Source organism: Engystomops pustulosus, chromosome 6 (genome assembly GCF_040894005.1).
Source record: "Engystomops pustulosus chromosome 6, aEngPut4.maternal, whole genome shotgun sequence".
In the NCBI taxonomy this organism is placed as follows: domain Eukaryota; kingdom Metazoa; phylum Chordata; class Amphibia; order Anura; family Leptodactylidae; genus Engystomops; species Engystomops pustulosus.
In genome coordinates this window covers 91154016-91298194 of record NC_092416.1, presented here as the reverse complement: position 1 = coordinate 91298194, position 144179 = coordinate 91154016, and the positions used below count along the sequence as shown (strand labels likewise).

Below are 144179 nucleotides of genomic sequence, written 5' to 3'. Positions count from 1 at the left end.
TGCAGCTGTGCGCGCGTATCTCCGAACCTATCGGGAGACACGCGCGCACACCTGCAATGTGAAGAATAGAATTAAAACATTAAAAACAGTGAATACAGAACCATTTAAGTGCAGAACACATTGAAATAACACTATTCTTCACATTCCAGATGTTCGTGCACATCTCCTAACTTAGCGGGAGACACGCGCGAACACCTGGAAAGTGAAGAATAGTGTGTTCTTACAAGTAAAACATCTGCAAACATGTGTAATATTTTTTTTTTTACAATAAAAATTCTTTTATTCAATTTATTTTATTAATTTACTGCTCGATCTCGAGCCGGCGAGATACTCGTCCGAGTAACGAGCCGGTCCGAGTATGCTAATACTCGACCGAGCAATATACTCGGACGAAATAACACTATTCTTCACATTCCAGATGTTCGTGCACATCTCCTAACTTAGCGGGAGACACGCGCGAACACCTGGAAAGTGAAGAATAGTGTTATTTCAATGTGTTCTTACAAGTAAAACATCTGCAAACATCTGGATTTTTTTTTTTGCACTGTTCTTTTACTGTTCAGTTTTATTAAAAAAATGCTCGGGTCTCCCATTGACTTCAATGGGGCTCGTTATTCGAGACGAGCACTCGAGCATCTGGAAAAGTTCGTCTCGAATAACGAGCACCCGAGCATTTTAGTGCTCGCTCATCTCTAGTCACAATTTAAAAAGCTTTATTTTTTCTTTCTTTGCCTGGTCTGCTAATTGGGAATTAGTGTTCTCACCTAATAAATTAAAGGTAAGCAACTCAGTTTTGAGCTTGCTCATTTTGGCTTGTGTTTCTAAGTGGCTTGTGAACATAAGTGCAGTTTAAACAAGCAGATTTTTGTGTGTGCTAAGAGTGAATCTTTGGTTTGGGTGATTGTGAATTGAGTATATAAGAAATAGCAGGGCACTTTCTTTCTTAATAGCTTTTTTTCCTTTCTTTACCTGGTCTGCTAATTGGGAGGAGGGATTTGTGTTCTCACCTGATTAATTAACCCCTTATTACCGACACTAGTTTTCAGCTTAATGACCAGACTAGATTTTTCGAATCTGACATGTGTCACGATAATTGGTTATAACTTTGGAACACTTTAACATATCCAGGTGATTTTGAGACTGTTTTCTGGTGACACATTGTACTTCATATTAGTTGTAAAATTTAAGTGATAAGTTTTGTGTTTCATTCTAAAATAAACTGCAAATTTGGCAAAAATTCTTCATTTTCCAAGTTTGAAATGTTCTGCATTCCAGAGAGGAAGTAAAACTACCCAAAAAGCTTGATAATTAACATTTACGGAATGTCTTCTTTATGTTGAACATTTTTCTAGTATGTTATGAGGCGTAGAACTTTAGGTGCAATTTTTCTCATTTCCATGAAAATCGCCAAAACTCACATTTTGAGGGACAACTCAGCTTCCAAGTGACTTTGAAAGGCCTAAATAATAGTAAAACCTCATAAATTACCTCAGTATATAAACTTCACCCCTCAACGTATGTGAAACAACTTCTATTAAGTCTATTAACCCTTCAAGTGCTTCACATGGGTTAAAACAATATGGACCTGCGATTTAGAAAATTTTTAATTTTTTTGGAAAATACATTCATTTAGGCCAAAACTGACAGTTTGATAATAAATTAAATGATGAAATTCTCTGCAAAGTTTCATGCCCAATTTTTCCTGAGTGTAGCAACACCCTATATGTTGTGGTAAACTTCTGCACAGGTACACGGACAGACATAGAATGGAAGCAGTGCCATTCACAGCAGATTTGTATTGTCACATTGCACAAGCTATAAAATTAAATTTTTTGGGGGTAATGTGAACATATGAGTGCTTATCATTTGCAAGGTTAATACCAAATATGTTAGTTTTTTTGTGTATTTATGTTTTATATACTTTATTTGCATTTTATGTGTAACTGGGGAGATTATGGGACTTTTATTTTATTTATTTATTTAATTCTTATTATAAAATGATTTTTATAATAATGGGCAAAATGGGTGAGCTTGAGGCATGGTATTAGAGGAACAGTTAGATGTTGTTGGTGTAGTGGAGACATAGCTCGATGCATTGCATGATTGGGGTGTTAATATTCAAGGTTTTACACTTTCGGGAAGACAGGGCAAATAAGTGTTTGTGAATGACATAGTGATCTCAGAAGAGTGTAAGGAGGCGGAAACTTTGTTGGTTGAAATTCAAAACCAGGAGAGCTTTGAAAAAATTATTTTTGGTGTAATTTATAGACCCCCCAAATCCTCTGGGGAAATAGAGAGTCACCTATATAAACAGATGGAGCGGGCTGCACAGGAGGGGACAGTAGGGATAATGGGAGACTTTAACTTTCCAAATATAAATTGGGGTCAGTGCTCTTCTTCATATGTGAAGGGGAGACATTTTATCAACTTTCTGCAGGATAATTGTATGGTGCAGCTTGTAGAAGATCCCACAAGAGGTGATGCATTGTTTGACCTTGTGATTTCTAACAATGCAGAGATTGTCCAAAATGTCAGTGTCCGGGAAAACCTTGGGAACAGCGATCATAATGTAATTATTTTCCTCTTAAACTGTAAAAATGAAAAACAGGTTGGAAAAATCGAAAACTATGAATTTTTAGAGGGCTAATTTCCAGAAATTCAGGGCTGCACTACAGGATATAGACGGGGATCAGATAGTATCACATGATGATACTAATGTTAAATGGGAGAAATTCAAATCTATCCTTTGTCATTATACTTCAAAAATTATTCCAATAGGTAACAAGTATAGATGGGCTAGATTGCACCACGCGTGGCATACAGCTACAGTTAAAAGGGCAATTAATGACAAAAACAGGGCATTCAAAAAATATAAAACTGACGGGTCACCTGAGGCTTTTAATACTTACATAAAACTTACCAAAATATGCAAAAAGGAAATCAGATCAGCCAAAATACAAAATGAAAGACAGGTGGCTAATGATAGCAAAACAAATCCCCAGAAATGTTTTAAGTATATCAATGCAAAAAAATGGGGAGGTTGGACCCCTTTATCCTGAAAATGGGCCATCAGTGATTGGAGACCAAGAGAAGGCAGAGATACTTAATGGGTTTTTTAGCTCTGTTTATACAATAGAAGAAAGAACTGACGTGGGTGGTGCCAGTGCGGATCATGCATGTAATATACTGTTATATTCTAGACTGGCTGAATGTAGACATGATCCAATCTAAGCTCAATAAAATCAATGTGTACAAGGCTCCTGGACCGGATGGGTTACACCCCAGAATTCTCAAAGAACTCAGTTCTGTTATTGCTGTACCACTGTCTAAAATCTTCAGGGATTCCGTAATGTCTGGTGTGGTGCCAAGTGACTGGTGCAAGGCAAATGTTGTGCCATTATATAAAAAGGGCTCTAGAACTTCACCAGGCAATTACAGAATTGTAAGCTTAACTTCCATTTTGGGGAAAATATTGGAAGGGTTATTAAAAGACTATATACTGGAGTATTTGACATCAAATAGTATAATAAGTGACAGCCAGCATGGGTTTTCTAAGAATAGAAGTTGTCAGACTAACCTGATCTGCTTCTATGAAGAGGTGAGCAGATGCCTGGATGGAGGAGCTGCTATGGATATTGTGTTCTTGGACTTTGCAAAGGCATTTGACACTGACCCTCATAGATGCCTGATGGGTAAAATAAGGTCTATTGGTTTGGCAGAAATCATTTGCAATTGGATTGAAAACTGGCTGAAGTTGTGGTCAATGATTCCTACTTGGAATGGTCACCAATTATGATTGGTGTACCCCAGGGTACTGTGCTTGGCCCACTAGTATTTTATATATTTATTAATGATATAGAGGTAGGAATTAATAGCACTGTGTCTATTTTTGCAGATGACACCAAGCTGTGTAGTGTTTATACAGTCTATGGAGGATATTTAAAGGCTGCAGGGTGACTTGGACAAACTGAGTGTTTGGTCGTCCACTTGGCAAATGAGGCTCAATGTGGATAAATGTAAGGTTATGCACCTGGGGGCTAATAATCCACATGCAACATATGTCCTTGGGGGAGTAAATCTGGGAGAGTCCCTTGTTGAGAAGGACCTGGGGATACTAGTAGATCATAAATTGAATAAAAGCATGCAATCTCAACCAGCTGCCTCTAAAGCCAGCAAGATCTTGTCATGTATCAAAAGTGGTATGGACTCTCAGGATAGGGATGTAATATTACCACTGTACAAAGCATTGGTTTGGCCTTACCTGGAATATGCTGTCCAGTTCTGGGCTCCGGTCCATAAAAAGGATGCCCTGGAGCTGGAGATGGTTCAATGAAGAGCCACGAAAATGATCAGAGGTATGGAGGGTCTCAGTTATAAGGAAAGATTAAAACAACTAGATTTATTTAGCATGGAAAAGAGACGACTACGAGGGGACATGATTAATTTATATAAATATATGAATGGTCCATACAAAACATATGGTGGTAATTGTTTCAGATTAAATCAAATCAAAAGACAAGGGGCACTGTCTCCGACTGGAGAAATCAAGGTTTAATCACCAGAGGCGACGGGGCTTTTTTAGTAAGTCAATCTGTGGAATAGCCTGCCTCAGGCGCTGGTCACAGCAGGGACAGCAGAGAGCTTCAAGCAGGGTCTAGATGCCTTTTTACACCTAAATAACATTGATGGTTATGTTATATAGAATTGTCCCTAAATCCCTTCCTCATCCAATCCCTTCCCTTCCTTGGTTGAACTTGATGTACATGTGTCTTTATGCAGCCGTATAAAGTATGATACTATGAAGACAATGCACCACCAGGAAGAAGAAGGTGAACTCCGGCGGACCTGAACAGGGAAGAGACTTTCAGGGCTTGCACAGGACGGGTAATTAAATGTGCCCCATTAAGTTTATAATGCATTTTAATACCCAATACAAACATATAGGGGATATTTACTAAGGGTCCGCGGATCACACTTTCATCAGATTTTCAAAGTTTTCGGGATTTGCGCCCCAGGGAGAGGTATTTAACTGGGGAATGTGTCACAGGTGACTGGATTATGGTACAGCTGCACTGGCTTTCATGTGACAGAAATCAGGAGGCGGGCCATCGGACGATCCGACTTATTCAGACTGAGCGCGGGATTTAAGATTCAATTTGTGTCGCAGGACAATGCACTTGCATACACCAGAAAGAAGGAGATGAACTCCAGCGGACCTGAGCGAGTAAGCGACTTATACAGGATATCGGGTGTGCCTTCCGATTGGACAATGCTCTTTTGGGGATCGTGCAGGACGGGTAAGTAAATTTGCCCCATAGTGAATGTTGCATAAGACCATGTTCACAAGATGCAACTGAATTACTCCTCGACCGCAGATGTGTTTAAACCTAAACGTAAGTTGCAACATGTGCTTTTTTTAATACAGCAAAACATGTCATTACTTATGAAACACAAGCCATTAGGTTCAAATACATCGGAGTTCAAGGGGAATTTATTCCAGATGCACTTCAAAGCACAATTCAGTTGCATCTTGTAATCATGGATTTAGGCTATCGAAAGCTATTGTGGCCCCTCAATCTCTCCCTCATATTGTGACCTACCATCTCCCCCACATATTGTGGCCCCCCTCATCTTGTGATACTCTTCATGCTCATATTGTGATCCCCTTTCACCTCCTCCTCATATTGTGGTTCCCCATCACCCCACTCATAGGGTGTCTCCTCATCTCCTCCTTATATTGTGGCCCCTCTCATCTTCTCGTAATGTGTCCCCTTGTTTCCTCCTCATATTTTAGCCCCTCTAATCTCATTTTCAAATTATGACCCCTCTCATCTCCCCCTCACGCCTCATATTGTGGCCCTCATGTTTCATCTTATTTGTGACCCCTCGCATCTCATTCTCATATTGTGCTCACTTATCAGCCCTCTCATAAGCGGTCTACTCATTTTGAGCTCATATTGTGTCCCTCTCATCTCCTTCTTATATTGTGACCCTCTTTGAACTACTCATATTGTGTGCCTTTATTTCTCTCTCATGTCTGCCCGTCTCATCTACCCCTCCTAGTGTGCTCCCCTTATCTCTCCCTCATATTGTGTCCCTCCTCAACTCCCCTTCATATTGTGCCCATCCATCACCCCCTTATATAGTGTCTACTCATGTCACCCTTATATTGTGCCCCTATCTCCCCCCTCACATTGTGGTCCCTCTCATCTCTCCCTCATAATGTGACCCTCCTTATCTTCTCATGTTGTGTCCATTCATTTCCCCATTATTTATGGTCCCCTCTAGAGATGAGCGAACATACTCATCCGAGCTTGATGCTCGTTTGAGCATTAGCGTACTCGCAACTGCTCGTTGCTTGGACGAATATTTCGCCAACTCAAGAAAATGGCATCTCCCGCCGTTTTGATTTTTGGCGGCCAAAAACAGAGCCAATCACAAGCCAGGAGACTCTGCAGTACACCCAGCATCACGTGGTACATTTACATGTTGATAGCAGTGGTTGGCTGGCCTGATCAGGTGACCCTGGAATATACTAACCACTGCCCGCGGTGCTCCGATCATTTTCTGCCTGGATGCCATTAGGGATAGATCTGCTGCTGGTCAGGGATAGCGTTAGGGTGTTCTATTAGATTAGTGTTAGGCAGGAGTGATTCTACAAGAACCCAATAGCCCTTGTTAGGGCTACAATAGCGTTATTTTATTATATTTTTATTTGCTTGTGGCTGGGCTTGCTGGCACTAATAGTGTAGCTACTATCATATTGTAAGGAATTTGAGGGAGACTTGCAAACGTTATTTTTGGCTCTTAGTGACACACATATGCATTTCCAACAGCTAAGTGGGACAATTTATTGGGGGTTTGATTGAATTAGGCACAGTCTGCCAATTTTTTATTTTTTTTTCAAAAGTGAAAGTGAAAGTCACAGCACAAAATCCCTTTGTGTACTGTCAGTGGTGCAAATGCAATTTCATCTAGCTTAGTCTGCCTGCTACTGTTTAGCAAGCTAGTCTCCAGAAATCCCAATCCACATTCTCTCTGCCGGTGAAGCGTACTGTATGTCACATGTGGCGTAATCTAATACGTTTTTTTTTTTCACATTAGTACCGGGACATTCAGCAATCCATATTTCAGTTTGCTTTCTGATTTCTTCTGCGTGTTTCGTTTATAAAGAAATTTTTAAAAAAAGTTATAAAAGCGAAAAAAATAAATAAATAAATAAATTTTGTCTTCTAATTTTTTTGGGGGGTGGGAAATCTGCGTTATAGCAATCAAATTTTGTCTACTGTAGATGAACGGTTGTGCCTGCTACTGTTTAGCAAGCTAGTCTCCAGAAATCCCAATCCACATTCTCTCTGCCGGTGAAGCGTACTGTAAGTCACGTGTGGCGTAATCTAATACGGTATTTTGTTCATATTAGTACCGGGACATTCAGCAATCCGCATTTCAGTTTGCTTTCTGATTTGCCTCCACATGTCGTCTCCATAGCAGCCTCGAGACGCCGTCTCCATAGCAGCCTCCACACACCCTCTCCATATCTTCCTCCACCCGTTGTCTCCATACCAGCCTCCACATGTCGTCTCCATAGCTGCCTTCACATGTCGTCCCCTTAGCAAACAAGCTGTGTCAGGTTCATTTTTCAGGTGTTTCACCAGATATGTTATGGAACCTTTGCTGAGGTTTCCAGGTTTTTGGCCAAGCTATCCCTGTGCAGAGCCTTGGTCCCCTTGAAAAATGCTTGAGTCTCCCATTGAATTAAATGGGGTTCGTTATTTGAAACGAGCACTCGAGCATCGGAAAAAGTTTGACTCGAATAACGAGCACTCCAGCATTTTAGTGCTCGCTCATCTCTAGTCCCCTCTCATCTACTTCTCATATTGTGCCCCCCCCCCCCTCTACAGCCACAGAAGATTCTCAGTCTTTTTTAGGATTGGATACGGATTTACAAAAAATAAGCACAGGCCGGCTAGAAAGGGAGGGCTCCGACACTGGAGAATGTGCAAAAACCAGGAATCAAAGGCTAAAGTAAACGCTGAACAAAGGATCAACAAAGAAAAAGGAAAAAAATCTGACACACGTGCCTGGGGGGCTGGGCATGTGCATTAGTGCCAAGTGCCCAGAAGTGGGGCATTCTCTCTTCAGGCTGATTGCCAATATGCATTCAATGATAATTGATGTATTATTCTCATTATAAGTACAATACAGGCTCAAATTTTTGATTGTGCCTTAAAAAAGCTGTTGCAATTTAGGCTTATATCAGACATTTACTGTAGAGGTATATATTGATTGATATTTATTATGATGATTCAATAGTATGTGTAAATGAATTGTTTCAAAATTCTAAACTAAATTGTGTATTCAGTATACACCACTAGTATATTGTTCATTATAATGTTGAATCATGTTCATAAATCGCTATGCTAGTTTGAAGGTCAGAGGCTGTTGTTGTGAATGTTGTTTAGACTTTATTCAAACTACTCTACAAACCTGTTTATACTTTTCAATAAAATGCAAAACAATAATTTTCTGGTCCCATGCCTAAATGGATCCTGGTCAACAATCCAGGTCAAAACAGAGATAACGACAAAGGACACAGTCAGAGGTATGAAAGTATAGTCACAAAATATAAGCCAAGATTGGGAACCTGGAGATTCAGGTAACATGCAATACAAAGCAGGCAAAGAAGAATTTATGTAGCAAGGGACAAACAGAACACAGGATCTTTTAAGTGCAAACAGGAACTCAGCTTCAGAGTTGGAGAAGGTTGGAGAAGAGATGGGTATGGTGAATTCAGTAAACAGCCCAGCAACTAATTCATTGTTCACACTGCCCAAAGAAGGCAAGGCACAAAGAATTTCAACGTCACCTCAGTCTTACAAAACGAACCAATGAAAATCCTGACAGAACTAACACTTGCTGATTACAGGTGGTCCAGGCAGTCGTCCACCACCTGGAAAAACCCCTTAAAGACTATTAACTAGAAATGTTTAAAACCTCTGACCTTGGAGGTTAATCAAGACATGACTAATCAACCTGAGCAGTATCACTTATACACAGCAGCTGAAGGATGGTGCAGCAATTGATTATTCTGTCTGGCAGGGAGAAGAGTGATTCAATCATTCTCTCCTGCAGAAAAAAAACTAATGTGCTAGGACAAGCCCTGAACCAAGTGCTAAAGGAGCGATAGAAGTGACAGAACTTCATTATCATAATGTTATATCTGTTTTATCAGCAAAACCACTCAACACGGGGATTAACCAAGATATGATCCTGCATTAGTATAGCTATAGCATTCTTAAGGTATGTTTGCTTCATAGTGCATCAAATCGCATGGTAGGTTTCCTTTAAATTAGCACATTAACAGAAATGCAAACAGAAAACATAGCACATTAAGTTGTATTTTCTGGAGTGGAGTTTAAAGGAAACCTACCATCTGGGATCCACCTAATAAAGTAGATCCAATGCTAGGTAGATTTATAGTTTTTGTTTAAACTTTTAATCTAGCAGAACCTAGTAAAAATTGTATCTTTTATTTATGCAAATTTTCTGTAGAGGCTATTGGGTTGTGCAACCACATACATTGCAATGTTATTATGTACCTGTTCTGACTGTGGGAATATATTACATGGAAATTTAGGTGCAAGGAACCCTGTGCTATTGCGGTCTTTACATTGGTCCGTATGTTGGTGTAAACGGTGCTGTACTAACCTGTATGGGTAGCACCTCCTATTCGTGAGGAGGATGTCCAGACGATCTCCTAACGGCGAACGTGTGAAGAAAAACGGCGATGCAACTCCTGTTATGGGTAATAATTTGCGTTGTTTTATGCTCTTGCTCCTTGTAGGTCCACAGGCTGACAGATTAGTTCAAAAGCCCCGGCCCACGGCTTCACTAAATCTGTTTGAACAGAGGTAGCGGTGACATCACCTTCGGTAGGGGTAGTCTGGTAGGACAAAATGGGATTCCACCTCTATTCCAAAAATAGTAGTTCCTTTAATTTGTCCGTGGTGTTTCTCTTTATAGTGTCTTCATAGGGGATGACTGTCATAGCATTTTTCTATATTTCTCAGGTGTTCTTTAATTCTTACTATCAATTTTCTTTTTGTGCGTCCAATATATCTTTTTTCACAGGGGCACTGTATACAATAAATGACTCCCTTTATATTGCAACTAATATGTTGTTTGATAGTGAAGGAGTTATTGTCCCCAAATGTGTGTTTCTCTGATCGTGCTTGGGTGTTTTTACACATTTTACAGTTTTGACATGGGTAGAAACCTGGTTTCCTTAAAAAAATCTTATTATTACTGTAATTCTCTCCATTGTTATTAACTTTCTTCCTATTTTGAATTGTTGATGCTATTAAATTTCCCAAATTTTGTGCTTTTCTAAACACATATTTGGGATTTGTGGGAAGGAGTTCTCCAATAATTTTGTCCTGTGTTAGAATACTCCAATGTTTCCGAACAATAAGTTTAAAAATAAAATGATCTTTTGAGAATTGCGTAATTATTGGAATTTTTGTAATGTCATTTGTTACGTCTGGAGAATCTTCTTATGGTTCTTTACGATTAGTTAATAATGACTCTCTAGAAGTGCTGGCAATTTCTGATTTTATTAGCCTGATGGGGTCTATTTGGTACCCCTTTTGGATAAACTTATTTTCTAAATTGTCAGCTTCTTTGACAAAATTGTCCATTTCTGTACAATTTCTACGGTGGCAAAGGAACTGGCTCTTAGGGATGTTATGCAACCATATAGGCAAGTGGCAATTGTTTCTTAGGATTAGGCTGTTGCTATGTGTTGGTTTATTATACGATTTTGTTTCCCATCATCAATAAAGCCAGTTAAATCTAAGAAATGAATTTGCTCCTGGCTATAGGTTGAAGTAAACTCCAAGAAAAAGGAATTGGTATTAATTTTCCCAAGAATTTTTTTAAGAGTTTCCTCCCCTCCAGACCAAATGAAGACGATGGCATCTATGAATCTGCGCCATAGGACCACGTCTGCAATAAGCTCGCCTGTGGGGTGGATATTTTCCTCCTCATACCTCCCCACATATAAATTTGCGTAACTTGGCCCAAACTTGGTCCCCATAGCTGTTCCCCACTTCTGCCTGTAAAACGTATCTTCATAGAGGAAGTAGTTGTAGCGCAGAATAAAGGATATGGATTCGATGATAAAGTCTATTTGTGACTCAGGTAGTTCATCAGCACTAGTCATAAAATGTTTCACTGCCTCACAGCCCTTGTGGTGTTCAATGACTGTCAGACGGTGCTTTTGAACTGATCTGTCAGCGCGTGGACCTACAAGGAGAAAGAGCGTTAAACAATGCGAACAATTACCCACAACAGGAGTTGCATCGCTGTTTTCATTTGTCTTCACACCTTTGGTGACCAAATAGGAGATCGTTTGGACATTCTCCTCACGAATAGAAGGTGCTACCCATCCAGGTTAGTACAGCACCATCTACACCAACACACAGACCAATGTACAGACCGCGATAGCACTGGGTTCCTTGCACCTAAGTTTCCATGCAATATATTCTCACAGTCAGCGCAGGTACACAATAGATTTTTTGGGCATTTATCATTCTAGTAGTGGAGAGGCACACTACCTGTACCAGCGAAGGCCTTACCATTTTCATTGAAATAACATCTAACCATATAAAATCATAGTTGCGCCAGTGTGATACCTTTATATTGTTTCCCTTATATTATGGCCCTCTCACCTCCCTGTCATATTGTCTCCCCCAGCCCTTGTGGGCCTCCCTCTCATATCCTCTCCTCCTTCTCCTTGTTTCCCTGCAGCAGAACTCTTCTCTCCAATGCTGTTGCTATGTGTGCTGTGTTGCCAGCAGGTACAATTACGTCATCACATTGTGCCTGCCAGCCTCTTCTGCACATAGCAGCAGCATTGAAATGTTGCTAACATGAGGAGCTTATTGCTCTCTGCATCATCATTTTATTCAACTCTATGTGTGTCCGCAGGACAAAGATAGAATTGAAGTACAGGGTTGGAGTCAGCAGGTATTGGTGGTCAGAGTCACAGCGTATCAGGTCAGAGTCAGCAGGTTTAGGGCCCACCAATATATACCAGTGGGCCTTTCCTAGCCAGAAGAGCATTAATCACACGTAACTTTTACTGAAATAATATAATTTTTAGAAATCTGTGCTCAATCACACTTCCCAAACACTGAACACTAGTGCTGCAGCACTTGTAACAATTTGGAAAAACTGTAGGGACAGAATCCTTCAAGACTACTGTACTATGATTGAGAATGATCATAGTAACTTATGTTACACAGCAGTGAGTTATGTTAACACAGCACAGGCAAAACCGCATGCTAATACAAACATTTTTTTTTAAATCTGTGCTTGAGAAGTGTAACATAACTAACAATGGATTTTTTACTGTCCAATTTATGTTATCATGGAATATCACTTTTGAAACTTTTTCCTTCACTCTTTGTGGTTATTGGCCCGGACGTCCTTTCTTGGCTACTGAACAGCAGACATTTGGAAAATAGAGACTTTGATATTTCCTGTCTTTAACAGCGAGGAATTCTGCTGCACAGACGAGGAAGCTTTAGAACAGGAGAGAAGGGCTAGCTGGATATCTCAGCACACTTTCATGTCTTAGAGGAGAGGATCTCTCTCTGTTTTACTTCCGAACAATGATCTGGACCAGTATGTTCCTAATACTTTTTTTCAGCCAACTCTCCAGCAGCCAGGCTGAGGAACAAGAACAAGTTGACGGGCTTGTCGATGAGGAGTCATCTGAGATGGAAAACCGACTTTCAGCAGAAGAATCAAACAAAGATTTGGAGAAGGTAAGAATATTGTTTATAAGAGGCCTATAGATATGTCCTGATGGACATAGTAAGGACTAAGAGATGCCTTCATTATCATAGTAACATACTTTCTAGAGAGGTTGAAATTTACTCTGCTACTGAAAAGGTTCCTGTCCTGTCCAATTGCTTAAAAAAATGGTTACCTTGAATTCGTCTATCCTAATTTATAGTAAACTATCTAAGCCCATCTCCTAAAAGAAGAATAACTTTCTATAACAACAAAATTCGGCTTTGTGATGAGCTCCGGTACTCTAGTAGGTTTTGCTTGAATTGTACATTGTGCTTGTATTGACTCTGCTCAAGATCTATGTTCAAAGTAATAGCTACATTTTCATAACTGTTAGTAAACCAGGTTTGTCTTCAGCTCCTGTTAGGCCATGTAGAGATCACTGTACCACCAGAAAAACGTCCATTGCTGCCCCCTAAAATGACAGCGAAGCTTTCCTTTAATGCCACATTGATATCTCAAAATGAAAATGGGGTGATAATTGAAAAGCTAGAAGAGAAAGAGGAAGATTGGCATGAAGATGAGGATGAGGAGACAGATGTTGAAACATCAATGGAAGATAAAATTGTCCTAGCAACTACAGCACAACCAGCTACTACTCTACCAGCAGATGATAATTTGAGCTACATACGTAAGTATTTACATGATATTTGGACACATTACCATACCATAAATAGATACTAGAAATTAAATCTGAAACTTGAATTATTATGGTGCAATATATCCTCAACATACCTTGTAGTGAAATTGAGTATTTTCACCACATATGCCATATGGTCACCACTAGGTCATACACCTATGATGAAAATAGGGGTCTCTGATTTCTCCTGGAATCTCATGACCAACAAACAGCAAGTGCTTAGGTGGTCATACTCTACTTTTTTAATGAAAAAATAGTTGTTTCTGCCATGAATGCTGCAGTTTATAGTAGATTATAGTACTTAGAAATGCCTATGGAGTGCTTATAATATAAATCAGCCATTATTGTCCATGGCTGTGACTGGCATTGCCGCTTATCTATATTTAACCTAATGAAACTAGGCCACAATACTAAATACTTAGTCTCATAGAACCTATACAAGAGTAATGCTGCTTCATTAAAGCCATGTAACCAATTTTTTTTGGATGATTTTGATGGACGGTTCATATGTAGATATATGTATGGCATAATCTCTCTGATGAGAATAAAAACAAGCTGAAAGGACAGATTTCAAGGTTTCTGAGCGATGTCCACGCATGCTATACCACAAGTCTGTTCCAGGAATTCAGTGTACGGAAACTAAACCACAGACTAAATCACAGGGGGAAATGTTACAGTTTTGCACTAGAAGTTACTCATGTAGAAAGAATCAATTTATTTCATGGATTCATTTAAAGAGGCATACACCTTTGTAATATTTTTATTTCCCTACTACATATACCATGAAAAAATTATGCAATTTTGCATAGTCTCCATTCTAGAATACATTTTGCAATACATGTATTGTTATTATACACTCCTAGTTTTTTCTATGGTAACACACTGCAAATGCATTTATCATTTGCCCCCAATTTCTTTGGAGACAGGTAGAATAAAGTATGAGTACGTTTGTTAGCATTGTATCATGTTAGTCTTGTTTGGGTCTATAGCTAAATAAAGTAAAGTAGGTTTTCAGTTTTTTGTTGAATACACGGATCCTTGATCCCCAGTAAAGAAAAATGCTACAATTGATCAGCACAAGCCATTGAACCTGATTGATCAATCTCTGTACCTTACTGAACATAGAATTAAACTAAGCTCCTTATTGAGATTTTTCCTTTACAGGCCACATTTACTGGGGCAAAAAGATTTAAGGAGTCTGCTGGCTCATGGTTTGGGTCAGTAAATCCTGCATGTCCACAAAGCAAGGAAATGTGCATGAAACAAGGAATAGTGCCTGCTCTGGAAACAACGTCTTTGGAACTTGCACATGTACTTAAGAAGAGTCCGCGCCAGTTTTGTGTTACGGCTGCACCGTTCTGACAAGACAGAAAAAATGTGCACCTAAAAGGTTGTGTTGTTGCTTAGTCTAAGTTTGCAACACATTTAATACAGCGACCCGACAGAATTTTGTCACACGCTGTATGTTAAAGGCGCACACTTCCCGAGCAGTGATGCTGCACATTTGTGAGACAGATTGCACTTATACTATTGCAGTTTGACGCACATTTGATGAATCTGGGCCAGTGTGCTTTGAAGCCCAAATTGTCCCCCCAACAGAAAAAACTGAAGGATGAGTAGTGAGGAATGCATGGTAAGTACTGATGTATAATAAAAACAAGTGAAGAATGCCCTGTAGCATATGGCTGCTGGGAATGTAGGAAAAAGATAACAAATGTGAGTCTCATCCGTCATTGCACACTGACCCATTGTAGATTCAGAACCTCAGCACACTCTACTTTTGTGAGTTAAGTCCTTGAAAAACTAACAATTAAAGTCAGTGAAATGGTCACTGAATGGGTCAGTGAAAAAGTCACTGAATGGGTCAGTGAAAAAAAAACAGATTGTACTTTCCCCATATCCATATGCAGTGAATTTTTGCAAATGTATTCCTATGGAAAACATTGACCACATTCATTAGTTTAATTTTCTAATAAGTGAAAAACAGATAAAACTCAGAGGTAAAACTGGGAGTAAAAACTGACACTGACTGGAGCAAAATCTAGTTAAAAAACTGGATTGAAATCTGACAGAAAATGAAACATTGTTCACTAAAAACTCCGACGCAACTCTGCAATGTGTGAAACCAACGTATATGTAGCTGTATTTAATGGATTGCTATAATCACATACAGTACATTTTTGCGCACATGCTGCTATATGCTTGTTGAAAGATACATGATAATTTTATACTAACACACTGCAACACTACAAAATTCTTCAAGTATTTGACATATACCTAAAATTACCTTACTACTACCCTACCCAAGTTCTGCTTCAGTTTTACCAATAGAACATTTCCTGTTGAATCCATACAAATTATACACTAGTTATATGTTGTTCTAATTGTTAAATACCCCCACAGTGTCTCGGCTTAGTGCTATAGAAGCTGCAATCCATCGCCTTAATGTCCAGTTCTATGGACTTGATGTTAAAGTGAGCCAGATGTCTCAAAGTGTCTCCAAGATGCGGACTAAGATCAGTGAAGCAGAGGACACTCTTGCTACAGTGTCTGAAATGAATGCAAGAAATCAAAAACAGATTGGACAGATTGAAGGTAGGATTGCCAAGCAGTAACATGTGTCAGGCTGTTGTTTTTCAAGTTAATATCTTGTTTTAATTACAATATTTCATACTTTCCAGAGGGAGTCTATGTTACTTATAGGGGTGTGGGTTTCATTATGCATAAACCCATAAGAAAAGAAAGAGAGCAAATAGATAATATGACCTACAATGTGGGCTCACAATTTCTGTAACATGTACTCTATGGGGAATAGGTCATGTGTCTAAGTGATACTCTCAGATGCATGGAATGATGGATGTAACAGTCCAGCACTCCTGTGCCCCCTCCCCCACTTCTGTCTAGACTCCTTGTTGTATACAAAAGTGGTGTGATAACAGTATTGTGCCACTAGTGTATTGGAGAGAGAGGCGCAGGAAGGCACCCTGATGCTATTGATATTTAGTTTAGAAACTTTAAGAAACACTGACCTAAACCTTAATGAATCATTCTGTAATGTTATTGCACCTGATCCACTTACATGTCAGTGGGCATCATAGTAGTCATTGGCAGCAGGATCACATCTACACTGGAGATCAAAATTAGAGAACAATGTATGATCACTTGATTTTTTCAGAAATAATGCAATCTCTATTGATCAAGATTTGTTGTTTTTTTGTAATGAACATTATTAAAGAACAGAAATGACTGTAGCACATGACTGCTTTAAATGACTGCAGCACATATGCGGCCACAGGACATCACTAGTCACTCACACTGCTCTGATGTTGATTTGGACCACTCTTCTTCCAGTCTTTTCCACACTGATTGTTAGGGGTTTCTTGGAGCACCACAGACTTTCCAGAGGTTTTCTACTGGGTTTAGATGTGGACCATGGGCTGCTCATTTCATTGTTTCAATGTTTTCAAGAAACTGCTTAACTATTTTGCTGTGTGATAGGGGGCATAATCTTGCATGAAAATTGCTGGCTGATTGAAGAATGCAAGAAGGGAATCATGCATTGTTGAAAAAAGTTCTGATACATATTTGCATTAATTCTATCATGTAGCTGTGGTCCTGCTGTTGAAAACATTCCCCAAGCCATGACACTTCCTCCACCACCTTACACTGACTTATTTACAACCTGGGAAAAGACTGAAAACAAATTGTATAAACGAATATAATGTTTCCCATCATAAATCACCAAAATAAATTAAACTTGATTTCATCACTGAAATGAACTGTGGACCACTTCTCCTCTGTCCACACAACATGCTGCTAAGCAAAGGTCTAGCCTTTTGATTCTTTCTGCTAATGAAAGGTTTAGTCACTGTAGAGTGGGCTTTCAGTCCAAATACTCTTAAACATCAAGACACTAGCCCACATTTATTAAAGTGTTTGCATCATTTTAATGTCTGACATTGTACTAGAAAGAACGTGCAAACATCTTGTATATATAAAGTGTCTGCACTAGTTTTGTGTCACTGTAACAGACAAGATAGAAAAAATGTGCACCAAAAGGCGCGTGTTAGTCAGACCGTGCACCACAATTGCACCATTGCCACCATTCTGCAGCATGAACAAAGTGCACCACAAACAGTGTGCACCACAATTCATGAATCTGATACACCCTGCTCACTCCACAGGCAAATTGCACATAGTACAGTTTACACAGTTTTTGATAAATGTGGGCCACTGTATGTCAAGACAGATCCTTACCATGTTCAGTGATGAACTGATGAACAATTTCAGCTGCAGCGTCAAAACAATTACCCATGGGGATTCTCTGCATTATCCTGTCCTTTGTTGCAATATTCTAGGAATCACATAATTAGTACCACCAACTTCTCTTGCTGTGGCTGATAGCGTCACCCCTTCGGTCTTGACTTGCTGCCAGAGTGTTTCAGCCACTTTGCACTGTTTTTACAAAAACTGGAAAGTTAGGCTGCCAGTTAAAAATGATTAGTCAGCTGATCCAGAAAATTAGCATAAGGCTATATTAACACCAATAACTCTCAGGTCATCTCCAGTGTATGTTGCCTGCAGAGTAGTTAGAGGGAGTGCAACATGTGTTCATGCGGTCAGCTTAATACATCCCAGATCATCACAGCCCCCTTAACTATATATATAGAGGAACAGTTACATATCTTTGTACAGATGTGACAGTAGTTCTGTGAGGTGGCAGCTATTCATAATGATGCAAAATTATGCAAGAAGCAGACACAAAGTATTTATTATATTATACATAAATGTCATATGATATTGGATGTTCATATTTTTATACCACATTTTATTGTGCAAAGTCCTCAAACGCACTTTTTTATGTACTTTTACAAACACAGATCTCACAGTTCTGTATACACAACCAAAAGCAGGATCAGCACAAATGCATACTGTTATTTTACATGCATGGTTACCAAGAAGAGATATTCCCCTTTAAGAATAAGGGAGACACTCAATTTCACCTGAAATGCCTGCTGAGAAAACACTGTTCCAACCTCTTTCACAGCTGGAAGCCATCTACTGCAGCAGTTAACGGTGCCAGCATTTGCTTATCTGACGTGATCCTGCAGGGCGATTGACTCTACTAAAGCACAAAGCTCTGGGCTCTAAAATATAAAGATTCTGGACACCAGTGGAAAACCCAAATCTCATTTCACACATTTCTTTATATACAAATCCTACAGAGGCAGAAATTCATGCACTTGGTTGAATTAAAGTGTATTGAATTTAAGTGTAAAGAGTATTTATTTCAATAAAAAGAATCACTAATGTCAAGCGAATTATCACATACAATATAAACATCCAATATATCTTATGTTACTGCTTAAAGGAAACCTGCAACTCAGGTAGACATGATTTGAACTAAGTACACTCACAGGTGGGCATTTACCTCTTGCTTCAAGAACATATCTTCATTAGGCCTGAGACACCTAAAAAAACCCAACTTTTTAAAATATGCTATTGAGCGCCAGGCGCTCCAGGGGATGTCACACAGGTGGCTTGGCTTCTCTTTAGTTCCTGTTTATGCACACCTAGTGCTTCTATCATATTCACCCACCCCTATTCCACTGCCCGAGAACCTTGTCTCTATTAAGCAGCTGGCTCGCACTTCCCGACTTCCTGAGAGCTGGGTGACATCACCGTCTCCCAGGCAGGGGGATAGAAGTAGGTGGATATGATAGCATCTGGTAGGCCTGGCACTAATTCGCATACTTTTATAGAGGTGTTTCTGGCCTAATGTAAAGAAGTTCCTGAAGCAAGAGGAAAAGGCCCACCTGAAAGTGTACAGTGGGTACGGAAAGTATTCAGACCCCTTTAAATTTTTAACTCTATGTTTCATTGCAGCCAATTGGTAAGATCCAAAAAGTTCTTTTTTTTGGCTCATTAATGTACACACTGCACCACAACATGACAGGAAAAACTGAAATGTAGATATTTTTTCTAATTTATCAAACAAGAAAAACAAATATCACATAGTCATAAGTATTCAGACCCTTTTGAGCTAGTAGAGCCATGAGTCTTCTTGGGAATGATGCAAAAAGTTTTTCACACCTGGATTTGGGGATCCTCTGCCATTCTTCTTTACAGATCCTCTCCAATTCCCCCAGGGGATCACAAACTTGTCAGTTTGTGATCCTATCAAAAACAAATTAAGTACTTTAAAGTGCATTTAGTACAGTAAGAAAAGTGTGCACCATTCATAAAAGCTGTTGATAAGGTCAAATGTCAAAATTGCAGACAACTAGCCTACATACATTATCTAGAATAAGTTATTTAGAATTAAAGAACACAACCATTGAATTTGGATCGCCTGGAAACATCACACCATGGATACTTGGTTACTGGTATATCCAGCATTGCATTACAATGTTACATTTAAAGAGTTGATTGCTAAGGTTGAGTAGAGATAAGTGAACTCAATGTGAATGAAATGAGATTCCATCCAAAGTTCATGGAAAGTTTGATTTGTTACAAATCTGACATGTGGTTGGAAAAGGCATGGGAGCTGTACATGACAGAGGTTCAGCACTATAAAGAGAGTCTACCGCTGTTAGGGGAAGATATGCAAAATCCACATATTTTCTGTGGTGATTTCTGCTCCTATTCCAGGAAGTCAGTTCTTTTACTTCTGTATACCACAAATTTCAAGTTTTTAAATGGTAAAGTAGATTAATGTCAAATCAACATAGAATATTAACCAATATGTCACACGGAGAGGTGGCAGGTGGAGCAGGCACAGGTTGCAGCGCAGTAAGGCAATGTCGCAGCAGGGGTGACTCTATGAGGCCAGAACTCCGACAGTGTGTTGATAAAAAACCCAAAGATTGGTTGACCCGGTTATCCACTTCCTCCCAGATGACATCTGACAACCACATCCAAGAGTCTGTGGGTTCGTTAGATAAAACATTAAGTTGGTATGGCCCAGGAGCAGGTTGGCGGCATTCACCTGTCCTCAACTAGCCTCTGTCTTGTTCATTTCCCTCAGCCAGTGATCTACTATGTGGTCTGGGCTCAGCGCCACTATACAGCGAGAATGAATTCCTTGAGGACAGTGAGCAGCTGCTTGGCAGTGAAGAGGAGGGGCAGACATCCGCTGCTTTGTACAGTAGGTGGGAAAGTAGAGATGTGGAGAGTGGCAAAGGAGGTTATGCTGCACTTGAAAGTAGGGCTGTGCATACTGAGACCATTGAGGAGAATAGCAGTGACAGGGAAACACAAATTGATGATGATGTAGCGATCGCAGTTGGGAGCCGAGTGAAGACAGGGATTCATCATCATCATCAGGAGAAGAGGATGTCAGCTTGTGCGTCACGCAGCAAGTCACTATGGCCAAACGGCCGCGGTGTACAAACCCCGCTTCGCAGGTCCATGTAAGCAGTGGCACAGGGGCTTAGCGAGGCAGCAGCGTTAGTAGTCACTCAGTGCAGAGTGTTGGCAGTAAAATCACCACCTCGGCGGTGTGGCAGTTTTTTGTTAAGACACCAGAGGAGTGGAGCGTGTGTATATGTAGAATCTGCAGGCAGAAAGTGAAGCGTGGCCAGGGCGATAAGGTTGGCACCACGGCCCTGCGTCAACACATGCAGCGTTGCCATCCAATGGCCTGGGAGGTCCATCCTGCCGCCGCAGCAACATCGGCAGCACCCAGTGGCACACACGTCATTTCAGCCAGTCAGTCAAGGCTCCAGTACCTCTGCCGAAGAGAGCTGTTTGTCTTTGACATCATCTCCCAGGCCAGATGCTCCTGCTCCTCGCTAAGCATGACGCCAGCAGTCGTTGATCAAGGCGATTACATAGAGACAACTGTATGGATTCAGCAACCCTAAGGTGTGTAAGATGACCGTGCTCCTGTCCAAGTTGTTGGTACTGCAGTCCCTCCCTTTCCAAGTCGTGGAAAGGCCAGGAGACTGCACATGCACTTCAGCCATTCTTACAAAGCCAAGCACACCCTCCTCGAGTTGCAGCAGCAGAACGGCTTCCCTCAACATAATCTGATATGCAATGTTTCCACCCTTTGGAATTCCAGCCTCCATATGTTAGACCGCCTGCATGAACAGATAAAAGCCATTTATGATTTTTGGATGATGCAAGCGGACCGGAGTACTCCCTTGTGTAACTTTGATGTCAGCCACTGGAAGCTCATGCATGACACCTGCCATTTGCTGAGGCCCTATGAAGAAGCCACGTTATTTGTCAGTCGCCAGGACAGTGGGATGAATAACATCATTCCACTGCTTCGTGTCCTGGAACTCATGCTGCAAAATCTGTCTGGTCAGGGCACTGGAGAAGTGCAGACTACAGCTCATCGCCACATGTGTCTGGTGGGGGCTGAACTGGAGGAGGAGGACATTGGAGCACATTGAGTCTGGTGAAATCAGTGGTTTTTCCACTCAGGTGACAAGAGAGGAGGAGCAGGAACCTCCCGAGGAGGAAGAAGAAGAGGCAGATGACCCAGAAGCACCGAGGCAGTATACAGTGGAGATAGAGGCCGGGAGTTCCTCAGAGTCCTCAGAAATCCTTGCAGTGATCGCTAATGTATTACTGTCATGGCTGCTGTGAGGAGATGGGGCGTTAGGAGCAGTACCAGCTCCATCAGCAGCAGCTTAAGTCTGGAGTCCTTAATGAGCAACTTCCTTCACCCGCCTAGTGAGGAGGGTAGTTGCCACCAGCAGCAGCAGGACATGGAGCAGACCCTGCACCAGCAGGTGGTGGCCAACTAGGACAGCACTTTACTACCCCAGGTAGAGGATCCCCTGGACTACTAGGAAGCCAAACTTGATGCGTGGCCGCAACTTGCTGTGTTTGCAGTAGACTAGCTTTCCTGCCCGGGCCAGTAGTGTGGCATCAGAGCGGGTGTTCAGTGCAGCGGGAGCCATCTTTACCCCAAGGAGAACCCACTTGTCCACCCATAATGTGGAGAGACTGACCTTTGTCAAGATAAATCAGGCTTGGATCGGCCAGGATTTCAACACACCAATGCCTTACTGTATGCATCAGATTAGATTAGATTAGACCAGCCATGACGGGGCCCCCAAACATTGAGAAATGAGTCTGGATTCTAACTACCTGCCTCAGCCACTATTCTGATGCTGCCACCCACCTAATGCCACACATCTGCTGCCAGTTGCTCCATCTGCCTCCCACCATCTTTACCAAGGACTGGATTTGTCCGCCACCTCCACAATCTGTCATTGTGCCACTCCCTGACCTCATGCTGCTGTTGCAACCTCCACACTTTGTCATTGTGCCACTTTGTGGACTACCATGTTTCCGCCACCTCCATAATTTGTAATTGTGCCACTCTGTGGCCTCCTGCTTCTGCCGCCACCTTCACACTCTGTCATTGTGCCACTTTGTGGTTTACAATGTTTCCGCCACCTCCATTATATCTCATTGTGCCACTTTGCGGCCTACTCATGCTGCTGCCAACTGACCGCTGTCTCCCTGGAACACCCTGTGATCTACATAGTGCTGTTTTTCACCCTCCACCACTCTATGATGTTGCCACTATGTTTAGTTTTCCCTTCATTTCATCTGTCAGAAGTAATAAAATGCCTCAGGATTGATAGCCAAAAGATTAAGTGGATGCAGAACACAGAGGACATCCCATTTACTGGTCATCTCTGTTTTGGATCCACTCCTGTTTGTTTTTGGCTTTAGCAATACTGATGGATTATTCACTGATTGAAAGCGGACACTGAGGGATGAAATGAAGGGAAAAATGATCAGTGATGTCAATGCAAAATTACTGCATCCTCTCCACTCTTTTGGGAGGTTCTACGTGGAATCTTAGCCCTCAGATCAGTCCTTTCGAGCTGGCACAGACGTTACCTTGTCAGGCTGTGTTCCTGCTTCACTTATTTGAAGTTGGCCCCTGTAAGTGCCCATGGAATTGAAGAGTGAAGCAGTTCTAAGAGCAGCAGCTGTCATGTGTGTGTCATACTAAAACACAGCATTGTTTGAAGACCAAACGCCACTCCCTATGGAAATTTGAGCATGGCACAATGTTCTAAAACACCCTACAGGCTCTCTGCACCCAGGAAATACCTGTTATTTAACGTGATTCGTCATGATTCCATTTGGGTCAAATCACATTTTTTCGAAAAATTGGGTTGAACCGAATTTCAACAAATTTGCCCATCTCTAATTGTATTGATGTAATAGAAACAGGCCAGTACCACATCCATAAAATGTATAACTTTTCTGCTGCAAATTTATTTTCACCATCATGAACTGATAAATAAATTCGCTTTACAGTCTTTACAAAGTAGAACTTTGTATTCATTTTATTGATTCAATTGAGCATTATTAATGGCAATCCATGACAAATATTTCCTGAAACAAGTGGTAGAAGGAGAACAGTAAGGATACATCATCATGGACATTCTCGTGAAAGAACACACACCAAGTACAATAATAACTTTCCATAGATATTATAGAAATCTACTAAACTTAGCTCTGTTATGTTGTCTATTCTTTCTAGGTTGCTTAAAAGGAAGGCGATACTACAGGAAGTGCTTTCTAATTTTCCAGCACTTTGAGAATTATGCAACAGCACAACAGCTTTGCCACAACCGAGGTGGAAACTTGGCAATGCCTATAGACCAGAATGAATTTGCCGCTCTAGCACAGTATGTTCATGATGCATTCTTTCCCTTCAACTGGCCCATCTGGATTGGAATTAATGATCTACGCTCAGAAGGGATGTATACATTTGAGAATGGCCATCGTGTCTCCTACTTCAATTGGTACAAAGATCCCTTGGTGACCCAGCCAAATGGTGGCATTCTTGAGAACTGTGTGTCCATCTCATCAGATGATGGAAAGTGGTGGGACAATGACTGCTCAAGGAGAATGTACTATATCTGTGAGTACTGAGCAAGTGTTTAGTATGGCTCTGATTGTAGTATCTACAATATAACTTGTTTAGCTGTGTATCTCGGGTGTTCATATTACTCCAACAAATATGTGACAATGCAAGATCATATTAAAGGGTTACTATTTGTACATTTTTCTCTGATATTTATTTTGCCATATAGTTCAGGATCAATAACGCCTATGTAGGAGAACAGATTTTATTGGAGATTTGATGCTCATAGCCAATGTCGACTTGACATACACATTGATATATAAATAGTATTTAAAACACACAGTAGTCATTCACTAAAAACAACAAAAAAAATGCACACAAATTAGAGATGGGCGAATCGATTCTAACTTCCTAGAATTTCAGGAAAAATTTGATTCTTCACGAAGCCGAAGTTTACAGTGATTCATGGGAACAAAGTTTTTTTTTTTCCTTTATTACCAAAATGGGCGAGTACAACGTGTTACATGGGGCAGGAACACCCTCGATCACATGTGCAGTCCTGTAGGCCTATCAGCGACTGGCAGGATTATGTGATGTCACACAGACTTTAAAAGAGGCAGCCATTTTCTAATCTCGGCACTTCACACGGCATGTGCTGCCTGTAGAGTCCAGCTGCTTTTACTGTACTGTGCTGTTGTGATTTTTGCTGCAAGGGTGTCCGTTTTGGGGGATCGGTATACCCCAAATAGCAGTTCTTTTCTTGTTGCTGAAGTGAATAGGAAGAAATCGTTGTGAAATCCACATACTTTCTGTACTGATTTCTGCTTCAATCCCAGGGTGTCAGTTCTTGTGCTTCTGTATACCCCAAATAGCCATTCTTTTTTGTTGCTGAAGTGAATAGGAAGAAATCATTGTGAAATCCACATACTTTCTGTACTGATTTCTGCTTCAATCCCAGGGTGTCAGTTTTTGTGCTTCTGTATACCACAAATAGCAGTTCTTTTTTGTTGCTGAAGTGAATAGGAAGAAATCAGTGTGAAATCCACATACTTTCTGTACTGATTTCTGCTTCAATCCCAGGGTGTTAGTTCTTGTGCTTCTGTATACCACAAATAGCAGTTCTTTTTTGTTGCTGAAGTGAATAGGAAGAAATCAGTGTGAAAACCACATATTTTCTGTACTCATGTCTGCTCCAATCCCAGGGTGTCTGTTTTGGGGTATCTGTATAATGCAAATTCCAATACTTTTGTTACTAAAGTTGAGAGCAACAAATAAGTGTCACATCCATGTAGTTGATTAACCACTATGTCAGATAGAAAGATGGCAAATGGAGCAGGCAGAGGTCGCAGCACAGTAAGGGGACATCGTAGCAGGGGTGACTCTGTGAGGCCAGGACTGCCATTGTCATTTAGCAGCAGTGTGTTGATCAACTACCCAAAGGTTGTTGAGTGGTTGGCTAGGTCACCCAATTCCTCAAATATAATATCTGACAACCACAGCCAAGAGTCCGTGGGTTTGTCAGATACAACAATTAGTTGGCATGGCCCAGGAGCAGGTCAGCGGCCCTCACCTGTCCTCAACCAGCCTCTGTCCTGTTCATTTCCCTCAGCCAGAGAGCTACTAGGTGGTCTGAGCTCAGCGCCACTATTTTGTGAGGACGAAGTGTTTGAGGATGGTCAGCAGCTGCTTGGCAGTGAAGAGATGGGGCAGACATCCTCTGCTTCGTGCAGGAGAGTAACAATGACAGGGAAACGCAAATTAACGATGATGTAGCCAATTGCACTTGGGAGCCGGGTGTAGCAAGTGTGAAAGCAGGACCAACATTCGAAATTGACCAAAACATGAGCCAGAAAGTATAGGTACTGTGACGTGATCTGTGGTCCCCACCTGCAGTACCACCTGTTGTCTATTCCAATTGCACAACAGCATATAAAACTCATTGTGAATCAGTGTTGGTTCCTAACACACATGCATGTGTGTGTGTGTATGTATATAATAAATTACATATACATATATACATGTTTGAATAATGAAAAATTATACCATTTTCCTATGTACTGGTAATAATTCCTCACAGTTTTCTAGATTTCTGCTTGCTGCATTCTATAGGAAGCGTCATTGTTTATTTCCAGTGGACAGAAATCTTACCATGGTGATGTGATGTAACACAGGTGCACAACTCGACAGATTTCTGTCCACAGGAAGTAAATACAGAAACTTTTTTTTAGAAGAAAGCAAGAAGAGATCTAGAAAACCACAAAGAATTGAATCAGAAAGAATATTAGAAAATTGTCTAATTTTTCATAACACAATCAATAACATTCATTTGCTTAAATGGGAATACCCCTTTAAGTATATAATGCCACATGTGTTAATTCATAGTTTTGATGCCTTCAGTTTGAATCTACAATATTTATAGTCATGAAAATAAAGAATTGAATGAGAAGGTGTGTCCAAACTTCTTGTCTATACTGTACTAATATTATATATATATATATATATATATATATATATATATATATATATATATATATATATATATATATATATAATACATAAATGCTGTTATGTCTTTAGATTTTATAATTGGTGTCACAATTTTATTCTGACCCAAGAACACATGACATCATAACCATTTAGTGGGTGTTATTAACATATGCAGGTATTACTTTCACTACAGACAGTCATTTTCCATAGAGGAAGAGATGTAAAAAGCCAACCAACCTGCAAGAACGCTCAACGGGGCACAGATTTAAACAGCATGTTTTTTTTCTACTTAAGACAAAATGTTGTTTAAACCCCCACTGTTCCAAAATTGAAGCAGCTTCGTGCAGGGACAAAGGAATAATAAACTCCATGACAAGGACAAGCTTTAAGACAATATTTTGTTTTGCAGTTGTTTGTTTGATCCTCCTGTGCCGTTTAGCGACTCCTCTCTGACTCCCAGCTGCTGTGCCACACGACCAAGAAATATTGCTTTTAATGAATTCAGCCATGTAGAATAAAGTGGATGTGCAATCAGTCCGCAAAGAACACAAGGATAGAGGTTTTGTAAAAATGTTTTTATTTTTTTTCAGTTTGCATCTTATATAGAGACAATTACAGGATGCATATTATACTCCCTTTTCTTTCTCTGTTCTGGAATGCCACACTGGCCACTTAAAAACACAGTAAGGCAAAGATTAATTCAACACAAAGTTAGACTAGACGGTCCTTAAATGCATAAGTTTAAGACAATCTAGTCTGACTTAAAATCATAAAAGTGTCTAAATAGAGTCTTAAAAAAAATGTGGAGCAGTTAGTCTACTTGCATGTGCAGAATTCTTATAGACTATGGTTAGTTACCTCAACTAATATAATCCATTTATAACCTGGCCTAAAAAAGCCCTCAAAGAGGTTGTCCACTTTCAGCATATAATTCTGTAATGAAAAGTTATAAAATTTTCCATTCTACTTTCTGTATCAATTTCTCACCGTTTTCACGATCTATACTTGCTGTCCTATGGAAAGCTTCTATGGATAGAAATATGTCCCTGGTCAGGTGCACAAACTTATGACTGACTAATCAGAGTTGTGTGATAATAACAGCTCGTGTACCTGCCTGTCCATCACATGAATATGGACAGATTTTTCTCCACTAGAAGTAAACATAGGAATTTTCTATAGAAGGACAGGAAGCAGAGATCTGGAAAACGGAGGAATTGATATAGAAAGTACATTGGAAAATTGTATAATTTTGCCTTACACCATATCAATTATTTGCTGAAAGTGGACAACCCCTTTAATGGTGTAAGACTTTTAGAGTATTTGCACACAGTGGTTGAACAATACCTTTTTTGCTACCACAAAACTATTTGATACTTTTGATATAAAATACAAGGCAATGTTTCTGTTAATTTTGGCATCTATAATTTCGGGTGATCAAATAACTGCCAGGTCTTGAAGAGTCAGCAGTCTGCTACCTCTATTGGACACAACATAGTGGCACTGCTTCTGTTCACTTGATATTCTCATGAGTTGTCCATTTTATAAAAACACATTTTCCATATTTAATTACAATTTGGGAACTAATTTGAGCCAATCCTGTGCTATTCCTTAAAGAAAATTCTGATTAGTAAGTCAAAGGTGTAGAATGCAGAGTCAAAACATACCAGGACCTATTGTGAAGTATTAGACTGTGCACAGATGCAACTCCAACACAACAAAATTTTAAGAATGCAATAAAATAAAACAGCCAAATCAGAAAAGGTAAAAAGGTGCCATTTAACTCAGGTGAAAATATATATTCTTAAATGTCAAAACTCTTTATAGAGAAGACATTTTTGCATGTTTTTAAATGGCAAATGGGCATCCCCTTCTGATTAATATTTCATAAGAATTTCTAATGCTTATCTAAAATTTCCTAAGAATAACAATTTAACATTCCAACTAACATGCAATAAACAACATGTAAAAGGGAAGCCAGAGTTGTATTTAGTTACAGTGTTCACATATTTCTTTGGTTTAGAAATTACGGTGTATGACTTGTTAATGAAACACACAACATATACATAAATTGAATGTACATTGCCAAAAGTACAAACACCATTTAATGACTATCACTATCACCGGAGGCCAGCTCCCAGGAAAATAAATTACAGTGAAATGTGACATGTGACAGAGACATTGTGCCCTCCCAACCCTAAAATCAAGTTTAGTGATGATCAGGACCTGTCAAATTCAGTAAAGCTTTCCTATTTCTGCTGGTTTCTGTTAGCTCTCAGGCTACAGGTTTTCACCCCTTACGGATGGCCTCTACTGGTCAAGTACCTGTACAATGCATATTTTTTCTATGCTGTACTAATAGAAAGAAATGACACAGTAGAATGTACATTACAGCACTGTACAAAGTACTGTTAGAGAAAATTACAATGAGAGATGGTATGCTGTGCTGCGCATGTATCAACACAAACATACAGACTGCATGAATCACATCCATCCCAAACAAGCAATTTCTCAATGAACCTTCACCCAATGTAACTGCTTCCATTTGCCTAATGACTAATTGAACATCATGCCTACCTCAGACTCTCCAACTTGTTCTTTGAAAATGCCTTGACTATAGCTGGTCAGTATAACAATGGAGTTGAAACCAAACCAAGGTTTGAAAAAAAAAAGACCTACTCCATAGCACATCTTCAACTTACCCGCTGCCTGTTGGTGCACCGCAAGGCTTTGTCCTAGAACCTTTACTCTTCTCTGTCTATAGGACAGCACATTAAGTTCAAAACCTATGCTGAAGAAACACAGATTTTTAACAAACCATACAAGCCAGATTTTCCCCAAGCAATCTTAGATTGCTATCAAAATTTAACTTGAAGTCTTTCCTATATCCAATTCATCCCTCACCTATAAAGCACAAAAAAGCAGCTCAACACATTCACAAGTTTCAAAAGTCTTCTGCCTTGAAGTAACCTTTAATTCCGCTCGGCCCTCACTGTGGACTCAAAAGTGCTAGTCTATCTCCTAAACATCTGCCTGGAAGAGGGATTAATCCACGTGGATAACAACATTCTTCTCTTTAGCCCTCCAACTCTTAATTCTGAAGCTCTATAATTAATAATAATCAGTGCAGCTTTAAAATGCATTTCCCACAGAGATAACTTATTCCTTATACAAAAAACATGGGATAAGATCTAGATCAGTAGTCATACAAACAATGGGTCTCCCAATGATTACAGTGCAAGATGAACTTTAACAACAGCAATTGTGCCCCAAAAAATCAACAGGAAACTATTTAATGTACTGCACTGGGTTTATGCCAGATTGATAGTAAGTTCATGACTAATAGGATTCACAAATGCAATCTGTGCAGTTTGGAGAACATAACCATAGACTGAATAGTATATATGACTAATCTGATATCTATGCATGGACAACAAGCCATCCTGAACAATATCCCCAAAGACTTGTCTCCTGTCCACTATAGTAAATGTTAAAAATTATATTGCAGTGTAGAATAGCCAGAGGACCATTAACATTTCAAAAGCTTAGCAAAAATGAACAAAGTCTAACAAAGGGTTCTTGACCTGAAACATGTAACTGCTATGCAGACCTTTTAAAGAATTATGGTGCTGGAATCACTACTTTTTCATTACACATCTCTTCACCTGAAGCCAGTAAACTGTTTGGATTAATTAAGAGTGTACTTGGTCTCTGTGCTTTGAGTGTGCGTAAATAAACAGTACAAGTGAATATAAGAACTTTTGTTGCATCTTCGAAACAAAATGCTTCTTTCTCCTCTTATTTGGCTTTTTCACGCTCCCTTCCTTCCTGGTCAAAGGAGTTACTTTCTGAAAGTTCTCATAAATTAACTCTTGCCAAGAGGGACAGAAAGTCACTGAGGTATGAGATTATGTCTACCGCTCAGTTCTCCATAATCCCTCTACACAAGTAGAACAAATGGCAAATAGAAGCTCAGGGGGACTTACAAATCACAGAGAGGGGAAAATATTCAAGAAAAAGAAATTCACAAAAAGTGCCATACAAGAACATTCCAAAGTGGGCAAAATATGTAGTCAATTTTCAGTATAGGAAAATATGTTGTTATTATTTTAGTTTATATCTATGGCCATTTCCAAATGTGTAACTGCTAAATATTTCTTTTTTATTCAACAATGATTAATAGAAAACAAAAAAAACATATCTGGTTCCTAAAATAAAGGGACATAAAAGTAATAGTTACTTGGCCAGGCAGTATTTATGCTAGATAACTTTTCCCTCGATGCTAAAAGGGAACAGAGTTTTATGTGCATTGTAAAAGCAATGACTGCACAAATTAAAACTGCAATACATAAATAGAAGGAATTGGAAGTACTATAAAAAGGTCACAATAGGCCTAAACACTTTCAATGATACCATAACAGGCACCCTATGCTGACGGAATGGTTATTATATAATAAATAAATGTTTATTCTTTCACAATAAATGGTTCTGAGTTATAACCCACAAGATCCCAGTGGACCAATTTCTTAAAATCCTTATAGAAGAGTGACTGTCAGAACTCTGAATGAGTTCCGTTTTGCAGACTTCTTGCGAGCCACACCCAGTATTCCCTGGAAAGTTGGGTGTCTCATTCTGGGACTCAGTGTTGGATCTACATCACTCAACCTACAGCTGAGACCAAGAGAGTCGGATGCTAGGGCAGTGTCAAGGAAATTAATAAATAGCCAATCCCCAGTAAACTCAGTGCTTTTTATACTTTCTCATGCGACCTGTAGTACTTCGGTCTGTCTGTCCGTTTTGCTGCACCTGTATCTGAGCCATTATTCCAGCCTGAGCAGATACCCTGAACCCTTACCTGATCAGAAACCCTGAATCTTTATCGGAGCCTGGAATAAGACTGATCCAGAAACCTGAACCCTAGACTGATCAGGGACCATAAAGCTGCTCCTGACCCTGTATCCTGCCTGATCTGGAAACCCCAACTTGTATTGAACCCAGAGTCTGTACTTGAACCTTGCATCCTGCCCATTTCTAAATGGCAACCTGATCTGGAACCCTGCATCCTGCCTTGATCCAGAAACCAATTCCAAAACCACAAAACAGTATCTGAGCCTGTTCCCTGATCCTGAATTCTATTCCTATGCCTGTCCACCGATAATCTGCATACTCATCTTCCTCCACAGTAACCAACTACTGCCAGCAGCAGATATTAAATAAGGTTCCTTATGCAGTAATCCCAGTCCATCTATTGTGTCACTGCTAAGGAAAGGCTGAACATATAAATTGATGGTCATACTATAAATGCTCCAGGATCTGCCATAAATATTAGATGGCACAACCCCTTTAATGTTGGAAGCACAATTTCCATTATTTGTTTCTGGCATCATGGACAACACTATTGCATGAGGGCTTGTATGCTCTCTTAAATGTTGTTTTTTCAACACTGGTAAGATAAACATACTGCTAAATTAATTTGAAATTTCTATTGTGAGCTTTGATGGAGACACTGGCTGATGTAATGTTGAACAATAACATGTTAGCGACAGGAATCATGTATTACCATAACTTATATACATTTAAGATATCTCATAAAATAGCCCTAAAAATGGAATTTTACGTCCAGTTAAGCTAAATTCAAACAATAACTTCTACTGGGTGTGGTCTCCCTTTTTTTTTATCAAAGGAAACAATTTGGGCCACAGTTCTGTCCATGAGATTGTAATGTGCTTAGATCGATGACTCTTCATACAGTAGGAAGCACTGACCTATAATGTTAAAGTGCATTTACTGCACCTACCAACTTTACATTATCAGTGCAACATTACAAGGTTTAAATTTCTATTGTAAGGGTATTACGGATTGAGGTGCTCAATGTTATGTACGGGGATCCTAAATAGGGGAGCTCTCTCCATTAGCCTTATGAACTTCCTAATAGGGTTTAGAAAATAGGCCCAATAACCTGTGTAATCCATGTAGTTTAGTATAACATATTGATTTATGGTATATATACCGTATATACTCGAGTATAAGCCGACCCAAGTATAAGCCGAGGCCCTTAATTTTACCCCCAAAACTTGGTAAAACCTATATATTTTTTACTCGAGTATAAGCCGAGTTTGGGTTTTTCAGCACATTTTTTGTGCTTAAAAACTAGGCTTATACCTGAGTATATATGGTAATTCATTTTATTTTAGGTGTCTCAGAAATTGCATTAAACTTACCAGAAAAGCTTTCGTAACTCAATAAGTGGGCCACAAAGAGCTGCAATGGGAGAAGAATGAATAGTGATTTAGCAGTATGAGTATGTAAAATATTTATTTCACACACTTTCTTGTCAATATAGAATGATGAGATAACAGCAGACAACCAAGAATAACCACAATGCCCGAGGTAATAAAAGACTAAAGCAATTCAAGCTTATTTTACTTATCACAACATCCATATCTCCATCATCCATAAGTACCCTACCTCTGTCTTAACGTCCTTCATTCTAGGTACACATTAGTGCAATGTCATTTATAATACGGCCATTGCTTGCTACACTACAAATATTAATTCTATGCTAAACCTTATACAAGTAACTCTATGCTCATGGGACTCCAAAAAGCGGCAATGTGGTCAAGAGGTCATATTAGCTATATTTTGCTCGTCATTAGCGTCATGTATTACATAATCCAACATCAAGCACCAAAATGAAGTTTCAATATAACATATACATGTATTTACTATACAGAGTCAGAGGCCACGCGGATCTAAAGTGATCTTTCTCAGACCTTTTCTCAGGTACACTTTGATGGACTGAGCTCCCCTCTGCAAGAATACTCTAATAATACATACACACACACTAAATATATACATACACACGTATAAGCTAAATGTTGGTTGAACTTGGGGTATGCCCTGACTTTAAGATGTTGATCCTTTGTTTTTGAGGATAACTGCTGCCTAACTAGGGATAAGGGTCAAGAGGAATATTCATCTATTATACAAGGCTTCCTCAACAATTGCAGAACCAGGGGAAATTTCATCTTGGGGGAATCCTTAAGACTGGTGCATGATGCACCCAGTCTTGATAAATTCACACTACGGTTTCTAATGGCACACGTTTAATCGCATTTCAACACTGGCAATGCTGCACCATTTTGGGAACAGGTAGCACATTGGATTTCCTCTTTGGTACATTGTAAGGCAACCTCCTTAATATCAAAGCATAACTTTTAGGAAACCAAATGACATGATATGGGATAAAAGCCCAAACAGTATATCTATTCCGAAAGGAATACATTCCCAACTGTACACAGCACTGTTTTGACGTGGTTGTGTCTCTTCAGTACAGTGTAGGGAACTAGTTTAGCTTAGTGAGAAGCTTTTGACCAGGGCCAGAGAGCTATCCTTACAGAGACTTTGCAAATTAAGGTCACTTTGCAGGCGTGTGGTGACTTATAGCATAATATGCAAAATGCTTCTTTCAGGATGGGACAAGAAAAACATTGTTTCTTAAATAAAATTTTAAGGGGGCTGCCTTACAAGGTAGTTATAGCTTTTTATTGGCACCCTAACAGTGTTTGATCATATACAGGCGGTCTCCTACTTAAGGACACCCGACTTACAAACGACCCCTAGTTACAGACAGACCCCTCTGCCCCCTGTGACCTCTGGTGAAGCTCTCTGGATGCTTTACTATAGTTGCAGACTGCAATGATCAGCTGCATGATGTCTGTAATGGAGTTTTATGTATAATCCTTGGCGTAGATAAATACTGTGGAATTACTGAAGAAATTTCTTCAATCTCCGATCTATAAGGAACTGGGTGAGACCGTTCTGTGGAACTCTCAATCTTAACATTTTATTGTGGAGTTAAAGCACTAACATTGTTTTTTTTATGTGTGTTTTTCTGGCTAATTTGGGAGTGTGTCAAGTTAGTAGCTCCTCCAGTATTTGCCTCCCTTTTTCCGGATATTGCAACACAAATATTTTAGTCTCCTCTCCCTGTGCGCAATGGTCCTTAAAGGAAACCTACCATTTGATTTGATGCATTATGAAGCAAACATATCTTGAGAATGCTGTAGCTACACTGATGCAGGATCAAATATTGGTTAATCCCTGAGCTGAGTGGTTTTGCTGATAAAACAGATATAACATTATGATAATGAAGCTTCTTTGGCTCCTTCAGCGCTTTGTTCGGCGCTTGTCACTCAGCTCAGGGATTAACCAAATGTATGATCCTGCATCAGTGAAACTACAGCATGTATGCTACAGTATGTTTGCTTCATACATCAAATCAAATGGTCGATTTCCTTTAAAAAATTCTCATTTACACAGAATACAGTCACTACTGGAGGGAGGGGCTCACTGTGCAAAGAGGGTTGGTCATGTCATGCTGCTTTATTCATTTCTGAAATAGAAAAAAAAACCCTGAAGGCTGCATTTAGATAGTTAACATTGTGTTTACACTGCATTTACGTAAACACAATATAAATGCTGTGTTAACACAATGCAAACAGTGTTAACCTACTGCAATGAGGCCAAGCCCCTCCCCACAGTCATTGAATTGTGTTTCAAAGGGCAATTTAAATGCTACAGGTGAATGCGACCTCAAAAGGTTTAGTAATGCTTTAAAAGAGGTTAATGCTAAACTGTACTGATTATTTAAATAATTTTTTCTTTAAATCTGTTTATGGAATAAGTCACCTGTGATTAACACAAACTGTATTTACGCTGCAAGCAAAAAAACAGTTGTTTTGTGCTCTTTGGAATATTTAATACGTATCATTTCACTGAGTTCCTTCTGGCATGCGGTACCATTATTGCTTTAAGTTTGGAAAATTTATTATAAGGAATCATAATCAAACAGACTTCATTGACACATGAAAAATTCAAACAACAATAACCAAATACTTCCAATATTATATTCAGTATAGGGGAGCCTGTCACCATGAAAATGCAGTCCAATCTTCACAATGCCAGAGAAGCCGAGCAGTATATTATTTTTTTGGAAAAGGTTCATTATAACAGTCATTTATTACTTTACATATCTGGTCTTTCTATGTTAAGAACTTTGTGCCAACTATGTAGGTACACTGAAACCTGGGTGATGGCAATCATGCACAGGACCATCTCGATGACTTATTAGCCTAAACAGAGCATATGCATTTGTCCTCAAGAACATGCAGATTACACTACATTTTCATGGTGCACTTTAAATTAGTTTCAAAGGACCAATCTGACTCACAGCCAATCCATCATGAAAATACAAGAGATTGATTGTCAACAGTAGTATCCAGAAGCATATTCCATCTAACAGATAGATGGGATAGATTTGCACTAATGACAGAAGACTGCTATTGCCCTTTCTGGGTAGGCAGCTAGTCCAACCTAAAGAAAAGTAGCTGGTCATACCTTCACCATGTCCTGCACTTGCTCAATAAACATAGCCATGGTCACTTTAGCTTATGGAAGGAAAACATTGTTAGAAGAAGCTTTGAAAATACTGAAATGTGAGTCTTTAGGTTTAAAGATATAAGGAACAAAACAGAACAGCAGTAGCGTCCTTGCTTTATAATATTGACTGCATAAATTCTGCCCTCCTGTGCTCAACTGAGGAACCACAGCATCAAAAAGGTGGCCAACGGGGTGAAAAATTATTAAGACTGTTGAATTAAACACAAGTTTTAAAATCCCCTTGCCAGCACCTGCACCTACTAAGAGGCTCCAGCCTTTTATTAGATAGGTCCGACCTGGCGGAGATTGGAGACCAGGTCTAATCTGGAGGAAATTTCTGCTATACTAACCATCGGTTTTCCAGTGAGATTATAGTAAATGCAGTGGGCTAGGGTGTATCAAAACGGCGTGTGGGTTGAAACAGGTGAGAGAAGGGGAGATTTAGTTCAGTTTAATTCAGTTTTCTGGCATATATCTCACCAATTTAATTCTATACCGCAGAATAGACAAAGATTCTTATGGATATATGTAGATTAACAAACCTCCTCATGCAGTAATACTGTACATATATGTGCACTGAAAGCTACTGTGTTAATATTTAAAGAGATTGTCTAGTTCTAAAATAGCGCATAAAAGGGGTTGTCTCAGTGAGATTCTTTTTGCAGTTCAACTCTGCCTTGGCCAATACAAAACTCAGTTTTCTTGTACGATTTGCAATAGTAGAAAAAGAGAATGGCACTCACCCCTATGTCTTTTATTCCTTCAATTGAGGTTTATTAAAGAATACTCACAAACAAGCAACATACATGGTGGGGGGAGTACAACACCACCATCACCACCTTACATATGTGGAAACGATAGGAGTTTCGCCACTTTGCGCTTCTACTCGCTCCAAACTACCTTACTCTAACATGTTTGGGAGTACGGCCCAACGCTCCCACACATGCAAGGTGGTGCTGTTTTCCTCCCGCCATTATGTATATTGCTTGTATGAGAGTATGCTCTAATAAACGTCACTTGTAGGAAGAAAATACAAAGGGGCGAGTACCATTCTCTATTTCTCCAATTGCAAGTCTTATTGGATTCTACTTTAAAGGGGTATTCCAGGAATAAGCATAATTCATTTAGAAATGGGTCATTAAAATATAAGCTAATATGTAATTAGTTGTTATTTAAAATTTTGCTCCCCTTAGCAGAAAATGCTGGTGGCATAGACTGTAATGGAGAATTAAAATGCTACTGGCCCTTTAATCAGTCTATTAATTTCCTCTGGGCGGTCCTACACCTGCCTGGGCAGGTCATGTGATCACCACTACGTTTGGCTGTAGTCGGTTGGTTGCAGTGCATCCAGTATGGCCGGTGTTTTGGTGATGGCAGTTACACATCATTACTATGTTAACAGAGCAAGAAAACCTGTTACATCATCACTGGGAGCAGATCATAAGAGGCAGGAGGAGTTCATGAGAATTAAAGGATCATGGAACTTGTAGTTTCCAGTGCCAGCAATCTTAGTGATAACTCCACCTACTTTAGAGACGCCATACATTTTGTAAATCATAAAATCAAACTATTTAAGCTCCGTTTCGTGACTAATGACATTGAGTTTTGTTACATTCATTTATTTATAGCATTATGGGTTTTTGTATCAGACGTTCATATTCCCGGAATATCCCTTTAATAAATAGAGGCACAACCCTCGATATCCCCAGTCTCCATGTTATGAACTTTGGTGTACTGGCCACAGAAACCAAGTCATTGAGCAGTGCCGTCTATGTTTTTCTCTTCTATAAATGAACTTCCTTGTATGATGTCTTTCTGCTCTCAAAAAAGGGCACATGGGGAAAAAAAGCTATTACTGTATTATTATGTCTTCTGCTAGATTAACAAAATCTATTTCATGGCATTGAATCACAATGCCGAACAAAAGGCCACCTTTGTATAACTTCCTTCTATATATCAAAGGTCACAGGTTTAAAATTCAGCCAACAGAAGAGAATTCCTCTAAAGGAAACAAAAAATACTGTAATGAAAAAAATGGAAGCGTGTGCTACAAATAGTAAATGAAAATGTAAATTTTTTTAAGCTCAGTAATGTACCAGTAGTTATACTACAGATACTGGGGTGGACAAAAGGTCTCATAATTTGACCTCTTATTGGAAAGTAGTGGAAGCACTCAATTAAACCTGCAGGAGGTTTTCACTTGCAAAAGGTGACTACGATAGAAATGGGACAGGCAAAAATGTAATGAACCAACCCGTAGAGGTTTAAAGAAATAACCTATTACCATTGAGAAAAACTAGCATATCAACATGCTCTGCAGTAAGTGCAGAACGCTTTCGGTAAACTGCTAAACCAGCATCTGTGAACAACCAGTTTGTTGGTACAGAAGTGGCAGGTATAGCAAGCAGTTTACGAGCTGCTCTTGCCAAAAAAGGGTATTGAGTATGGTGCATTTTCCACCACTGTAATGGATCCTGGCATAAAGACGAAGCCTCACTTGTTTGAAAGCTACTTATCTCCTGCTCTGCTTGCTGGTTTACTGTGCTAGTGGAAGAATTTCTTACATTACAAAGGTCTCCCAAAAGAAACTCAATACCAGAGTCCTGTTTGAGTTTTTTTGAAGGTGGTCTTAAATTTTGAGGTTCAGGTGTAACATAGCTTGGCTCCGTTGTCTGTGTCTTTGCCAGACTTGAAGCCTCAAGCTTCAGCAAATGAAGGGTTTCTACACGGTCTGGCTGACTGAGGAAATCAAGGCCACGAAAACGAGGGTCCAAGGCACATGCCAAGTTGAGAACCTGATTTACTTCAGAACCAGAATACTTAAAACTCAGCTCTTCGTGTATGGCCTTTTTGATGTTCTTAGAAAATTCTGAGTCCCACTCATTAGGTGCCAAGTGTTTGTACAACAAACTGGTTATTACTGGCTTCACCAGTGACAGCCCAGCAAACTGATCTTTGGTAAAGGTTGAGGTAGCAATAGATAAGGGTTTAAGAATGTCTACAACATCTTGGAGTATTGCCCAGTCTTCTGGCTGAAGAGAAATACCATCTTCTTTCAAAGTTTCAATTAGGCTTTTAAAAAATTTGGAATGGTCCACTATGCTTTGCAATAAAGTGTAGATACTGTACCACTTTGTACCATCCCTAAGGAACATTTTTAAATGGACCTTCAAAACAGGTCCATGAGTGGTCAACTCCTCATTTTGAGCTGTCGATGAGAAAATAGTGGCTATCAATCTACGGAACCTATCCAATGTGGTCTGAATAGTATGGTGCTGGAGTATAGCTTCAATGCAATTTTTCAAAACCTGTCCAACACAAGGGAGAGACTTCCAACCTACCTTTGAAGCTGCTATTTTAACAGAAGGACTACTGAGCCCCACTGCATAGAATGTGTTCTCTCGTATTCCCCATTCCTCTGCAACCTCTTGAAGGACTAATTTCAGGCTCTCTTCAGAGAGGTCTTCTGAAACAACCCTGCTTGATAGCACAATATTCCTGGATTCAAAAGTTTCATTGACATAATGTATAGTAAGTGTGAGGTAGGACAAAGAGCCACTATGTTTCCATAGGTCAAGACTGACAGAACACTCTTGTAGATTTTTAACCACTTCCAACACCCTTAACTTGGCCTGAATGTGCATCTCTTGCAGGATTGTATGAGACAAGAAAGAAGCTGCTGGTAACTTGTAATTAGGATCCAAAATGGACAGCATTTGCACAAAGCCTTCTCCTTCGATTATTTCCACTGGCATTAAGTCACGGACAATAAAATCTGCCACAGCTTTGGTTGTTCTTCCCACAGTAGGCGTCACTACAGCCCTTGATGGCAGCTCACGTGGTGAGGCTGAATCAATGTTTTTTTGTGGCTCCACTACCGCTCCCTGGGTTCCCACTAATTCATTGTACTCTCGCCTATGCTTATAAATAAGATGCTGCCTCAAATTTGTGGTGTTGCCACTGTATGAAAGCCTAACACCACACAATTTGCAAATAATCTTAGTTTTATCAATAATGCGACCATAATCATCACCTTGAAAGCCAAAAAAAGTCCAATAACGACTCTGGGCACGGCCAAGGCTTACCAAGTTCTGAGTTCCCTCGAGCAGCTGAAAGCCAGATGAAGTATGCCCAATACTGTTTAAAGGGTAATTATGTTTGTGTGACTGTATTAAAGGGGTGACAATATCATTGCACACATACTGATTTCGAGGTGATATGTGATTCTGCAATGAGTCCACAGTCTTCAAATGCAGATCTTGAAAAAGCTTCATTAGAAGTTCCTTCTCGCCAAACTCATATTTAAAATGCTCTCCTAAAATAAAATGCAAGAACACTGTTACCTTCACACTTATGACATGAATAAACTTTCCTGTGTATTTTTCATATTTGATGACAAATGAACTACAGTTACATTTATACGGAGTTATAAAAGGAATACTAAGAAAATTTACTTATTGGAGGAGCAACGGTCCATCACAGAAAGTCAAAAAACTGTGTCCTGTGTTCAACCCCTGCAATAGTTAGATATCCACAAATAGGTACTAGTTGGTTAGCCCCACTTGTGCTAAATTGTTGAGCTCCAGAATATGTCTATATTAACACCCACACCAATATATGAACAGCCACCGAACCGCTGCGGGAGTCGCAGAGTATACTGTACAAGTATACAAAATCTAAAAACTTTGCACGCAATACAACTGTAGCCCGACCGTGAGTTTCACCCTTTTTGGCTTCTTCCACGGCATAGCTGTGGTGTCACAACCATTAGTTTTAATACATACAGTTTGCATTTATACATAACCTATTTTAAATTACAAATGTACTTGTAAGTGTTTAACATAATTTTCTCATCCTCAATGAACATATCTACACAGCATCTTAATATACATTATATTACTATTATACATTATATTAATATTACATTATATTAAGTACTTGTATACTTATATATTCCCGTTATTGCATCTGCTCCAGCTTTTCCCCCAGACACCCCCTACACACCGCTTTCAATTTCACATTTCATAGTCATCATTGCAAAGTCGCAGGTGTAAATAACTTAAATTAAACCTACATACTACAAGACCGCCTGCTCCCTCTTTCCAGTCCCAATCGCTAACCCATTAGGTGTGCGTATGTTTTTATTGTTCCCCACTCCATGCTCATCGTTCTACAGTCATGTGACTCATATTAGCCAATCTTTAAAAATTTAAAGGACATCTACCAACAGTTTTACTGATCTTTACTTAACACTCACTATTCCTTTATCTAAAGATCTAGATTGGTACGCTTTACAAGTTTTTGCATGCATAAAAACCCTTCCAATTATGCATAATATGGTTTTATATAACTAGATGCAATTATATCCCTAATATTCAGTGCTTTTCTAAGCCTTTCTTCCATATCTGGTGCTATGACTGACATGATTTATAACGTGCCAATTAATTTATAATATTCCTTTTAGTTTTAAAGCCTCCTTACTGAACTGGGAGACAAACAAAGGGTTAACTGTTCCCTCCATCCCTGCAATATTAGGTCCCTTTATGACTTGGCCATTTTGCACCTTCCTGACAAGGCCCTTTTTTTTAAATCTAACATGTGTCACTATAAGTGGTGATAACTTTGGAATGTATCCAGGTGATTTTGAGATTTTTTTCAGAAAACGTACTTCATGTTGGTTGAGAAATTTAAGCAATATGTTTAGTATTTAAGAAAAAAATATAAATTTGGAAAAAAAATAGTTTTTCATATTCAAAATTTTCTACTTTTTACAAAGTTAGTCCTGGCATAATTTTTCAAACATCATTTCCTTTTTTTAAGATGTTAGGAGGCTTTTAACCTGAGGTGCGATTTTTTTTTTTTTTGGATGGACCAATTTTGGAGGGACAAGTTTCTAAAATGACACCATTTTAGAAACTGAACTCCTTAAAATTTGCAAAACAAATTATGAGCCCTTCATGAGGGTAAAAAATAAATGGCAGTAAAATTACAAAAATGTTATTTTATGTAACAATATATTTATTGAACACTAAAATTTGCACATTCCCACATTCAAATGCATTTTACAATGTTTAGTGCAATTCCTCCTGAGTAAAGAGAAAGAGCGTTGTTATGTTTTTGTAGGACAAATATGGCTGAAAAAGTTTTCATGTGTCCAAGGACAACATTTTGGTTCAATTAAGCCGTAAAAAAAAGGAAAAGGTGAAAATTTTCCTAACAAAGTCAAGATTACCTATACTTTTTCATAGCCACAAAAGATTTTAAAAAATGCAATAACCCCCAAAATTATGTAAGATTATTTCTCCCGAGTGTAGAAGTACCCCACATGTGCATATGAAATGTTGTATGGGCGATCAAAAGGGGGAAAGAGCCTTTTAGAAGCCAAATTTGACAGAAATCTTTTGTCAGGATGCATTTGGATAGCTCTAGTGGTACAAAACAGGAGACACCATTTTGGAAAGTACACCCCTTGGAGAATTAAGCAAGGTGGAATATGTGTATTTGCCCCTAAAGGTGTATGATCCAATTAGGCACTAAAAAGTGAAACATTTCATATAAAAGGTGAATTTTACCCCAAGGGATAAGAGATGAAATAACCCTAAAAAAATGTGTCAAGTTTCTCCGGAGTGTAGAAGTACCCCACATGTGCATATAAAAAGTTGTGTGGGCGCACAGTAGAGGGGAAGGGTTGTTTGCCTTTTAGAAGCCACATTCTTCACATGTGTCAGGATGCATTTGGAGAACACTAGTGGTATAAAACAGAGGAGAACCCGAAAAGTGACTCAAATTTATGAATGCACACCCCTTGGAGAATTTAGCAGGTGTAATATGTGGTGTAGTGTAATACACGTGGTGAAATGGGCATTTTGAACATACAGATAGTTTCCAAATATGATGTGTAATGGATGCCCAAAATGGAAATTCCTATAATGGAAAGTTTGATGCCAGTTATGTGATATCCAGTTCCCGCCACTGTGAAATGTCAGGTCTCTGATTAGGAAGCCAGGTTTCCTAAAGTGAGAAAGGCCCAACATGTAATCCTAGACGCTAGCCAGAAAATACAAACGGGGTTCCGGAATGATAAAGCACCATGTGTTTTTCAGGCAAAACTTACAACCTACAAAAAAAAAAAATTAAAACCAACAAGTGACCCGACTTTGTACACTACATCCCTAAAAAGAAATAATTAAGGGGTATCGGGAAAAATTTCACCCAACAGTTGTTTCAATAATTTCTTTTACCAAAATGAATTCCCAGCAAAGGTTGGACATAAATTGTGAATGCTTTGCATATAAAGTGGTGGAATATACCAGGGGACCAACTAAAATTGTCACTCTGGAGTTCTCGCAGGTCTCATAGTTTTATATAGTGTCCTTCCTAAACCCCTTTTTGGAACAGACTCTGAGTCCTTCCTTTAGAAGCAGACTTGAGAAATTCATATGAGTCCATATGAATTGTGGTCAAAACAAGGACATCCCTTTTGTCCTTATACTTGACCATCGCCATGTTCTGAATGCAGATTGCCTTGATGATTCAGTGAGGCAATCTGATTCAGTGCCACACGCTACAGTACCTGAGGGATTGGAATAGTGGAACGCTGGTATAAAAGTTATCCAGCAGTGGGTGCACAGATCGGTCAATCGGAGGTCTCTGGGAGGTGGCATCAGACATGACCCCTTCCACTGCAGCAATTATTATCGTATGTTGCACCCATTAACCCCTGTAATGCCTATTGAAAGAATATTGCTGCTGTTGGCTGGTCTGGATCGACCAGCCGATAGCAGCAAACATGGACCTAGGGAGGCAGCGACCATGAGGCAAACAGTCGCCATCTTGCCTTGACCACTGCGTCTGAACTGTGTTGGGAAGTCATTTTACGCCACACTGTTCTATTACGGCGCTCATCAGGAAGGGGTTTATAGGCTATACAATCTATATTTTTGGCAATTGGGACAAATAATTTTTTGCGAGACGAGATGCACTTTTAAAAAAAACTTCATTCAAGTGGATCTGTAATTTATTGAAGAGATTTTATTAATGTTTTAATTTAAAGCTTATGCCACAAAACAAATTACTCCAAAAAGCTCTCAAAGAAGTTCAAATTTTTCAAAAATCTATATGTAATGGTCACCTGGAATGAAAAATACCTTTCTATGTGTTATTATGATGCTTGTTCAGCCTCTATTCTGTTCCACACAGAAACAGATGTGGGAAGGGCCTAGCCAGGCACATGCACAGCACTGACAGCGGCAGTTATTCCACAACTCATTGGCCTCACCTTTGTGAATCATGGCAGATGTGTATTGTAGTCGGACAATGCACTTTTGGGGATCTCCAGCTACTTGGTTGCACTAACCTTTCTCTACTTGTATAAATTTATTGTACCATTGAGTCAGAGATCTTTCTGATTTCATGTATTTCTCATACCATTTATCAGGTCCAGTATCATGTTTGATTATATTTGGCACTTGGCAGGAGTAAGGGGTGTTTTCAGGGAAACTGTTTTGTACTTCTCTGTCCCTGAAATGAGGTGCATTAACATGGTTTTTATCATTTTTATTAATAAACGTTTGCATTTTCGTATGTTACTTTGGGGCCGTTAATTGCTTCTCTTCTCTTGTGTATTTTGTAAGGAATTGTGATTAAATCACAGTTTGTATGCCTGCTTTTTGGCGTACAAGCTGTAATAAATGTGTCCCTATGTATTGTGAAAAGATTGCTAGATAGAAGCTAGATAGGAAAGGTGATAGATATGATATGATATAGATAAATAGATAGAAAGACAGATATGAGACAGATAGATGATTGATAGATAGATAGATAGATAGATAGATAGATGATATATAAATAGGTAAGAGATGGATAGATAGAAGATAGATAGTAAATAGATGACAGATGATAGATAAAAGGACTTGCTTAAAATAAAGGACCTACTTCCCTGCTAGTCAGGGACAGGGGCCCCTTTGCAGGACAGCAGTGTAACATGGAGGGACAGTGAATGGTGGAGAGTACAGGAGGAGGACTGCATCAGCAGAGGTCAGAGCTCAGCCTGTTACCTGTGTTATCTCTGCAGCCTCCTGTGTGACCTGACTAATGATGGAGGGAGGAAAGGGCTGCTACATTGCTATGATCCATATTAGAAGGGCTCTGTCCTGTGTGTATCAGATACCCAGGTCTGGCTGCATTTACCTGGCATATGATGCAGGAAGCGCTGGTGAAGCAGAGGCTTGCAGTAAGCAGTGGAGATCACAGGCATCACACGTATCACTATAAGGCTAAGCTCTCTGCCCCTCCTCCTCTCTCACCTCCTATTGGCTGCAGTGTGTCAGCTGATCTCGCAGTGTTGAGAGGAGCTGTGAGCCTGAGGAGGAAGCTGTCAGCAGCTGGCTGAATCCTTGTACGCAGACTCGGCCAGATCAGCTGTTGCTCATGGAGGGGACACATCTACCACCAGGGGGCACCAGCAAACAGAACAAAAGGAGTTATCTCAGTAAGGCTGCAGATTTTGTAATAAGTGTAAATGGTGAAAGTACTTGTCACAATGCATTGGACCCAATTACAGCCATGTGCTATGGTGACACAACCCCTTTAAGGAGAGCACTGTGGCTGAAACAGTGGAATGGAGACATCCGTTTGACAGCTAAATTATGCAGCCTGCCTTTCTCAGGGGAGTTAGTTTTTGGTCCAGAACTGGACACGATACTGGAGAGAGCATCGGACAAAAAGAAGGGCTTCCCCGAAAGATCTACACCCAAGAAGCTGCCCTTTCGTGACTTCAAAAATCAGAAAGACCAGTACAGAGATAAAGGGAAAAGGGGACGCTGGAGCTATCCGAAAGGAGGTAAGGGAAGAGGCTTTCTCTTCTCCAACCCAGCAGACACAAAAAGAAGTAAAAAACAATGATGCCATGGTAGGTGGAAGATTGCTAAGGTTCAGGGAAAAATGGATAGACATCACTTCAATTCCCTGGGTCTTAGAGATATTGCGCCATGGTTACAGCATCGAATTCTGCAAACTTCCTCCTTCAAAATACATGCCACCATCATCTTCTATTTCTTCCACATCACACAACTTAATTTGGCAAGAAGTGTCATCTTTATTGTCATCAGGTGTAATTGTTCCTGTCCCTCAAGACCAGGAAAAATCAGGATTTTACTCTTCTCTCTTTTTGGTGAAGAAACCGAACGGCATAAACCGACTGATCAACCTGAGAAGTCTCAACGAGTTCATCATCTACCAAAAATTCAGGATGGAATCGGTAAGATCAGCCTCACACATTATTCACAAAAACCCATTGATGTGTACCATAGACTTAAAGGATGCGTACTATCACATCCCTATACACCCTTTCTCACAGAGATTCCTAAGGTTCTCTGTTCTGTCTCTAGGGGGGCTGACACTACACTTCCAATTCTGTGCACTCCCCTTTGGAATATCCTCAGCCCCAAAAACCTTTACGAAGGTGATGGCAGAGGTGGTGGCTTTCCTCAGGCTACGGGATGTACTGATAGTTCCATACCTGGACGACTTACTTGTCATTGGCCAAGACAGAGAAACTTTACTCTTATCAAGAGACCTCACTATAGAGACCCTAGAGAAGCTGGGATGGATAGTAAACTACCAAAAATCAGAGCTCCTACCAGATACAATGAGAACCTAAAAGCAGATTTCCTCAGCAGAAAGAAAGTTCTCCAGAACGAGTGGAGCTTAAAGGAAGAGCTATTCCAAAAGCTAACTTCCATATGGGGTCGTCCTCAGGTGGACCTTTTCGCAACAAAGGAGAATACCAAATGCCATCATTATTTTTCTCCAGAAAAAGGAGAGAGCAAGGAACAGCTGTATGCGTTCTCTCACTCACTAGGTGAACTACAGGCTATCTCAATTAGGGAACCTTCCATGAAAATTCTAGAGGATAGAATTGTACTTATGCTGGACCCAACTTTTGTCCCTAAGGTAGTTTTAGACTTCCACAGGAATCAGGAGATTATCCTGCCCTCCTTCTGTGAGAACCCCTCTTCTACGAGAGAACTGGAATGGAACAATCTGGATGTAAGACGTTATGTTATAAAATATTTACAGGCCACTGAATCCTGGCGTATTGATAGTAATCTTTTTATTCAATTCCAGGGGAAAAACAAGGGGAGGAAGGCGTCTAAGGCAACCATTGCAAGATGGCTGAAGCTGGCAATCTCGTTATGCTACGATATACAGGAAATACCAGTTCCCCTAGGAATAAGAGCGCACTCGACCAGAGCCATGTCCACATCCTGGGCAGAGAGAAGAGGAGCTTCATTAGATCAAATTTGCAGGGCGGCAACTTGGTCTTCTTCCTCCACGTTTTCCAAACATTATAGGCTGGACTTGCATCTATCAAAGGACTTGTCATTTGGGCGCAAGGTGTTACAAGCAGTAATCCGTCCCTGAAAACTTCTTATTTTGTAAATCTCCAGGTGGGCCGTTATGGGGGACGAAGCGGAAATTATGAATTAGATTACTCCTAGATATTACGGCCTAGATATTCCCACCCCTTTTCTGAAAATTTTCATTTTCTGTTTGTATTGTTTGTTTGTTCTGTATTTTTTGGTTGACTGAGCTGGTAGCTGGATTATTTTTGGAGGGACAAGTTGTTCTTTTCAGTGGTACCAATTTGGTGCTTGTATATTATTGATCACATTTTAGAAAGCGATTTGATGAAAAATGAGAATTAATCTCACCGGTAATTCTGTTTCCTTCAGACCACGATGACGGCCCTTCCTGGAGGATTACCCCTTGACCTCTGAGGGGACAGGAAGAGAGAGGTTAAAGGTCCCTCCCCAGTGTCTACCAAATACCACCAAGGAAGGATGCAAGGAGGTTTAATAGCATGTTACTTCACATACAAAAGCATCTAGGGTAGGGAAAAAATCCCGTCCGTCATGGTGGACTAAAAGGAAACTGAATTACCGGTGAGACCAATTCTCATTTTCCATAGCTTCCCACCTGGGATTTTTAGGGATTACGGCTTGTAGAATTTTTCTCCCGAACGACAACTCTCTAGTAGATTGTAAATCCAACTGATAAGGTTTAGCAAAAGTTCCTGCAAGGTGGTGGCTTGCATATTGGTTCTATAGATGATCCTGCCTTTGTAGCAGCCATTGCCCTGGTCGAGTGTGCTTTTAGATATGAGGGAACTTCTAACTTTTGTAAGGTGTAACAGTCTTTGATGGTTTGTCTGATCCCACGAGCAATTGTAGTCCTAGCTTTTTTGCCTCTATTCTAAATGGAGGAATAAGTTTGAGTCTGTACACCAACTCCTAATTATCTGGAGGTAATGAAAGGTGTGCCATGTAGCTTTGAGATTTTGGCAAAATGATCGCCTGACTTGGAAATCTGATGTCACTTCGGGAAGAAATAAGAATGAAGAATTAGTGTGATACGGTCATCTAATATTTTTAGGTAGGCTTCGTTAATTGATAGGGCTTGGACTTCACCCAGTCTCCTGGCGGTAGTGATGGATACTAGGAAGGCCACTTTAAGAGTAACATTTTTAACTGTAGCGGATTCAAGCGGTTCAAAGGGCTCATTTGTGAGAGCATTCAGGACCATAGAGACTTCCCAGGGTAGGGCTTTAAGGGCAATGTTGGGTCTTCGTCTAGCGGAGGTCCTTCTGAATCATTGTACCCACATGTACTCAGAAAGGGAGGTGTCGAAGAAGACACTTTTTCGATCTGCTGCTTTCTCCAGGATAGTACCTAGATCAAGACCAAATAAATTCTCCAGAGAAGGGGATCCCACAGAGCTTGGATTTTGAATCATCCACCTGAGCATTGCTTGAGCCACAGGACTCTGCGGGCAAAATTGGACAAGACTCCTTTCCTTGCTGAGAATCTTAACCCTTTTACTGGGGAGTCTGCTACGAAGCTAGTGGCAGATTTTAAAAGTGGCAGCGTCTCTAGAAGTTTCTTCCTTGGGGCTCCGCTTAGGATCTGGTTTTCCAGTCCATTCAGCCTGCTACATAGGTGGTGGTTATGTTAGTTTCATAGGTTTTTTTTATTTATTTTTTTAAGGACGCTGTCAGACTTCCAATTCATTGGGTCTTTTAGTTGGATTGTGTCCTTGAAAGGCAGGTCGGTCCACTTTGGGAATAGCATCCAAGAATTTTGGTTCTCTCTTCTTCAAAGAGGAGTATATTCCTAAACTCTTTAGCCACAGAGACCCTCTTTTCTGGGTCTTTCCATTCCTCTAAGATGAATTCCTGCAAGATGTTGTTAGTAGGAAAGACTCTCTTCCTCTTTGCCTTTAAGCATCCAAAGAGTTCATCTTCTCTTGAAGATGCTGTTATTCCACTTCTTTTTTTCTCCACTCCATGTTTTCTTTCATAACCCTGTCCCTCATAGATGCCTGATGGGTAAAATGAGGTCTATTGGTTTGGCAGGAATCATTTGCAACTGGATATGATCCTTCCAGTTTTTTATCCAAAGTGTTGTGGTCAATGTTTTCTGCTCAGAATGGGCACCAGTTATAAGTGGTGTACCCCAGGTAGGAATTAATACCACTGTGTATTTTTGCAGATGACACCAAGCTGTGTAGTGTAATACAGTCTATGGAGGATGTTCATAGGCTGCAGAGTGACTTGGGCAAACTGAGTGTTTGAATCTCATTTGCCAAGTGGATGACCAAAATGTAAGGCTATGCACCGGGGGGCTAATAATCCACATACAACATACGTCCTTGGGGGAGTGAATTTGGGAGAGTCCCTTGTTGAGAAGGACCTGGGTGTACTTGTAGATCATAAATTTAATAACAGCATGCAATGTCAATCAGCTGGCTCTAAAGCCAGCAAGATATTATCATGTATGAAAAGTGTTATGGACTCTCGTGATAGGGATGTAATATTACCACTGTATAAGGCATTGGTTCAGCCTCACCTGTCCAGTTCTGGGCTCTGGTCCATAAAAAGATGCCCTGGAGCTGGAGAGGGTTCAACGAAGAGCCATAAAAATTATTCCTCAGTTATGAGGAAAGATTAAAACAACTAGATTTATTTAGTCTGGAAAAGGAGACGACTATGAGGAGACATGATTAATTTAGATAAATATATGAATTATCCAGACATTTCAAAAAGTATGAAAATGTAAAGTAGACACATGGGAAATGTTATTTAGCAATTTATTTAGGTGGTAAATCTATCTGGTAAATTCATAATTTTTTCTTTTTTTTGTAAACAAACGCAAAACTTATCATTCAACATTTACCACTAAAATGAAGTACAACATGTGGGGAAAAAAATCTCAGAAACACTTTGATAAGTAACAGAGTTCAAAAGTTATAACCAAGTAAAGCGACGCAAGTCAGAATCCAAAAAATGGGGCTGAGCCTTAAGCTATAAAACGGCTGCGTCCTTAAGGGGTTAAGTTTAATAATCTTGACCAATAAACTAAGCCAACCAATCAGCAAAAAAAGCTTTAGCTTGACAGGTTATTTATGGCAAGTGACAATAGAGGTGGTTTACCTAACTTGAGTCCTAGGGTCCTTGCATACTCCTCCCCGATCCAAACCATCAGTTCTGTGCCTGAAGAAATAGGCTGGCATGCACGATAGTATATTTTCCCCCGATACTGGAACACTGTCAGATTGTGTTCCTCTTCTGTTGATGCACATGCCACATACCTTGAGTAGATAGTAGATAGTGTAAATTATATACACATTAACTACTGACAATACGGCACAGTGTAACAATGCAATAACTTCTCTTCTGATCTTGGATGGAGCCAAATAAACTGATGCAAAAGTTATAGTTATAAACTGCAATGTGGAATACGGCACATGCAACAAAAGGATTTCACACTTGTATATTATCTAACTTCCCTCATATTAGCTGCTCTTTTTACATGTCAGAACTTACCGCATCCAACTGCTTTTAGAGTCATCACTGGCATCAATATAAAAATAGGATCCATTGTCTCGAATCTGCGTGAGCAATAATAAATAAGCTCCAGAAAACACAGCAAAATTCATTACAAGTAACTTGTCACTATATGTAATGTCACCCCTCTCCGTACTGTTGGAAGTCACTAATCTTCAAATAGGAGGTGACGAGGTCCAAATGGGGGTTATACCATCAGAAGTATAATTTTCAAATATTTAACACTGCTAACCAAAAATATACTTCACTTTTGTGGGGTAGCCTCTGTACACTAAATGATACAATGAACAACATCACTACAATTCAGGTATAAATTATATTATACTATTCTGATTCACCACTGTTCTATTCTATTCTAGCAATAGTGATGAGATTACTAGTCTTCAAATACCAGCAGTGGTTTATGTGAGATAATGACACAAGTATTCTTAAATATAAAAACATTCTCCATTTCATTACAGTAATCTGTGCATGATGGGTTCACAACTCCACTCCCCAAAGAATGTATAGTAGTTTAGTGTAGCTATAATAGTAAAAAAAAAAGTCACATCAATTTTCCAAATAACGTTACATAGTTTTTGTGACATCCATCCTGTTTATAAGCCTAATGATAGTAATATTTAAAAAAAAAACAAAAAAAAAAAAAAACAGTACCTATATCTGAATACAATCAATAGTTAATAGAACTAACCTCATCATAAAGGACCAAAGTACCTATAGTGGCTAATAAGGTTGCATCCTTTGCACCCTTCCTTCTTTACAGGATTTGCTATATATGGAAATATATAATTTCAAAAAAAAATTTTTAAAAATAAATAAAAAATATATGCAGACTATAACATACCGCCCAGGAGTAAACAGTGCATTCTCGCCGATCCACTAAAACCTCTCCTTCGTATGGGCCAAAAATGCAGCCGCGGGGTATAATGGGAATTGTGCTCCACACACCAAAGCCTCCTTGAGATCTTTCCTTGACCACTAGTCCTTCTGGTAGAGAAAGTAAAGCACGAGAAGGTACATTTTCTGGAACTTGTGTGTCCAATATAAAGGTTGGTGTTCCATGTTGTGGACAGGACTCTCTGAAGTACAAGCGGCAGTCCTCACAAACTACAATGGAAAAAAATTATTTTTATGGATTTACAGAGGGAGTATCGCAGCACTACCACCACCAAAAAGACCATATCAAAACATTAAGATGTCCGGGAAGCTCAATTATTGGCAGAGGTCACAGATACACAGATACAAGGGAAGCAGCAGCAGCTTTGTAAGCATCTAAGCCAATGAACCTGATGATCAACCCCTTACAGCTTAACATAGACAGTACACACACATAAAGTACATTCTACAGACGGGGTGCATACAGTAAAGTCATATCTTAAATAGCATTAATGTACATATCTCAATTAACAATTCTATTTATGTGCAGTTCCTGAGATCTTGGTTCTCGAAAATATTTTATATAATAAAATAACTTATAGTAATTTATATGTGCACTTATGAAATAGAGAGCTCAATCAGAATTTATCTTTACTTCCCCTTTATAAGGAACCTGTCAGCAGAAATAGACCTAATCAACCACAACTGGTATGTTGTCTAGAAGAATAACATCTTCCACGGTGCAGAGTGGAGGCAACATCCAGAAAATACTTTGAAGTAAGATGTAAATTGTTTGTATAAAGTCAAGAAGGTGTAGAGATCAACACTGAAGTTTATTTCTCCATAACTCAGAACAACTCCTCTTCTGTGATTGAAATGAGGCTACATTCACACGATGTAAGCCCGCCGTACCGTTTTACGGCAGGCATACATCAGCGATGCGAAGAGGAGCAGGGGATGAGCGCAGCTCACCCCCGCCCTTTTCCATAGGCTTATACAGAGCAATGCGCCGTATCACGTAGTACGGTGGGCATACATCGGCGCTGCGGAGAGGAGCAGGGGATAAGCGCAGCTCACCCCGCCCCTCTCCATAGGCATATACAGCGCACGGAGCCGTATCACGTAGCACGGCGGGCATACATCGGCGCTGCGGAGAGGAGCAGGGGATAAGCGCAGCTCACCCCACCCCTCTCCATAGGCATATACAGTGCACGGCGCCGTATCACGTAGAAAGATAGGACATGTCCTATCTTTCTACGTGCTACGGAGCAGTACGGTGCCGCGCATGTGCTGCACCATACCGCTCCTGTACGGTGCCGTGAGCCCATAGAAGTGTATAGGGGACGTATATCAGCCGTATATACGTCCCCCATACATGTGTGTGAATGTAGCCTTACTCAATAGACTTCTGGAGGTCATGTTACAGATGCTGGTGAAAAAAGAGCCATCTATTACAGAATAGGGGATGTTCTGAGGTGGGAAGAGCTTGACTTAAGTGCTCAACTCTCTACCCATGTAACTTTACAAACATTTTCTCACTTCAAAATGGATTTTTTGGATGATGCCACCACACTGGGGAAGGGAAGAGAATAAAAGAGAGAAAGAAAGAATCTGGAAGGAATTTAGCTGCATCACATACTGATTTTATTAGGTCTATGTCTGCTGACTGGTTTCCTTTAACTAAACATTATCTTAAAGTGTAACTAAAGCTCTGAAGATATTTTTATTGCAAAAATGAATAGTGCAATATTTCCCTTGATTTGAGAGGATTAGAATATCCAGGGAATGTCTAAAGAGTTAAAGGGAACCTGTCACCACATTATTATTCCACTTTATAAGGTGCATCTCAATGGGGAGGGTGCAGGTGTTTTGGAGGGAAAAATGGCTAGACGATTGGAGGACTGTTTAAAACTAAAGACCCGAGGGGAGGGTAACTACAAGCAAGAATGTGTAGATAGGGAACTGGGAAGAGTTATGGTACATGGGGGAGAAAGGGGGGCTGGGATAAGATCAAGGAATAAGAACCAAAGGAATAGCGAAACTCAAAGTATGTACACTTATGCCACTTGAGCAACCGTTTTAGGGCTTACGTGTTGATAATTGTTAATCTGGAAGCCCAGATTCTGGAACTAAATGGTCGGTTTCAAAGCTGCAGGCAATTGACAATATGGATAGGAGCTGCTGGGATAGTAGTATGAGGGGGATATCTGCACAGGGGTAGCATGCAGCAAGACATGACCTCTAGCAACAAAGTACTATATGGATTCGATGTTTAGGGTGTGGTTACATTGCGTTTAGAAACTGGGACTGGAGCTCAGCTCAATCGCATATGAGTTTTACAATGAAACAAATGCGATTAGTAACAATCAAGGTGAAGGTTGCCCTGGTAATGTTAATATAAAATGTATAATTTATTTTGTGTCTTATAGTTAATACAGTTAAATTGAATTAATAAAAATTAGAGATGAGCGAGTATACTCGTCCGAGCTTGATGCTCGTTCGAGTATTAGAGTACTCGGAACGGCTCGTTGCTCGGACGAGTATTTCCCCTGCTCGAGATCGAGCATTTAATTAAGAAAAGACAGTGAAGAACAGTGAAGAATACAATTAAAACAGTGAACACAGTGAACACAGGATCATTTAAGTGAAGAACACAGTGAAAAACACAGTGAAGAATAGATTACAGATGTTCCGAACATCTGCTTACTTAGCTGAAGACACGAGCGCAGACGAAGGATCAGGCATGCAGGAGCGGAGGCTGATGTGGAGCGGAGTGGGGCTGGAGCGGGCATCGCCGAGCAGGTATGGAGGAGCGGAGCGAGCGGCCATGGAGGATCGGAGCAGGCCTGGAGGAGCGGGCATCACGGAGTGGAGCGGGCATCACGGAGTGGAGCGGGGCTGGAGCGGGCATCACGGAGCGAAGCGGCATCATGGAACTGAGCAGGGCTTGGAGCGGGCGTCATGGAGTGGAGCGGGCATCACGGAAAGGAGCGGGGCTGGAGAAGGCATCACGGAGAGGAGCGGGGCTGGAGCGGGCATCACGGAGTTGAGCGGGGCTGGAGCGGAGCGGGGCTGGCACTGGCATGGAGAATCGGAGCGGGCATCACGGAGCGGAGTGGGCATCACGGAACGGGGCTGGAGTGGGCATCAAGGAACGGAGCGGGGATGGAGCAGGCATCACGGAGCAGAGCGGGCATCACGGAGCGGGGATGGGGCGGGCATCACGGAGTGGAGTGGGGCTGGAGCGGGCATCACGGAGTTGAGCGGGGCTGGCGCTGGCATGGAGAATCGGAGCGGGCATCACGGAGCGGAGTGGGCATCACGGAACGGGGCTGGAGCGGGCATCAAGGAACGGAGCGGGGATGGAGCAGGCATCACAGAGCAGAGCGGGCATCACGGAACGGAGCGGGGATGGGGCGGGCATCACGAAGTGGAGTGGGGCTGGAGCGGGCATCACGGAGTTGAGCGGGGCTGGAGCGGAGCGGGGCTGGAGCATGCATGGAGAATCGGAGCGGGCATGGAGGAGCGGGCATCGCGGAGCGGGCATCACGGAACGGACCCAGTAACAAGAACAAGTTATGAACAATATGTGTGAAGAACAACTTGCAGATGTTTGGAAACATCTGCAAGTTGTTCTCTACGCATATTGTTCTTCAAATACTATTGCGGAGAACACCGATCTGCACGCGTGTCTCCGGAACAGATCGCAGATGTTCATGAACATCTGCAATCTGTTCTGCACTGTGTTCTTTCACTGTGTTCTTCAGTGGAAACATCTGCACTGAACAGTGCTCGTTCAGTTTGTAATTTTACTGAAAAATGCTCGGGTCTCCCATTGATTTCAATGGGGCTCGTTACTCGAAACGAGCACTCGAGCATCAGGAAATGTTCGGCTCGAGTAACGAGCACCCGAGCATTTTAGTGCTCGCTCATCTCTAATAAAAATGTATATGTTTAAAATATATAACATGGCACACAATCCCTGATAAATATCCCCCTTGTGTCTCGGAAAGCCCTGGGAGATGTAATAACACCATATATGGACAGATAGTATTTGTACAGACACATCCCCACACATCATTTCAGAGGATTCCCTGCGCGATATCTCCTCTGAGGATTCCCCTGCAGACAGAAACTAGGAGTCTGTACAACAGCCGAAGTAATATAGTGGTAATATGAGCGGTTTGTTTATATTTGACATCTTACCTCAACCAAAAATTTATTACTTTGAAATATAAAGGTTTGAAATATAATGAATGCAACAGAGGAACTGCAAATAGATAAGTACTCATCATGGAGAGCAAAAATATCATGGGTTATTGGGGGGGGGACATGGTTTAATTCTTATAGGTTGGACTTGCGGCTTTTTTCAGGATATCTGATCACATGGAGGCATACAGTGATTTTATGTGATCAGGTAGATACATGGGGTATAAGTTGCAAATATAACAGAACCTTAGATGAGGTCACCCAGGTAACATGACATGAAGTAGGGCAGGGCAGCACAGAGAACACTGCATACATGGGACCCCATTACTATCATTGGACTCACATCAGGCGATCTTAATATGGAAAAAAGGCATAGTGAAAAAGAAACAGGGACACATTTCTTTAATTACTGATTTATAAAATGTTACTAAAAGTTTAGTTACACTTTAAGGATTTATTTATATGAAACATAAGATTTGTACTTACAGAGGAGCTCATCTTCCAGTTGGGCACAGGCCTCCTCTGCAGCCTGCATTGTTTGACCGGTATCCAGACACCTGTGTAAGGAAATAAAAAAAAAACCAAGTGTATACAGTCTGCAATGTGTTTTGTGCATGGAGCAGTGTCTACATTGTGTGAAACAAAAGCTAATCAGACTGTGAACGGAATCACAAGCCCAGTAATTGCCACACAATTGTTTATTGTCTCCAATATCATGCACTAGCCACACAACAATGCTTGGTGCTGATGGGCTAATGCTTTTATCAATGATATGCTTCATCACAATACATGCTACACCATGTGTCAGATGTTCATAACGACAATATTTAAAGAGGACCTGTTTAATGCATGCCTAGAAACAAATTTTATCTATAGTAAAAATTTACATTTTATAAAATCACAGATTGATGTAAATTATGTGAATGTTTAGAAGGGAGTACCGTATCTACTCGAGCATAAGCTAAGTTTTTAAGCACAAAAATGTGTTGAAAAACCCTAACTCTGCATAAACTCGAGTCTATTGATAAAAAAAAAAAAAGTGTACTCCCCTCCTGACTTCTTCCGGCAGGTCCACTTCTATCCATCGATGCTTCAGCTTTGTGTCCCCCCGCAGTCCTTCGCTTTATGACGTCAGCAGCTTGCTGACATTCTAGCCTGTGTCATGGTGCGCAAGACGGACCAGGTGGGGACAAAGAGCCAAAGCATCGATTGATAAAGAAGACCTGCTGGAGGGGTGTCGGAAGGAGAGCACACATTTTGTTTTTGTTTTTTATAGGCTGGGCATACCTTGGGGAGGGGCCTGGCAGGCCATATACTGGGGACAAGGGGCTTCTAGCTTTATCCTGGGGGCAGGACCTGGCATGCTATATACTCAAGTCAATAGGTTTTCACAGTATTTTCACAGTATTAAAATTAGGGGCCTCGTCTTATACTTGGTTTGGCTTATAGGTGTAATAACTTACTACACATACCATAAAGTAAAAAAGAGGTGACTTAAGGTGTATTACCAGGGGTGGGAATACATTTTTTAACAAAAGGCTCCCTACTTTGGGCGCAAGAAGTCAGTTGAGCTGTGTGTGAAAAAAATTATACCTACTCAAAATCAATTACAAGATTTAAAATCTTTATATTAATATAATATTAAATATCCATTTACTATGGAATTTCTGCAAACAACTCATGGACATAACCACAAAAAGCAGGTTGGAACTATCCAAAAAAAATAAATAAATAAAATATATATATATCAGCTAGCACATAGCCGCCATACTGTCTGTGGGGAGGTGAACACACCCCATCCAAATATCTCCATCTGGTTGAAAAGGGCAGCAAACGTCCCCCTGCAGATTGTTGTGTGCACAAGGCCTAAGATGACATACAGACATTTACTCCAGTGACACAATGTAAAGGGGAGTATCCCCATTTGAGGAAACAAGACAATAGCAATCATACAACTTACAACTTGGTTAGCATTGATATTTTGCAGGGCCTGGTCCTATGTTCATGTGGTTTTTCCATTTTTTCTATGGAGGCTCATTTTGGCACAATCCACTTTTAAGACTAAAAAGGATGATCACAACCAAAGTGGGCTACATTGATTCCTATGAAAAATCAGACTGTGCTGTCCACTGACTTAAATCAGTGCATTCTTTCCAAAACCAACAGACAAAATAATTTTTTTTCTGTAGAACTCTGGTCTGCATAAGAATATTATTTACAATATGCTGTGCCAAAGATGAGCTTTATACTCATCCCAGGGACATAACAACGCTACAGAGCAAGCTTTATACTCATCCCAGGGTCATAACCCATGTAAACAAACAGGGGCACGGAAGCCATGCTGTGCTTCAAGCTGGACGGCCATGCCCATCTGTACCGCATATACAGCGTTGGGAATAGGGACAGATGGGCATGGACGGCCAACTCGGCCAGCAGGAATCTGAGTGCACCGTGGTTTCTGTGCCCCCATTTGTTTACATGGGACACGGACCGGAGAGATGACAGCGCGGGATGCCGGGAGGTAAGTAAAAGTTTATTTTTTTCAAGCATCCCCCTCCCAGGCAACTAGTCTCAGACAACCATTTTAATTAAAACACAGCTGGACTCCAATGAAGGAGTATCAGGAGGAAATGGACAGAATGCAAGTTAAATAGAGTGTCACAGCAAAGGACCATTTTTTTGTTTAATTAGCAAAAACACATACATTTTAACTGTCAAGTACGGTGTGCAGAGTATACCTTAACCTCTCCATGACTGTCATACAGCTATTTACACGTCCCATTTGCAAATGCCCCAGCATGCCCTGAGCACCTAGAAACACAAGTTTTGTGTCATATTAAAGGGAACCCGTCACCATGTTTTTCACAAATACAGGTCGTGGCAGCTTCCTATAGATCCCTAGTAACTATCTGACACGCTGCTTTTAGCTAAAAGTAGTTTCCCTCAGATCCCCATAAAATCAGAGTTATAATCTTGCCTGGCATCTATGCATCTTTGGAGCGAGACAAGGGGGTGTGGCCTAATGTCATGTGACCAGGGTGACATGAAAGGTCCATAATCTACTTAATATTAGCAAACTTTTGTCAGCTAACTGGCTGGAAGCTAGCAGTACCTTATCTCTTTGGCTGTCTTTGTGTGGATTGGTTGCCATGTGATTCTGTAGCTAGATGGAGAAAAGGGGGGCTGGTGGGAGTTCATGGGAGGGTTAACCAGCACTTGCATGCTCCTTATAAGTAAAAGCTCCGGCAGCTCCAGGACCTGTCATAAGCATGTGAATGATCACTTGATTCAGGTCATTCAATTACATACCAGTAATGGTATGTAGCAGAGCTGTTGGTGTTTTAAATTTTTAATATAGTACAAATGTGTATGTATGAAAGTTTGAGGGCAAAAATAAAGACAGGGCTCAAGCTCCCCATCAGTTCTTATGAATGGCATCAGATCTTGAAAACCCCAATATATACAGTGCAACCTCAGATCAGGAATGTGGTCGTCTGCAGATAGGGGAGACTTTCCAGAGAGCGAAAAAAAGGTATTGATATGTACACATACGGCGATATTGCCACGTGTTCAATCTTTTTATTCCTATGTAGGCATTTTATAGTATAGGCAGACATGTTTTAGAGTACGTTCGCAAGTGGCAGTAACGCATACATATTCAAATGCATCAGAACATATGCCATTTGCCTGATAACAAACGCAATGTTACCACCAGGGTGTGTTTTAGACAAAGTGGGGCTCTAAAATAAAACTATTTGGGGAAATCTGTAATATGGGACTGTAGGAGAATTTAGCAATAGACAGATGGTAGTTCCCTTCAATCATCAAATTACCTATGAAAGATGATAGATTTATAGATGCAGAAATATAAAAAGTGGATTATATGTATAGATAGCTAAATAGACAGGAAATAGATGCTTATCATCTTCACCTGGACATTAAACCAAAGGGTTAAAAGGAGCAATACCTCTTCTGTCCACATGCAGGGGGACAATTCGGGACAGGGATCACTGGGCAATTGACCAGTTTGCTGCCCCCTATCGCTGGCCACCACATGTGTTAATTAATGCACTTTGTAAATGCAATGCTAACAGCTATGTAATCAGGCAAGCCTCCTTTTCTCAGCTGTGATGAGTTGGAAAACACAAGCAATTATGTTGTGTGAATGCATCCTTAATATATATTTTTCTTTGTGATGTAGTAGATAACTGTATTATGAAGATCCAGTTCTGTGTCTCTGCCTTGCACTGCACTAGATCTCTGTACAAACAGTAACAATGATTCTGTGCCCCGATTAGCTGATGTCACAACCAGGAACTCCTGCCCACTTCAGGCAAAGCGGTGAGGGTTTTCTGATAGATCTAAGGCAATTATCCCTATATCTCAGCATAGGAGGAGGCATGATACAGGCATCATTGGAATTGCTGTCAAATATTCTCTCCAGTTGTGCCAAAACTATTTTTTCTCAAGTAACTTTACACTTTAATTATCCATACATTCTCTCCTGTTTAATAAGACACTGAATACTGTTTTTATGTGCAAGGGTTCAGAAAATGTAGGCATTTGACCATGACGACCCTTCCTTGGAGGTTGCTTCCCTTTCCTCTGGAGTATTAAAGGTCCCTCCCACCATTGTTTTACCAAATAACTACACCAGCAAAGATTTCAACTCAATTTTATTTAGTAAGTTAGATTCACATACACGGTTAATAGTAGACAAGATACAAATCAAGATATGGGAGGGAAATATCAGGACTGTCATGGTGGACTTATGAAAACCGAATTAAGGACCAATTCCTTTTATCCCCATATCGCCCCCCTGGAGACATACCAAATTATGTTTTTGTTAGGAAAGGACCACAGCCTGAAGAACTTACTGGTTGGACACAACATTCAGTTCTACGTTCCCCTCATCCCCAACGAGCGCCATCTTCTGCCTACACTTCCAGTCATGGGATCATTTCCAAACATTGAATATCATGCAAATAAGGCATATTTATGGTATGTGTTTGATATATTCAGGACGCACTGTTATATGTTTAAAAACACTTGTTATTTTGTTGTATGGAAATAATGGTTATAGTGCATATCTGATACAAATAAAAACCAATCACTTCCTCTTGAATGCATAAAAAAAGCAAATTGCAGAATCTCATACAGACCTGATGAAGGGTCCAGTTGTGATGTGAAACATGTTGTGTCTTATTGTTTTAAATTACTTTTTAGCTAATAAGATGGCATTTTAGATGCCTTAATTTATAAGCGGGTTGCGCCTTAGCAAAGTCCTTTATACTCTTCCACCATCCAAAGTGAATGGAGTCATCTTCTCCCTCTTGGAACATCCACCATCAATTGATTCTCCTCCTCTCTCTGCCCAGAATGTTCATATAGCTCTAGTAGAAGCTAGCTGTAGCAAAGAGTGGTAGTGGAACACCCTTAAGATTATAACATTCCTTGATGGCATCTGTGATCCAATGACCAATCGTGGACTTAGAAGCTTTCTTACCTCTGTTCCATCCTGCAAATTGAACAAACAAATATGAATCTTTTCTCAAAAGTACAGGAAGCCTCTAGATATCTTACGTCCAAGAGATGCCACTACTCTTCAGTGGGATTCTTTGGATGGCAGAAAGTTGGTAGAATGATTTCCCGATTCCTATGGAACTTAAAAACAAACTTAGGTAAAACAATTTTCATTAAGGGTCACAAACACATAAGGCCTTCAGCTCATTTAGCCTTCTAGCTGTTGTAATAGCTACTAGGAAGGCAGTTTGCTTCAAAAGGGACCCGTGGTTAAGGCGCCCAATACCAATGATACATCCTACTGAAGGGATGATTCTTTAATAGTAGGTGGTAGACAGGAACAGGCCTGGAAATCTTTTTACCCACCTGCTTTCCGCCAGAGCTCTATCAAAGAAGGCGCTCAAGGTCAAGACCTGGACCTTCAGGGTCATGGGCCGTAGACCTTTCTCGAAACCCTCCTATAGAAAAATCAAGAATTTGACAGACATTGGAAGAATCTTTCTTAGGAATGTCTTTCGAATAGGAACAAAAAACTTTTTCCATATTTAAATATATAGCACGAGTTACAGGCTTTCTACTGTTTAAGGTTTTTATTACCTTACATGACAGTCCTTTTGAGTTTAAGAAGGTGCTTTGAGGATCCAGGTTGATAAGTTTAGGAACCCCAAGTTCTGATGTAGGACTGGACCCTGATGTAGAAGGTCTGGTCTCTTTGAAAGGATTAACAGAAAATCCAGTGCCAATTTTTGCAGGAGAAGAAATTTTTCTTTTCCAAAAAGGGAACTACTAGGATTACCTTGGCTGATCAATATCTTTTGCAGAACTCTGTGTATCACCGGAAATGGGGGATAGGCATATACAAGGTCCTGATCCCAGATTTGAGAAAAGACAGTCCCCAAGGGAGCCTTCCTTGGATTCAGAGATTAGAATTTTTCCACCTTGAAATTCCTTCTTGAAGCAAAAAGGTTGATAGCAGGTAGACCCCATCTGAGAACAATCTCCTGAAAGCCCTCTTCATTCAGGCTGCACTCGTGGGGGGAGGATTGGAGCCCTGCTGAGATAGTCTGCTACTACATTTTCCAAGTTTTCTAAGTTTATGGCTGAGATCGAATGAATGTTTTCTTTTGCCCACAAAAATATCTTGTGACATCCCCTGAAGTTTTTCTGATCTGGTTCCAATAGGCAGATTTTCAGATCAAGCTTTTAGGGTCTTCAGAACTGCCACCCCAACTCTCTTGTTTGAGGATGCCTGCAACGTTTTCCAGGACCAGCTGCCTTGAAAATATTTCCCTAGTAGGAGAGCTCCCCAGCCCGAGGCCCTAGCATCTGTTTGAATTTGGACTACTGGCCATTGCACCCAGTCTACTACTATTTAGAATTCTGGGGTTTTTCCCACCAATTTAGGGACTTTACCCTTAAGGGAATTACTAGGTGTACATTAAATGGTGGCGATTTTTGTCCCATTTTGAAAAGATCCAGGATTGCAAAATCCTCGAATGATTTTGGCACCAGGCCACACTCTGAATGCATGAAGTCATGGTCCCCAGAAGGCTCATCGCCGTCTGAACTGGAACCGGTTCCTTCTTTTAGAAATCTCTGATCTTCTTTAGCAGTCGGATTTCTCCTGTGGAAGATAAAAGGTCTGTGTTATAGAGTTTAGCGATAAACCCAAGAAATCTTTCATAATTTGGGATAAGATCGGATTTTTCTAACCTTAAGACTTTAACACTTCTATTGTGAAGCTGTTCTGAATCTTAGTGGCTTACAGAGTCTCCGATCAACAGGAAGTCGTCTAGGTATGGAACAATGAAGACTTCTTCAGTTTGTAGGCATTTTACAACCTTTGACAAGATTTTTGTGAAGATCCAGGGTAATGCTGTAAACTGCAAAAGACTTCTCCGGAAGTTGATAACACCACAAACCGTAAGTTTTTTGACATTCTGGGTGAACATTATAAAATGTCTCCTTGAGGTCCAAGGAACATAAAAATGCATTGTATTATATTAATGGGGTAGCAGATTTTATGGATTCCATTTTGAATCTGACAGGTCACTTATTTGTTCAAATATTTCAAGTTTGTGATTGTTTTTAATCAATTTAAAAAAAAAAAATCTAGAGGAGAATAAGGACCTGTACATTTTTCTTCTGGGAGGAGGGACTGGGCAGATCACATTTAAAGTTCAGCAAGACGGATACTTCTTCCCAAAGGTAACAAGTTAAGTTGCTCGAGGATTGCAAGGACAAAACAAAAAAAAAAAAAAAAAAAAAAAAAAAAGGTACTTCCTATCCATTGAATCTTTTAACTTAGTAAAAAGTTATACCATATATACTCGAGTATAAGCCAACCTGAATATAAGCCAAGGCACCTAATATTGAAAACTTATTGACTCGAGTATAAGCCGAGAGTATGAAATGCATTGGTCACAAGCTCCCTGAGTAATGAAATGCATTAGTTAGGGCAGCATTGATGAGAGTAATATTAAATTGCTCATAACGTATTAAAAGCAGAATTCCATTAACAGCTTCTATACCCTTCCATGTAGGTTTACTACACCACGTTAAGCCACAGTTCAGTTTGTTTAGATGTTAATGTGCAGATGTAACAGTCCTTGTATGCACACATGTTAGGAGCACAGACAGACCGTCTAAGTGTCAGGACTACACTTGTTCTGCTTGAGCGCAGTCAGTTTATTTCCTGCAGATAGTGAGCAGTCTAGATGCTCAGCAGGGAGTAGTGTATCTAATTTTTACTAGACTTGTATAATAGTTAAAGTTGTTAGTGCAGCTAAAACACCCTGCAGAATCAACTCCTGTAATCACCTTTTGGCTGCACACACATACAGCTGCTGTAGCTCAGACTGCCCTCACTCTGCAGACACATAACTCCTGTGTTTACACTGCAGTCTCACTGCTGGCCTTCCTGTCTGCTTGATGCTCTGTATGACCCCTTTCCAAGGCTGGCAAAAAGGTGCTGCATCTCCCCTGTTTGCAGCTTCACCCTTGCATGTGCTTGAGCTCCGTTCTTGCGATCAGCAGCTCGTCCCTTCCTCCCCCGCTCTGCCTCTCAGCCAGTGATATATCCCGGGTAATTTTGCTTCCAACACCCTGCTGATAAAGCTGCCCGGCTCCCTCAGACATGCTGTATCAGGTGTGCTTTTATACTAACTCGAGTATAAGCAGAGTACAGCTTTTTCAGCAGACAAATTGTGCTGAAAAACTTGGCTTATACTCAAGTATATACGGTAGTAGAATTCACAAACAGTATTTTTTTTTTGTTTTGTTTTTTTAAACTCTAGCAATAGGGATATCTACTTCTGGCACATTATCACAAACCTTTGTTCTCTCTGGATGAAACAAAAGATGATTTCAGCATTCCTTGGTGACATTTAGATGTTTTTCCATTCAACTTGGACAAGGCCTGTAAGGATTTCAATGATAGGAAAAGCTCTTTTCCCTCAGTCTTCTAAAGAGTTCATCCGTGTCCTCAATGTTCAGGGTCTTACAGCTTTAATAAGCCCATCCATATCTTCATTCAGAAACAGGTACTTAGGGTCATTCAGTAAGGACTGTTGCATAAATTTCTGGTTCATCCATGTCAACATCATAAGAACAAGGTTGTTCATGATCAGGAGAGATAAACATACATTATACGATTTCCCCCTCCCCCCCCGACACTTTTAGGAGGATGAATTACGTGTGGTTATGCGAGAAGAAATTAAGGCAAAATTTTACTTACAGAGCCAAGTGGTAAGGAACATATTTCAGCGCCATCCGCCATAGTTATGAGTTTCATGGAGACTTCAGCAGACTGACCACACCGCAGTCATTGACAAGTTTACCTTCTGGCGTCTGCCGGCATCAATTGCAGCCTGTCTCGTAGGTTCAAAAATTAGAAGTGGGGCATCGCTCGTGATCGACAGCTGCTGCAGACCTGTATAGCACTGTATGGGACCTGGAGCACAACCCGACAGGTAACCTGGGACTTTGAGACACCAAGTAGAGCCCCTGAGAAGCTTGGACGAGAGAGGCTTCGGTGGAGCAAGCATCCTGAAAAGGTTGAAGACTCTGCCACCCCCTTTAATACTCAATTTCCTGTCCCTACAGAGGAAGCGGAAGCAACCTCCATGGAGGGACGATATGGAAAACCTGTATTTTGAGGGACCCACTCAACTTTCATATGACTGCGAGAGGCCTAAATAATAGAAAGACTAGTAGAATACTCCATTATGGAAGCTACACACCATATTAAAAAAGCCAATTTTAAGAAGTTTGTTAACCCTTTAGGTGTTGTAAAGGGGGTTAAACCAAAATTGAGGCGCTGTCTACAAATGGTTATATTTTTGGACAATTTATTTTCTCAAGACAAAGAACACTACATTGCAAGGTAACAGGTCATTGGGACTGAATGATGGTTCTGGCAGGGCACAGTGTCTTAGGCTACATTCACACAGAAGTGTGCCCACCATACCGTAGCGCCATATTCGACGGTGTGCTGCACACCGTACCACACCGCGCGCCCATTACCAGCTATTGGGGACAAATATAGTGTGTGTGTGTGTGTGTGTGTGTGTGTGTGTGTGTGTGTGTGTGTGTGTGTGTGTGTGTGTGTGTGTGTGTGTGTGTGTGTGTGTTTAAAACAAGATTTCTTGGCATTAGGGATTTTAATCAATATAAGGGTGGGTGTCCGCTGAGACCCCCACGGACAGCTGTGTTTGGCTGCCTCTGATCCACATGGGTTGGAGCCAAAAATATTCTTAAGGTTTCAATATTGGCATATTTTTATCTCTCTACTTGTCAAAAACAAGAACGAACAGTTCCATTATTGAGGGTTGCTTTGGCATTGAGTTGATATGAAAAGTATTTAAAAATAATTTTTCGATTTGCTGCAGGTGTAGATTGGGGGAGCAGAGGAAGGGGGGGGAAAAAAAAAAAAAAGTAGTATCTACCAACCTTGCTCCAGTTTTAAGTTCCTGCAGTGCGTTCTCGGGTCCGCTAAGGATCGGAAGTGTCAGCGGCACAGAAGCAGGATCAGTAACATCATTGTTGACATCCTATGGCAAAGTAAAATAGAACATTGATAAAACTACTGTAAAATTGCATGATATAGCATCTCAAACATTAACAGTAGATTTTAAAATGTACCCAAGTAATAATTTCTAATCACCCCCCTCGGCAGGTCCTCTTCTTTCCATCGATGCGTTGGCTCCAGGTCCCCTGTGTGTCATGATGTCAGCTGATTTCTGACTGTGTGGCAAAGGCTGTGTGCACACACACACTATAATTTCTGCAAACAGCTGACGTCATGGCACAAGCAATGGCACCGCATGGGGACCCTGGAGCCAAAGCATCGATGGAAAGAAGAGGACTACAATTTTTTTTTTTTTTTCAATAGACCGATGATGTACTGTAAAAAAAAAAAAAAAAAAAAAAAAAAAAAAAAAAAAGTATCAGAATATGGTGATGAAAAGTGACTTGTTAACCTTTGACACACACCTTTTTTCCCCATTCCATGCAACATTTTTTGTATCCAGAAACCGCCACATTGGCCCACGCCTCTTAAAAATGGTGTTTGCCTGTGGAGTGTGCAGAGTACGACAGATTCATCAAAAGTGTTGCATGCAGCGTGCAACACAATACTTTCTAGAAGTATGAATTTGTGCACAAGCTGCTCTCACCATCTCTTATAATCCAATCTTTACACATAGATTGGCCTACAAACAGTGGAATATACAGACACAATTGAGGGAGAAGGACATTACCAAAAATGTCTGGTCAGAAAATAACTTATTACTGCATTTAACCCGGTAACAGAAATAAAGTCCAAAAATCTCCCTAAAATGCCATTTTGAAACAAATCAAAAATTGTATAAAAAAACAAAAAGCCGCAGTCCTCGAAACGGTAGCACTGAAGTATTCTAATCTTGCAAAAAAGGTCACCACGCAGCTCTGTACACTGAAGTGTTAAAGTGATTAGGGCCAGAAGATGGCAAAATGAATTTTTTTTGTGCAGTAGGTTCTAAAATTTTTGTACATTAATAAAAATCAAAACCTAGTGAATTATGCAGCAAACACCCAGTGAGTACGAAGCAAGTGAGCCCTCTCCATACTCCTCCTCCCACATTCAGGACATTAAGACAGAGTGCTGTCCGGTTTTTGTAGTTTGAATATTGTGTAAATTTTCACATCCAATGTTTACATGTCTGAGCTACTTGCTCATTTTTGTCCAGCAATAAAAGAAGAAGTCTTCCTAGAAAATTTGATTAAACTAGTACATGCTGCCCTGTCTAGACTGGGGCAACACTCATACAAGAAAATGATTCTGCAAAAGAGGCTTCAAACATATTTAACCCCTTCATCAGCGATGGTCATTGATGCTTGAATGTCCAGGTCAAGTTCTGCAGATCTGTTAACCGCTTCAATATCTTACATCTCAAAACAATTTTTGCTTTGTTTTTCATGACAAGTTTTTTTTTTTTTATTAAAACACAATAAAACCCACCATATGTAAATTTGGTAACCTTGTGATCATACCGACCCAAGAAATAAAGACATGTAATTTGGAGCGCACATACACTCACCGGCCACTTTATTAGGTACACCATGCTAGTAACGGGTTGGACCCCCTTTTGCCTTCAGAACTGCCTCAATTCTTCGTGGCATAGATTCAACAAGGTGCTGAAAGCATTCCTTAGAGATTTTGGTCCATATTGACATGATGGCATCACACAGTTGCCGCAGATTTGTCGGCTGCACATCCATGATGCGAATCTCCCGTTCCACCACATCCCAAAGATGCTCTATTGGATTGAGATCTGGTGACTGTGGAGGCCATTGGAGTACAGTAAACTCATTGTCATGTTCAAGAAACCAGTCTGAGATGACTCCAGCTTTATGACATGGCGCATTATCCTGCTGAAAGTAGCCATCAGATGTTGGGTACATTGTGGTCATAAAGGGATGGACATGGTCAGCAACAATACTCAGGTAGGCTGTTGCGTTGCAACGATGCTCAATTGGTACCAAGGGGCCCAAAGAGTGCCAAGAAAATATCCCCCACACCATGACACCACCACCACCAGCCTGAACCGTTGATACAAGGCAGGATGGATCCATGCTTTCATGTTGTTGATGCCAAATTCTGACCCTACCATCCGAATGTCACAGCAGAAATCGAGACTCATCAGACCAGGCAACGTTTTTCCAATCTTCTACTGTCCAATTTCGATGAGCTTGTGCAAATTGTAGCCTCAGTTTCCTGTTCTTAGCTGAAAGGAGTGGCACCCGGTGTGGTCTTCTGCTGCTGTAGCCCATCTGCCTCAAAGTTCAACGTACTGTGCGTTCAGAGATGCTCTTTTCCCTACCTTGGTTGTAACGGGTGGCGATTTGAGTCACTGTTGCCTTTCTATCAGCTGGAACCAGTCTGCCCATTCTCCTCTGACTTCTGGCATCAACAAGGTATTTCCGTCCACAGAACTGCCACTCACTGGATGTTTTTTCTTTTTCGGACCATTCTCTGTAAACCCTAGAGATGGTTGTGTGTGAAAATCCCAGTAGATCAGCAGTTTCTGAAATACTCAGACCAGCCCTTCTGGCACCAACAACCATGCCACGTTCAAAGGCACTCAAATCACCTTTCTTCCCCATACTGATGCTCGGTTTGAACTGCAGGAGATTGTCTTGACCATGTCTACATGCACTGAGTTGACGCCATGTGATTGGCTGATTAGAAATTAAGTGTTAACGAGCAGTTGGACAGGTGTACCTAATAAAGTGGCCGTTGAGTGTAGAAAGCTTTGAAAACCACAAGAAAATGGCGCAAATGCACTTTTTCACCAATTTTACAGTATTTGAAACCCCCCCCCACCCCACCTTTTTTTTGGCGAAATGAGCCGACTTTGTCATTGCTGCCATTTTGGTTGCTTTTTATTCCATTTTTAATGTTTTTTGGGACACAGCGATACCCATTGGTGTCCGATTTTTATTGTTTATTACATTTTATATCAGTTCTAGGGAAAGGGGGGGGGGTGACTTGAACTTTGCTGGCGGCATCAGATGGGTTAATATTAGTGGTGGGGGGGGTTTGCTACAATTTGCAACAAACCCCACCTGTGTATGAAGAGGGTTCAGCCCGTTCAGCACCGCGATGGATAGGAGTGGTGACCCCTCCCATCTCCATTGCAATGCATGGCGTACTGCCCTGTAACACGGGGAAAGATAGGACGTGCCCCATCTTTTCCATGTATACGGAGCGGTACCGTGCCGCACCGCATCGCTCTGTGCGCCCATTGCCCAAGCTTGCGGCTGTACACAAGTCCCCCAGATGCTTGTGTGAATACAGCCCAATTCCGTAGCTATTCGACAAAAAGACATTATGCAATGTTTTTGCCAAGATTTATGAGCCTTATGATCCCTTTCCACTGCATAGTGCCTGTGGGATTTTGACAAATGTCATACAATACATTGCATTGCTGATGTGTTACCTGCAGATTTTTTGTGCTGTAAATCCACCAGGTAATACACATAACCATCTGCAGGCAGCCATAAAGGGAAATCAGTGACTGATCCTGTTATTATGCCTGTGCATTGAGGCACTGTTATGGGGGGCACCTGGAGATGGCATCATAAAGGGAAATCTGACCATGTCAGCAGGACTCAGTTATTGGGAAGCAGTATGGGCACCTACATATAGCAGGCACAACCATACTAGTTGGATACTGCAGAAGACCCCTGCACAGTCTGGGTACTACTGCAGGAGGTATTGTCAATTACTTCACACTCCGCACTGGGTCCAGACCTCGATGACACCTGGAGAAGCAAGAACGTCTCAGCACCCACAGCTTGACAGGCTGCATGCAGCCTCAGGACAGGTTGTGCACCCCTGATCCTCCCCTCAGTTTTAAGGATCGTAGATACAGCCCCGCACAGCAGGTACATACTGTAGAGTGCAAAGCCTGCAGAACACTAGAAGCAGTGAAAAGCTACACACACAGCTCTGATATGACATGCACCCAAAAGGTTGAGGCAAAAAAAAAAAAAAAAAAAATCATGTGACGGGGTGAATACATAATTACATATATAATGCATAAAACATAATATAGAAAATATAACATGGGAAAATAGGATGTGTATATAAAATAAAATAGTAAAATGATAATGATAAATAATAGGGCTTGATAATACAACAAACATGATGTAATGCATAACGATAAGGTCATGATACACAATTCATTAAAGATAATTAGTTCTTACCTATGAAAACAACAGAATGACAGCATAATATGCATACATGTGTATGTGTGCAAATGAAAACAGCCATGGACACATAATGCAACACAGCCATATGTGAGTGTGGGCACTTGTGTACACATGTATGTCAGTGCTATGAGAACATTGGTAGTGTATGCTTACCAGGTAGGGCTGGGTTCCAGCAGCTTCCCCGAAGACATGGCTGCACAGAGCTGGGCCTGATCTTTAAATCTGACCTGATAGTGAACAGCTGATTAGCTTGCAGGTGGAACGCAGAGCTGGGCAGGAAATGATGTATGCGTGTCAGATTCAGGAAAGGGGAATGAGGTCGCCACCTAGTGGTAGATGGAAGGCAAAACATATGAGAGGATAATCAAATGTGTTAGTGAGTAAATGAGAAAAAGATGGGACTGGAGGAATAAACAGTCTCTGTATGTGAGATAAATTTCCTGTGAAGTCTCAGGACTTCTCTAGGTTGTAGAAAGACTTTCCAAATCAGAGAAAGGTACCAGTTCTGATTAAGGTTGGTGGGAGCCCCTTGGTGCAAAATCTGACAGGGAACAGCAATCACTATACTGTATACTGCCCCCTAGCAATAACTATATACAGCCTCCCTAGTAAAAACTATATAGAGCCCTCAGCATTCACTGTATACAGCCCCCAGTAATCACTAAAAACATCCCCAGTAATCACTATATACAGCTCCCCCAGCAATCACTATATACAAATTCCCCTAGCAATCACTATAAACAGCCCCCCCAGTAATCAATATATAAATTTCCCCCAGCAATCACTATATACATCTCCTCCAGCAATCACTATATACAGCTCCACCAGCAATAACCATATACAGCCCGAGCAATCACTATATACAGCTCCCAGTAATCACTGTATGCAGCCCCTGGTAATCACTATATACTGCCCCCAGCAATCACTATATACAGCCCCCCAGTAATCACTATATACAGTTCCCAGTATTTACTATATACAGCCACCAGTAATAACTATATACAGCTCCCAGTAATCACTACATACAGCCCCCCCAGTAATAACTATATACAACTCCTAATATTCACTATATACAGCCACCAGTAATCACTATATACAGCCCCCTAGCAATAACTATATGCAGCCCCCCAGCAATAACTATATACAGCTCCCAGAATTCACTATATACAGCCACCAGTAATCACTATAAACAGCTACTCCCAGCAATAGCTATATACAAACCCCCAGTAATCACTATATACAGCCCCCTATAATAACTATGTACAGTCCCCCTATTACAGTGGTGGCGAACCTTTGGCACGGGTGCCAGAGGTGGCACCCAGAGCACTCTCTGCGGGCATCCAGGCCATCACCCGACAGGACTCAAAACCTCCTCCTGCAGTCCCAGGGCATGCTGTGATCAGGGCTATTTTAAATCTACACATCCTAGAGCAGCCTGGGACTACAGGAGAAGCAAGGAGGTGCAGACAAGGCTGGGTTATTATTGTAGCTCCTGCTCTGAGCCCCGCAATTCACCCTGTTCAGGGGACCCTGGAAGGAAGCCACATTGATAATCTGAATTTCTCCTCTTTCTTGCAACTGTTTTGGTGTCATCAGGACGCTGATACAATTAAAAGTCTTGACAAAACAGCAACATGTTACCACTTAAATTGCTATGTTGGCACTTTGCATTTAAATAAGTAGGTTTGGTTCTAGTTTGGGCACTCAATCTCTAAAAGGTTCGCCATCACTGAACTATGCTTTATATAGATCATCAATATTAGATTGTTGCAGTTCTGACAACCGTGAGGCATCCGACAGATCAGACAAATACTGAAGCCCTTTCTCCCTTTATCAAGCACGATGCTGTATATTGTACATAGGCTGTGCATCCTATTACAGCTCAACCGCATTCACTTGAACTGAGTAGCAAGCAGGCTATAAGACGCCATGACTGTAGCCCAGATCAGAGGGTTATCCTGTGGGAAGATGAGAGCATTAACCCTTATGGGCTTGTTTCCATTTTTGGTGTTTCTGTTTTTTCCTCCACACTCCAAGACATATGAGGGCTTGTTTTCTACGTAACAAATTGTACCTTCTTATAACATGCCAGGTTCAGAGGGGGTTTGACAGGATCGGAGGTGGTGGACCCATTGAAAAACCGCAAATGATGATGTATTTACGAAAGCCCGCCACAAAGCGTGTTGGACTTGTTGTGGCGGGATGCCACCTGGTCACTCCACAGGCGTGAGTTGCTCGCGGTAGTGGCCAAGGCGAGGTACAGAAACTGCAGACAGAATCAGAGTTGTAGTCAGGTAGGAGGTCAAGACAGGGCAGACAAGGCAGCATAGGATCAGAGTCGGAACGTAGCAGAAGGTCAAGACAGGCAGCAGAGATTTGAGCTCAGGAAACGGAGCAGAGTTCACCACGGATTGATTACAATAGTCTCAATATAACGCTTTCTCTCAGGCAACTGGGCACAAAGATCCGGCAAGGAATAAAGGAAGAGGGAGGCTATATATTAGCAACGTGTTGGCCCTTTCAATTTCACAAAGCCAGCATGCGTGCGAACTAAGGGGTGGTGACGCGCATGATGGAACACAGGAGCAATCACTGGAGCGTGGACGGGTGAGTAACCCTGCAGCTGGCGCACTGAGGTACCGAGACATGGGTTGCAGGAGCACCCATGACATATCAGTATTTAATATTCCATGCTGTGTACTGGGAAACCAGGAAACATTTCCAAATTCTGTATAATTGACCAAAAAAACAGATTTCACTGTACGCTCAATATGACACCTCTGCTTTATTTTTTGGGTCAGTACGATAGTATCATAGTATATAAGGCTGGAAAAAGACGCAAGTCCATCAGGTCCAACCTTTAAGAATTAAATAATTGTTTTATTAACCCATTAACCCATTAACCCATCTCGGGTTATTCCCATAACCCGAGATATTTTTTCTCTCCAGAAAGGCATCCAGGCCCCTCTTGAACATGTACATAGAGTCCGCCATAACAACCTCCTGCGGCAGAGAGTTCCATAGTCTCACTGCTCTTACAGTAAAGAACCTTTGTCTATGATTATGGTAGAATCGCCTCTCCTGTAGGCGTAGAGGATGCCCCCTTGTCCTGGTCACAGGCCTAGGTACAAAAAGATCTTTGGAGAGATCCTTGTACTGTCCGTTCAGGTATTTGTACATTGTAATGAGGTCTCCCCTCAGTAGTCTTTTTTCTAAACTGAATAATCCCAAATTTTCTAATCTGTCATTTTATTCTAATCCCCCCATTCCCCTAATAATCCTGGTTGCTCTCCTCTGCACCCGTTCCAGCTCTACTATATCCTTTTTATACACTGGTGCCCAAAACTGTACACAATATTCCATGTGTGGTCTGACCAGGGATTTGTAAGGGCAAAACTATGTCTTTATCATGAGAATCTATTCCTCTCTTGATACATCCCATCATTTTATTTGCTTTAGCAGCAGCCGCCTGGCTCTGGTCACTAAAATTAAGTTCACCAATACCCCCAAGTCCTTTTCAGCTCCAGTTTTACCAAGTAATTGATCGTTTAGAACATAATTATACTTTTTGTTTCCATGGCCAAAGTGCATAACTTTACATTTATCTACATTAAAGCTCATCAACCATTTCTCTGCCCACTCCTCAAGCTTCCACAAAACTAGACTATCGACCTCAGTATTTATTACTTTACACAGCTTAGTATCATCTGCAAATATTGAAACTTGACTGTGTAAACCCACTACAAGGTCATTAATAAAAATATTAAAAAGAAGTGGCCCCAATACTGACCCCTGTATCACTCCACTGGTAACGTCAACCCAATCTGAGAATGTGCCATTAATGACGACCCTCTGTTTTTTTTTAACTAAGCCAATTACTTACCCAAATACACAGATTTTCTCCTATTCCCAGCAGTCTCATTTTATATACCAACCTTTTATGTGGCACGGTGTCAAATGCCTTTGAAAAGTCCAGATATACAACATCCACAGCGTCCCCCAGATCCAGTCTTGAACTTACCTCCTCGTAGATTAGTCTGACAGGACCGATCTCTCATAAACCCATGCTGACGCTGGGTTATAAGGTTGTGCACAGTGAGATACTCGAGGACAGCATCTCTAACAAACCCCTCAAATATTTTCCCCACCACAGAAGTTAGACTCACAGGTCTGTAGTTTCCAGGATCGCTTTTTGATCCTTTTTTGTATATTGGTACCACATTTGCTATGCGCCAGTCCTGTGGAACATAACCAGTCCTCAGTGAACCTTTAAATATTAAATATAAGGTCTATCACGGTACATAGTTCATGCAGAACCCGGGGGTGTATGCCATCTGGCCCCGGTGATTTATCTAGCTTAGTGGTTGCGGCGGTGCCGTACCTCTTCCTGGGTTAAACTGTTGACATTCCAAAAAGAATTTACATTATTCCTCATTGTGTCTTCCACCAGGGGATTTTCCTGGGTAAAGACAGTTGAGAAGGCAACATTCAGTAGATTGGCCCTTTCCTCATCTCCTTCCACCATGACCCCCATGTTATTTCTAAGGGGACCCACACTCTCTGTTTTTAGTTTCTTATCATTTATATACTTGAAAAATAATTTGGGATTATTTTTGCTCTCCTTGGCAATTTTTCTCTCAGTCTCTATTTTTGCAGCCTTTATCTGCTTTTTACAGGATTTATTTTTCTATAATCCTGTAATGCCTCATCGCTACCTTCACGTTTTAGCACCTTATCCCAGTCTATGCCTTTAAGGTCTTCCCTTAGTTGCTGAAAATTTGCCCTCCTGAAGTTTAGAATGTTGGTTGCCCCTTCCTTAACATTCTTAGAAAAGCGTAATACAAAATCAATGATATTATGATCACTATTCCCCAGGTTCCCCCCAACCTGTAGTTTTGATACCCTATCAGGTCTGTTGGTTAGGATAAGGTCCAGCAGTGCCCCCCCTCTTGTTGGCTCCAGGACTATTTGCGACAGGTAATTGTGTTTTGTTGTTGACAAGAACCTGCTGCCTTTGAAGGACCTGCATGTTTCTGCCCCCCTGTCAATATCTGGGTAATTGAAGTCCCCCATGATAAGTACTTCACCATGCTTTGAAGCTGCATCCATTTCACTTATCAGCATTTCCTTTGCTGCCTCCATTATATTTGGAGCCTTACAACAAACCCCTAGTAATATTTTATTATTCTTTTTCCCTCCCCTTATCTCCACCCATAGGGACTCCACATATGCATTTGCGTTACTGATGTCATCTCGCAAGACAGGCTTGAGGCAAGAATTCACATATAAACAAACCCCTCCCCCTTTTTTATTTAAACGATCCTTTCTTAAAAGACTATAACCATCTATAGTAACCGCCCAGTCATAGCTACTAGCCAGCCATGTCTCGCTGATACCCACTATATCATATTTCCGTTCCAACATCAAGAGTTCCATTTCCTCCATTTTGTTTGTGAGGCTTCTGACATTTGTGTACATACACTTTATATGATTTTCCCTGTCCGTATTCCTTTTGTTCTTATTCCCCAATCTCATTCCAGCCCCCCTTCCTCCCCCATGGACTATGACTCTTCCCAGCTCTCTATCTACACTGTCTATTTGCCCTGCACAAGTGTAGTTGCCCTCCCCCAGGTCTTTAGTTTAAACACTCCTCCAACCTTCTAGCCATTTTTTCCCCCACAACAGCTGCACCCTCCCCATTGAGGTGCAGCCCATCCCTACTGTAGAGCCTGTAGCCGACAGAAAAGTCAGCCCAGTTCTCCATGAACCCAAAACCCTCCTTCCTACACCAACTTTTGAGCCACTTATTTACCTCCCTGATCTCCCGCTGCCTTTCTGGTGTGGCACGTGGTACAGGTAGTATTTCGGAGAAAACTACTTTTGAGGTCCTTGCCCTGAGCTTATGGCCTAAATCCCTGAAATAATTTTTAAGGACCTTCCACCTACCTCTTACTTTGTCATTAGTGCCAATGTGGACCATGACCGCTGGTTCCTCACCAGCCCCTCCCAGTAATCGGTCAACCCGATCCGCAACATGCCGAACCCGAGCACCCGGCAAACAACACACTGTTCGGTATGCACGGTCTTTGTGACAGATTGCCCTGTGTGTTCCCCTAATAATCGAATCTCCCACTACCAGCACCTGTCTGACCTTGCCTGTGCTCCCATTACCCTTCTTACTGGAGCAGACAGTCCCCTGGTTGCTAGAGGCCACGTCTTGCTGCAGCATTGCTACCCCAGAGCTGATATCCCCCTCATCCACCACCCTGGCAAACGTATTGGGGTGCACCAGATCAGGACTAGACTCCCTACAACTTTTCCCTCTACCTCGCCTTCTACATGTTACCCAACTAGCTGCCCCCTCACTCTGCACCGCCATACTTCCCTCCCCACACCCATCTTCCCCAGAGAGTTTGTGCTCCAGGAGCAGCAAACTTCGCTCCATATTGTCAATTGCCCGTAGCCTTGAAACTTGCTCATTTAGATCCAGAATCTGGGCTTCCAGATGAGCAATCTTCACACAGCAGTATTCCCCCTCGAACGCCTGTTCAAGGAAAGCATACATGGCACAGGATGTACACTGTGTAGCAATGCCACTTATGGAGTCCATTGTTCTAATGGGGATTACAATAGAAATATGCACAGAAAGAAGAATTTACAGTCGAAGCAACACAAAAAACAGCAGTTACCTGCTAAAGTCCCTTAAACTTAAGTCCCTTAAACGTAAGTCACACTTAGGACACTGCACACACTTCGGATCAATGCACACTCGCCACAAAGCTCACACACTCGCTTTTCTGATGCTTTTTTAAGCATCATGGAGATACCAAATTTTTATTATGCTTAGTAAAAATGTTTTAATCTTTTGTACAAAAATTAAGTTTGCTTAATTTACTATTGATTTCTAACACTCCAATAGGTGTCTTTATGAGGCAGAGTGCCTATTGGCATTCTAAGGTAGTCTACCCTCATTAAGTGTGGGTATAAATTCACACCTGATCAGCAGCTTCCATCCCACATTATGTTATCAATAGCGGAAAGAATAGCACAGCAGTTTTTTTTCTGCTAAAAATAACAGAAAGGTAACAGAAGACTCACTGAAGTCTATGAGGAATGGAAGGTGAACACAGGACCCTCCATTCACTTCCATTTTTAGTTTTTGCTACGCCCTCATAAAATGGAAAGTGTAATAGAAAGTCCCAACACAGGTGTGGCCAGGTCCTCAAAGGAAAACAATCTTGTTGTAGATTACAGGGTCCATTTTGCAGTTGGCCAAGTGAAGAGGTGTTAGTGCATTTAAGCTCCTCTCCATTCAAGTCGCGGGACACAGACACAAAAAGTCTTGGCCATTTTTGTAGGTGGGATCTACATCTATCAGTAATTTATAGAATTTATAAAAAAAAATGGTGGATCCAGCACTCATTGAAGATATGTTAAAATTTCATATTCTTTATTTAATCCATTTTATGCAAATACAAAAAACGAAGAAGCCATATTAAAAAATGATCTGAAATGCTCCCTGTTAAAAGATATATACAAAAGATATATACAAAAAACGAAGAAGCCATAGTAAAAAATGAGCTGAAATGCTCCCTGTTAAAAGATATATAGAGACGGCATACCTATGCGTTTCGGACAAATACTGGCATGTCGTCCTTCGTTATGGCTTTTTTCTATATATCTTTCAACAGGGAGCATTTCAGTTCATTTTTTTACTATGGCTTCTTCATTTTTTGTATATATCTTTTGTATATATCTTTTAACAGGGAGCATTTCAGCTCATTTTTTACTATGGCTTGTTCATTTTTGTATTTGCATAAAATGGATTAAAGTGTAACCGTCATTCTGAACAAAAAAAAACTAAAATACATCATTCTGCTTCTGGTGTCCCTGGGAATCATTCCTCAAAATATTTTGCCTCTTGGCCCTCATTTAGTATCTTTTTTGGCCTATAGCAACCATGGTTTCCAGCTCTCAAAAAAACTACAGCAAGATGGAGGGGCAGGGCCTGCCTCCTGTCACCTCATCACAAGCGCAGACTGCTGGCCAATGAGACCAGAGCTATCTATCTATCTCATATCTATCTATCTATCTATCTATCTTATATCTATCTCATATCTAAGTTGAGGAAAAGGCAGCACTCCGTAGATGGTGTCAAATAAAGTGGGTGTCTTTATTCCATGAGCTCATATCTATCTATATATCTATCTCATATCTCTCCTATCTATCTATCTATATATCTCATCTAATATCTATCTATTTATCTATCTGTCTATGTAACACTCCAGCACAGCACATGAGGGCACAGCACGAAGACTTGGAGATTGTCTCCTGCCACTTCCTTGTGTGAGGTGATGGGGGGAGGGGGGCTGCAGTTTCTATTTGTGTGGATTATTTGTTATACACAAGTGTAGGGAAAGCTGAGGAGAGAGAAGATGAAGTTGCTTGGTTATTACATTAGTACTGCAGCACTGAGCCATGAGGTAATCAGCTGTGTGCAGGGAGACATGAGCTAGTCAGCTGTGTGCAGGGAGGGGGAGGGGGGCGTGTCTCCTGTTCCGTAGTCTTCTTTATGAAAACAGAATGTCCATAGTAACAGATATCTGAGCAGTCACTGTGATCTAGGGCAGTGATTTTCAACCTTTTTTGAGCCGCGGCACACTTTTTATACTTAGAAAATCCTGGGGCACACCACCAACCAAAATAGCACAAAATGACACTAAAACAGTCATATTAAACATATAGTTAATATAGATTCTAAATTTATTTTACTCACTCAGTGTGAAACCTGGGCCTGTTTCGATAAACACAAAAGGGATATCCTGGCAGGAATGGTGGAAAGACACACACGAAGCTCTTCCTCAACAGTTCTCAGTTTCTCCCTGTTTTTAGTATATGGTGCTGATTATTATGTGGCTCATATACTGCAAAATAAAGGGGTACAATGAGAAGAACTATGGCCATGGCATATGAGCTGGTACTTGTACTACTCCAGCCTCATGACTATAGTATTTCTCATTTTACATTTCTCACTTTTACTTTTCTTACTTTTACATTATATGCAGTATACTGCTGGAGTACTAAAAGTACCAGCTCATATGCTGAGTATTCTGCCAACAGTTCATATACTCAGGCCAAAGCTCATATAGTCAGCATTATTGGTGGGCATTACCTTGGCGGTGGGCAAATGCAAGAGTCTCTCCGCTCTCAGGATGATGCGCCGGCCTCGGTGACGTCATTTTGTTGCACAAGGTTCAAAGCTTGCGCATGTGTTATTGTACACGTCTCCTACATTGTAAGAAGCCGTGACTGAGCATCGCTGCGCATTGCCGGGAAACAAAACACAGGGGGCACCATAGTTTGGGGAACTTTCCCCACGGCACACCCGACCATGTGTCGCGGCACACTAGTGTGCCACGGCACACTGGTTGAAAATCACTGATCTAGGGGAAGGACCAAGATTCGGGTAACTAATCCAATTGCAAAAGAGCTTAAAATTACCTGCGCTACAACATATCAAAAGCTTTTTGAAATGACAGTTACACTTTAAATAAAGAATATGCAATTTTAACATGTCTTCAATGAGTGCTGGATCCACCATTTTTTTCATTCTATGCTACACCTGAAGCGGCACAGGCTCCTTTTCTCAACCAGGACCCGAGCACCGTTCACATTTGGACTTTGGATACCGCATAATAAGAAGTGACCTACATGCAGAACAGGTGAACTGGATATTTATATATGAACTATCTTTACTCATCAGTAATTTATACTGGATATAGGAATGCCACTTTAAAGTTACTGTAGGATTCATATATGCCTGGTATATATACTTACAGTACAAGATGGGTGGCTGATTACTGGTGTTTGGGCCACTGGAACCACTAGCAATGTCAATGGGGCCTTCAAGTCCTATCATGTCCCCATGTGCCTGGAGCGTATCCTCAACCTGCGTTCCATTTAGTAGTGTGGGGGTCTGGGTCATACTGTTGATGTCCAGAAAGTTCCACAGAAGTAAAGGAAGCCCAGGTCAGGAAGACACATCAGAGCTTCATTCACATGGGGACCTTCTGGGTCTTGCAGGCTTCTGTCTGATCGGAATCTAAGCTGTTTTTACCATCCATAGGCTCAACTCACTGAAAGCAGCTGCCGCTCTATATGTGGGGTCTGTATACATTCAGCTATCCCACAATATATTTAACCCATGGATGCTGTATTAGATGAGTAGCTTCACAGAATACCGACTAATTCTAGGACTTACACCATATTATTGTGTTTAAAAGAGGAATGGATTTCCATGTAGGGGACAGGGTTGCCAGAAGTTAACTCTTGTCTTTCATCTAAGAGAACTAGCTCATTTGTAAAGTAAACATTGGTAGCCAGAACCCAAAAATCAGGCATGCCTGTCCTACCCTGTGGAAACATTCAATTAGTATAACAATTCTTCATTTATATGTATCAAACTTTAAAAACCAAGACTGCTGGGGACTTTGTGTTACTTGGTCCCCAGTAGCATGAGTGTGCAGGGGTATAGGTATCCTGTGGCTAATTCCATTTAAGAGACAGCCTCTCCCACCAATGCAGTGCTTAGTAGGTCGTATGCCTTCAAAAGGGCTATGAGCTGCAAGAAAACTGAGACAGATGCTAGTCAGCCTCTATGCCCCTGTACAGTCCATAACAAGGCCAGGAATGCGGACCAGACTTTCCACAACAATTTCCCATCCAAAAATAGCCAGTTAATGCCATGGCTTTCAGCCGCATCTTACCTGGAGGGGGAGCGGAGCGGGGTCAAGCCATGGCTTATAAGCCTGTCTTATTATGGTTAGTGGAGGGTCCTGTGATGAGATACCTACTAATTACATCATAGTTCTAACTTAAAATTACCAGAATATCTTTAAAAAAAAACATAACTTTCTTTTAGACTGAGTCACATATGTGACATATGTAGAGCCCTTAGAACAGTGGTGGCGAACCTATGGCACGGGTGCCACTCAGGTGACACTCTGAGCCTTTTCTGTGGGCACTCAAGCCATCACCCCAGGACAGAGTTCCCCAAACACTGAATCTTCCTGCAGACCCAGGCAAATGAAAAGATACTGCTCTCCGCTCTCAGCGACACTTCATTGGCTGTTTGGAACTGTGAGAAAAAATGAGAAGATTTTGACAGTAATGCATTATCTTTGGAGGTCATGCTGCTTGACCCACCATTCTTCCTGTAAAGAGAGACCGTACAATGATAGTCTAAATTTGTCCTCCTTCTTTCAACTGTATGGGTGGCCACATTGGGGGCTATCTGATTGAAAGATGTGGAAGAACAGGTAGCAATAAGTTACTGCTTACAATGCCATGTTGGCACTTCATGGTAAATAAATGGATTTTGGTTGTAGTTTGGGCACTCAGTCTCTAATAGGTTTGCCATCACTGCCTTAGAAGGTCATTAAGGCTGAAACTAAAGGAACTGCCACTAGATGGTGCTATTATGGTAACAACTAATATTATTGACCGTAGAGTGACCCCCACAGATACATCATATTTGTTTAATGATTATGGCATTGACCATATTAACCCATCCTCTCATTAAGACTATTTTGTCATCATCATTTGTCTCTAACCTTTAATTCTGAAGAATGCAGCACGTCTGTCACCCCACAGTAACTCTTTGTTTTCTCAGATAAACTTACAGGGAGTGCCCTGAAGCTAATGACAAGGTAAGAGTTGGCAGACTGCCATGCTTCTACATTAAACTGAAACTCTGGGAAAGCAGTACTACCCAAAAAACAATGAGGAGGAGAAACCCCGATTAGGTCCCTATTCATTGCGTGATGCTTCTTGGAACAGTAGCATTGTGAAATCTGAATAGAGATCAGGTAAAGACAAAGAGCCACTGGCAGAGCTGGGACTTTCTAGCCTACCGGTCTCAAGTAAAACCTCCTCCTCCTGTTTTGTCAGTCAGGATTTTACCCCCTCTGGCCCAGTTTCCCATCACATGAAGACAGAGAAATGTGGCCTCTCAGCACGTAAGGACAATGCCATTGTCATGTCTTCTCTGCCTGTGATTGACTTGAACTCTACATACTCAGGTGAATGCACATGCTACTGAGCCTGCCAGGATGTACCACTCATCAGCACTACCCCTCACACTTCTCTCCAGCTTCACAGCGGATCTGAACAGCCAGGCATTGCTAACAGGTAAGATATTTTATGTCATTTCATTAAAATGAACTTACAAATTTGGGGTCATATGGCCCATGATCATTTTTCTAGTCACTATCAGTGAGGATGATCTGATTTCGAAACCTATTGTATTAGTCCACTTATTATAAAACGTGTTTTAGATCACTACTTTCTGGTAGCAGATATGCTATGATAGGGACACTTTTTGCCTAGTTTATAGAGTAAGTACAGTAAATCACCAACCATCTCCATGTGAAATGAGAAGCTGCATATAACGCCTGGATCATAACGGTGTAGTCTACAACACTGATTACTACCTATGGGGCAACAACCAACAGAAATGTGCCCCATCAGTCAAGCATTATCTTTAACGCAGGGTTTTTTCACTCATTTCTCGCTCTCTACCTTCAAAAATCCATAACTTTTTCATTTTTACATGTACAGACTTGTGAAGCTGAAAAAAAATTCCAAATGTGGAAAAATTGAAAAAAAAACACACATGCGTCACGTTCTTGTGGGCTCAGTTTTTACGACTTTGACTGTGCTCTCCAAATAACACCTAAGCTTTATTCTTTGGTTCGGTGCGATCGCAGTGATACCAAATTTATATAGGTTTTATTGTGTTTTAATACATTTTCAAAAATTAAACGAATGTGTACAAAAAAGAAAAAAACATTTTGCCATATTCTGAAGCTAATAACTTTTTCATACTTTGGCGCACGGAGCTGTGTGAGGTGTCATTTTTTGCGAAATGAGCCAACGTTTTCATTGCTACCATTTTGAAGTCTGTGCGACATTTTCATCATTTTTTATTCCATTTTTTATGTGATGTAAAAAGGTGTAAAAGTCGCATTTCGGACATTTGGGTGCCATTTTCCGTCTCGGAGGTCACCACCGGCCGTAACCGTTTTTATATTTTGATAGACCGGGTGATACCTAATGTGTCTGTGATTTTTACTGTTTATTATGTTTTATATCAGTTCTAGCGAAAGGGGGGTGATTTGAATTTTTAATATTTTATTAATTTTTTTTATTTTTTAAACTTTTTTTAAACTTTTTTTTTTCCCTATATCTTAGGCCATCTAGGGTACATTAACCCTAGATAGTCAGATCGTTCCTACCATATACTGCAATACTTCTGTATTGCAATATATGGCATTTTTGCAGCTCATTCATTACATTGAGCCACTGGCTCATTGTAACAAATCTGCAGAAGCCATTAAGCCTCGGGTCAAATGAAGACCCGAGGCTACCATGGCAACCGATCGCCGCCCCCCGATGACGTTCGGGGGCGCGGCGATCAGAATAAAGATCGCGGCGCCCGCGCGCCACCGTCTTTTAAATGACGCTGGCAACTTTGCAAGCACCGACCGCGGTTATTAGCAGTGGGGGTTTGCTGCAATATGCAACAACCCCCACCTTTGTATGAAGAGGACTCAGCCCGTGAGCCCTCTTCATACATTCCCTATACCTCTGCTCCATAGAGCTACGACGCAGAGCGTTAAGGGGTTAATATAGTTTAAGGGAGCAGAGCATGCACATCTATATATATATAAACTACATAAAGGTTCTTGTAGATGAACTGTCCTGGGTCATAACAATGCCTTTCTTGAGAAAATTAATTGCCTGAATGCAGAGAATTAAAAAAAAATTGTTTTCATTGATATGCAAATTGGCATTTGGTCCACTCTTGGTGTACAGGGAGAGGCAGTGGGACCCTATGTTACCTTAACATGTGATAGTGGTTGAAGCCCCTGGATTGCATCTCAAAAAACACTAGGGCACATTTACCATGGACCTTGCACCAGTTTTCTGTCTGACTTAGAAAATTCTTTTAGGTGCAAACTGCTTGGACAGGTATCTAAGAAGTGTCTGCACCGCAATTTTGTCACACACAACCCTTTTGTAGCACAGCTGCATTAGATTTAATGCAACACAAATTAGGGGGTGTATCGGTGCTCAGTTGAACCGTTCACCAGTCCGACAGAAGTGTGTTGCAAGCCCTATATTAAAGGGGAACCAGTTGAGGGGAACCTGTCATCGGGTTGTGATCAAGCAAGTAATGACATGTACCTGTAGCTTATAACCACCACACAGAAAACATTTTTCCCCGAAAACCTCTCTGCATTTTAGAAGAAATTAAGTTTAACCCCCTTCATGCTCTGAGCCGTACATGCGCAGGGCCGGATGAAGAGGGCTCACGAACTGGGCCCTCTTAATACTGAGGTGGGGTTTGCTGGATATTGCAGCAAACACCCACCACTAATACCCGCTATCGGTGCTAGCACCAATCGCGGTTGTTAACCCTCCGAAAGCTGCTTGACAAAATGGTATTAAAACACAATAAAACCTGTATAAATTTGGTATCACCGTGATCGTACCAAACCAAAGAATAAAGCAGAGGTGTTATTTGGAGCACACAGTGAAAGTCGTAAAACTGAGCCCACAAGAAACTTACACAAATGCGTTTTTTTGCCAATATTACCACATTTGAAAAGAGATTTCTTTTTGTAGACATTGTGTAAAACATCACACCACTGTCAGAGCTATATGTGGACTTCCTTTATCAAAGTTACAGTACTGGCACAAAGGTTATATTTCATTGGATTTCCCACACATGGGAAAAACCCTTGTTGTTTCAGGAAATAATGTGTACTATTTTTACAGTCATTGGGACTTTTATTACTGTAGATATATAGATAACATCTGAGTGTAGAAATTTAAGAACCGGTTTGAGGGGAAATAGGGCAGGTGATAGCAAAAGAGGATACATGTTAATGGCATAATCTTTGCTTCTGATAAATACAACTATTGCAAGAAAATGTAGTCCATAAAGGGTATCTATTTTTTTTTTGTTTTCAATGTTGGCAAGTATATAAAAAGATTTAGCAGCCCTCGGGATGACAAAAGGACAAAATGCTCAAACATAATGGATGTTTGGTATAAAGCCTATTGGACCTGAGGAGGTTTGAACCGTGTGTTGGGAATTAAAGAGCAACTGAGCAGTTCTACTTAAAGGGTAACCGTCATTGTGACCAAAAATAAACCAAAAAAACATAATTCTGCTCCAGGTGACCCTGGGAATCATTCCTCAAAGTATTTTGCCTCCCAGTCCCCATTAAGAACATTATTGGCTCATAGCAACCATGGTTTCCAGTACTGAAAAGAACTACAATTTACAAGATGGAATGGCTGCAACTTCCTACTGTGACATCACCAGCGCGTGCTGCTGACCAATGAGACCATAGCTCGTGCATCTTAGACACACCCACACAGGCAAGAGTGGAGCTTGTAGCTAAGAGGCTGAATTATATACACATAATATACATTGCAAAACTTTTGGAACTTCAGAAGGGTCAAAACCGATACTAGTAATATGAAGCACGGACACAATGTATCCCCAGTAGGTTAAATAAGATTGTTCCCAAAAATCAAATAACACCACAAAAAAGGAAACAAAAACCAAAATGTAGAAATAATTAAATAACACTTTATTAGATCAATTAAAACAAATCCATTTAAAAAGCCAAAATACACAGAAAAAGTCCACCAATTGTCAATTCTAATATACACTCACCGGCCACTTTATTAGGTACACCATGCTAGTAACGGGTTGGACCCCCTTTTGCCTTCAGAACTGCCTCAATTCTTCGTGGCATAGATTCAACAAGGTGCTGGAAGCATTCCTCAGAGATTTTGGTCCATATTGACATTATGGCATCACACCGTTGCTGCAGATTTGTCGGCTGCACATCCATGATGCGAATCTCCCGTTCCACCACATCCCAAAGATGCTCTATTGGATTGAGATCTGGTGACGGTGGAGGCCATTGCAGTACAGTGACCTCATTGCCATGTTCAAGAAACCAGTCTGAGATGATTCCAGCTTTATGACATGGCGCATTATCCTGCTGAAAGTAGCCATCAGATGTTGGGTACATTGTGGTCATAAAGGGATGGACATGGTCAGCAACAATACTCAGGTAGGCTGTGGTGTTGCAACGATGCTCAATTGGTGCCATGGGGCCAAAGAGTGCCAAGAAAATATTCCCCACACCATGACACCACCACCACCAGCCTGAACCGTTGATACAAGGCAGGATGGATCCATGCTTTCATGTTGTTGACGCCAAATTCTGACCCTACCATCCGAATGTCGCAGCAGAAATCGAGACTCATCAGAACAAGCAACGTTTTTCAAAACTTCTATTGTCCAATTTCGATGAGCTTGTGCAAATTGTAGCCTCAGTTTCCTGTTCTTAGCTGAAAGGAGTGGCACCCGATGTGGTCTTCTGCTGCTGTAGCCCATCTGCCTCAAAGTACGACGTACTGTGCGTTCAGAGATGCTCTTCTGCCTACCTTGGTTGTAACGGGTGGCGATTTGAGTCACTGTTGCCTTTCTATCAGCTCGAACCAGTCTGCCCATTCTCCTCTGGCATCAGCAAGGCATTTCCGCCCACAGAACTGCCGCTCACTGGATGTTTTTTCTTTTTCGGACCATTCTCTGTAAACCCTAGAGATGGCTGTACGTGAAAATCCCAGTAGATCAGCAGTTTCTGAAATACTCAGACCAGCCCTTCTGGCACCAACAGCCATGCCACGTTCACAGGCACTCAAATCACCTTTCTTCCCCATACTGATGCTCGGTTTGAACTGCAGGAGATTGTCTTGACCATGTCTACATGCCTAAATGCACTGAGCTGCCGCCATGTGATTGGCTGATTAGAAATTAAGTGTTAATGAGAGGTTGGACAGGTTTACCTAATAAAGTGGCCGGTGAGTGTATAAGTGGCCGGTGAGTGGCCGGTGAGTGCACAGTTGTTGCCTGTGATTCAGGGAACATCAAAGACCAGGTTTTGAGCTGAAATTTTAACCCCACACTTTCCAAAATACATTTATTAATCACCATTGTCTGTTGCTGCCGCTGTGGCAGTTGGAAGCTGTGCCATGATTGGTTGCTGTTCTCCCGCAGGTCATTAAAGGGGTTGTCCGAGTTTTTGAAAAAAAGATAAAAGTGGCCGGGACAGGGCTGCTTAAAAAAAATAAAGATGTAGTTACCTTCCGGTGCCCTCCGGTATCCAGCGCTGCTGTCACTCCGGTCCGGGCGCCATGTAAACAAACATGGCCGCCGGAGCAGCGCTGGATTCAGCTTCCGTCCGGCCGTGGCCGGGCACGCCTATCCGTCCCTATACACAGCATTGTGTATGGGGGCCGGAAGGTTGTCGGGTCCGGCCGGAACTGAGTCCAGCGCTGCTCCGGCGGCCATGTTTGTTTACATGGCGCCCGGACCGGAGTGACAGCAGCGCTGGATACGGGAGGGCACCGGGAGGTAAGTACATCTTTATTTTTTTAAGCAGCCCTGTCCCGGCCACTTTTAGCTTTCTTTCAAAAACTCGGACAACCCCTTTAATATGAGCTCTGAGCTGTGATTGGTTACTATAGGCAATAAGTAGAAGACAGCTAATGTGTGAGGTACAATGGATAGGGATACAGGGATAGCAGGAGATTTATCAGAAATGTATGAGCTAAAACTGTCCCAGTTGGCCATGGAAACCAATCAGAGATTAGCTGTAATTTTATAAACAGCTGTTTAAAAAATTAAACTTGAGCAGTTCTACTCTCAGACACTTCTGTTAAATCTCCCTATAGACAAAGTGACAGAGACAGTCCCTGGAATGAAAGTGTCGGTGACAGAGAGTCACTGGAATGAGACTGCTGGCGAAAGACAATCACTAAAATGAGACTGCTGGTGACAGACAGTCACTGAAAAAGACTGCTGACAACAGATAGTCACTGGAATGAGAGTGCCAGAGACAGACAGTCACTGGAATGAGAGTGCGGGCGACAGACAGGCACTCAAAGATACTGCCAACAATAGACAGTCACCGAAAGAGACTGCCAACGACAAACAGTCACTGGAAGGAGAGTGCCAGAGACAGACAGTCACTTGAATAAAAGTGCAGGCGACAGACAGTCACTGAAATGAGACTGCCGGTGACAGACAGTCACTGAAATGAGACTGCCAGCAACAGACAGTCACTGAAAGATACTGCCGGCGACAGACAGTCACTGGAATGAGAGTGCTAGCCACAGACAGTCACTGGAATGAGAGTGCCGACGACAGACAGTCACTGGAATAAGAGTGTCGGCAACAGACAGTCACTGAAAGAGAGTCTGAGACAGTCTATAGTTACTTTTTTGTTAACCCATTCTATTTTGTTGTAAAAAAAGAGCAGTTATTTACTATCCCGGACAATGCCGGGAACTACAGCTAGTAACTAAAAATACATGATAAATAGATATCAGTAACCTGTAGTGAGGTATAGGAGGTATCATCCTCAGACCAAGGCAATGTATTAGGAATAACAAGGGGGACAAGGGACACATACACAGGTCTACATACACACATACCCCTGATGAAGCAAGGAGATATGTATCAGGTGGTGTCGAAACCCTTGGTCTGTATATACATGTGTATGTGTCCCTTGTCCTCTGTTATTTCTCTGGGTAATTTGCAATACTTGTTTTTAAGGAAAAAAAGGACTATACCTCTATAAAGGTTACTGTGATCTATGTATATTTAGTTATTTAACCATTGATGGACTTTTTATTTGTATGTTGTCTTTTTAAATGAATTTGTTTAAATCTATCTCTCTATGTATATGTCTGTCTATCTATCTACGTAATAAAACTGCTGCACAGCACATGGGACAGATGAAGACTTTCATTGGCACATCACACTTTATCACTGCTCTCTCTGTCCTGTCTGCCATTTCCTGCTGCCATAAGGTGAAGGAGGGAGACTGGGGAGTTTTTTAAATCACAGTTACTTTTAACCCCTTAACGACTTGGCCTTTTTTAGTTTTTTCACTTCCATTTTTCACTCACCAACTTCAAAAATCTATAACTTTTTTATTTTTCCACATAAAGAGCTGTGTTATGGCTTATTTTCTGCGTAACAAATTGCACTTCATAGTGACGGTATTTAATATTCTATGGCGTGTACTGGGAAGCGGGAAAAAAATTCCAAATGCAGTGAAAATGGTGAAAAACCACATTTGTGACGTTTTCTTGTGGGCTTGGATTTTACAGCTTTCACTCTGCGTCCCAAATGACATGTCTACTTTATTCTTTGGGTCGGTACGATCACGTGGATACCAAATTTGTATAGGTTTTATAATGTTTTCATACATTTAAAAAAATTAAAACCTCCTGTACAAAATATTTTTTTTTTATTTTGCCATCTTCTGGGGCCAATAACTTTTTCATACTTTGGTGTACGGAGCTGTGGATAGTGTCATTTTTTGCGAATTTTGATGCCGTTTTCATTACTATAATTTTTGGGACTGTGCGACCTTTTGATCACTTTTTATTAATTTTTTTATATTTTTCAAAATGGCAAAAAAATGCCATTTTCAACTTTGGATGCTATTTTCCGTTACGGGGTTAAACATAGTGAAAAACCGTTATCATATTTTGATAGATCGGGCATTTTCGGACGCGGCGATACCTAATGTGTTTATGATTTTTACTGTTTATTTATTTTTATATCAGTTCTAGGGAAAGGGGGGTGATTTGAATTTTTAGGTTTTTTTATTTTTATTTTTTTTTTTTAAACTTTTATTTATTTTTACTTTTACTATTTTTCAGACTCCCTAGGGTACTCTAACCCTAGGTAGTCTGATCGATCCTATCATATACTGCCATACTACAGTATGGCAGTATATGTGGATTTTACTCCCCATGCATTACAATGTGCAATTAGCACATTGTAATGCATGGGTTAAAAAGAAGTAGCCTCGGGTGTTCGGAACACCCAAGGTTACCATGGCGACGGATCGCCGCTCCCCGTGACGTCATCGGGGAGCAGCGATCCACGACAAGATGGGGCGCCCATGCGGCGCCATCTCTTTGAAGCCGCACCGATCGCGGGTGTTACCGGTAAGCCTTTGCTGCAATATGCAGCAAAGACTTACCGGCTATGGAGAGGGCTCGGCCCGCCAGCCCTCTCCATGCACCGGGACCCGGCGCGCGCCGTACTAGTACGGCGCGCGTCGGGAAGGGGTTAAAGGCCTGTAAATCTTTCAGACAAACAAAGTGAATATGACAAAAACAAATTAACTTGTGTACAAACAACCAAGTAGAACATCGAAATTTGTCAACAGTTCAGAATACATTCATTTTGACAACCCTTCAATAATACACAAACGCCACATGTTTTCAGTTCTACTTCATGCCCATTTCATATGCTGCCCCCACCATTATCTCATATGCTGCCCCCCACCATCAATTATTTCCTATGCTGCCCCTCATAATTAATTATTTCCTATGGTCCCCCCCCCCCACCATTAATTATTTCCTATACTGCCCCTCATAATTAATTATTTCCTATGCTGCCCCTCATAATTAATTATTTCCTAAGCTGCCCCTCATAATTAACTATTGGCCCCGGCCACCACAATCTTTTTACTGCCTTTTTTAATAAAAAATAAAAACCCTGTACTCACCTAAGTCTCCCGTGTGATGACGTCATCGCAAGGCCGCGCATCCTAGTTCATGGAGTGATGTGCACCGGGTTGTCTTCTGGCCACATCGCTCCAGTAATGGTGCTAGAGCAGCCGTTTCCAGCCGCATTGAGCACTATACAATGACGGGCAGGAGCTTCCTGTCCAGATGAACGGAGGCTCCTGCCCGACTGTCGAAGGCCGCGGTGGCCGGGCGCTGGCCGTAGTTTGGAGAACCCTGCTTTAATACATGAAAAACACATAATACATTATAAACACATGCAGATTATGCAGCAAATTCTTTGCAGATGTGTTGTAGACAAACTCTGATTTGTGAGCACACACCAAAAGCAGTGTGAACATGTTTAATATGCAACAAATACAAAATATTTGAAAGTATTTTGTTATTCTTGGTTGTGTACAAGAGGAAACAGGTAAAACAGGAATATGAACCTAGTAAGAGATTCCTGTAAGAATGATAGTGAGATCAGAGCAGTTACCGTCATGAGCATTGTTGTGTATATCAACATCTATATTTAGAGATAAAGCACTCACCAACATGTCCTGATCATGTAGAAGCCTACACAACGCACTTCATTCGAGAATAATGCCATATTATAACTTCAAGAAAAGAATCTAAATAATTGCAGTAATTGCAAAATAATTGACTTTTATTGCAGTTTATTTTCAATAATTCTTCTTGCATCATGGAAATATTTTGTTTTTGCAACCGATACAGACACTTTTCCCTGCTACATTTGCATCAAGCTTAGACAATCGTGCATGAGCCCAGCAGCTTAGGGTGATGCCACATGTCACGTTACCAAACGCATGGTAAACATACAAAAACGCATGCGTTTTCAAACAGACTTAAAATGCATGCTTTAAAATGGTCCAAAAACGTGACGTGTGGCATCACCCTTATGCTACTTTCCACCTAATAATAATTCTTTATTTATATAGCGCACACAGATTACACAGCGCTGCACAAAGCATGTCAAATTGGTCCCTGTCCCCATGGGGCTCACAATCTAAACAACCTAACAGTATGTTTTGAAGTGTGGGAGGAAACCGGAGTACCCGGAGGAAACCCACGCAAACACGGAGAGAACATACAAACTCTTTGCAGATGTTGACCTGGGTGGGATTCGAACCCAGGACCCCAGTGCTGCAAGGCAGAAGTGCTACTCACTCAGCCACCGTGCCGCCCTACTAAAACCATTAAAGATTAGGCCCTTATTAGTTATTGCTTTTTTTTTACTTCCCCCGCAGCCATTACTTTTATATTTTTCCATTTAACTGCAATCTACTGGAAAAGCTTGAAAAAAAATTCCAAATGCGGTGGAATTGACAAAAAAGCTGCACCTTTCCCTAACAGGTTGTGTTTTTACAGTTTTCACGTTGTAGTCCAAATTACCAATCTCTACTCTTTAGGCCAGTAGAATCACGTAGATCTCAAATTTATGTAGTCTGGTTATATCTGAATACCTTTTAACAGGGCTGTTTTTACACAAAGTCTAAAACTAAAAGTAAGGGCCCCAAAATAAAACTATTTTATGAACAGTCACATTGAGTAAGAGACTCCTTTAGCCCTGCACAAAAATAACACTTTGTAGTTACACACAGTAGTATGGAAAGGCATCTGTAATATGGGACTGAAGGAGAATTTTATAGAAAATAGACAGATAATAGGTAGATTGAGGATAGAAGATAAATATGAAAAATGATAAAGATTTATAGATAATGATGGATAGATTTATAGATGTATAAATACAAAGTAGATTATATATAGATAGCTAGATAGATGATAGAATCGAGACATATATGGGAGATAGAAGAGAGAAAGATGATTGAAGATAGATAGATAGGAGATAGATAGATAGATAGATAGATAGATAGATAGATAGATAGATGATAGATACATAGATAGAAAGATAGATAGATAGATAGATAGATAGATAGATAGATAGATACAGTAGAAGAGAGACAGAAGATTAATTAATAGATGGATAGATAATAGATAGGAGAAAGATAGATAAATAGATAGATAGATAAATAATTAGACAAATTAAAGGAGATAGAAAACTAGACAGATAGATGATAGATATATAGACAGGAGATAGATGATAAGCATCTTCGTCCAGGGATTCAACCAAGGGGTATTAAAAGAGCAATACATCCTAAGTCTACATGCAGGGGGCACCTTTAGGACAGGGGGCCCTGGGTAAATGAACAGTCCCCCCCCTCCCTTTATATTGGCCCTGCCTTTTAAAAAAAAAAATGTAAACTTCGCAAAAAATATAGCGGAGAAAATAAGTATTTAATACACTACAGATTTTGCATGTTTTTTTATGCCCTGCAGGATTTTAATCCATGACAGTGTAGTGTGTTACAAAAATTTTGGTCCCAGCTAAATTCATGTTATCAATCAGGTCCTCCAATGTAATTCTGGATGGATTTCTGACCTTTCTCAGAATCATGCTTTCCCCATGAGGTGAGCTCATCCAAGGGAACTTGCCTATTGTCCTGTAGCGAATCTCAGACTGGTACATGACTACAATTTGGTCCCTGGTGTTCTTAGACAGCTCTTTGGTCTTGGCAATGGTGGAGAGGTTGCAGTATACAGGTAAAAAGGTGCAATTAATGGAGTGGAGTTGAGTAGGAGGAGCTTATTAAAGTAAACTAACACTTTTGAGAGAAACAGAATTCTTGCTCGTTGGTGGGTGATAAAATACTTATTTCATGTATTATTTAAAAATCATACAATGTGATCTTCTGGACTGTCTGGATGTGAACTCTCCATTCTTTGTAAGTGGGAAAACTTGCAAAATCACTATTTTATATATGATGAATATGGTGGTCTTGTCATTGTATTATGTATCACCTTTATGAGTTCCATCTGCCTATTGTTTTGTCAAGCTTCGAAGTTGTTGATCCTCTGGACCACTGCGGACGATGACACAAGCCACTACCTGGGACCGGAGTCTAAGTGGTACCCGGTTTTCACCAGAGCCCGCCGCAAAGCAGTTTGGTCTTGCTGTGACGTGGTACCACCAGGTCGTTCCACAGGCGTGACTTATCCGCAATGGCAGCCAAGGTCGAGGTACAGAACGGCAGGCAATATCGTAGTCGGGGACAGGCAGGAGGTCAGGACGGGCAGCACAGGATCGGAGTCAGAGACGTAGCAAGGTCAAGGCAGACGGCAAAGAAGCGAAGTCGAAAGCAGAACCAGGGTCACAACGGGAATTCACATAAACAGTACACGGCATAAACAAAGCTTTCTACAAGGCACATGGCACAAAGATCCGGCAGGGATCACAGGAAGAGGTAGGAATAAATAGATTACCTGAAATGGCCAGCACCAATTAGTGGTGCGCTGGCCCTTTAAATCTGCAGAAGTTGGTGCGCGCGCGCCCTAGGAGCCGGGGGCGCACGCACGACCGAGGACAAAGGAGCAGCGGCAGCCTGAACTGAAGAGGCCAGGGCAGGAGCCGGGACCCGTAAGTTGCGCATGCAGCACGCAGGCGAGGGCCGAGAGGCACGGGCGACCCCGCGATCCGCGATATGGATCGCGGGACCACCTGTTACATGTTTTAGCTTCAATTCTTCTCTAAGTAGTATTTTCTATTACATGTTGTTTATATTGTATAATAAAATGTGACCTCTTTTATGATATATGGGTCCTTGCTTCATCTTCTGTTAATATTTGGTTGAAATGTTTTCAAAGGGCTTTGATTATAGTGTTTGAGGTCTCTTGGCATTCTCTTCATGAACTTCAAGAGGTAGTCGCCAGAAAAGATTTTTACATCACAGGTGTGCCCTGTCAGATTTAATGAGTGGGATTTCTTGCCTTATGATTGGGGTTGGGACCGCCAGTTGTGTTGTGCAGACATCAGGTGGATACACAGTCCTATTGAATAGACTGTTAGAATTTGTTTTATGGCAAGAAAAAAGCAGCTAAGGAAAGAAAAACGAGTGCTCATAATTACTTTAAAAAATGAAGGTCAGTTAGTCTGAAAAATTGGGAAACCTTTGAAAGTGTCCCCAAGTACAGTTGTAAAAACCAGTCCCTTCTGCTGCAGGGGATAAGTTCATCCGAGTAACCAGCCTCAGAAATCGCAAGTTAACAGCAGCTTAGATTAAAGACCAGGTCAGTGCCACACAGAGTTCTAGCAGCAGACACATCTCTACAACAATTGGTAAGAGGAGACTGTGCAGCAGCCTTCATGATAAAATAGCTGCTAGGAAACCACTTCTACGAAACTTATTTGGGCTAAAGAACACAAGGAATGGACATTAGACCAGTGGAAATCTGTGCTTTGGTCGGATGAATCCAAATTTGAGATCTTTGTTTCCAACCACAGTGTCTTTATGTGACGCAGAAAAGGTGAACGAATGGACTCTACATGCCTGGTTCCCACTGTGAAGCATGGAGGAGGAGTTGTGATGCTGTGGGGATGCTTTGCTGGTGACACTGTTGGGGATTTATTCAAAATTGAAGCTATGCTCAACCAGCATGGTTACCACAGCATCATGTTATTCTATCCGGTTTGCGTTTAGTTGGACCATCATTTATTTTTCAACAGGTAAATGACCCCAAACACACCTCCAGGCTGTGTAAGGGCTATTTTACCAAGAAAGAGAGTGATGGGGTGCTATGCCAGATGACCTGGCCTCCAAAGTCACCAGACCTGAATCCAATCACAATGGTTTAGGGTGAGCTGGAATGCAGAGTGAAAGAATAAGGGCCAACAAGTGATAAGGATCTCTGGGAACTCCTTCAAGACTGTTAGAACTCCATTTCAGATGACTACCTCTTGGAGCATATCAAGAGAATGCGAAAAGTATGTAAATCAGTAATCATAGCAAAAGGTGGCTACGTTGAAAAACCTAGAATTTAAGACATATTTTCAGTTGTGTCACACTTTTTTGTTAAGTATATAATTCCACATGTGTTAATTCATAGTTTTGATGCCTTCACAATGAATTGTGAATCTACAATTTTTATAGTCATGAAAATACAGAAAACTCTTTGAAAGAGAAGTTATATCCAAACTTTTGGTCTGTGCTGTATACTGTAGGTCATTCCTATTTTAGTCCCAGCAAACCCCTTTAATGAATATAAAAGATATGTCTCTTACACACTGGTGCTTTGCCTTCTCCTTTGCAGTTTTTTTCTACATGCTGAAGGCCAGGACTACATATGTGGTAATAACATTTGGCTCATACAGTTCCTCTGTGTGTTTCTTAACCTATAGAGGCATTAATAAAGTAATCCCTTTCTCTGTTGCTCTCATTGCCTCTTGTGGCTGCAGAGGTGACATTATGTCAGAGCATTAATGTGGGGATGTTATAAGAATTACCCCTTGTGTTAAGCGCTCAGCAGAACTGTTACCAATAAGAAAAAACTTATTTTCTTATTTCTACAAATAACATTAATTACCAACCCCATCCTTGGGTCGCCACATCACATACATAAGGTAGATTTAGGTCATCGACACTATGGAAATAAAACTAAACATGCTGAGAGCTGTCACACACTGTTACTACAGTTATGATCCGACACAGGCAGAAGTGGACTCTAATACCTCACAGACAACAAGTTGTCTTCTTTGTGTCCATAAATGTCATGACTTCTGGCTGTAGAACTTTCCGCCTCATATCTTCAGCTCCTGGCAGCACACCCCCACACTGTGCATCTAAAAATACCACAGTCACTTACAGTAGAGTGGCATTTGGATCGAAGAGGCCATTGTTTGTTTCAGCTACAGCAATAGTACTTAAGTGTCCGGAACCGACTGGCCATGCTTGTATTTTAACTATTACTGGTTGGGGCTTCATGTGGAGACAGAGGTCTTTCAATTGTGCTGTAATGAAGACCATTGATTGCATGACTCCACAGTGGGCCAGTCCTAGTGTGGGCGAGATATTGAGGCAAATTTACTTACCTGGTCCTGTCGAGATCCCCGATCCGGACGGTCCGACAAAGATGAAGTCCGGCGTGATTCATGTAGCTCGTGGGCCTGATTTCCTGCATCTGTCGCTTCCCCTCTGAGGTCCGACAGAGTTCACCTTCTTCTTCCCGGTGCTTGTAAGTGCGTGTTTTGCAACACAATTTGAATTTTAAATCCTGCACGTAATCCGAATCCATCGGTTGTCTGACAGCCACACTTCCGTTTTGTGTCGGATGAAAGTCAGAACGATTGCAACAAAATCCGATCGCGTACGCCCAAAACCCCTGTTAAATGGAAATCGTCGGGAAACCTGACGAAAATGCGGTCCACAGACCCTTAGTAAATGAGCCCCATTGAGATTAAAATACCTTAATGAAGCACACGGGCCCTCTAAATAACAACATGAGTTTGTGGATGACAATGAAGGAAAATCCCAGTCTATTAAATGCCTTTTTCTGGTCTTCACACAAGGAAAGAGCTTATATAGATGACCACATGGCATAAACGCTCAAATTTTACAGAAGATAAATACCATGATAAACATTCTCATATGTCAATAATGACAGGGTCTAGCGTGAAGCAAATGTAGTACCAATATGCAAAATGTGGCCAAATGCTATGACCAGTGAGATTAACCTCAGTTTATGGTACAGCCCCATTATGTCACAGTTACCAGTAAGGTATCACAGAGGTCAGTATTGGGTCCCCACCACTAACCACCACTATAGAAGCACCAATTACCACAGTAAAGCAAAGAATACCAGACCAGCCATTAAATAACACAGACTACAGACCTGTCATAGATGGTTTAGGCAGTAGAATTTTGATATTTGCAGATGATACTAAGCTCGGTAGAGTCATTAACACAGAGGAAGTGGTTTAATATTAGGGATTTGTGGAACCTGAAGGTTTGAGTGGAGAAATACCGGGTAAAACTGCAGTAGAAAAAACTTGGGGGTATTGGTGGACTTTACACTTCAGTGGCCAGTGTCTGGCAGCGGCTGCCAAGGCGAATAACAAGTGAAGTAATTTGCAACCTAGGGCCATTCCTTGGATCAAAACACAGGCTAAAAGCTGGGACCTCCCTTTCCATAGCCCGACAAATGTGCATGCCTTGCCAATCTCCATTTGGCCAGCTGTGGGAAGGGGAGCGAGGAACAGCTAATCCTGTGGATATGTCATAAATACATGACTGGGGAATACCCTATTAAGTGTGGTGCTATCTGTTTTTCAGTGTGCAAAGCAAGCGAAAGGAAACATTTTTCTCTAACAGGGGCCTTTTGGATTGTAGCACTTCATTCATGGACCATACAAAATTATCTTAACAATCAGCATACTAGATTTAATAAAACTTTTACTTACCTTGGCCTCAGGTGACTATTGCAATTGCCTAATAGCAATGAGGGGCAAGGCAGGGGGCATATATATATATATAGTAACTCATGTACTGGTGTGTATATATACATGTATTATCCTGAACCATTCTTATTTTCTTTCTTTGCAGAACTTCCCACCATCCCAAGTTCTTGGGACTGTTCAGAGTATGGTTATGATGTAAATGACATTGATTTGCCCTTTTTGGCTTATCTTACCTCTCCTGATTATTCCTCTGGTGACTCAGATGTCTGTAACCTGGCTGACAGCACTGGCGTCAGTGAAACACTCCCTCACTTTACAGGTGAGTACACTGATAAGAGCTTTATTGCTTGATCATGGATTTTACCTAAGGTTGTCAATGCACTTATAATAGCTGTTGGCCATAGCTTTGTTAGGCTCAAACTATTCTGCCTCAGAAAACTGTGTATGTATTTTATAGGCCATATAGTGCCGCTGTTCCACTAACTTATTCACAGCGACCGCGTCGGGCTTATTGACAGTGCCGGCGGAATATATATAACAGTTAGCGGAAGTGCAGCGGCGGCGCAGCCGCATCGCGGAGAGCCGGCAGCGATTACACAATACATGCTGCCGGCTTCTCCTATTGGTCCTAGGTGACAGGGGGCGTGCTGCAGTCGACTGCAGCTCCCCAGTTATGAGGATCCGACCTCTTGTTTGTAAGAGGTCGGATCTGTTTAAACAGCGTTTCTGACCATAGATTTAAAAAAAAGAAAGAAAGGGGCTAGGGGGAGGGTTATGGGGGGGCAATTTTGGGGTGACAGGTCCTCTTTAAGTTTTATAAAGTTCTTTTTATAATCATAGTCTTGAAGCAATTGCAGACTCCGCTTCCCTCCTATATCTATGTATGTGAATGGAATTAACAGTAAAATGCTGCCTTCTCTCAGCTATGTACATGTCTGATCAGGCACAATGTTTGCCAGTCCGCTGTTCAGTGACCTCATAATTTGCTTTATGACTTATTTACTTGAGGTGGTTCTCTTATACAGGTGTGTTATGTGTGTATTTCTCCTCTTAAGTTTATATAGAGGAAGCTTGTAGAGCAAGAATATCTGGCTGAAAGGTGAATACCACCCTCCCATCCAAAAAAACATCTCTGTTATAGAGTAATGGAGGATAAGTGATGCCTCTAATGTTGGGTCAAAGACTAATATTGAGTTACACAGTTATACAATTTACAACCTGTTTGTAAGGGAACCAAGAAATGTTTAAAGATGTTTTTGAAAATATATTTCATATATTAGGCTCAGAGGTAGTGGCCACTACCTGGGACCGGAGTCTAAGTGGCACCCGGTTTTCACCAAAGCCCCCCGCAAAGCGGGTTGGACTTGCTGCGGTACCACCAGGTCGTTCCACAGGTGTGAGTGGCAGCCAAGGTCGAGGTACAGAAACGGTAGGCAATCTCATAGTCGCGGGACAGACAGGATTTCAGGACGAGCAGCACAGGTTCAAAGTCGGAAACGTAGACACAGGTAGGGGCAGGCCCCAAAGAAGTGAAGTCAGAAACGGTAATGGCTTCACAACGGGAAATTACAGAACGGCATGCTGGCCCTTTAAATCTAGAGAAGCCGGCGTGTGCACGCCCTAGGGATCGGGACGTGCACGCATGGCAAAGGAAGTGGGACTAGGAGCCAGAAGAGGTGAGAAGCATAGGTCTTGCCGGGAGGAAGCTGCTGAAGATCCACAGGAGCAGCAACAACCAGTTGCTCGGGAGGGATAATATGCCAAGGAGCCAGTTCTTCCCCAATGAATCAAAAGATTAAAACGTGAGAAGAAGAGAAGAGAAGCGGGCTTGCAGAGGATTAAGGCGCTGAGCCATCTGGAGATAAAGGAGATTCTTATGATCTGCACACACATAAACCAGGTGATGAGCTCCTTTCAGAAGATAACGCCATTCCTCTAGAGCTAGCTTCATCTCCTATGGAGTAATTTCTCTCTGCAGAGAAGAAAGTCTTCAAGAAGAACCCGCATGTAAGAGTTTGGCCTTTGGGCCCTTTCTGGATGAGCGCCGCACCAGCTCCTACTGAGGAGGCATCTACTTCCAGGTGGAAAGGCCTCTCTATATCAGGCCATGTGAGAACTGGGGCTGAAGCAAAGGCAGACTTTAATTTACAAAAGGCTTCTTCAGCCGCTGGAGGCTAGAGACGAGGATTAGCGCCATTCTTAGTGAGCGCCACAATAGGAGACACTAGAGAGGAAAAATGTTAAATAAATTGCTGGTAATAGTTCGCAAAGCCCAGGAATCTCTGTATAGCACATAAACATACTGGGCGTGGCCATTGAAGGACCACAGACAATTTGGAGAAAGTCTTCAAGAAGAACCCGCATGTAAGAGTTTGGCCTTTGGGCACTTTCTGGGTGAGCGCCGCACCAGCTCCTACTGAGGAAGCATCTACTTCCAGGTGGAAAGGCTTCTCTATATCAGGCCGTGTGAGAACTGGGGCTGAAGCAACGGCAGACTTTAATTTACAAAAGGCTTCTTCAGCCGCTGGAAGCTAGAGACGAGGATTAGCGCCACATTTAGTGAGTGCCACAATAGGAGACACTAGAGAGGAAAAATGTTAAATAAATTGCTGGTAATAGTTCGCAAAGCCCAGGAATCTCTGTATAGCACATAAACCTACTGGATGTGGCCATTGAAGGACCACAGACAATTTGGCTGGATCCATCTGTAGACCCCTATCAGAAATTATGACACTTCAAGTTTGGCGTAGAGGCGATTGGCTCTCAGACGGCTGAGGACTTGATGTACGTGGGACCGATGGGATTCAATGTCGCAGAGAACACTAGAATATCGTCAAGATAAACCACGACACAGGTATATAGTAAATCCCTGAAGATGTCATTGACAAACTCCTCAAAGATGGGAGTGCATTGCAGAGTCCAAACGACATGACCAAATACCCAAAGTGCCAATCGGCAGGCAATCTCGTAGTCGGGGAGGCAGGAGTTCAGGACGGGCAGTACAGGTTCAAAGTTGGAGACGTAGCAACAGGTCAGGGCAGGAGGCAAAGGAGCGAAGTCAGAAACAGTACTGGGGTCACAACGGGAAATCACAGAAATAGCGCAAGGCATCAAACTCTTCGAGGCACGAAGATCTGGCAGGTTGCACAGGAAGAGGCAGGCTTCTATAGTTTTCCTAAAAATGACCAGTGCCAATTAACAGCGCACTGGCCCTTTAAATCTAGAGAAGCTGGTGCACGCGCGCCCTAGGGGCCGAGAACGTGTGCGCACAGCGGAGGGAGTCGTTGCAGGAGCTGGATAGGTGAGACACAATGCGCTTGCGGGGAGGGGGGGACACGGCTGACACCATAAATATCTGTTCAATGGGGGCCTGACACCGAGCCCCCACAAATCAACTTTTTGCAACCTTTTTATCTCCCTCTTAATTCAATAGGTTTTGCAACCTTTTTATCTCCCTCTTAATTCAATAGAGTGTTGCCCTCCACCACCCAAACTCATACATGGGCCTGAGAATATACCATCAAAAAAATGGAAAACTCTTTTAATTTACCCTACAGCAAAACATCAGCCAGACATCCTTGCTGACCCATTTCTCCTCTTCTTTCGAGTTTTTCCAATGGGAACATGGTCCTGTATCATTTGAAAAGAGACCAGAATTGTCTCAGAAACTAATTGCAGAATCATATTTGCAATATCTCTCGTGGTTCAGAAATTATCAACATACTGTATATCAACATATATTATCAACATATATCAGACTCTGTGGGAGTCTATTTCTGAGACAATTCTGACCTTCTTTGCTGTGCTACATGACCATTTTCCAATTGGCAAAACTTGCCAATATAGTGGTTCCTGACATAGCCTGAATGATAGGCTGCTCAATGCTTGATGGGGATATGTAATTTACCCTTTTGTTTCAGAGAAATGGCTGATGAGGTTTAATGTAGATAAATGTAAAGTTATGCACTTGGGCCATGGAAACAAAAAGTACAATTATGTTCTAATGAAATAAAAAAATACATATTGTATGCTGAGAACTGCAGCTCAACTATATTTGACTTAGTAAAATGATATACAGTATACTGAAAACTTACTTGCATGAGTGCCATATGCTAAGATGGCATATCAATGTGATAGCATTGTAACCCCTTTTCAGTCACTTGTTGTGACTTTAAAAAAAAGTTCAATAGTTTAGTTTACTTTATAATAATGTAAAATAAATTTAAAAAATATAGAGTACTTTGGCATGACCATGTCCAAAACTGCTCTTGTGTACAAGAATATAACTACTATAATACTGCTCCTATGGATAAGACTATAACTACTATAATATTGCCCCCTATGTACAAGACTATAACCACTATAATACTGCCCCTATGTACAAGACTATAACTACTATAATAATGCCCCCTATGTTCAAGAATATAACTACTATAATACTGCCTCCTATGTACAAGAATAAAACTACTATAATACTGCCCCCTATGTACAAGACTATAACTACTATACTACCGCCCCCTAGGTACAAGACTATAACTACTATAATACTGCCCTTTATGTACAAGACTATAACTACTATAATACTGCCCCTTATGTACAAGACTTTAACTACTATAATAGTGCCCCTTATGTACAAGACTATAACTACTATAATACTGCCCCCTATGTACAAGAATATAACTACTATAATACTGCTCCTATGGATAAGACTATACCTACTATAATACTGCCCCCCTATGTACAAGACTATAACTGCTATAATACTGCCCCTATGTACAAGACTATAACTACTGTAATACTGCACCAAATGTACAAGACTATAACTACTATAATAATGCCCCCTATTTTCAAGAATATAACTAATATAATACTGCCCCCTATGTAGAAGACTATAACTACTATAATACTGCCTCCTATGTACAAGAATAAAACTACTATAATACTGCCCCCTATGTACAAGAGTATAACTACTATAATACTGCCTCCTATGTACAAGAATATAACTACAATAATACTGCCCGCTATGTACAAGACTATAACTACTATAATACTGCCCCCATGTACAAGAATATAATACTATAATACTGCCCCCTATGTACAGGAATATAACTATTATAATACTGCTCCCTATGTACAAGAATATAACTACTATAATACTGCTCCTATGTACAAGACTATAACTACTATAATACTGCCCGCTATGTACAAGACTATAACTACTATAATACTGCTCCTATGTACAAGACTATAACTACTATAATACTGCCCCAAAAGTACAAGACTATAACTACTATAATACTGCCCCCTATGTACAAGACTATAACTACTATAATACTGCTCCTATGTACAAGACTATAACTACTATAATACTGCCCCAAATGTACAAGACTATAACTACTATAATACTGCCCCCTATGTACAAGACTATAACTACTATAATACTGCTCCTATGTACAAGAATACATAGTGCCCCAGTTCTAGTTCCCTCCTACTGCCCCCAGTTGTAGTCCCTTCCCCCCCAGCTGCCCCCAGATATAGTTTCTCCTTAGGCCCCTTCCACACTAGCGAGTGTGATGCGATGAACTCGCATCACACTCGCAACGCAAGCTGCCGGGAACGCTGCACCGCGGGAGTGAACTCAGCATGTCAGTTCACTCCCGCTGTGCAGGGTTCGGGCCGTGCGTTCCCGGCAGCTTGCGTTGCGAGTGTGATGCGAGTTCATCGCATCACACTCGCTAGTGTGGAAGGGGCCTTACTGTGAGCAGAGCAGCCATGTTCCACAGTAGGCTTTATAGAGGAGAAGCCAGAGGATCATGTGATGATGACATCACCACAGGTCCTCAGGTTTCTCCTCTATACAGCAGCCGGACAGGACCTCAAGGAGTGTGTGCTTACAGCAAACTAGTTTTATTCGGTTTTTTGCTGCGAATCGCAGCAAAAACGGAATAGAATCGCGACCCCTGTGTTTTGGTCGTTCAACCCCACTCTGAGGTCGCAACCCACAGGTTGAGAACCGCTGCTCTAGAGGAATACCTAAAAAATACTAAGAATACCTAAAAAAAAAATGTACCCAAACAGGTATAAATAAAAACTCTATCCTGTTCTTCAAATAAACAAACTGCTGCATAGGTACCTCAAAAAAACAATAAAAACTGATGGTCCCTAGTAGTGATACAAAATAAATAAATTTCTTAATAAAACTAGTGAATTAGCAAAATGTAACATAAAGGTAAAATGTTATTTACTTAAATTTTTTGCATGGTGCTATTTAAAATCACAACTGGTACTTTAAAAAACAAGCTTTCATACAGTGGCAGCCACTGAAAAATAAAGTGTTATGGGCTCCAGGTGGGGCCAATTAAAAGATTTAACAACTCAAAGGGGTTTTCCCACAAAGCAAAGGTAGGCCCTATCCACGAGAAGGGGCCTAACTTGCTAATCAGTGCTGAGACCCCTGCAGATCGCGGCGCTTGGGGATCTCCATCAGCTCCATAGAGATTAACCCCTTAACGCTCTGCGCCGTAGCTCTACGGCGCAGAGGTATAAGGGCTGTATGAAGAGGGCTCACGGGCTGAGTCCTCTTCATACAGAGGTGGGGGTTTTTGCATATTGCACAAAACCCCCACCGCTAATAACCGCGGTCGGTGCTTGCACCGATCGCGGCTATTAACCCTCTAAACGCCGCCCGCAAAGTCGCGGGCGGCGTTTAAAAGACGGCGGCGCGTGGGCGCCGCCATCTTTTTTTCGATCGCCACGCCCCCGAACGTCATCGGGGGGCGGTGATCGGTTGCTATGGTAGCCTCGTGTCTTCTTTTGACACGAGGCTATCTGGCAGCTGCAGATTCGTTACAATGAGCCAGTGGCTCATTGTAATGAATGTGCTGCAAAAATGCCATATATTGCAATACAGAAGTATTGCAGTATATGGTAGGAGCGATCTGACTATCTAGGGTTAATGTACCCTAGATGGTCTAAAAGATAGTGAAAAAAAAAATAAAAAAAAAAGTTTAAAAAATAAAAAAAATTAATAAAATATTAAAAGTTCAAATCACCCCCCTTTCCCTAGAACGGATATAAAACATAATAAACAGTAAAAATCACAAACATATTAGGTATCACCGCGTCCCAAAATGCCCGATCTATCAAAATATAAAAACGGTTACGGCCGGCGGTGACCTCTGAGGCGGGAAATGGCGCCCAAATGTCCGAAATGCGACTTTTACACCTTTTTACATAACATAAAAAATGAAATAAAAAATGATCAAAATGTCGCACAGACCTCAAAATGGTAGCAATGAAAACGTCGCCTCATTTCGCAAAAAATGACCCCTCCCCCAGCTCCGTGCGCCAAAGTATGAAAAAGTTATTAGCGTCAGAAGATGGCAAAAAATTTTTTTTCTTTTTTGTACACATTCGTTTAATTTTTTAAAATGTATTAAAACACAATAAAACCTATATAAATTTGGTATCACCGCGATCGCACCGAACCAAAGAATAAAGTAGGCGTATTATTTGGAGCGAAGAGTGAAAGTCGTAAAAACTGAGCCCACAAGAACGTGACGCACGTGCGGTTTTTTTTCAATTTTTCCACATTTGGAATTTTTTTTCAGCTTCGCAGTACACGGCATGTTAAAATAAATAACATTACGGGAAAGTAAAATTTGTTACGCACAAAATAAGCCCTCACACAGGTCTGTACACGGAAAAATGAAAAAGTTATGGATTTTTGAAGTTGTAGAGCGAGAAATGAGCCGGAAAACCCTCCGTCCTTAAGGGGTTAATGGAACAGAACGGTTTGGAAAAAACTGGAGTGCAAAACAGATATAGGGCTGTGACGGCATGGGGTTAACCGAAGAACAATAATGCAAAAAAAGTCAATAAAGGATTAATTACAAAGCCAAAAAATGTTCCCTGATCAGGAGGGGTTAACAGCCAGTATTCACAAGCAGTATCGGCCACAACCACCTTCTAACAGTTTATGGTTTCTTGTCTCCCTTTGTTTATGGTTGATGTGTCACCACCTCACAGACCTGTTGGCTACAGTGACAACACATAGAAAGAATTTGGACGAACAGGTTTTACAGGAGAAGAGAAACCCTCACACTTCAGTTGGTGGTAAGTGGAACAAATCATTCCGGTCACATGAATGAATGTTTGGAAATGGCTGATCTCCTCACGACATACTCTTTCTGCTTTATTCGCCCTGTTAGTGAAGGCTACTCCAATGTCAGACATTCATGGCATTTCTCAGGACAGTTTACAGAACTTCCCCACAGGTTATGCTAGAGGGGGACCATGTATATGTAACCACCCTTAACCTCTTTACACTTGATCTCTCCTGTCAGACTGCTACCATTCTAAAAGGGATTTGCAATACATTTATGGTAATTAGATTTAAGAGGCCTCTTAGGACCCATTAAGACTTTAAATGCCTATTGATTTTATTCTGACATTATAAAGATTTTATACACATGCTTATGGCTTATTAAGTCAATGGGATTATAAGGATGTGAGTGGTAATAAGATGTTTGAATAGACCTTAAAGCTAGACAAAAATATAAGATGATCAATATCCCCTGATAGCAGATTCAACATAAGAGTTTGGCAGGCCTTCCACCTCTCCTTATTCTAAATATACTTTATGTTGGTTTATCCAAGCTGATGCTGATGTGTACAGCTAGACAAACCCATAAAACCATCCTCAGCACTATACCTGTGTGCACATAGACCAACTCACTTGCTCACTGAGACCAACTAGTGGGCCATGATTTGTCTATACATGTCATGGCCCACTAGTTGGTCTCAGTGAGCAAGTTCACAGTTAACTTTGCCTTGCACAGAGTAAAGCAACCTGCATAATATGTGGAAACAAAATTAGCTTATGCAGTCAATAGTCCCTTCTGCTGCAGCAGGGATCTTATAAGGACTTGTAACTGCAATAAGTATTTTTACTAAATACTGTATTTTTCAGTTTGCAAAGAAGAGAAAGAGAAAGTCCAAGAGAAAAAAACGTCTCCAGTGACACCAAGAGTACACAATCGAAGAGGAACCAAAAGAAACAGAACACGTGAGTGATCCACTCTCTCTTCATCTAGAGCAGTGGTGACGAACAATGGCACGGGTGGCAGCGGTGGCACTCAGAACCTTTTCTGTGGGTACTCAGGCCATCGCACCAGGACAGAGTTCACTGAACAGGACAAAATCCACCGAATCTTCCTGCAGTCTAAGGCAACTTAAGCGATGCTGTTCTCAGCGCTATTATAAAGCGACATTTCATTGACTGTTTGGAACTGCGGGAAAAGTAAGAAGGGGTTAACAGAAGTGCATTATTTTTGGAGGTCAGCCTGCTGTACCCACCATTCTTCCAGTACAGAGAGACCCTGGAAAGAAGCTACAATGAGAGTCTGAATTCGCCCTCCTCCTTTCAACTGTATTGATGGCCTCAGATGGCCAATATAATTGAAAGATGTGGAAGAACAGATAGCAATAAGTTACTGCTTAAAATTCCATGCTGGCGCTTCACTGTGAATATGTGGATTTTGGTTGTAGTTTAGGAACTCTGTCTCTAAAAAGTTCACCATCACTGTAGTTACTTATACAGCCATGGGAAGACCAAAGTAAGTTCTAATTTTTACACCACCTGGGACTATAGTGAGAAGAAATTGATCCCTGACAAACCCTTTAACTCTAGCTGACCTCTACTCCTTTTAGTGTCCTGCATAGAGTACATTTTACTTTTTCTTTTTGGAGTATAAGCAACTTCTTTCTTTTTCAGACCAAAGTGTGCACCTGTGGGAATTTGTACGTGATCTACTACTAAGTCCACATAAAAATCAGAATGCTGTCCGTTGGGAGAACCGCAAAGAAGGGACATTTCGTGTTGTTAAGTCAGACATGTTTGCACAGTTATGGGGAGAGCAGAAGAAAAACAAATGTATGAATTATGAGAAGTTAAGCCGAGCTCTCAGGTAAAAAAAACTAAAGCCTGTTTCTAAACTTAATCATATATGTTTTCATTGCAGCTCAACATTATCCAAATCAATAGAAATGGTGTAATGAAGTGCTAATGGGGGTGACTATTAAAACATACTGATATTGTAGAACTTTGTCATTGATGTTGTTGTTGTGGCCCATTTAATCAGCTAACTTATGGGGGTGCCAAGGGTCAGTTCATCGATATGAAAGTCTTGGTAAATCCCTGTAGGTATGAGTTCAGATGAACCTGACTGTATCAGAGTTCTTGGGAAGAACCTGCAGTTGACACAAATAGAGAAACAACAACTATATTCTGTAACCTTATCACAAGAGACTTGATGATGCGATCTGGTTTCAGGTGATGCAAAGTGATACATCTCTGATAATATTGGGAACTTTCCACTGGAATTAGATATTTTAGTGCAGGCTCATGAACGTGACTATCTTAGTATAGCCTCATTATCAGATGGGTGTAAACAATGTGACTCACCCTGTGCAATGCTTATGTGCAATAGTGAAACCACAACTTCACACAATAGGTGTATTAGGTAGACAGATCTATTATTAGAGTCCTCATGTGACAAACTGTGTTGTAACACAAATGGTTATAACATGATGGGTCATGTACAAAGCTGTAAATACTTTACCACCTGCGGTTTCAAATATATCTTAACGTCCCCATATTAAATATTATTTATTTCAGATTGCTATAGAGGTTTTAGTGATCCATTCAAGGGATCCATTTCATCAATATATTATCCCCTTTCCTTTGAATGGAGCATTTTCGATGGTCAAATAGAGGAACACCTGCCAGGAGCACGTACTATACTGTTAGAACCAAGAATTTCCATGAATGTCATTGAAAGTAACCCACCCAAAATAAATACTTCAGTAAAAACTATTATTAAAAAGCATTGCCATTATCCCTAATGGTTTACATGAAGTGCTGAATACTTAAAGTGTAACTGTAAAGTTATAATGATTTTACTGATTCCCCCTTTAAAAACAAACAGAACGATGCCCTTGTGCTGCTCGTCCTTTTCTATAAAAAGTTATAACATTTTCTGTTCTAAAAGTATTTGACAAAACTCTTTCTCACTTGAGATGGAGTAGGGGGAGACTAACGTCTTCCTGTACCTTAAAGTTGAGTCCAATTCAAGCTGCCCACAGATCCCATGATGCCTTGTGTTGTCTCTCAAAGTAATTTAGCATTAAATCAATTTAGTTTCAAACAAGTAAATCCACTTAACACTTTACATGCTACATACAGGATGTATATGGTGACTAGCCTGGTGGCTTCCATCACATGGCAGAGCATGGAACATGTAATAAGTGGAAGAAATAATAAGTAAACCTGTTACATGAAGTGTACAGTCTATGCTGTGTGAGCACTATGGGTTAATAGATTATCTGCACAGAGCTGATAATGTGGGGTACAAGGTGGGGGAAAGGGCTATAGCATGAGTTGAAGAGACAGACAGATAAAGTTCTGTAGAAACACAAACTGGGATGGAAGAACTGATAGAGAACAGGGCATCTTGTACCTCACTATTCTGTTCAGGTGACATTTGTGTCCACAGTCTCGGAACACATCCAGCTCTGCTACATGCACAGATTGATCTGTCACATGACATCCTCCTCTTGTGAGCAGGGAACAGCAGCCCCAATACGACGGACTCCAGGGCTTGTTAGCACAGTAGTGATGATAATTAAGGCTCTTCTAAGTCAGCTGGCTCATTAGACTCCACTTACTAAGAAGAGTCGGTTCTTCTAGCTCCTGAATGGCTCCCTATTAAATATATAATAGGGAGCTGCAGGTTAGTCAATCATCCCACACCACTCCACTTTTAAATCGATTGTATCAGGTTAAAGGGGGCGTGGAGAGTCGGTTTGACGGGTGCTGGCTCCTGTTGTTCACGAACAAGAGCCCGTTCTTTGAGCCGGCGTGTTCACGAATGACAAATCACTACAGCATAGGCAGAGGAAGCAGCTACTGCAGCACTGAGATAATCTGAGAGGTATAGCAAAGAAACTACTAGATATAGGTAACAAAGATATTAAGCAAAGTTGTTTTACATTCCAAGAGCTATTGATTTGTGGGAAAAAAACTTTACAGTTGTTCTTTGACTGAGCCTTACAGGGGCATCAATATGGCACAACATTTAACATACTTAAAAATAAACCATCACCTCTAGGGTTACTACAAATTTTAAAAAAAACGTATAAATAGTTTGTTATAGCACATTGCTCTTTACCATAATATAGCATAATCATGGCAAGTATGGTCATAAGTTCACCAGTTGCCAAAAGTAACAGGTTCACACCCTGAAACTATCAGATTTTTGGTCATTCTATAAACCCAGTGTTTGAAATAAGGACTCTATGTAGGACCTAATGCGGCACAGGGAGCAGGACTCTCTCCCCATGGTAATGCCATGGAGATGGGACTCTAGACATTATAGATGCCTACAATGCTTGCAAGTCCTAGGGTTTCTGGAAATGGCACAACATATGAGCATGGGTGACCGGCTTCTTTATCAATTTTGTTATCCGTGGGTACCCCAATTGATTATTACCACAGTACAGGGGCGTTGCTAGGGCGGTAAAAGATCTGGGGCACGGGCCCCAATGCATTTGTATTAAATTGACAGTGACCATTTTTGTACATGACCCCCTCAAATGAGTATCCCGACAAAACCAATTCCATCCATTGCCTGCAGGTGATGTGTCCTTGGACTGTAGTTGTTCTCTATCTTCTCCATTAGCCCCAGCATCACCAAGTCTCCTCCCTGTAAAGTTTACCACACAGACATCTTATGTTCTTAATTGTTCCTACATCTTGCTCCCCTAACATAGTTCTCCTTCTGCTTCCCCTAACACACTCACTCGAAATACTGTAAGAAGACTACATGGAATCCACAATTTATAAGCCTAAAATTGTAGCAATGTACAATATACTGTCATGATTTAGCCCCACAACCCCAAATCACCTTCTAAGAATAACCCACATATACAGTATATACTATTCATTCTAGTTTACACATACTACATTGTCCCCATTGTGGCCCCCACAATAACTGACCCTCCACAATACATTGGCCCCATACTTTACATTACACCCTCATTGTGTCACCCAACTGATAATGTTCCCTAAACATAGCCTAACATGTAATCATGCACTTAATACCCATCACTTTGCTAATGCCCCTGCCAAGTGACCCTTTATAATTATCTAATTAGGAGCCACAGAAAAATCCCCACACTAAATAATGCCCCCACCCAATGAATAATTCTCCCACATGAATTAAGTCTCACCAATAAGGGATGTCCCCACAGACCTCATGAGGTAATGTCCCCACAACCCTCCAGTATATAATGTTATATATATATATAATGGGCAATTAACAATCCCCAAAGAAATTCATGTTCTCTGCAGCCCCCACAACAATGGATGTCCCTCCTGCCCCTCACACTTATTGATGCCCTCCCATCACATCCCAGTAATTGGTGTCCCCCAAAGCCCCCTCGCAATTGATGTACCCCTTCAAAAAGGGATATCCCCCTAAAACCCCAACAATGATTACCCCCCCAGAAATGGTTGTCCCCACCCCCAGCAATCCATGTGCCCCATAGACACCCAGCAATTGACGTTTCCCCCCTTCCAAGCAATTGATGTATCCCATAAATCCCCCCAGAAATGAATGTTCCCATTAGCTCCCCATCAATGTATGTCATATATAGCCCCCCCCCCAGCAATTAATATTCCACCCCAGCCCCCCCAGAGCAATGGATGTCGTCCACACTCCCCCCCAGAAATTAATATTCCACCCCAACCCCCACCCCCGAGGAACAGATGTTCCCCCATCAGCCTCTCTCAGAATTTGATGTTTCCCACAAACCCCCCAGAAATTAATGTTACCATTACCTCCCAAGCAATGGATGTCATCCACAGCCTCCCCTGCCTCACAAAATTAATATTCCACGCCAGCCCTTAAGCACAGATGCCACCCCAGCAATGGATTTTCCCCAACCAGCCTCTCTCAGCAATTAATATTTTCCCAGCCACACCCCCAGCTATTGATGTCCTTCAAATGCACACCCCCAGCTATTGATGTGGCCCCCGCCCCCAGCTATTGATATCCCCCACAAGCTCCCCCCCCCAGAAATTAATGTTTCCATTAGCTCCCCAGTAATGGGTTCCCCCTGACAATGGATGATATCCCCCACATAAATTAATATACTTCCCCTTGAGAAATGGTCCATATACCCACTTAAATTAAATTAATGTCCCCATAACTTTCCAGAAATGATGACCCTGTCATTTAATGTCCCCCAGCCCCTGTCCCCCGAGCAAATTGGGAACCCCCCTAGCAACTTCCCACACTGTGAATTTAAAAAAAAAACAACTTAATGCTCACCTGTCTTCTTCTTGCCTCTCTCCTCTTCTCGCTGTGCGGGAATGAGTCGCGGTGACGTCATCACACCACGTCTCCGGCTCCTAGCATTGTAGTCAGCTGGTAGAAGCAGGAGACGCGGTTTAATGACGTCACTGTGTCTCCTGCTATGTGTAGTGAAGGACGGAGCTTATAGCTCCATTCTCCACTGCAGCACTCGCCTCTATCTGTGTCCGGAAGGGACGCAGATAGAAGTAGGAGAGGGGTGAGGACCCGGACAGTGGGACAAGAGTCCCGCTGATCCGGGGCACAGGCCAAAAGATAGCGACACCCCTGCCACAGTATATAACTCTTTTACCTGGGGGGTGGGGGGGTGGATGGAGGCACCTTGCTATATATATACACCTCGCATGTGTATATTCACCAGAATATGTAACAAGGGAATGTTAATCTGCAGGGTGCGCTAAACAATTTTTGCAGAAAATTGCTCTTCAGATCACAGAGATATTTTACACTCCCTTACACAACTATAACATGATCACCAGGTCAGACAACTATCGAAAACAAAAGAAAGGCCAAAAAAAGATGTGATGCAGTTTTTTTTTCACCTTATTCATGTTTTTAGATTGTTGTGTGAGCTGGTGGTCACATTTTGATTTAAGCAACAAATTAAAAGTTATGTTTTATCAGAGACCATCTTTCTTATTGTATATATACAAGACATAATGAAAGCAGTGATGGTAGGTATCAAATTGACTTACAATTAGCTGATGACTAAATCTACTTCCTACTGATGTAGTCAAGATTAGAAGCAGAAGATCAATTGTTCATCCTCTGCTCCATTACTGAAAATAAAAGGACACTCAATATCTGACAAAGAGCACTCCCTGAATCTACTGGGTAGGAAATGGTTAATAACATGAACATTACCAAGAACTACAGAATCTATGTGCCAGAGAACAGGAGATATTAACTGTGAGAGTTGGGAATGGGATCTGTTTATTAATATCACACATCTAAATTTAACATGGATTTTCCTCCTCTAGATGACATCACAACTGTGATTATAAATGCCACCAATACAATAATATGGCTCTTAGTGACCAGGGCGTATTAGATATGTCCTTGGCCACTGGTGTGCAACGCTATGAGGAAGTATGAGATATTTCCTTGACAGGGGAGAAGTATTCAAACAGCCGTTGTATATACAGGCAGTCCCCTGGTTACATACAAGATAGGGTCTGTAGGTTTGTTCTTAAGTTGAATTTGTATGCAAGTCGGAATTGTATACTATATCATTGTAATCCCAGCCAATTTTTTTTGGTCTCTGTGACAATTGGATTTTAAAAATGTTGGGTTGTCATAAGAACCAGGATTAACACTAAAGCTTCATCGCAGACACCTGTGATATCTGTTATAGCTGATTATTATAGCCTGGGGATAAAGTACAGTAAATTACCAACATCCAGAGGTCCGTTTGTAACTAGGGGTCGTATGTAAGTCAGGTGTTCTTAAGTAGGGGATCGTCTGTACTAGGTTTTGTCTGTAGAAGGTGGGTGTGCCTTATGCTTGTTCCCTTGGATTTTATATGGACTTGATTATTTTTTTCGTCAGCCATGTTGTATCATTTGAAAAACGTAATACACAGATTAAAAAAATGACAGATAATTTAAAACAAATACTTACAATTCATATGCTTCTTCTGTTCCAGACATTACTATAAGTCAGGGATTCTTGAGCGTGTGGATGGAAGGTTGACCTACAAATTTGGGAAGAAAGCTCATGGATGGAGAGAGGATTCTCCAAAACAACTGACTTAGTTTCCCCCTTGGAGTTGTGTGGATACTTTTTGAAAAACAGTCGTGTATTATGGTGACATCTCCGAAGAATACTAAGGGATAAAGTGAGATTCTCATTCCTCTTGCAATCAGGTATATAGAAAAACTCTATTAATCCCTGATAAATGCATTCCATGGGATTGTAAAACGTTTTCAGAGTAGGAAGATTTTTTCATTTTGCTAGAGACATGCGTTATTGCAATGAAAGGACTGCAAATAAAAAACCAGAGAAAGGTTAACATGCCCACAAGTGAGATGCAAGAAGAACATTGGCTGCATTCTGGAGAGCCCTTTTACAGTGGAACAACCCTAATCCAGTTTTAAGGCACACTGAGAAAACTGGAGCATTTACAGCATGATAGCAGACACTTACTGATCAGCAGAATGGAATTGTATTTTATTGGAAACAATAGGAATCTTAAAGTCATTATTTTTATAAAAAATAAACTCTTGTGAAAGAGATACAGGATTTTTTTTTTTCCAAATTGATGACCCCCCTCCCCCCCCCAAAGCACATACCTACTGTACAATAAAGTTTAATACAATTACCAACAACACAAAATACCTGTGTGAAGATAATTTCTGATACATATCATATTGTCCCTTGGACATGAAGGACATATGAAATGTCTGGGAGTTACTGCATGTCCCACAGAAGTCCGGTGGTAATGAACAATAAATCCAGGTGGTCGAGTGCCTCAATAACGCATGCGTGGCCACTGCTGCCAGAGTATGGTGTATCCAAGGACAGATATCATGTATATATTGCTTTCTTGAATAAAAATTACATTTGAATGCCCAAATGAGCATCCTCCTGTATCATATAATTTCTATCCATTTTCTGCCTTTCTTCCCCCTACAGTTAAAACACAAATGTTTAGTTCATGGGGAATCTGTGCATTCCATAACTTTTTGTGGATACATGTACTAAAGGGAGAGAACCAGCTTTTTAAATTATCCCACAATTAAATTCAACATTGTAAAGGGCACTACATTTCCAGATAATTTTTCATACATTTTTTACTTTAAGAAACTTGCATTCTTGGTGAACTGGGGGGAGGGGGAGGGGGCTCTGTGTGCTGGTGAAGCCATATACTTACATATACTGGGGCAGATTTACTTTTCCGGTCCTGTGGCGATCCCCGAGGTGCGTTCTCCGACGAGGATGAAGCTCAGTGCGATTCTTCAAGATCGTGCATCCGATATCCTATATCTGTCGCTTCCCCGCTGAAGTCCGCTGGAGTTCACCTTCTTCTTCCTGGTGTATGTGAGTGCATTGTCTTGTGACACAATTTGAATTGTAAATCCCGTGATAAAATCCAATCGCGTGCGCCAAAAACCCCACTTAAATGCGCCGCAAATTGGAAATAGTCGGGAAACCCGCCGAAAATGCGCCATTCGGACCTTTAGTAAATGTGTCCCACTATGTAGGATATAAATCACTGTGTAAAGGGGCGGTCCTGTGCAATGATGGGCAGAACAGAAGCCCAACCTCTAGTGCAATGAGAACCGCAAGCTTATAAATATGTAATTTTCTTTACAGTTCATTGTCAAACATGAATAGTATAGCTAAAAAGCTGACAATGTGCTTTACAATATGCTGGCCTCAGTTTAGGAAGATTTGCTTATACAAAGATCCCAGCAGTGTGATTAGAGAAACCTTGAGTGATATCACATCACATGCTTCAGGTCAGCCAATTACAAACATGTATATGTATGCCCTTAGTGTTCTGGCCTCAATGCCCTTAGCTGATGTCACAACCAGGAAGTGCTGCCCACTTCAGGAATAGCGGAATATGATTTTATGCTGATAGATAGAAGTGCTGATAGATAAGGCTAAGAAGAAGCCAGAATAATGATACAGGTATCATTGGAATTGTTGTCAAAGGCTCTCTCTTCGGCTGTGCTAAAAATATTTTTTGACAGTATTTTTTAAAGTTACCCTTTAACCCCTTAGTGACTAAGTTTATTTGTGCCTTGATGACCAAGGCCTATTTTTCAAAACTTGCATGTGTCACTTTATTTGGCAATTATTTAGAAAGTTTTAACTTAAGCAAAGTGGTTTTGATGTTTTTACGTCTTTCACTGACATTTCTTTTTTTTTAAACTCAGTTTTATTGAGAAGTAAAAACATACATATCCGTACATAATGTACAAGGTTAGGGCAATCAGCGTGCATAGTCATTCCAGAGTACAGTTGTTATACATTAGCATAAGGATTGCACATGGAAATTTGACTTATTCTTCTAAGGAGGGCGGCACATATCGCCGCCCAACCTTAAGGCGAGCCATGAGGTTACATAGTTGGACATGTTATATCTTATTCAAAACAAAATAAAACAGTAAACTGACTTTGTCTCCTGAGTACAGTATCCAGTCATACATATACATTGGTGTTGCCTATCAGATACTGTATGATCACCCAGCTGGCCAGGGGATCTTTAGTTTGTAAAGGTTACTTCTCACTTTTGTATGGAATTGTTCAGGGACAGAGGGGTTAACGAGCTAGGACGAGAGCGCAGTGGAGCTATATTGAGTTAGAGGAGAATCACACCATTTACCCCAAATCTTGTCGAATTTATCCGGTCGGGCACGATGCTTATATAGCACCCTCTCAAGTGGTACAATAGTATTAATCAGGGATTTCCATTGGTTAATGGAGGGTGAACGGGTCTCCATCCATCGAAGCGCTATGGCCTTACGGGCGAGGAACAATGTTTCCCTCAGGAATATTCTGGTGTAATGAGGCCAGATTTCTTCATCGAGTATCCCAAATAGACAAATCTTTGGGTCTTGAGCCGGTCCTGCATGGATCACAGGACATTCCCAAATCATGTGCCAGAACCCTGCCGGTAGGTGTCTGCACCTATGGCAACCCAGATCAGGGAGGTGGCCCATCTTATGTAGTCTAATGGGAGTCAAATAGCTTTGATGAATTATATATACTTGGATAAGCTTATTATTAATTGCAGGGGATACATATTTGTGTGATTCCAGGAGCTCTGCGTGCTCGTCCTTGCTCAAGGATGGAATTAATACCTTCCATTCCTCTAGTGCCTGTTGTGGGGCAGACTCCACTTTGGCGTAGATTAAGTGAGAGTAAATAAGTGAAATTAAGCCACCTGGGCCCTGTGAGCGGATAACTCCTATAAGCTTTTCCCTCTGCATCAACGTCTTTCAGGTATTCAATGTAGATGTGGGACAGTACCTTAAATCTGGTAAGCGATGCAGTAAAAAGGTAAGATCATCAGGTTCTCCATGTGTCGCTGGCTCTGCGATGTTCACGTGGATCCCATGTTTCCACTTGCGGTATGCAGCAGGCGGCTGTGTGAGTTACTATTTCCTCCAGATGGAAACTCGATCGCAGCCCTTTTGGTTCCACTTTACTCCGTAGTGGTCCGTATAGGAAAGAAAGGGATACGGAAAAAATAGTGCAGCAGAGCTTCTATTTAGTGAAGAAAATGTTTTAATATTATACTCACAAAAGTAGATTAAAAAAACAGGCCTTAAAAATAGATTGTGGTGCACGTTCGGCGTCAATACCCGACTCCAGTTTCGCCAGTAGCGGCTTCTTCCGGGGTGGCCGTCGTGCACAAGTTAGGATTTTTTATAGTTACCTATACCACACCCTTCCTTAAAGGGGAAGAGACATATATTACTATATACTCTGTGTGGTTACCTATACCACACCCTTCCTTAAAGGGGAAGAGACATATATTACTATATACTCTGTGTAAACCATTTTCGGAATTTCTATACCATTATGTGTAAAGTGTCAAATGCAAAATATATACCAAAATATAAAGTGTCAAATGCAAAATATATACCACACCCTTCCTTAAAGGGGAAGAGACATATATTACTATATACTCTGTGTAGTTACCTATACCACACCCTTCCTTAAAGGGGAAGAGACATATATTACTATATACTCTGTGTAAACCATTTTCGGAATTTCTATACCATTATGTGTAAAGTGTCAAATGCAAAATATATTAATAAAGTGTCAGTGCAGAATATATTGATATACTAGCGCAACAGACAAAAAAATAAAATATATAAAAATGTAGAAACAACAATGAAAAACCTTATTTAGTTAAAGGAAACACTTAATTTCAAAGTCGGCATTAAGACCATATGGAGATAGTGTTTTTAGTTGGAAAATCCAGAAAGATTCTCGCTGATTTATCTTTTTTTCTATATCCTCTCCTCTCCAATGAGGAGATATGTGTTCTATAGCCATAAATGCCATCCCTTTGGGATTCTTATCATGGACTTTTGCAAAGTGTGCGGATAGAGAATGGTCAGTTTTTCCTTTTTTAATATTTCTGAGATGTTCTCCTATTCGAGTTTTAAGCTTTCTTGCTGTCCTGCCAATATATTTCAAGCCGCACGGGCATATGATCATATAGATAACCCTAGAGGAATCACAGTTGGTAAGATGTTTGATGTTGAACACTCTTTTGTTATCAGAGGTTGTAAATTGATGAATGCCTCCTGTGTTTAATTTGCCTATACTTCTACAGGCTTTACATTTTGTGCAGTGATAAAAACCCGTATGGGACATTTCTGATCCCAGTGCATGATTATTAAGACTACTATGAACTATGTGATCTTTTAGATTTTTTGTCCTACGGTGAACTATTTTTGGTTCATCTAACAAATGTCCTACAATCGGATCATGTTGTAGGATGTGCCAGTGTTTTTTAATGATCCTCCTTATTTTATGTGAATCATAAGTGTGATTAGTGATAAATGGAATGGTCAGTTTGTTCTGTTTTTCCTCATTGCTCTTCCCATGGGTATCATTTTTTTCTCCCTGAGGTGTGATAGTCTCTAATTCTATTTCCCTCCGTGCTTTTTCAATATCCTTACTGCTATAGTTACGTTCTAAAAATCTCTCTCTGGTATAGAAATTCCGAAAATGGTTTACACAGAGTATATAGTAATATATGTCTCTTCCCCTTTAAGGAAGGGTGTGGTATAGGTAACTACACAGAGTATATAGTAGATACTAAAACAAAGAAAAACAAGCGCTCCCTGGTGCAGTAAATTTTGGGATACCCCAAGTGCGTCTTTATAGATAAGGTATCACGCTCACCTTTAGTAGTTGTGCATGCAGGCACAACACTGTTGTAGAACACATCGGGTGCTGCCTAGTCCACACCAGAGACATATGCCACGGGCGACAAGAGCAAAAATTGTCCGCAAGGCTGGGATACACTACCTTCCTCGCAGGTCCGAAAAAAAGACTATTTCCAGGGCGCACACCGATCCAAGATTTTGGTAAAACAGATACGATTTTATTTAATCTAATAAAACCGATTTAAAATACAGACAACGCGTTTCGCGTCCTCTCAATCGGACGCTTCATCAGGTCTAAATTCACATTACTGATAGAGTGATATATATATATTCCCTTAGAGGAAGTGATGTCACAGCCAGTATACAAATTAACATAATACATTAAACAGTCTAAAAAAGCCTGTTGGGGCATAATAAAATCAATATTACATAATATCAACTATTCTTAAGGAACCCAAAGATAATTTTTTAAAAAAGAAATTGTATATAATAAGAACTCACTAGATCGCTGTGGTGGAACACAAACAATTGACTGGAAGTGGTCATACTGAGCAGATCACATGATCAGATCACGTGATTAAGGAAATGGTCATGTGATCGGGGGATGTGTGATCAGGTGTAATACATTGCAACTGTCCTACGGAGGAGCAAACACAGGATCGTGGATTGTAAGTCTATCACATAATGGTTTCAGATACTTCATTGAGTCCGTTTGGGCTCAAGGTTTGCATTTTATAGATCCAGTAGATTTCTCTACGGCAGAGGGTCTGATATCTATTATTATCACTTTGGGGAATATGATCAATTGGCATAATGGTAAACAGAGTCTCATCTTTTTGGTGTTTAAAGAGGAAGTGTTTAGAGAGCCCATGTTTAAGGAACCCTTTCCTGATATTGAGCCTATGGCCGGTGACTCTATCATGCAATTCCTGAGTTGTCCTCCCTATATATTGCAACCCACAAGGACACTCAATTAAATAGATGACATAGCAGGACTTGCATGTCATGGATGTTTTAACTGGAAACACTTGCGATGTAACATTAGATTTAAAGTGTGTGCTATTATCTTTAATAGTTAAACAGCATAAGCATAGTTTGTGGGAGCATTTTCTGACCATAGGACTACTATCAATGCTGGTACTTGTTTGTGTCCCACTTGTTGTTTTATGTTGTTTTATTAAGCTGGGTGCTAAAATATTTTTTAAAGTGGATGCACGTCTGTAGGTGACCTTTGGTTTGGCAGGCAGTACTTTACTTAGAACCTGATCTTTTTGCAGAATGTACCAATGTTTGTTAAGTATATTAGTTATTTCCCTAAATTTGTCATTGTAACGGGTGACAAAATTCAAGGAGTGATCTACCGTCAGAATGGGATTTTGTTCAGTTTGTGGTGGATATTTTGTGGTCAAACAGTCTTGTTGGGTGAGAGAGACTGTTTTTTGATAGGCCTGTTTAAGAATCCACATGGGATATCCCTTTTCCAGAAAACGCTCTTTTAGAATAATGGATTGTTGCTTAAATACAAGAGGGTCAGTGCAATTTTTTCTGACCCTCTTGTATTGGCTGTATGGTATGTTATTTTTCCATTTTCTATAATGTAAGCTATTATAATTTAAATAGCTGTTTGTGTCAACCTTCTTGAAGAAGGTGGACGTATAGATAGAATGATTACTGATGTATAGGGTCAGGTCAAGAAATGTGATGGAGTCTGTTTGATGCTCGGCAGAAAAAGAGATTCCCCATTCGTTTTCACAGAGGTATTTGGAAAAGGCAATAGCGTCATTTGCTGATCCCGTCCAGATTAAGATCAAGTCATCAATATATCGTCGGTAAAAATATATATACTGTTTAAAAGGGTGGTCAGATAATATATACTTAGTTTCGAAGGCCCCCATAAATAAATTCGCATAGGCAGGGGCTAATTTTGTGCCCATGGCCGTTCCACATTTTTGGTGAAACACAGAGGTGTTATATGCGAAAAAGTTGTTCTCTAGGACTAGAATGAGTAGTTGAAGAAGGAAGGACCTAAAGTTAGCTGTAAGGGATGTGTCTGCATTAAGATACGATTCTACACATTTAATTCCGATTTTATGTTGTATGTTAGAATAGAGGGCTGTAACGTCTAACGTAAGGAAGGAAAATACAGCCGGTAGCTCTAGACTGTGTAATTCACTAATAAGCTGGTTGGAATCTTTTAGGTAACTGGGGAGTTTTACAACGTATGGTTGGAGGTGTAGATCCACGTAATGGGAAATGTTACTAGTTGCTGATCCCGTACTAGCAATAATGGGACGTCCGGGTGGGGTTTCGCAATCTTTGTGGATCTTAGGGAGAAAGTAAAAGTGTGACATTGAGGGAAAAGGGATAAAAAGAAATCTATACTCATCTTTCGTAATGATATTTGATGAAACTGCAATATCTAATATAGTTTTAATCTTCTTTTTTAGAGGGGGGATAGGGTCGACAAAGATCTCACCGTAATAATTAGAGTCAGATAGGATATGTCTAGATTCTTGTTCGTAGTAAGTATGTCTTTGTTAGCTGCAAGTTTTTTAAGGGCCAACATTTCCCCTTTAGTCAGATTTTTGTTTCTATTTTTATTTATATTTTGTGCTGTCATGGACGGAGCAACCGTTGTGTTCTTGTTATTCGTAAGGGATTTAAAATCATCTTGTACCATATCCTGAAAAACTTTAATAAAATGGCCCTGATTATGTAAAGGGTAGAATTTAGATTTATTTTTTATAGTGGAGGTGGGGATGGGAGTGGCCTCAGATGACATGGGGTCATGGATAGAGGTATCAGGTGATCCAGATAGGGGTTTGTTAGTAGGGAACTCTTGCTGTTCCGCTGCTAAATTTTTTTGCTTATCAGATAAAGTAAAATGACGTTTAATAGTCAGCTTTCTAATAAATGTGTTAATGTCGAGAAATAGTTCAAAATCATTTGGGGCCTGATTAGGGCAAAATGATAGCCCTTTTGATAGAAGCGATATGTCATCAGGAGTCAAAGTAAGATCTGTTAGATTAAAGATCTTTACTGTGCTCCCCGATGGGAGAGATGATTTATTTTTTACTTTATTTCGTCCTCCTCTTGATCCCCGTTTGGTTTTTTTCTTTTCTTTTGCTGATGGAGGGGCTGAAAAAAAGATTCTATATTCCTGGTCTTTGAAGGCTTAGAGGGCAATACATGGTTAGTGTTTTGCGCATCTCTGCCGGTGGAAACTGGAAGTGGGGCACTCGGAGGGCTGAGATCTGCAGGGGCAGGGTGATGTGTACAAGAATGAATGCTGATATTCAGCAAATCCTCCTGTGTGCTGGTAAGTGGCGGGCTGTGGGGAGGGGGGGGCCTTTTGATCAGGGTTCCTAGCGTGTCCAGGCTCTCCCTGATTTTTTTCGGCGTATTCGATGGAGATTTCGGGTCAGACAGGCTGTGAATGTCTTGTCGGAGCTGGCGGGCCGTATCAGTAAAGAGTAGATCTCTTTGTTTTCTGGTTACAACAGTCGGGTCCTGAGGTGCATTATGGTGAAGAACTGACATCGTTGTAGTGGGTTTGTAACCGGAATCTATTTTGTCAGTGTCCACTTCTAACCCTTCGTATCTATTACTATGTGTAGGGATGGTAGCCAGAATTCCTTGAATGTTAGGTGAGGGTGAAGATGAAGCTTTCTCTTTGTTACCCTGATGTCTGGAAAAATGCGGTCTCCCTCGTAAATGAGTGGGATGATGTGGTTTAGATGGTAGAGTCCTAGGAGATGTAGACTCATTGTTTGGATGGGGCTGATGTGTGTTAGGTGGATGGTCTCTCTGGTAGTTTCTAGTATTTTTTGTAGTTTTATGCCAGGTCCTATATCCTGGATTAAGTTTGTCATGTCTATCACGATTGAGTTTATTAGCTTTCTTATAGATCAAATCATTTTCCATTTTATGCAGCCTATCACTAATATTTTTATTAATTTTAATAAAATCCTTATGTGTCTTGTAATATTCGAGTTGTGCAGAAAGAATGTGAATCTTTTTAATCGCATCATGACAAATAGAGCTCCTTTTATCTTTGATAAGGGTTATGATATTTTCAGAAAACTTATTTAGCAAATTTTCCCAACATTGGGAGAAATCGTGATCATCTGGGAAGGTAGATAGAAAGCAGGGTCTTAGGCCCCGAGGGGCAAGTCTCTCCTGGATATAAATCTCCAGAAACATAATGTCAACAGAGTGTTGGAGTTCCTCTTTCAGAGCATCCTCGAGGTTGTGGAATAATTTTAACATAGATCTCGTCTCTTCTTCGTCAAAAGTTCCACAGTTCCCCGTGGGGTCAGAGGTTGGAGTATTGCTACTCATGGAAAGTTGTTGAATCAAACTAAGCCTGTTTGATTGACGGTCTTTAAAATAATTCATCTTGTTATAAAGGTGGGGTGGTACCAGGTGCAGCTATAGATCTGTGATTCCGGGCCCGGATCACAAATAGACGGGGAACTCCTCTGGAGGCCGTCAAACAGCAGATACTAAAACAAAGAAAAACAAGCGCTCCCTGGTGCAATCAATTTTGGGATACCCCAAGTGCGTCTTTATAGATAAGGTATCACGCTCACCTTTAGTAGTTGTGCATGCAGGCACAACACTGTTGTAGAACACATCGGGTGCTGCCTAGTCCACACCAGAGACGTATGCCACGGGCGACAAGAGCAAAAATTGTCCGCAAGGCTGGGATACACTACCTTCCTCGCAGGTCCGAAAAAAAGACTATTTCCAGGGCGCACACCGATCCAAGATTTTGGTAAAACAGATACGATTTTATTTAATCTAATAAAACCGATTTAAAATACAGACAGACGTTACAGCCCTCTATTCTAACATACAACATAAAATCGGAATTAAATGTGTAGAATCGTATCTTAATGCAGACACATCCCTTACAGCTAACTTTAGGTCCTTCCTTCTTCAACTACTCATTCTAGTCCTAGAGAACAACTTTTTCGCATATAACACCTCTGTGTTTCACCAAAAATGTGGAACGGCCATGGGCACAAAATTAGCCCCTGCCTATGCGAATTTATTTATGGGGGCCTTCGAAACTAAGTATATATTATCTGACCACCCTTTTAAACAGTATATTCATTTTTACCGACGATATATTGATGACTTGATCTTAATCTGGACGGGATCAGCAAATGACGCTATTGCCTTTTCCAAATACCTCTGTGAAAACGAATGGGGAATCTCTTTTTCTGCCGAGCATCAAACAGACTCCATCACATTTCTTGACCTGACCCTATACATCAGTAATCATTCTATCTATACGTCCACCTTCTTCAAGAAGGTTGACACAAACAGCTATTTAAATTATAATAGCTTACATTATAGAAAATGGAAAAATAACATACCATACAGCCAATACAAGAGGGTCAGAAAAAATTGCACTGACCCTCTTGTATTTAAGCAACAATCCATTATTCTAAAAGAGCGTTTTCTGGAAAAGGGATATCCCATGTGGATTCTTAAACAGGCCTATCAAAAAACAGTCTCTCTCACCCAACAAGACTGTTTGACCACAAAATATCCACCACAAACTGAACAAAATCCCATTCTGACGGTAGATCACTCCTTGAATTTTGTCACCCGTTACAATGACAAATTTAGGGAAATAACTAATATACTTAACAAACATTGGTACATTCTGCAAAAAGATCAGGTTCTAAGTAAAGTACTGCCTGCCAAACCAAAGGTCACCTACAGACGTGCATCCACTTTAAAAAATATTTTAGCACCCAGCTTAATAAAACAACATAAAACAACAAGTGGGACACAAACAAGTACCAGCATTGATAGTAGTCCTATGGTCAGAAAATGCTCCCACAAACTATGCTTATGCTGTTTAACTATTAAAGATAATAGCACACACTTTAAATCTAATGTTACATCGCAAGTGTTTCCAGTTAAAACATCCATGACATGCAAGTCCTGCTATGTCATCTATTTAATTGAGTGTCCTTGTGGGTTGCAATATATAGGGAGGACAACTCAGGAATTGCATGATAGAGTCACCGGCCATAGGCTCAATATCAGGAAAGGGTTCCTTAAACATGGGCTCTCTAAACACTTCCTCTTTAAACACCAAAAAGATGAGACTCTGTTTACCATTATGCCAATTGATCATATTCCCCAAAGTGATAATAATAGATATCAGACCCTCTGCCGTAGAGAAATCTACTGGATCTATAAAATGCAAACCTTGAGCCCAAACGGACTCAATGAAGTATCTGAAACCATTATGTGATAGACTTACAATCCACGATCCTGTGTTTGCTCCTCCGTAGGACAGTTGCAATGTATTACACCTGATCACACATCCCCCGATCACATGACCATTTCCTTAATCACGTGATCTGATCATGTGATCTGCTCAGTATGACCACTTCCAGTCAATTGTTTGTGTTCCACCACAGCGATCTAGTGAGTTCTTATTATATACAATTTCTTTTTTAAAAAATTATCTTTGGGTTCCTTAAGAATAGTTGATATTATGTAATATTGATTTTATTATGCCCCAACAGGCTTTTTTAGACTGTTTAATGTATTATGTTAATTTGTATACTGGCTGTGACATCACTTCCTCTAAGGGGATATATATATATCACTCTATCAGTAATGTGAATTTAGACCTGATGAAGCGTCCGATTGAGAGGACGCGAAACGCGTTGTCTGTATTTTAAATCGGTTTTATTAGATCAAATAAAATCGTATCTGTTTTACCAAAATCTTGGATCGGTGTGCGCCCTGGAAATAGTCTTTTTTTCGGACCTGCGAGGAAGGTAGTGTATCCCAGCCTTACGGACAATTTTTGCTCTTGTCGCCCGTGGCATACGTCTCTGGTGTGGACTAGGCAGCACCCGATGTGTTCTACAACAGTGTTGTGCCTGCATGCACAACTACTAAAGGTGAGCGTGATACCTTATCTATAAAGACGCACTTGGGGTATCCCAAAATTTATTGCACCAGGGAGCGCTTGTTTTTCTTTGTTTTAGTATCTGCTGTTTGACGGCCTCCAGAGGAGTTCCCCGTCTATTTGTGATCCGGGCCCGGAATCACAGATCTATAGCTGCACCTGGTACCACTCCACCTTTATAACAAGATGAATTATTTTAAAGACCGTCAATCAAACAGGCTTAGTTTGATTCAACAACTTTCCATGAGTAGCAATACTCCAACCTCTGACCCCACGGGGAACTGTGGAACTTTTGACGAAGAAGAGACGAGATCTATGTTAAAATTATTCCACAACCTCGAGGATGCTCTGAAAGAGGAACTCCAACACTCTGTTGACATTATGTTTCTGGAGATTTATATCCAGGAGAGACTTGCCCCTCGGGGCCTAAGACCCTGCTTTCTATCTACCTTCCCAGATGATCACGATTTCTCCCAATGTTGGGAAAATTTGCTAAATAAGTTTTCTGAAAATATCATAACCCTTATCAAAGATAAAAGGAGCTCTATTTGTCATGATGCGATTAAAAAGATTCACAACTCGAATATTACAAGACACATAAGGATTTTATTAAAATTAATAAAAATATTAGTGATAGGCTGCATAAAATGGAAAATGATTTGATCTATAAGAAAGCTAATAAACTCAATCGTGATAGACATGACAAACTTAATCCAGGATATAGGACCTGGCATAAAACTACAAAAAATACTAGAAACTACCAGAGAGACCATCCACCTAACACACATCAGCCCCATCCAAACAATGAGTCTACATCTCCTAGGACTCTACCATCTAAACCACATCATCCCACTCATTTACGAGGGAGACCGCATTTTTCCAGACATCAGGGTAACAAAGAGAAAGCTTCATCTTCACCCTCACCTAACATTCAAGGAATTCTGGCTACCATCCCTACACATAGTAATAGATACGAAGGGTTAGAAGTGGACACTGACAAAATAGATTCCGGTTACAAACCCACTACAACGATGTCAGTTCTTCACCATAATGCACCTCAGGACCCGACTGTTGTAACCAGAAAACAAAGAGATCTACTCTTTACTGATACGGTCCGCCAGCTCCGACAAGACATTCACAGCCTGTCTGATCCGAAATCTCCATCGAATACGCCGAAAAAAATCAGGGAGAGCCTGGACACGCTAGGAACCCTGATCAAAAGGCCCCCCCCCCTCCCCACAGCCCGCCACTTACCAGCACACAGGAGGATTTGCTGAATATCAGCATTCATTCTTGTACACATCACCCTGCCCCTGCAGATCTCAGCCCTCCGAGTGCCCCACTTCCAGTTTCCACCGGCAGAGATGCGCAAAACACTAACCATGTATTGCCCTCTAAGCCTTCAAAGACCAGGAATATAGAATCTTTTTTTCAGCCCCTCCATCAGCAAAAGAAAAGAAAAAAACCAAACGGGGATCAAGAGGAGGACGAAATAAAGTAAAAAATAAATCATCTCTCCCATCGGGGAGCACAGTAAAGATCTTTAATCTAACAGATCTTACTTTGACTCCTGATGACATATCGCTTCTATCAAAAGGGCTATCATTTTGCCCTAATCAGGCCCCAAATGATTTTGAACTATTTCTCGACATTAACACATTTATTAGAAAGCTGACTATTAAACGTCATTTTACTTTATCTGATAAGCAAAAAAATTTAGCAGCGGAACAGCAAGAGTTCCCTACTAACAAACCCCTATCTGGATCACCTGATACCTCTATCCATGACCCCATGTCATCTGAGGCCACTCCCATCCCCACCTCCACTATAAAAAATAAATCTAAATTCTACCCTTTACATAATCAGGGCCATTTTATTAAAGTTTTTCAGGATATGGTACAAGATGATTTTAAATCCCTTACGAATAACAAGAACACAACGCTTGCTCCGTCCATGAAAGCACAAAATATAAATAAAAATAGAAACAAAAATCTGACTAAAGGGGAAATGTTGGCCCTTAAAAAACTTGCAGCTAACAAAGATATTGTGTTTCGCCCCGCCGATAAAGGTGGAGGACTGGTTATTTTAACCCATACTTACTACAAACAAGAATCTACAAAATAGACATATCCTATCTGACTCTAATTATTACGGTGAGATCTTTGTCGACCCTATCCCCCCTCTAAAAAAGAAGATTAAAACTATATTAGATATTGCAGTTTCATCAAATATCATTACGAAAGATGAGTATAGATTTCTTTTTATCCCTTTTCCCTCAATGTCACACTTTTACTTTCTCCCTAAGATCCACAAAGATTGCGAAACCCCACCCGGACGTCCCATTATTGCTAGTACGGGATCAGCAACTAGTAACATTTCCCATTACGTGGATCTACACCTCCAACCATACGTTTTAAAACTCCCCAGTTACCTAAAAGATTCCAACCAGCTTATTAGTGAATTACACAGTCTAGAGCTACCGGCTGTATTTTCCTTCCTTACGTTAGACGTTACAGCCCTCTATTCTAACATACAACATAAAATCGGAATTAAATGTGTAGAATCGTATCTTAATGCAGACACATCCCTTACAGCTAACTTTAGGTCCTTCCTTCTTCAACTACTCATTCTAGTCCTAGAGAACAACTTTTTCGCATATAACACCTCTGTGTTTCACCAAAAATGTGGAACGGCCATGGGCACAAAATTAGCCCCTGCCTATGCGAATTTAAACAGTATATTCATTTTTACCGACGATATATTGATGACTTGATCTTAATCTGGACGGGATCAGCAAATGACGCTATTGCCTTTTTCAAATACCTCTGTGAAAACGAATGGGGAATCTCTTTTTCTGCCGAGCATCAAACAGACTCCATCACATTTCTTGACCTGACCCTATACATCAGTAATCATTCTATCTATACGTCCACCTTCTTCAAGAAGGTTGACACAAACAGCTATTTAAATTATAATAGCTTACATTATAGAAAATGGAAAAATAACATACCATACAGCCAATACAAGAGGGTCAGAAAAAATTGCACTGACCCTCTTGTATTTAAGCAACAATCCATTATTCTAAAAGAGCGTTTTCTGGAAAAGGGATATCCCATGTGGATTCTTAAACAGGTCTATCAAAAAACAGTCTCTCTCACCCAACAAGACTGTTTGACCACAAAATATCCACCACAAACTGAACAAAATCCCATTCTGACGGTAGATCACTCCTTGAATTTTGTCACCCGTTACAATGACAAATTTAGGGAAATAACTAATATACTTAACAAACATTGGTACATTCTGCAAAAAGATCAGGTTCTAAGTAAAGTACTGCCTGCCAAACCAAAGGTCACCTACAGACGTGCATCCACTTTAAAAAATATTTTAGCACCCAGCTTAATAAAACAACATAAAACAACAAGTGGGACACAAACAAGTTCCAGCATTGATAGTAGTCCTATGGTCAGAAAATGCTCCCACAAACTATGCTTATGCTGTTTAACTATTAAAGATAATAGCACACACTTTAAATCTAATGTTACATCGCAAGTGTTTCCAGTTAAAACATCCATGACATGCAAGTCCTGCTATGTCATCTATTTAATTGAGTGTCCTTGTGGGTTGCAATATATAGGGAGGACAACTCAGGAATTGCATGATAGAGTCACCGGCCATAGGCTCAATATCAGGAAAGGGTTCCTTAAACATGGGCTCTCTAAACACTTCCTCTTTAAACACCAAAAAGATGAGGCTCTGTTTACCATTATGCCAATTGATCATATTCCCCAAAGTGATAATAATAGATATCAGACCCTCTGCCGTAGAGAAATCTACTGGATCTATAAAATGCAAACCTTGAGCCCAAACGGACTCAATGAAGTATCTGAAACCATTATGTGATAGACTTACAATCCACGATCCTGTGTTTGCTCCTCCGTAGGACAGTTGCAATGTATTACACCTGATCACACATCCCCCGATCACATGACCATTTCCTTAATCACGTGATCTGATCATGTGATCTGCTCAGTATGACCACTTCCAGTCAATTGTTTGTGTTCCACCACAGCGATCTAGTGAGTTCTTATTATATACAATTTCTTTTTTAAAAAATTATCTTTGGGTTCCTTAAGAATAGTTGATATTATGTAATATTGATTTTATTATGCCCCAACAGGCTTTTTTAGACTGTTTAATGTATTATGTTAATTTGTATACTGGCTGTGACATCACTTCCTCTAAGGGGATATATATATATCACTCTATCAGTAATGTGAATTTAGACCTGATGAAGCGTCCGATTGAGAGGACGCGAAACGCGTTGTCTGTATTTTAAATCGGTTTTATTAGATTAAATAAAATCGTATCTGTTTTACCAAAATCTTGGATCGGTGTGCGCCCTGGAAATAGTCTTTTTTTCGGACCTGCGAGGAAGGTAGTGTATCCCAGCCTTGCGGACAATTTTTGCAGAGTATATAGTAATATATGTCTCTTCCCCTTTAAGGAAGGGTGTGGTATATATTTTGCATTTGACACTTTATATTTTGGTATATATTTTGCATTTGACACTTTACACATAATGGTATAGAAATTCTGAAAATGGTTTACACAGAGTATATAGTAATATATGTCTCTTCCCCTTTAAGGAAGGGTGTGGTATAGGTAACCACACAGAGTATATAGTAATATATGTCTCTTCCCCTTTAAGGAAGGGTGTGGTATAGGTAACTATAAAAAATCCTAACTTGTGCACGACGGCCACCCCGGAAGAAGCTGCTACTGGCGAAACTGGAGTCGGGTATTGACGCCGAACGTGCACCACAATCTATTTTTAAGGCCTGTTTTTTTAATCTACTTTTGTGAGTATAATATTAAAACATTTTCTTCACTAAATAGAAGCTCTGCTGCACTATTTTTTCCGTATCCCTTTCTTTCCTATACGGACCACTACGGAGTAAAGTGGAACCAAAAGGGCTGCGATCGAGTTTCCATCTGGAGGAAATAGTAACTCACACAGCCGCCTGCTGCATACCGCAAGTGGAAACATGGGATCCACGTGAACATCGCAGAGCCAGCGACACATGGAGAACCTGATGATCTTACCTTTTTATTGCATCGCTTACCAGATTTAAGGTACTGTCCCACATCTACATTGAATACCTGAAAGACGTTGATGCAGAGGGAAAAGCTTCTTAGACAATTTGTGACTATAAGGAATACTGGACTCCCATTCCTTCCCTTCTCTCATTGCGCCGTCATTTCTGAACAACTAGCCTGATCTTTAGTTTCCAAAATCTTGTTTTATATTTTTGTTTATTGTGGATGTCCTCTTTGGAACGAGATCTCTTTTCTAGTTGCTAAAAATCACTCCTTTCATTGTACCAGCTGTTACAACTCAGTAATTTGTTACCCTTTTACTTTCCATTCATTGTTTTAGAATGGATATTTTTTCATTTAGGGACCACACAAAGAAAGAAATGATAAAAGAAATTAGTAAATTAGACGATCCTGTAGAAACACAACAAACAGACGATCTAGAAACAACTTTCAAACAATTACAAATTCTACTTATGAAGGAGATCACACTGATGTGGGATGTTGCATCCCTAGAGAAATACACAGTGGAAAAAATGATCCCTGAGGGACTTAGGTGGCATTTACCCTTTAATGGGGATAATAACCCACAGGATCTCAAACTATGGGAAAATCTACTCAATCAGTGCTCTTTCAAAATCATGGAGTTCATAATCAATATTCGAAAGAAAAAATTGAGATCATTAAATGACTCCATAGAAGAGCTCCGCTTGAGATTAGAACCGTGTAAAAATTTAGATGATTATGTGGAATTATCCAATCAATGCCAAAAGGTTGTAAAAAAGGTAGAAAGCGAAGTTCACCTAAAAAAACAACAGAAATATCTGAAAGTAAAAACAGTATGAAAATAATTTAATTTATAAATGGCAAAAAAAGTTGGTGAGGGACACCCAGATAACATCAAATCAGGACTATGGAAAAGAAAAAAACAGAGGGAGAAATCAATATAGAACTAATAGATACATTTATCAAAGAGGCTCTGATCAAAAACACTCTCCTAGGAATTTCGATTCTGGAAACAATAGATCAGATGAACCATTTAATAGATACAACTACAATCAGAGGAATATACCATACCCATTCAATAGACATAATTATAATAACTATCAGAGACCCCGATATGAAAATCAATATAATACACAAAGAAGAAATAAATATGAGTATGATGATAAATATAAACATCAGGGACAACAGTTTACCCCAAATGGGAGAAAATACGACACTCAAGAATTTGGAGGTAATTACAGATACAATGGTATTACCACTAATAATAGATATACCCCCTTAACACAGACTGAAGATAGGCAGCCAGTCCCTACACATGCCAATCCCTCAAATGAACCAAAAAAATTTCCACACCAACAGAGAGGAAATGGCCAAATATTGAGACTACAAGAAATCCCCATAGAGTCCAGCCAGGAGAACAAATCCACACCAATAAAACGGAAACTAGAAAAGTTAGAAGAGGAGGTAAGAAAAATGGAAGTAAATGTCTTAGCTCCAAAGAGACAGAAAGACAAATAGATCCCATTGATAAGGGGATCTTTAACTTAAGTAAAAAAAACCCTCTCTACCGCACACGTTAGCCTCCTTTCAAAAAGTTTAAAGTATATCCCTGACAGAAAAATGAACAAATTTGAAGTATTTATAGATATTCAAAAATTTGTAAGATCTATAAATCTGAAAAAATATTTTCTAATGCATCCGTATCAACCGTTAGAAAAAAACACCAAATACATAAACAGTGGTCTAAAAGAAAAATCTACTTTCGTTCCGAATCCCTCAGATAACGATTGTATTAACACTTTTAAACGGATTGTCACAGAGGAGTTGGAAAAAATTCCACTGCAAACTAATCCCCACCCTAACCTGACCAATAAGGAACGGCAAGCACTAAAAGACCTTCAGAAGGATCAAACAATAGTGATCAAACCGGCCGATAAGGGGGGGGGGGTAATTATGGATAAGGGGTACTATATGGATGAAATGACTAGGATTCTATCAGATACAAACACATACCATAAATTAAAAAACAATCCAACAGAGACCTATAGAAAAGAACTGGTAGTTATTCTAGATAGAGCTAAAGAAAAGGGGATTATAAAAGATAGGGAATGTAATTTCCTAAATCCAAAATTTCCAAAGATTCCTACCATCTACTTTTTGCCAAAATTACACAAGAACAAAAAAACCCCACCAGGACGGCCCATAGTAGCCGGCATTGATTCCATATCTAGTAAGATATCAGAATATGTAGATAAGTTTCTCCAACCGTATGTACGTAGTACAGCCGCTTTTTTAAAAGATTCAGGGACCCTTCTGGAAATAATTAATAATGTTATTGTAGATGAAAATACCATCTTATGCACTTGTGACGTTTCATCATTATATACGTGCATACCACATACACAGGGAATAGCCGCAACGTCCGAATTCTTGAAGAAAGATGAAACTATTCTGGAGGAACAGAAAGATTTTATAATAGATCTTATAAAATTTGGGCTGTATAAAAATTATTTCTGGTTTAATGATATGTTCTTTCTTCAGACGTCCGGCACGGCAATGGGGGCTAAATTTGCCCCCTGTTATGCCAATTTGTATATGGCAACCTGGGAGGATGGTTGTATTTTTAATAATAATGCCTATAAAAATTTTTTAAAGCTGTACAAAAGGTACATAGATGATATTGTAATTTTATGGCAGGGCCCTCCAGAGTTGTTAGAAGAATTCATACTATATATAAATAATAATGATTTTAACCTCTCTTTTACTCATAATTTTAGTCAGACAAATATTTGTTTTTTAGACTTGGAATTGATTAAAGAAGGAAATGAAATCTATACAAAAACCTATTTTAAAGAGACTGACTGTAACAGTTACATAGATTTTAATAGTTGCCACTTTACCCCCTGGTTGAAAAATATTCCAATAGGACAATTCAAAAGAATTAAAAGAAATTGCACTAAAGAAAAAAACTACGAGACACAAGCGACATTACTGATTGAGAGATTTTTAGAACGTAACTATAGCAGTAAGGATATTGAAAAAGCACGGAGGGAAATAGAATTAGAGACTATCACACCTCAGGGAGAAAAAAATGATACCCATGGGAAGAGCAATGAGGAAAAACAGAACAAACTGACCATTCCATTTATCACTAATCACACTTATGATTCACATAAAATAAGGAGGATCATTAAAAAACACTGGCACATCCTACAACATGATCCGATTGTAGGACATTTGTTAGATGAACCAAAAATAGTTCACCGTAGGACAAAAAATCTAAAAGATCACATAGTTCATAGTAGTCTTAATAATCATGCACTGGGATCAGAAATGTCCCACACGGGTTTTTATCACTGCACAAAATGTAAAGCCTGTAGAAGTATAGGCAAATTAAACACAGGAGGCATTCATCAATTTACAACCTCTGATAACAAAAGAGTGTTCAACATCAAACATCTTACCAACTGTGATTCCTCTAGGGTTATCTATATGATCATATGCCCGTGCGGCTTGAAATATATTGGCAGGACAGCAAGAAAGCTTAAAACTCGAATAGGAGAACATCTCAGAAATATTAAAAAAGGAAAAACTGACCATTCTCTATCCGCACACTTTGCAAAAGTCCATGATAAGAATCCCAAAGGGATGGCATTTATGGCTATAGAACACATATCTCCTCATTGGAGAGGAGAGGATATAGAAAAAAAGATAAATCAGCGAGAATCTTTCTGGATTTTCCAACTAAAAACACTATCTCCATATGGTCTTAATGCCGACTTTGAAATTAAGTGTTTCCTTTAACTAAATAAGGTTTTTCATTGTTGTTTCTACATTTTTATATATTTTATTTTTTTGTCTGTTGCGCTAGTATATCAATATATTCTGCACTGACACTTTATTAATATATTTTGCATTTGACACTTTACACATAATGGTATAGAAATTCCGAAAATGGTTTACACAGAGTATATAGTAATATATGTCTCTTCCCCTTTAAGGAAGGGTGTGGTATAGGTAACTACACAGAGTATATAGTAATATATGTCTCTTCCCCTTTAAGGAAGGGTGTGGTATATATTTTGCATTTGACACTTTATATTTTGGTATATATTTTGCATTTGACACTTTACACATAATGGTATAGAAATTCCGAAAATGGTTTACACAGAGTATATAGTAATATATGTCTCTTCCCCTTTAAGGAAGGGTGTGGTATAGGTAACCACACAGAGTATATAGTAATATATGTCTCTAACCCCTTTAAGGAAGGGCGTGGTATAGGTAACTATAAAAAATCCTAACTTGTGCACGACGGCCACCCCGGAAGAAGCCGCTACTGGCGAAACTCGAGTCGGGTATTGACGCCGAACGTGCACCACAATCTATTTTTAAGGCCTGTTTTTTTAATCTACTTTTGTGAGTATAATATTAAAACATTTTCTTCACTAAATAGAAGCTCTGCTGCACTATTTTTTCCGTATCCCTTTCTTTCCTATACGGACCACTACGGAGTAAAGTGGAACCAAAAGGGCTGCGATCGAGTTTCCATCTGGAGGATATAGTAACTCACACAGCCGCCCGCTGCATACCGCAAGTGGAAACATGGGATCCACGTGAACATCGCAGAGCCAGTGACACATGGAGAACCTGATGATCTTACCTTTTTATTGCATCGCTTACCAGATTTAAGGTACTGTCCCACATCTACATTGAATACCTGAAAGACGTTGATGCAGAGGGAAAAGCTTCTTAGACAATTTGTGACTATAAGGAATACTGGACTCCCATTCCTTCCCTTCTCTCATTGCGCCGTCATTTCTGAACAACTAGCCTGATCTTTAGTTTCCAAAATCTTGTTTTAACTCCTATAAGAGGAGTGTCTTACAGAGGTGTCTCGTTAGGGGGAAATTGGGTTTGAAGTGCGTGGCGCAATTGTATGTATCTATAGAAGCTGTGTCGAGGTAATTGGAACTTACTCTCCATCCGATCATAAGGGAGTATGAAGGAGTTGTCCCAAACATCTTTAATAGTACGGACCCCGTGTGTTATCCAGAATTGAGGGTTAAGGGCATCTGTCACATGTGGGAGGTCTGGGTTTCCCCAAAGTGGGGTTTCCAGTGGAACTGATGTGGTCCTGGTGATTTGTTTTACTACCCGCGCAACTGTGTGGGCAGGTAAGAGTTTAGGGCCTTTCCAAGTAGGAGTGGTCCAGGTGTGCCATAGGGAGACCACTCCTAAGTATGAAGCTAGGTGGGTTTCGGGATATTGCGGGGTCCCCGCAGATAGCCAGGATTGCAAGAATTTCAGCTGGCCAACTAGGTAGTAAAGGTGAGGGTCAGGTAGAGCCACGCCCGCCAGTGATTTGGGTCTCTGTAATTTAGCCAGCTGGAGCTTTGATCTACCAGACCCCCATATGAAGGGGATCATGAGTGACTCTAGAGAAGCAAAAAAGGTTCTGGGTGAGGGGTAGAAGAAGTGGGTGGTGACATATAGACACTTGGGTTGGATGACCATCTTAATAAGATTAATTCTCCCAGCCACTGAGAGGGGTAATTTAGCCCATATTTTAATTTAGACCTAAAAAGAGTAAGTAGCGGGGTCACATTGTTGTCCTGCATTATTAACGGGTCTGAGGATAAAATTATGCCCAAATATTTGAAGTGTGAGACCACCTTCAGTCCCCCTTGGAGCTGTGCGTCAGGTGCCCGAGCTTGCGGCAAATACATGATACAGGATTTGTCCCAGTTCATGCGTAGTCCTGAGAGGCCACCAAAACTGTCAATAAGTTGCATGGCCAAACGATCCTCCACTCCACCGTGCCGAAATCCTTTAAATACCTCGTCTGCACAAATCTGTACCGCCAGGGGCTCCACCACCAGTGCAAACAGGAGTGGCGAGAGGTGGCACCCCTGGCGGGTACCTCTCTCAAGGTAGAACCTATTGGAATGCTGCCCATTTAGTGCTATACCAGCGGTTGGCCTCTTGTAAATAATGGATACCCATTTAATAAATGATGGTCCAAATCGGCATAGAGCCCCCAGTAAAAACGGCCATTCAATCGAATCAAACGCCTTGGCCGCATCTAATGAGGCCAATGCCCATTCCTCCCCTCTCGCCTTACCCACCTGCATAAGGATCTGAGTTCTCCTCAAGTTATCTGCTGTACTATGGCCAGGTATAAAACCAGATTGTTCTCAATGTATAAGTGTCGTGATGATCTTATTTAGCCTAGTCGCTAGGACCCTAGTGAGTAATTTGTAATCCACGTTTAATAGCAAAATCGGCCTATAAGAGGCACAATCTTGGGGGTCTTTGTCAGGTTTTAGGATAACTACTATGTTAGCATCATAGAACGAGGCAGGGAGCTCCTCTTTTTCAAAGGATGCCTGTAGGGTTTTAAGAGGAGCAGGTAGCATCTCCTCCTGGTACTTAGCATATACTTCAAGGGGCAGGCCATCTGGTCCAGAGGCCTTTCCCTTGGATAGATCCTCAAGGGCCTCTTCCAGCTCTGCCGCTGTGATGGGAGCCTCCAGAGTCTCACGCTGTGATGTTGTTAGGGTGGGACATGGTATAGCGTTAAGGTAGTCATCTATCTGATCTATAGTAGCTGTAGATCGAGATGTATATAGGGCCTTATAAAAGTCAGTAAAAGACTGTAGTATGAGGTAATTCGAGGTGACTATCTGTCCATTCTAATTCCTAATGGCAATAATTCACTCACATTTCTCATTTATTCTTTAATTAAATTCTGTAATTAAGCTTTTTATTGATAATCCTTGGTCCCATTACAGCAAAAAATTTTGGAAATACAATTGTCACTGGAACAAACAAAATTTGTCTGGATCTACAATTGTAAAATATACAGTTCCAACTTACATACAAATTCCAGTGCAAACCTAAGGGACTGCCTGTATTCACTTTTACTTCAGGTTGCCTCATGTGTTATTCATTTATACATAGTTATCAACAGCCTGATATCGAGGGGGCATGACTTATTTTCCCCCTTCTTATACCGGTCCGATGATTTAGTAACATAGGTATAGGGACCCACATGTTTAGGTCCGAAACGTGTTAACTGTCTTTTTCTCTTCCATGGGGTTTTTAATGCTTCTCTAAATAAACTTTTGACATATTTTACTCATCTTGCCCGATGCAGATGGATTTTTTCTATATTCCTTTTTAACTTCATGTTCCCAGGACCGGATCGCGGATTGGGCTACCACCACCGTGGCACGACGTGGACTCTAGCTGCATAACACTTAAAGCCAAAAAACAGATGTATAATCGGCACTCGCACTGTCTTTATTTTCATGTTTATGAGGAATAAACCAGTAAATATTGCTACTACTTAGTCCGATAAATAATGTTTCAAAAATAGCATATATACAAGGATTGAGTAAGGAAATGGATGGCACTCACCAATCTTCCAAAAACATTAATTCTGTCACAAATGTTTGATGTGTTCCACCATTGGAGCAGGGTGAATAGACACACCGTAGGCCTCAAAGAAGCCGTGGGTCGTGTCCAAAGGAAGCCTCTCCACAGGACAGCTGGGAAGGGAAGCTTTTACCAATAGTGGCTGGAGAGGGTGAGGAATATTGTACCGAGTACCGTACCTCATATACAGTGTGAGTAGGGGCATTATACACAAACCATAGTACTGTGCAAGCAAACACACTGACACACACTACATTCATACATTACATATACACTCACCGGCCACTTTATTAGGTACACCTGTCCAACTGCTCGGTAACACTTAATTTCTAATCAGCCAATCACATGGCGGCAACTCAGTGCATTTAGGCATGTAGACATGGTCAAGACAATCTCCTGCAGTTCAAACCGAGCATCAGTATGGGGAAGAAAGGTGATTTGAGTGCCTTTGAACGTGGCATGGATGTTGGTGCCAGAAGGGCTGGTCTGAGTATTTCTGCTGATCTACTGGGATTTTCACGCACAACCATCTCTAGGGTTTACAGAGAATGGTCCGAAAAAGAAAAAACGTCCAGTGAGCGGCAGTTCTGTGGGTTCTTGTTGATGCCAGAGGTCAGAGGAGAATGGGCAGACTGGTTCGAGCTGATAGAAAGGCAACAGTGACTCAAATCGCCACCTGTTACAACCAAGGTAGGCAGAAGAGCATCTCTGAACGCACAGTACGTCGAACTTTGAGGCAGATGGGCTACAGCAGCAGAAGACCACACCGGGTGCCACTCCTTTCAGCTAAGAACAGGAAACTGAGGCTACAATTTGCACAAGCTCATCGAAATTGGACAGTAGAAGATTGGAAAAACGTTGCCTGGTCTGATAAGTCTCGATTTCTGCTGCGACATTCGGATGGTAGGGTCAGAATTTGGCGTCAACAACATGAAAGCATGGATCCATCCTGCCTTGTATCAACGGTTCAGGCTGGTGGTGGTGGTGGTGTGGGGAATATTTTCTTGGCACTCTTTGGGCCCCTTGGCACCAATGGAGCATTGTTGCAACGCCACAGCCTACCTGAGTATTGTTGCTGACCATGTCCATCCCTTTATGACCACAATGTACCCAACATCTGATGGCTACTTTCAGCAGGATAATGCGCCATGTCATAAAGCTGGAATCATCTCAGACTGGTTTCTTGAACATGATAATGAGTTCACTGTACTCCAATGGCCTCCACCGTCACCAGATCTCAATCCAATAGAGCATCTTTGGGATGTGGTGGAATGGGAGATTTGCATCATGGATGTGCAGCCGACAAATCTGCGGCAACTGTGTGATGCCATCATGTCAATATGGACCAAAATCTCTGAGGAATGCTTCCAGCACCTTGTTGAATCTATGCCACGAAGAATTGAGGCAGTTCTGAAGGCAAAAGGGGGTCCAACCCGTTACTAGCATGGTGTACCTAATAAAGTGGCCGGTGAGTGTATATTACATGTAAACAAACATGCACACAATGGTCACATATAGATCAGACATCACACCTACATACACACACATCACACTACACAAAAAAATAAACATCAGAGACATACATACTTTTCACAGTTTGTCTGATGAAGATCAGGGCACAGACTGCAGAGTAGTAGCTGGTCCTGGATGACATGTGCTTCCCTGCCCCCCCCCCCTTCCCTCCTGTTCTGACTGATGTAGCAGAGTTTAGCAGATACGCAGCCAGGGCGGAGCTGCTACAGTAACACAGACAGGCAGCACAGAGCAGGAAGCTTCTCCCTCAGCTCAATGCTGCCGAGTGCTGATGCCCCTTGCCTCCAAGGACTGGGGATGACCAAGCTATCGTGGTCCATGTTGGAACCAATGACAGAATAGAGGGTAGGTGGAGGAGCCAGAAGAATGGTTTTAAAGAATTACGTTCAAAGCTTAATGAGGACCTGTCACCTATAAAAACGGCACTAGGAGCTGCTTACTAAAGTAAGCAGCTCCTAGTGCTAAAACAGACGCAGCAGTACTGCACTGCTAGAGTTATCGGAAACCACCGATAGCGGTAGCAGACACTGCCGCCAGTTCGTTGGAAGCGGTCCGGTGTATTCATGAGGGGGCACGTTTAGGGGTGGTGACTGCCGCATGAAGCGCAACAGGCACCACTGGCTGATGGAAAGGAAGACGCGGACCGGAGAAGAGGGAGCACCTCTAGTGCTTCTAGTGTTTCTAGTGTACATCGCAGCCGTGTCTGCTAGGGATATCGGATTTGGGTTCCTAGAGCACTGGGCTGACATTTTATTCGGGTACAAACTGTTTTCTGCAAATAATTTGCACCTAAATGGAAGGGGGGCTACTGTGCGGGGGAGAAGATAGCAGGGGAGGCAGAGTATTTAAACTAGGATTGGGGGAGGAGGAAAAGGAAGACACTAAAGGGGTAGACAGGTCAGAGAGGGGGCAGCCTACGAGGGAGGTTCAATAAGTACCTGTATCAGAAATGAAGACACCATTCTTTCAAAAAAAAAATTTTTTTATTTTTCAACATAGTCCCCTTTTAGAAAGATACACTTCTCCCAACGTTCCTGCCATTTTCTAACCCCTCCAAAAAATAGGATTTGTCGAACACTCTAAAATATGCCTCTGTCTCGGCGATGACAGGCTCTGCTACTTCATGCACTTTCGTTCGTCGATCAGTGAGTATCATGTTGTGGACTTTTTGAATGATTTCCTCAGTAACCACGTCTGCCGGGCGTCCAGGTCACTCCTCATCAAAAACGGATGTTCGCCCACGTTTAAATCCGTTGAACCAATATCTAACTGTGGTCATAGATGGGGAAGTGTCCCCATAAACCGCATCCAACTTTGCTTTTATCTTGCATTTTATCCCATCCAAAAACAAAAAGCCAATTACCGTACTATACAGCTCTTTTTCCACCTTAGCGAAAATCACGAAACACGTCTTACTCAAATGGTTGCCAAATCCAAATTAACCTATCAGTCTGCAATACAGAACAATAATGAGGATACATATGCCAGTAAAAGTACTAGGAATCAAATAAATAACTGTGGAAAATTAAAGTGTATGTTCACAATTGCCAGAAGTATCACAGGCAAAATGGGTGAGCTTGAAGCTAAGGTATTAGAGCAGGGTTCAGGAACCTTTTTGGCTAAGAGAGCCATGAACGCCACACATGTTAAAATGTTATTCCGTAAGAGCCGTACAATATGCACATGCCACCAAGTAAATAGGTAGTCCCAGTGTCACAGGTGCCCCTGCAATCTACGTTTCGGATCATAGGCACACCCGTGCCCTTGTCCATTGTGGTGCCCCTTTCCGAGCTCACTCACCTCTCCATGTTCCTACACTCTGCCTGGCTCGCCAGCGCATGCGTGCCAGCACTCGCTTATTTTAAGTCACAGTGCGACACTGATTGGCGCTACCCAGGTCCCAGTATTTCCACGCCGGATCATAGTGCTTTATGTCTTTGAGGAAGCTTTCCACAGTGTTTCCTTCCCAAGTGTTGATCTCCCTTTGTGACCCCAGACCTGTTCCTGCTCCTTCGCTGCCAGCCCAGACCTCTTTCTCCGTATCCAACCTCGCATCATTCCCTTCTGCCTGTTCCTGACCATGAGATTGCCTAATGATACTGTACCTTGACCTTGGCTGTCACCGTGGACATTCGCGCCTGTGGAATGACCTGGTGGTACCACGCTGCAGCAAGACCATCCTTCTTTGCGGTGGGCTCTGGTGAAGACCGGGTGCCACTTAGGTTCTGATCCCAGGTGTCTGCTTACATCATCGTCCGCGGCGGTGCACTACTCCAAATCCGGACACCCACCACATGCTTCCCTCCAGCTCCTCATCGCTTCCAGGCTCTTCTCTTTGACCCAGGCTATTATTATTTTTTAAAATTATTTTTGGTGTAATTTATAGACCCCTTAAATTCTCTGGGGAAATTGAGGGTCACCTATATAAACAGATGGAGTGGGCTGCACAGGAGGGGACAGTAGTGATAATGGGAGACTAACTTTCCAAGTATAAATTGGGGTCAGGGCTCTTCTTCCTCTGTGAAGGGGAGACATTTTATCAACTTTTTGCAGGATAATTATATGGTGCAGCTTGTAGAAGATCCCACACGAGGTGATGCATTCTTGGACCTTGTGATTTCTAACAATACGGAAATTGTCCAAAATGTCAGTGTTCGGGAACCCCTTTAGAACAGAGATCATAACATAATTATTTTCCTCTTAGGCTACATTCAGACGATGTATGCCCGTCGTACGACAGGCATACATCGGCGCTGCGGAGAGGAGCAGGGGATGAGGGCAGCTCACCCCCACCCCTCTCCATAGGCATATATAGCGCCGTATGACATGTCCTA

General features: G+C 41.0%; 3 protein-coding genes across 5 annotated transcripts; 2 read left to right on the top strand and 1 right to left on the bottom strand.

Annotated features, from left to right (window-relative positions):
• Positions 1-12545: 12545 nt before the first annotated feature.
• Positions 12546-24548, top strand: CLEC11A (C-type lectin domain containing 11A). Its single transcript, XM_072110374.1, has 4 exons — positions 12546-12830; positions 13216-13489; positions 15902-16093; positions 24021-24548. The coding sequence occupies exons 1-4, from the start codon at positions 12675-12677 to the stop codon at positions 24413-24415; spliced, it is 1017 nt and encodes a 338-aa protein (XP_071966475.1). The 5' UTR covers positions 12546-12674; the 3' UTR covers positions 24416-24548.
• A 2830-nt stretch (positions 24549-27378) lies between these two features.
• LOC140064001 (E3 SUMO-protein ligase ZBED1-like) lies at positions 27379-71334 on the bottom strand. Of its 2 annotated transcripts, XM_072110370.1 has the most exons (8): positions 71194-71334; positions 66736-66836; positions 59001-59073; positions 56749-56819; positions 52022-52284; positions 51157-51221; positions 50764-50921; positions 27379-40587 (listed from the first exon to the last, which is right to left on the bottom strand). In XM_072110370.1, exons 3-8 carry the CDS (start codon positions 59060-59062, stop codon positions 38537-38539), a joined length of 2670 nt encoding a protein of 889 aa, XP_071966471.1. In that variant the 5' UTR covers positions 59063-59073; positions 66736-66836; positions 71194-71334; the 3' UTR covers positions 27379-38536. The 2 variants fall into 2 exon arrangements, with proteins under 2 accessions (XP_071966471.1, XP_071966472.1); XM_072110371.1 differs by lacking the exon at positions 59001-59073.
• Positions 63586-116029, top strand: LOC140064003 (ETS-related transcription factor Elf-4-like). Of its 2 annotated transcripts, XM_072110373.1 has the most exons (8): positions 63586-63708; positions 82712-82748; positions 83121-83229; positions 99177-99350; positions 107060-107146; positions 108003-108098; positions 108807-108999; positions 115112-116029. In XM_072110373.1, exons 3-8 carry the CDS (start codon positions 83151-83153, stop codon positions 115218-115220), a joined length of 738 nt encoding a protein of 245 aa, XP_071966474.1. In that variant the 5' UTR covers positions 63586-63708; positions 82712-82748; positions 83121-83150; the 3' UTR covers positions 115221-116029. The 2 variants fall into 2 exon arrangements, with proteins under 2 accessions (XP_071966474.1, XP_071966473.1); XM_072110372.1 differs by lacking the exons at positions 63586-63708; positions 82712-82748 and adding an exon at positions 82801-82907 and having other exon boundaries at positions 82990-83229; positions 115112-116027.
• The last annotated feature ends 28150 nt before the right edge of the window (positions 116030-144179 follow it).

What these genes read in the sequence shown, in the direction of transcription:
- CLEC11A (XM_072110374.1), top strand. Translation starts at nt 12,675, where the DNA reads ATGATCTGGACCAGTATGTTCCTAATACTTTTTTTCAGCCAACTCTCC. An exon ending in CAAACAAAGATTTGGAGAAG is followed by an intron (nt 12,831 to 13,215) that starts GTAAGAATATTG and finishes GTTTGTCTTCAG; the next exon opens with CTCCTGTTAGGCCATGTAGA. An exon ending in TGATAATTTGAGCTACATAC is followed by an intron (nt 13,490 to 15,901) that starts GTAAGTATTTAC and finishes ATACCCCCACAG; the next exon opens with TGTCTCGGCTTAGTGCTATA.
- LOC140064001 (XM_072110370.1), bottom strand. Translation starts at nt 59,062, where the DNA reads ATGCTGGGGCATTTGCAAATGGGACGTGTAAATAGCTGTATGACAGTC. An exon ending in ACAGTCATGGAGAGGTTAAG is followed by an intron (nt 56,820 to 59,000) that starts GTATACTCTGCA and finishes TTCCTTACACAG; the next exon opens with GTGTCTGGATACCGGTCAAA. An exon ending in GCACTGTTTACTCCTGGGCG is followed by an intron (nt 51,222 to 52,021) that starts GTATGTTATAGT and finishes TTGCTCACGCAG; the next exon opens with ATTCGAGACAATGGATCCTA.
- LOC140064003 (XM_072110373.1), top strand. Translation starts at nt 83,151, where the DNA reads ATGTACCACTCATCAGCACTACCCCTCACACTTCTCTCCAGCTTCACA. An exon ending in CAGCCAGGCATTGCTAACAG is followed by an intron (nt 83,230 to 99,176) that starts GTAAGATATTTT and finishes CTTTCTTTGCAG; the next exon opens with AACTTCCCACCATCCCAAGT. An exon ending in AACCAAAAGAAACAGAACAC is followed by an intron (nt 108,099 to 108,806) that starts GTGAGTGATCCA and finishes TTTCTTTTTCAG; the next exon opens with ACCAAAGTGTGCACCTGTGG.